We start from the raw sequence: 136,053 nt of genomic DNA on the forward strand, positions 1-136,053 counted from the left end.
GTGTGTGGTAGTAGTTACCTACACTGGTACTTACAGAAACCTGGAGAAGCTCCTAAACTCCTCATATATGAAGCAACAAGCCGTTATACTGGAACTCCATCTAGATTCAGTGGCAGTGGATCTGGCAGTGATTTCACTCTGACCATCAGTGGAGTCCAGACTGAAGATACAGGAGATTATTATTGTCAGAGTGAACACTGTCCTAGTGGTTATGTGTTCACACAGTGATAAAGAGTGGTACAAAAACCTCGGTCAGTCAGACGTCACAGTGATGCACTGATACAGCTGAGAGATACTGCAGCTGCTGATGGAGGATCACAAACAACACAACGTTTTATCAAACCTTTCAGAAAGTTTATTTATTTTGATGTACTAATCATGTAACACAATCTTTATATTATATAAATGTTAGTGGTGCTTGGCACTGCGAAACTTGCCACAACAATGTAATCGAACTGCAGGAAAATCAGTCACTTTAATTGCACTTCCATGCTTCATCACTAGATGGCGTGTCTGTTACATAACTGAGTTCTCTATCTGTCAGTCATTTTGACGTTGTGTCGATGTGATGACACTAGTGTAGTGTTTCTCAACCTTTTTTACTCGATGGCCTCCTCCTTCACCAGATCAATACTGCAGTGCCCCCCTAAGATGCCTAACATTTCCTCTTATACTGAACTTCCACAGCAAAGAGAGAAAAGTGTTTGTATTTAAGCCTTTTTATTAACAAAACATTTGTCAAAATGACCTCTGCTTCCCCGTCGACATACAGCATGAGCGCAAATGCTTAAAGGGGAAACAATAAATCTTCTTATGGTGTCCCAGTAATTGTTCCCGATTAAACCACTGAAAATAGAACATTACATACAAGTTTTGCTGAAATTAACTCAATTATAGAATTGTTTCTTTATTCCTCTATGGCATGGTGTCGCCCTCAGGAAACATAAAAAGTTTTTGGACTTCACAGCGGATCTATATATGACACGTCTGTTCAATGAAATGAGGGGCTGAAGTGGGTGCAGCCTTTTCTCTATATCCACATTTCATGATGGATATATTATCAGGGACCCCCAAGGGTTAAATAAAAACAAACAAAACAAGCCCTATAATTTAATAAAATAACACATATTATGAAGACACTTCATATTTAATGGTATTAGATGATTTGATAGTTGCATAATAGATTACAACTTCAATAAAACATTTGCATTTTGTTTTGTATCTGGAATGGTAAAACATTGTTGACTTATCTGTTTGTCAGATTGTCTGAATTTCTGAGGAACTCTTATAGCACTGCAGGACTAGCCTACAGCAAACACTGAACCAGACTATTAAATGTTGAGCAAGGGATCTCATTGGCTGCAGGATCAGCAGAGACCAATCAGCCTGAGTCATTTGGTATTGATGTGATTGCTTACAGACTGCATGTAAAGGACCGATCGAAGCCTGTGCCATCTTCAGTTTCATGACTGAACTAGATTTCTGACATGACAATTCTTGGAGAGTTTGTCATGATAATGAATATGACAATGTTAATGTGTTTGGTCTGCTGCTGTTGATTATATCTGCTGTAGAGTACAGAACTTTCCACTGCCAAAACACACACAACATGCTGCTGCTGTACGAGCAAACATGAATCACCCCATAGCAGATCTGGACAGGTGGAGCTGGGGGAGGTGGAGGGTTTCTGAAAGTACACTGCACTGCTACAGCAAACAATAGACAAGTGTTTGAATGTTGAGCAGCAAGATCATTGACTACTGATACAGCAGGAATCATTCAGTTGTGTCCTGTAGAGAATGATGTGTAAATGTGTATGTCTGACTCTGTATATTTACTGTTACTGTGCTTTGGCAATGTAAAGCCTTTCTTTTAACCCTGTCAGTCAAACTGTTGGACTCTGAATGTATATCGTCCTGATCTCTCTTCTGTCTTTTGCATTCAGAGGGTGTTTTACATGAGCGGCACATGCTTCACTGCTCTGAATGTGTTTATAGCTCTATGAACTGAACATGACATGATCAAGAGCTCTTCTTCATCAACCAACAAACATGACTAGTTTTAGTTGTGATTTTCATGACATTTTCATATATATTTTCATCACCACATTTTCAGCAGAAGTGAAACTGGTGTGTTCCAGTCCAGATCATGTGACCAATCAAACAGTGAGACTGAAAAGCCCATTTGCATTGTCAGGGTGGAGTGATTGTGATCCTCTCAGAATAGAGCAGCTCTGTCTCCAGAGACCATGTTCAAACCCCAAGAGCTTTATGTGACATTTACATCAAGTTTGTGAAAAGCACCTGCATCTTCATCTGTTAGTTGAATGATGTTGTCAGACACAAAGTGAACTTGTTGAGAAGCTTTATTGAATGTTACAGCAGATTGAAAGATCACACAGTGCTTTGACACGCCAGCTCTCTTTCAGTATTGAGTTGTAAATCACTACAGCTGCAGCACTAGACTCATGTGAATCCTGCCTGACACAGGACACTCAGATACGGCTCATCTTCAGGAGAGAAACATCAGCACTCAGAGCTCTTGTGGAACGAGACCTCATGAGGAGCTCCATCATGTGTTACTCTGCAGACGTACACCTCTCCCTTTTCCCAGCGTGCTTTGCTGAGGGTCAGGACGCTACTGCGGCTGTAGCGGCCGTCCCGCTGGCTCTCTGCGCTGGTCACGACCCCCTCGGTGACCTCTGACCCGTCCAGTGTCCAGCTCACCAGCGCCCCCTGTGGAGAGTAAGAGCTGAGCAGGCAGAGCAGTGCGGCTGAGTCTCCAGAGATCTGCAGAGAAGAGGGCGGCAGCAGAGACACTGAGGGCTTCACTGTGGGACCAGCTGCAGGAGACAAACACAACACATTCACAAACACAAAGAAAACACACTGTTTCACTCACACCATTTCAACAGCAGCAAAAATCATGACAATCTGATCCTTCATGTCATTCAACATCACTAGAGCTCATATAATATACAATATACAAACTACACAATCACTGTATACATTTAAATCAAACCCCAGAAATGAAACTCAATATACTGAGACACTGACTGCTTTAATTCCAGCAGTTTTTGCATCCCAATATAAAGCACATTTTTACTTACTTGAGATTCAACTCAAAATGTAACTCAAGTTCAAAGTCTGACTAAAGCTCAGGCCAAATGATGATTATATCACTGATAAGAACTAGAAAACAATACCATTTGTAAATTGTACTTGAATTATAAAGCACTGAATTATAAGCACAACATGAACAAAAGAGATTCAGTATCATTGACTGAAATACAGAAAGTAGCAACATTTACATTCTGATGTCAGATCTATTTTTTTCGCCATGTATGATATCTACAATAAAAATGAACTACATATGAACATAGAAATAAATAAAGGGAAATTAAACCTGTAATAAACTGATTAAACTCACAGTGAGACTCATCATGGAAATGCATTTAGATTTATTTTAAATGCTGTTCTTCTGAATGAATAAACATGACAATATCATTGTTTTAGATTAAATAATTATAAAACAATATCAGTAACACTTTAATTAAAGCCTTCATACACAATGTATTTTAAAAGTATTTTAATGCATTAATTAATCTTTCTTTTATACATTATAATGTGTGTATGATCTCATGAATAATTATACCGCAATTATAACACATTATAATACTTATCTATTCATTGTTACACAATGCATTAAAACTCATGACAAACAACCATTTTCAGATGTAATAACGAATTTGCAAATATTATATTGCATTTTTGCATTTATAATGCACATTTTAATGCACAATTATTTATGAAAAGATACATATAAGCCATTATAACGTACATTATGAATAGCTTTAAGGCTTCAAGTAAAGTGTTACCACAATATCTAATAATAATCGCCATTAATGTTTTTCTTGTTTCAACTTTAAATCATTTTAACTCTAAATTGTTCTTTATTACACTTTATTGTATGCTGACATAGTTACATTGTACTACTCAAATAAGTACTGAGTAATATTAATTAACTGCATGTACTTACTATAGAGTTACAGTTAGGGTTTGGTTCAGGGTTAGTTACTTGTATTTATGCATAATTTACTGTTATTACTATAATAAGTACATGTAGTAACGTGTAACTTCGTCACCTTAAAATAAAGTGTTACCTTTTTTTCTTAAATAGGAATTAAAAAACAGACTTACCGAGCACCAGTTTAGTTCCTCCACCGAAAGTGCACCACAGTGATACAATCTAATGAAACGGTCGTACAAAAACCTCTATTCCACTCGAGTGAACACAAACTCCAGCAGAGAGAGAGAAACAACACTTCAACACACTGATATTAGAAGAAACTCAGATCTTCTCAACACTCAAACATTCAGTTTGGACAAAATGCTTCTCAAAGGAACAACAATCACTTTTTCACACAAACAAGCATTTATTGATCTCATTTACAACAGACATGATTCATTTTGGCTTTATATCCTATATTTCTCATTCGTTCTCTCGTTGTGTGCTAATATAACACTGTTTAAAGAAACAGATCTGTGACCTTTGACCTCTTTTATCATGGATGATGTTGTGGAGTTTCTCATAATGATCTTCTGTTCTTCATATGAAGCTCAATCATCATGATTCACAGAAAAACCTGCAGCTTCAGACTTCAATCTTCAGTCAAAATCTGTTCAAATATTGAGTTTACTATATTACCTTCTATATTGGAGTGTGTAAAATCATGGCTTCATTGGTCTTTTAAATTCTTCTACCTATACCAGTTTCCTGCATAAACTTCATAAATGCCTCAACAACTTCGCTTTGAGAATTTCCTATATCTAAAATACCTTTTATATCCCATTCCCTCCCTATTTTAATAATACATTCTTTAAATTTTCCTCTCTCTTCCTGAAATTTTCTACATTTTATTAAAACATGTTCTACATTTTCTTCACAATCACATACCTCACATTTATCTGTTTATTTTACTCATAAGAAATAATGTATTATTAATTCTTGTTTGTCCTAACCGTAGTCTTGTGTAGATTATTTCCTCTCTTCTGTTTCTACAACCCCTGGCAAAAATTATGGAATCACCACACTTAGAGGATGTTCACTCAGATTTTTTACTTTATAGCAAATAAACAAATCACAGATATGACACAAAAAAGGTTTTGTTCAATAGCTTAACATTCTGGCTTCAGGAAACATACCTCAAACAAATCCACTTTTGTTACTATTATTAATGGCATGTCTTTTTCCAGAGCAAGTAGAGGGAAAAAGTATGGAATCACTCAATGTTGAGGGAAAAAAATATGGAATCATCTATTTCCATTTTAAACAAATACTGGGACAAGTCTAAAAATGCTAATTAGTCAGCAGTTAAAAGGGAGTGCTTGCACCTTAATGGATTGTTTGACTTGGCTAATTGAAATGAAATATGGCCCCAAGAAGAGAGTTCTCAGGTGAAACAATGGAAAGGATTATAAAACTCCTTCAACAAGGAATTTCAATACTGAGTATGGCCAAAGAAGTTGGTTGCTCCCAGTCAGCTGTGTCTAAAATTTGGTGCAAGTATAAACTAAATGGGAAGGTTATAAAGCAAGACATACGGGCAGACCAAGGAAGACGTCAGAGCGTCAAGATAGAAATCTCAAAGCAATATGCCTTTACAATAGAAAACACACAACAAAACAAAAGAAAAACAGACAGAATCAGGAGCCAATTTTTGGGACAGAACAGTAAAAACCAGCTTGAACTTACATACAGTGGGTACGGAAAGTATTCAGACCCCCTTAAATTTTTCACTCTTTGTTATATTGCAGCCATTTGCTAAAATCATTTAAGTTCATTTTTTTCCTCATTAATGTACACACAGCACCCCATATTGACAGAAAAACACAGAATTGTTGACATTTTTGCAGATTTATTAAAAAAGAAAAACTGAAATATCACATGGTCCTAAGTATTCAGACCCTTTGCTGTGACACTCATATATTTAACTCAGGTGCTGTCCATTTCTTCTGATCATCCTTGAGATGGTTCTACACCTTCATTTGAGTCCAGCTGTGTTTGATTATACTGTTTGGACTTGATTAGGAAAGCCACACACCTGTCTATATAAGACCTTACAGCTCACAGTGCATGTCAGAGCAAATGAGAATCATGAGGTCAAAGGAACTGCCTGAAGAGCTCAGAGACAGAATTGTGGCAAGGCACAGATCTGGCCAAGGTTACAAAAAAATTTCTGCTGCACTTAAGGTTCCTAAGTGCACAGTGGCCTCCATAATCCTTAAATGGAAGACGTTTGGGACGACCGGAACCCTTCCTAGAGCTGGCCGTCCGGCCAAACTGAGCTATCGGGGGAGAAGAGCCTTGGTGAGAGAGGTAAAGAAGAACCCAAAGATCACTGTGGCTGAGCTCCAGAGATGCAGTCGGGAGATGGGAGAAAGTTGTAGAAAGTCAACCATCACTGCAGCCCTCCACCAGTCGGGGCTTTATGGCAGAGTGGCCCGACGGAAGCCTCTCCTCAGTGCAAGACACATGAAAGCCCGCATGGAGGACTCCAAGATGGCGAGAAATAAGATTATCTGGTCTGATGAGACCAAGATAGAACTTTTTGGCCTTAATTCTAAGCGGTATGTGTGGAGAAAACCAGGCACTGCTCATCACCTGTCCAATACAGTCCCAACAGTGAAGCATGGTGGTGGCAGCATCATGCTGTGGGGGTGTTTTTCAGCTGCAGGGACAGGACGACTGGTTGCAATCGAGGGAAAGATAAATGCGGCCAAGTACAGGGATATCCTGGACGAAAACCTTCTCCAGAGTGCTCAGGACCTCAGACTGGGCCGAAGGTTTACCTTCCAACAAGACAATGACCCTAAGCACACAGCTAAAGTAACGAAGGAGTGGCTTCACAACAACTCCGTGACTGTTCTTGAATGGCCCAGCCAGAGCCCTGACTTAAACCCAATTGAGCATCTCTGGAGAGACCTAAAAATGGCTGTCCACCAACGTTTACCATCCAACCTGACAGAACTTGAGAGGATCTGCAAGGAGGAATGGCAGAGGATCCCCAAATTCAGGTGTGAAAAACTTGTTGCATCTTTCCCAAAAAGACTCATGGCTGTATTAGATCAAAAGGGTGCTTCTACTAAATACTGAGCAAAGGGCCTGAATACTTAGGACCATATGATATTTCAGTTTTTCTTTTTTAATAAATCTGCAAAAATGTCAACAATTCTGTGTTTTTCTGTCAATATGAGGTGCTGTGTGTACATTAATGAGGAAAAAAAATGAACTTAAATGATTTTAGCAAATGGCTGCAGTATAACAAAGAGTGAAAAAATTAAGGGGGTCTGAATACTTTCCGTACCCACTGTATAGAGCTTACTGAGCTTACATATAGAAAAGCCAAATGAAAACGAGTACTAACACTTAAACAAAAGAAAACAAGGTTACAGTGGGATAAAGAGAAGCAATCATGGATTCTGGATGATTGGATGAAAGTGTTATTCAGTGAAGAATCGCAAATCTGCATTAGCCAAGGAGATTACGCTGGAACTTTTGTCAGGTGCCGTTCTGATGAAACAGATAAAGATGACTGCTTGAAGAAAACAATCAAATTCCCCAACTCATTTATGATATGGGGGTGCATGTCAGGTAAAGGACCAGGGGAGATGACAATCATTACCTCAACAGTAAATGCACTGGTGTACATTGAAATTGTGGACACTTTTCTCATTCCATCGATAGAAAATAGGTTTGGTGATGATGAAATAATTTTTCAGGATGTTAATGCATCTCGCCACAGAGCAAAGAGTGTTAAAGCTTTTCTTCAGGAAAGGCATATCAACTCAAAGACATGGCCAGCAAACAGTCCAGATCTCAATCCAATTGAAAATTTATGGTGGAAATTATAAACACTGGTCCATGACAAGGCTCCACCCTGCAAAGCTGATCTGTCAAACGCTATTTGAGAAAGTTGAAACCAGCTTGATGGGGAATATTGTTTGTCATTAATGAAGTCCATGCCTCAAAGAATTTAGGCTGTCAAAAGCCAGAGGAGGAGCAACAATTGTTTTTTTGTTGATGATTCCATATTTTTTTCCTCAACATTGAGTGATTCCATACTTTTTTCCTCTACTTGCTCTGGAAAAAGACCTGCCATTAATAAAAAAAAATGTAAGTGGATTTGTTTGAGGTATGTTTCCTGAAGCCATAATGTTAAGCTATTGAACAAAACCTTTTTTGTGTCATATCTGTGATTTGTTTGTTTGCTATAAAGTAAAAAATCTGGGTGAACATCCTCTAAGTGTGGTGATCCCATCATTTTTTCCAGGGGTTGTACTATTAAATGTTCTTACTTTAATTGATTTTTTAATTCTGTAATATTCTCTTCCTTTATTATCTAAATCCCATATTTTTGCCACTGTTTGTCAATATTACTTTTTATTATAGTTTTACCTTCATTTTTTTCCAAGAGGAATCTCAATTTTATCAGTAAGATTTAGTGCTTTTTTCGCTAATTTATCAGCTTCCTCATTACCTAAGATTCCTATATGTGCTGGAATCCAACTAAACTGAACATCTATTCACAATCTTTATAAATTTAACAATGCTGTATATTTTTATGTTTTAGTGCTATAAATACGTCAATATTGTATGTTTTTGTGTGTATGAAAACGTAAGTAAATGTACGTAAAAATACACACGTATTCTCATGAGATCACATTGGAATCTCCACACAAGATCATGAAACGTGAACAAGCTCTAATATGTCTCCATCTTTATCAGCCTGTTTCTTCTCCATTTGATGATTTCAGACACACATGAGGCTTCATGATAGATGGAGTGACACCATGAACTCTGATTAGAGATTCACAATCAGTCCTGATACTTTCTGAACAGACTCATGATTCATGATCTTACTTTAGTGATGGAGGTTCATCTAGTGGAAGTGTAGCAGTGATGATGGTCACATGACTGAATATGGACACAGAGATGGACGTTCATCTGCACATCCTCAGTGTCTCAGTAGTCAAAATGAAAATAAAACTACTGAACTAACTAAAAATAACATTAGTGAGAATGTAAATGATCATAGTGTAACTCTAGTGTATATTAGTTTGTCTGTTGTAAATCCTGCCCACTTCTTTGCATTGTCACACATGCTTCAGTGCTCTGAGAGTGTTTATAGTGCTGTGAGTTTAACACTTCATGACTGAGAGCAGAACAGAACACAATCTTCATCATCACACAAGACAAAAGAACAACAATGAACAAAATCACCTTCTTCATCTGGACTCTCACACTGATCGCTCAAGGTTTGTGTAACGCAGCTCTACAATTATTCTCTTGAAATATTAAATGTTTATAATTTTAAATAATATATATATATATATATATATATTTTTTTTTTTTCTTGTTCTTTCTCTCAGAGTGTAGAGGACAGATCACTGTAACTCAGAGTCCATCAATAACAGCTCAACCAGGACAAGAAGTCAGAATAAACTGTAAAACCAGCAGTGCAGTGTATAATAGTAATTATTTAGCCTGGTACTTACAGAAACCTGGAGAAGCTCCTAAACTCCTCATATATGCAGCAACAAGCCGTTATACTGGAACTCCATCTAGATTCAGTGGCAGTGGATCTGGCAGTGATTTCACTCTGACCATCAGTGGAGTCCAGACTGAAGATACAGGAGATTATTACTGTCAGAGTGCACACAGTGGTGCAGTGTTCACACAGTGATAAAGAGTGGTACAAAAACCTCGGTCAGTCAGACGTCACAGTGATGCACTGATACAGCTGAGAGATACTGCAGCTGCTGATGGAGAATCACAAACAACACAATGGTGTATCAAACCTTTCAAAAACATTACTATTATTATTTATTTATTTTATATTATTATTATTATTTTATTTATTTTTATTTTTTTGATGTACTAAGCATGTAACATAATCTTTATATTATATAAATGTTAGTGGTGCTTGGCCCTCCAAAACTTGCCACTACAATGTAATCTAACTGCAGGAAAGTTTCTCAACCTTTTTTACTCGATGGCCTCCTCCTTCACCAAATCAAAACTGCAGTGCCGATCTAATCCAACAGTGAATTTAGCTGACAAAGTCAATATAGTGGAATAAAAACAACACCTAGTCTCTTTCACTGCAACTTCAAAGGAAGCAGGACAATGTTGTCGAAACTAGCACTGGATACCTGAGGTAATTTTATATTACACTGTTTGCTAGCCTGGTATTAGGATCTCGTTTTTTGACTTCAAACAGTGGTGGCTTTTTCTGGACCTCTGCGATTAAATTCTCCACAAAGTCGTCTGCCATTTTAAATGCGCGAGCCCTTGAATTAGAACGGATTCTGATTGGCTGTCAGTGTTTTATCATTCAATGGCTGGAAAAAAAAATATTTCTGTAAGTGATCTTAATTATATAGTTTCTGTATATCGTTATAGCTGTGGTGTGGACAGTGCTATTCCTTTATATTTAGAACTATTTTTAGAACTTTATCGTTATCTTTATAGTTATCGTTCTTGGTGTGGTCCTGTTCGCCAGCATCGGGGGAATCTTTTTCTTTTTTTTTTCTTTCTGAAGTGGAAGATTCACCTGGGCCTCACCATCAGGGGTGGCTGCATAGACTGAGTCTGACGCTGAGATTTCTGCTGTGTTTGCCCGGGCTGCTGCAAACATTGTGCTCATGTGGACCCTCCACCCTGCACTGAGCGTTCTGCCCAGAGGTGCATGAGGAGCTCAAAGTTGTGGAAGGCATCTTTTACTGCCAGCTCCACCCTCACTACCCTCTGTGTTGGGGCAGTCAGGGAATACTCTGATGTTATCCAGGTCGAGTGATTGCATCTGTGCCAACAGAACGATTGAGACTCCCATCTAAAGCCTGTCAGTTCACGTCGTCCCTGATAACAAGAACTTAATGCTGTTGGACAGGCTGTCTCTGCTGTACATGCCACAGACATGAACGAGGATAGTCCTGACCCAGCACACATGCAGGAACTATGCTCATCAACCGATTTATAAATAATTAGTAATCATCAATAATTAATAATCATAAACTTTGAGGTAAGATTAGTTTACACACATCAGAAGCCCTACTCTCTCATTCCTGCATAGAAAGACACGTGTGCAAATTCAATGGTTAAAAGCAGCACTTTAAAGGAAAATTCACTAATCACACTGATGCACATTATGACAGAAACCCTTAACAATGTTCTAACATCATAAATACAGCGATTATGATATAAAGAGACAGTAAAGCAAATACAGGATAAATGTGCAACAGCAAAATGAGGGGAGTGCGCTGTGATTGGCTGATGGTGGAGCCTGGCGTGTCTGTGACAATACCAAAATCTATTTAAAATACATTTATTTCAAACTAAGTATCCTTCAAATCCGTTAACATATTTATTAACATATCATTTAGAACTTACTGATATAAAATTATAATTAAACTCTATTTGGAGTATTTATTTATTGCACAATGCGCATTTCTTAAAGCAGTGGTTGATTATGATTTGACTTTTTATCTTTAGTTAGTGTGTAATGTTGCTGTTTGAGCATAAACAACATCTGCAAAGTTACGATGCTCAAAGTTCAAAGCAAAGGGAGATATTTTCTTTTAAAGAATTCTGTTTAAGGACTGCAACAAACGGCTGGTAGGGACTACAACGAGCTTCTTCCTGGATTGGTAACATCTCTAACCCTACAATTTACATAAACCCCGCCCTGAGAACACACAACAAAGGGGGAGAGGCCATGTTATTGCAATACAGTACATAACACAAATGAAATAACATGTCATAAAAGCAAGGTGATAACATGACAAGTTATAACCGTAATTAAACTAAACTTTACCTGTTCTGACTTCATGCAGCACACATTCTCTGGCTCTTTAGGATCTTACAAAATTAAGTACACCCCTCACATGTCAGCAACCATTTTAGTATATCTTCTCAAGGGACAATACTATAGAAATGAAACTTGAATATATATTTTAGAGTAGTCAATGTGCTGCTTGTATAGGAGTACAGATTTACTGTCCTCTGAAAATAACTCAACATACAGCCATTATTGTCTAAATAGCTGGCAACAAAAGTGAGTACACCCTAAGTGATAACAGTTGTATGTTGTTTAACCATGCAAAGCCACATGTCCTATTCATCATGTTCATGTTTTTATCTGCTTGACAGGACCATACACATGTGTGTATCTTGTATTAGAGCAGTTAAAAATTGGTGCTTTGAGTACAATTCTCTCATACTGATCACTAGATGTTCAACATGGCACCTCATGGCAAAGAACTCTCTGAGGATTTGAGAATTAGAATTGTTGCTCTCCACAAAGATGGCCTAGGCTATAAGAAGATCGGTAACACCCTGAAACTGAGTTACAGCACAACGGCCAGGGTCATAGAGAGAAGTTTTCCAAGACGGGTTCCACTTGGAACAGGCCACAGAAGTTGAATCAAAGAAGTTGAGACCTTGTGCTGTGCCTCAGGTGCAGAAGCTGGCTTCAAAAAACAGATGCATGAGTGCTGCCAGCATTGCATTAGAGGTTGCAGAAGCGGAAGGTCAGCTTGTCAGTGTTCAGACCATACGCCGCACACTGCAACAAGACGGTTTGCATGGCCGTCGTCCCAGAAGGAAGCCTCTTCTGAAGCTGGCTCACAAGACGGTGTCCAGCATGTGTGGCGACGCCCTGGTGAGGAGTACCAAGAAAACTGTGTCTTGCCTACAGTCAAGCATGGTGATGGTAGCATCATGGTCTGGGGCTGCATGATTGCTGCTGGTACTGGGGAGCTACAGTTCATTGAGGGAAACATGGATCTCAACATGTACTGTGACATTCTGAAGCAGAACATGATGCCCTCCCTTCAGAAACTGGGCTGAACGGCATGATAATGACCCCAAACACACTGCCAAGACGACAACTGCCTTGCTGAGAAAGCTGAAGGTGAAGGTGATGGAGTGGCCAAGTATATCTCCAGAACCCTATTGAGCACCCGTGGGACATCCTCAAGCGGAAGGTGGAGAAGTGCCATGTGTCTAACATCCAGCAGCTCCATAATGTCATTATGGAGGAGTGGAAGAGGATCCCAGCAACAACCTGTGCAGCTCTGGTGAATTCCATGCCCAAGAGGATTAATGCAGTGCTAAATAACAATGATGCTCACACAAAATATTGACACTTTGGACAGAGTTTTGACATGTTCACTTAGAGTGTACTTACTTTTCTTGCCAGTTATTTAGACAATAATGGCTGTATGTTAAGTTATTTTCAGAGGACGGTAAATCTGTACTGCTATACAAGCTGCACATTGTCTACTCACTTGAGAACATATAATAAAATGGTTGCTGAAATGTGAGGGATGTACTCACTTTTGTGAGATACTGTGTATATATATATATATATATATATATATATATATATATATATTTAAAAATGAGTTTTCTAAAAATGTTATCCTGTGTGTACAGGCCAGTTTTTGTTGTACGTGTAGAAGTTTTTCTGCTGTGATTTACGTGCATGGTGTGGATTCATCAAGCCGCGCTGATGGAAAAGAAAGATGGCGAGTCCCCCAGACTGAATTTGGATCTTCAACTTCTTATCTTCTCATCCACTTAGTGGTATCATCACTTTTAAACTCTGATGGATTGAGGTATATTTTTCTGCAGTAATTTGCATACTAATATAATTAATAAAACATTTTATTTCTCTGAATTTTTTTATCTCTGCTTCTTTTTTATCACATATAAAAGTTTTACTAGAAGGGTAAATATGCCAAAAAGATTTTTTTTTTTTTTTCTTTTTTTTTCTATTTTTTTTTTTTTTTTTCTATAGGCTGTCTGGGTTAAATAAATGCACAAAAAAAAAAAAAAAAAAAAAAAAAAGTCATTAAGCTGTCATTTATGTGTATTCACAAAGTCAAAGAACTCAAAAACTTGCGATTGAGATTGGACGCGAGATTTGATCGTATCCACCGCTCACATCCATATTGATAAATACCAGACGTGTTTAGCTGTATACGTAAAAAAATTTGTCTTGTATCAGCGTTTTGTCCAGACGGATCCGGCATCTTGGCACCCTTGTGTTTTTGTGTGAACAGCCAATCCGTATATTTAGTGAAACTATGATGTCATCCCCCCACGTCTCGACCCTAGTCAGACATCGCTACGTCACGTAACAGCAACAACAATAACAATAGCGGATTACATGCTTGTGTTCGTGCTTGATTAAGTTTTAAGCGCAGCTTTGAGTCAAGAATTGTTTTACTCTCAAGTCAATTCTTAGCAGAGTTCTTGTGAGTAATTCTCAGAGGCTTGATAAATACGGCCCTGTTCTGTTTCAGTTAATTCTCTTCCTCTGTGTATTTAAACCCTGAGTTCTCCTCTGTTCTTCATCTTCTACTGAAGTAATGTTTGTTTCATTAAAGGTATCTTCATTGTGCATTCTGCTCTTTTTGGATCGTTTATACATGTGACAATATCCTATATTTCTCATTCATTCGTTTATCATGTGCTGATATAACACTGTTTAAAGAAATATATTGCATGAGTTGTGAAAACTGCTACATTCCTCCAAAGCACAAGAGAACATGATTTAAATAGAGAGAGTCACTTTGCATTGTCACACATGCTTCAGTGCTCTGAGAGTGTTTATAGTGCTGTGAGTTTAACACTTCATGACTGAGAGCAGAACAGAACACAATCTTCATCATCACACAAGACAAAAGAACAACAATGAACACAATCACCTTCTTCATCTGGACTCTCACACTGTTTGCTCAAGGTTTGTAGTAAAATAGTAATAATGATTAATAATTCCTTTAAAATATATTATATATAAATTATTCTCTTGAAATATTAAATGTTTATAATTTTAGATAATATTTTTTTTTACAATTTATAATTGTATTATCATTATTATTTTCTTCTTTGTCTTGTTCTTTCTCTCAGAGTGTAGAGGACAGTACACTGTAACTCAGAGTCCATCAATAACAGCTCAACCAGGACAAGAAGTCAGAATAAACTGTAAAACCAGCAGTGCAGTGCATGGTGGTAATTACTTACACTGGTACTTACAGAAACCTGGAGAAGCTCCTAAATTCCTCATATATTATGCAACAAGCCGTTATACTGGAACTCCATCTAGATTCAGTGGCAGTGGATCTGGCAGTGATTTCACTCTGACCATCAGTGGAGTCCAGACTGAAGATACAGGAGATTATTACTGTCAGAGTTACCACTGTCCTAGTAGCTGTGTGTTCACACAGTGATAAAGAGTGGTACAAAAACCTCGGTCAGTCAGACGTCACAGTGATGCACTGATACAGCTGAGAGATACTGCAGCTGCTGATGGAGGATCACAAACAACACAATGACAATGTTTAGCAAAGTTTCTAGAGACTTTTAAAATTAATATAGTAAATATAAATGTATATGTAGTCATTTATTTTATATGAAATAAGCATTAGTGCTGATATGAATTATGGCAGCACTGGGATGTTTTATTGTTTGTGTTTCAGATCACAGTAAGAGAGCGATGTGGAGTGAAGCAGAAATAGCAGTTGTTTTTAATGTGTTTTCTCTCACTCCAGGATTGAAAGAAGTGGTTTCTTTCACCAGTGGTTGTGGGAAAAATATGCATACTAACTAATCAGATTTAGTCTGAAAGGTAAGTTAGAAATTCTTGCTTATAGAAGTGTTATATAAAAGTAATATGACATTCACAGTCTCTTCGTGTCTATGGTAGAATCAAAGCCGTGCTGATATTCAGTATAACTGCACTCTTGATCATGTGAAACTGTTTAAATGTGGAAGGATGAAAAAACAGCACAACACCTTCAATCTTTTAAACACAACTTCATCAAGGGCGTGTAACACTAATAAAAATATGGCAGTGTCTATTTGTGTCACAGTGCTGTGTTGTTAACACACACGAACACGAAGGGAAACAGACAGTCTTTAATAAATCCACAGGAATATCATCAACCAGAGAACAGCAATCCAACAAAACTGAACCACAGACAAGACCCGACAGCAATGAACAGAAACAAAGGATCTGAAGTACAGCGGGAAACAAGGATAATTAACCCATTTGTGCACAAATTTTTTTCTGAATGGTTTCATGCATATAGTCGTGTTAATAGTGTCCTATGTGAACATGTTCTGCATTTATTTTCCCCAGGTTTTTTTTTTTTTTTTTTTTCTTTTCTTGAAAATCATATTTGAATGTGCGGCAATAGTTGCTGGTGGGCAAATATGTTGTATGCACCCCCTCAATGTAAAATTTAACTAGGAGGAGAACATTTGGCATCTAACTCAAAATAACTGCTTTCAACAGATCAATCTTTATTCATAAACAGATTTATTATGTATGAAAGTCGAAGAACATTCGATGTGAACCCAAAAAAGCTGCATCTAGCTTATAATCTCTAGAATATGAAAAAAACAAACAACAAATCCATTTGTCTTAAAGTGGTTGAACTTAGTTCAGAACAAAGTGCAGCCATTAAGTTTCCCCAGCAGGGCAGTGTGTATCAAAAAGTTAAATGAAAATAAAGAAATAATAAATAAATAGAATGAAGAAAAAAATTAGACGGGACATGGGGGTGGACAGTAGAGCTTTAGAAAGATTGCTCTCTCTATTTAACTCAACAATTGTTTAAAAATGACTGTATTGCTTCCTTAAAATGAACCCAAAGTATGTTGGAAATTAACCTTTATTTAAGGGTTAATAAATGAGCATTTATTAATAAGTTAAATGAATAATAATTAAACAATAGATATTTATTAAATTGCTTATTAATAAATGTTCACCTTGTGATTATTATTGTTGCCTCTAGTAATTATGTCTGATTTTTAATTTCCAACCTATTTTGGGTTCGTTTTAAGTCAACCATATAGTCATTTTTAAAAAAAAAAATAGTTTAAATAAAACTGCCCAGCACGTTGGGCAAACATTTAACCCAACCGCTGGGTTAAAACAACCCAATTGCCGGGTTTGTCCATTTATTTATATATATATTTATATATATATATATATATATATATATATATATATATATATATATATATAATGTCAACAAAAAATATTTATTAGTAACATGAAGATTACATTTCTTTGGAAGGGTTTGCCTTCGCCATTCTTCCTGGAAGTATGGGTAGGAAGTTGACAGCTTCATGTGACAGGAAGGAAGTGAATACTTTTATTTTGTTCTTGAAATCCTTTATTTGGTTGTTTTCTTGCATGTCATTGAGACATAAAACATGGATAACATCTAGAAAAATACTAACAAAAGGAAAATGACAACTATACACTGCAGCAACTATAGTTGCCGGTGGGCTAAAATGGGTTAACGACACACACCTGAACTGAATGATGAATCAAATTAACAACCGGCAACAAACTCAACAGGGGGAAAGTGGAAACTGAAACAAAGTCCAAACTAAGTGAGACTGTGACAGTACGCCCCCTCCTGGACAGGTGAGACCTCACACCAACAGATGGATGGAGGAGGCTTCGGTGGAGGATGGAGATCCGGAGAGGGATGGACAAACAGAAAGTCCAGGGTGGTGCAGGTGGAGGAACTGACCAGGGGATGGTGTTGAACAAGAACAGACAGATGCTGACCCACACCACAGCCAGGACTGTAAGTTTCATCTAAATTTAAATGTTGAATATGACTCCACACATACACCACATATATTGTGATTGCATTCTTTACAAAACTAAAGTTTTTATTTATTTTATTTTATTTATTTTACTTGTCTTTTAATCTAACACACAGTAAGAGGGAGTGATTTGTTTTGAGAGTCAGTTGTTCTTTTTGACACCTGTGTGTTGCTGTAACCTGTTTCATCAAACACTAACTTTCAGTGAAGATTCAAGATGGACTTTTCAGTAAAAACCTCATCATAAGATTCATTTAGTTCAGATTGTTAATCATGTTATGAAAGCAACGACATAACTTTGAGGTTTGTTTTGTTTTGTGTGCAAAAACAAAACAAAAATAACGACTTTATTCAACAATCTCTTCTCTACCCTGTCAGACTCATACACAGTGAACGCAGTGCAGAGCTTCTGTGTCTATGTCCTGTATTTGTTATAAAATGAGACTGATCTACAGTCTTCAGGATAATGATTTAAATAGAGAGAGTCACTTTGCATTGTCACACATGCTTCAGTGCTCTGAGAGTGTTTATAGTGCTGTGAGTTTAACACTTCATGACTGAGAGCAGAACAGAACACAATCTTCATCATCACACAAGACAAAAGAACAACAATGAACAAAATCACCTTCTTCATCTGGACTCTCACACTGTTTGCTCAAGGTTTGTGTAATACAATTTTTACAATGATTATGACTTCTCTTATAATGTGTAATATATCAGTTTTTCTCTGTCTCTCTCTCTCTCTCTCTCTCTCTCTCAGAGTGTAGAGGACAGATCACTGTAACTCAGAGTCCATCAATAACAGCAGTTCAACCAGGACAAGAAGTCAGAATAAACTGTAAAGCCAGCAGTGCAGTGTATAATAATAATTACTTACACTGGTACTTACAGAAACCTGGAGAAGCTCCTAAACTCCTCATATATGAAGCATCAAGCCGTTATACTGGAACTCCATCTAGATTCAGTGGCAGTGGATCTGACAGTGATTTCACTCTGACCATCAGTGGAGTCCAGACTGAAGATACAGGAGATTATTACTGTCAGAGTGTACACTGTTCTGGTAGTGCTGTGTTCACACAGTGATAAAGAGTGGTACAAAAACCTCGGTCAGTCAGACGTCACAGTGATGCACACAAATAAGAAAACCCTTCACCAAATCAGCAAAACATTGTAATTCTCTTGCAAAAGCTAATAAACCTTGCTTAACTCTTCAAACCTTCATAAAAATGGTATTTTCGTATCAAACAGTTAACACAAGCCATCACATTAATAAGCACACAATGCGCCAACTACAAACTGATGGTATGAATAAAAAAACACATCTGGCTTTTGCTTTCTCTGTGCACAAGGTAGGCTATGTCAGTTTGAGGTCATACTTTTGTCATAGTTCTGTAAACATACAGGGATCCAAACTTCAAGTTCTGGTGTTTATTTACACACATCAAAACAAACACAAGTGTTTTTTTCCAAGTCAAAACACAAAATAGTAATTTCACTGAGAAAAGAAAAAAAAAAAAAAAAAAATCAGTCTACATCGTGTCGTCTCTCTGGGTCCGGCCACAAAATTTCATCTACATCACATGCAGTGTCCTCTAGTCCAAGGCACCGGGGAAAATATCTTCTGGAATGCCGTATCCAGGCCTGACATGATGCCTGGTCGATATCCCCACATGCCTCTTCCATTGCCTGTAAAAGGGTTATGCGTTGATGGGGATGACGGTCATAGACCTTCCAGCATCAGGCAGAGAAGAACTCTTCAATTAGATTCAAGAATGGAGAGTATGGGGGGAGGTTGAGTACAGTGAAGAGTGGGTGATCTGTAAACCAGTTGCGGACCAAAGCAGCCCTATGGAAACTAACATTGTCCCATATGATGACGTATCTGGTCTGCTCTGGTCTCTGAACATTAGTGAGCATGTCATGTAAGGTGTCCAGGAATGTAATAATGTGTGCAGTGTTATATTGGCCTAGGGTTGCATGATGGTGAACAAAACCATTTTGACTTATAGCTGCACACATAGTTATGTTACCACCACATTGTCCTGGGACATTGATTATGGCACGGTGTCCAATAATGTTCCTGCCACGTCGTTTTAGTGAGGTTAAAACCTGCCTTCTGCCTCTAGCTCCATCACTCTCTGGACAAGACAAAACAAATGCAGCACAGCAGGCCCGTGCACAGTACTACAGTATGCACTTCCAGATTCAGTACCAATGATACTATAGCTTACCTGCACATAGTCATATCGCAGTTGTTTTACACGTTCACTGTTTCTTTCAAAAGGGACTCTGTAGATTCGTTTCATTCGGATTCTGTTGCGGGCAAGTACACGACATAATACAGAAATGCTCACATTGTGTATGTTTTGGAAGGTGGTGTCATCCTCAATTATGCACTGCTGAATTTCTCGTAGCCTTATGGAATTATTTGCAATCACCATATTGACTATATGGGTGTATCAGTGAACATTCTTCCTCTGCCCCCAGCATCTGGACGTCTAGCAATTCTGTAAAGTAACAATTTCAGTATTTTTACATGTATGGTATTGTTGTGTTTCTCATTAGAGTATGGCAGTGCTACAAAACTTAATGCAAAGTGACTGCACTAACCGATTCTCATTTCAAAATGTCCTTATGATGCTTGCTACAGTGTAGCGGCTCAAGTTAGGCTGAACCCGTTGGCCAGCTTCCCTCAGGGTCACTTCATGGTTGAATACATGGTCCACTATTGTAGCTCTGATGTCATCAGTAATTCTATTTCTTACTCTTCTTACAATTCCTCTTCCCCCTCCTCGTCCTCCTCTTGCTCCTCCTTGTCCTCTTCCTCTAACTTCACCTCCTTGTCCTTGTCGTCCTCTCCCTCTCGCTTCTTCACCTCCGCGTCCTCTTCCTCCTCCTCTTCCTCCTACTTCTTCACCTCCACGTCCTCTTCCTCGGCCTCCTCTAATTCTCACTCTTCCTGCTCCCTCCATTGTACTCCACACAGACAGCTTACCTGTGGCTTATTTATAGTGCTTAGGCTGATTGCAAAGTGCACTAATTATCTAAAACAGATTTCACATGTGACAGTGTGCCAGACAGTTGGCAAAATAGTGTAAATAATAGCCATACATGTGTATAGTTTTGCTAGGAGTGTGTTGATCGTTTGGAAATTGAGTGTAAAGCAGTGAGTTGTGTTTACAGTTCCGCAAAAAGAGTGCTGTGCAGTGGATTGTACCTACAGTTTTGCAAAGTGTGTGTTACAAAATTGCAAACTGAGTGCAAAGCAGTGTTTGTGCTTTTAGTTTTGCAAACTCAGTGAGTGGTTTTGCTATAAGTATTAATAGTTTTAGAAATTGTGCTATAAGAATCACTGTTAGGGTTTAAGCATTCAGAAAAAACTGTAATATACTAAAAATTCTTCTTTAGTACTTCTTGAGATAATCTTAAGATCATCTAAGTGTACTTAACTGTGTTATTTTGAGACACCATGAATATGAACTAAAATGTGCTTTTAACATACTACAGTGGTTCGGGAAAGTTCGGGAACCCCTTGCAGAAGAGAAATCATACAAAATGCATGTTATTTTTTATTTAGTACTGTTCTGAGTAAGATATTTTACATAAAATATATTTACATATAGTCCACAAGACAAAAAAATAGCTGAATTTATTAAAATGGCCCTGTTCAAAAGTTTGGGAACCCTTGATTCTTTATACTGTGTGTGGTTACCTGGATGATCTACGACTGTTTGTTTGTTTTGTGATGGTTGTTCATGAGTCTCTTGTTTGTTCTGAGCAGTTAAACTGAGCTCTGTTCTTCAGAAAAAATCTCCAGGTCCTGCAGATTATTCAGTTTGAGGATTTTTTGCATATTTGAACCCTTTCCAGCAGTGACTGAATGATTTTGAGATCCATCTTTTCACACTGAGGACAACTGAGGGACTCAAACACAACTATTAAAAAAGTTTCAAACATTCACTGATGCTCCAGAAGGAAACATGATGCATTAAGAGTCGGGGGTGAAAACTTTTGAACAGGATGCAGATGTTCAAATTTTTTTTTTTTTTGTTGAAATATCATTTTTTTCATTTAGTACCGCCCTTCGGAAGCAACAGAAAACACTTACATGTTTCCCTGAAGACAAATTAAGTACAATTTACCTTGATCTTCAAATTCAAAAAGTTTTCACCCCCCGGCTCTTAATGCATCGTGTTTCATCCACCAATCTGCCAATTTAGTGAAACGATGATGTCATCCCCCCACGTCTCGACCCTAGTCAGACATCGCTACGTCACGTAACAACAACAACAACAACAATAGCGGACTACATGCTTGTGTTCATGCCGCAGAAGCTACTGAGCCTATTAGCTTTACTAAAAGCTTTACTACAGTTTGTATACAGCGAACAAGGTTTATGTTTATGCTCCAAGTCTTATGATTCCTGAACCACCAGGAATCATTCAGTTGTGTCCTGTAGAGAATGATGTGTAAATGTGTGTGTCTGACTCTGTATATTTACTGTTACTGTGCTTTGGTGATGTAAAGCCTTTCTTTTAACCCTGTCAGTAAAACTATTGGACTCTGAATGTATATCGTCCTGATCTCTCTTCTGTCTTTTGCATTCAGAGGGTGTTTTACATGAGCGGCACATGCTTCACTCCTCTGAATGTGTTTATAGCTCTATGAACTGAACATGACATGATCAAGAGCTCTTCTTCATCAACCAACAAACATGACTTTCAGCTGCAGCTGCTCATACAACACAATCACACACAACACTGATCACAGACAAACACTAATAACACTAGATCATCTAAATCAACATCAATCTTGTGTTTATGAAGAGAATGAGTCAGTGTTTAATATGATCATCATGTTTTAGGTGTAATATATGATCCCTGTCAATCAAACTGAACAGACTGAATTCAGTCACTTCTGCTGTCTGGACGTGATGCTTTCCATTTGAGCCACAGAAACATTTACATTCTTACACAATTACTGTCAGAACAGCAGATTCTTGATTTGTGATCATGTATTTTTAACATGAACAAACCTCATCTCTCCATTAGTCCAACTCTTCTGACTCATTTCAGAGAATAAAGTGTGGACAGTGAAACTCATATTTGATCATCAGGTGATTCTGTTCCTCTCAGAATAGAGCAGCTCCATCAGCAGATGTTCAGCGTCCTCACAGGAGCTTCATGTTACTGGAATCCACTGCTTCTCTTGTTTCTGGAGATACACTGGGAAAGTTCAGATAAGACCTTGTTATTACTAAAAGGAGCAATAAATAAATAAACCCATTTCACATTTTAAAAAGTCTGATGTTGAAGAAACAGTCGTGTCTGACTCAAATAATTACTGGAGATCAGGTTATAAATGTAGATGAAGCAGACGCAGGTTTAGTGTTTGTTAACAGCGGGGTTTGTCGCCCACATTACAGTAAGGATGTGTTTGTTTCTGCTAGATGCAGTTGTTTTTTACTACAATACAGGACAATGAACTGTTTATCTGTTTCATATCCTCTTCTTTCTTTTTCTTCTTTTCTTCCTTTTTCTTCTCTTGTCTTTTTCTTCTCTTCCTTGTAATACACACCAAAGTTTAGGAAAACCTGCATGATCCCAAAGCGACTGTGGAAATTACTGAAGCACATCTGATAAAAACCTGCTGAGATACACATGATCATTCATTCGTTCATTTGTTCATTCATTCATTCATTCAATTTAGTATAATTTTTACTTTACACGTATCAAGGTGAGACTCACCAGTCTCCTCAACACTGAAGACAATCTGAGCACATTCATCGTCAGCTGTGCCGATTATTAATCCGCTTTTCGATTTAAAGGACATTTCACGATCAAGGCCCACACCACATCCATGAATGTTGGAGAATTATTTACTGAAGAAAGTTAGGGATAAATAGGGAGAGGATGAAGGGGAAGGGGATGATAGTCAGGTTGATCTGAATGATTAGGACCCCCGATACAACCTGGAAAGGAAGAGAAGAGGGGATGATAAGGATGGTTGAATGGATAAGAGAGAGGGAGGGGAAGGGAGGGTTCAAGAGAACAAGACAAACAGTACTGTAGGTTTTGAGAAGTCAGGTGATTGGTTGAGGCGCGGCGCCGCTCCCGAACCTCAGCTAACTAGTTAACTCCTTTAAAGTTCATAGATATTTGTAACACAGTTCATTGTTGTGGGAAGAAGGAGGGTGGGAACCGGCAAACGTTCAACATTACTTTAATACAAAATAAATACAAAATGAAAGTAAACGGGTGACTGCCGCCCACACAAACATAATAAAAACATAACATAAAGTCCAGGCCTGGTCCTCTCTCATCCTTCACTGTCGTCGCTCCTCCATGAGAGATACGTGATCGGTGCAGTGCGCAGGTGACGCTCCTTAGCAATCACGCCACCGGCCTGGTGCTGTTCTCTCACGGCTCTCGCCCCGCCCTGCTCGTCACAATATTATTCTGATATAGTAAATAGTATGTATGTAAATTTCACATTATGTAGCAGAGACTTGGTCACATGATTCCTCATAAATTTCTCAGTGCTGATGATAAATAAACCAAACACAGTTGTGTTATTAAAGCCGGAGTCAAACTGTCAGTCAAACTGGTCACATGACTGAATATGGACACAGAGATGGACGTTCATCTGCACATCCTCAGCATTCAGTAACTAATTGTGGAAAGTAATGCATTACATTACTTTTGTGTTACTTTTTCTCACCTGGGCTGGACTTGTTTTTTAAAAAAAAGTTTCATTTCACACCAAAAGTGAAATGAATAAGCCTCAGGCTGAAGGAAATGCAAATTCCCAGCTGTACAGTAGAGGGCGCAGCTCAAACAAACCTTTAGGCTGTGCTGCCATTCTGGATTGCAGAAGAATAGGATACAGGAGAAGAAAGTTCAGCAATAAAATTTAAAAATAAATACATTTCAAGATTGCATTTCACTGTTTTTATTCATTTTGAGGAATACTGACACTTACATTTTGTGTAAGTGAGAAGAGTAAATGCATCTTCACATTTAGACTATACAATAACCATCATTCACACACAACACCTCCGCACTTTATTTCTCTCAACATGAGGACAGGAGAGCTGTCAGTCAATACATGGGAAAACAAGTAACTTGAGTAACTTATTTAAAAAAAAAAAAAAAAAAAAAATGTTGTAAATTTAAAAGTAATGCGTTACTTTACTAGCTACTTGAAAAAAGTAATCTGATTACTAATGTTACCCCCAACACTGATCCTCAGTGTCTCAGTGGTCAGAATAAAAAAAAAAAAAACTACTGAACTAACTAAAACTAACATTAGTGAGAATGTAAATTATCATTCTGTAACTCTGGTGTATATTAGTTTGTCTGTTGTAAATCCTGCCCACTTCTTTGCATTGTCACACATGCTTCAGTGCTCTGAGAGTGTTTATAGTGCTGTGAGTTTAACACTTCATGACTGAGAGCAGAACAGAACACAATCTTCATCATCACACAAGACAAAAGAACAACAATGAACAAAATCACCTTCTTCATCTGGACTCTCACACTGTTTGCTCAAGGTTTGTGTAATACAATTTTTACAATCATTATTAATTGTCTTAAAATGTGTAATATATGTTTTTTTTTTTTTTTTCCTCTCAGAGTGTAGAGGACAGTACACTGTAACACAGACTCCAGCAATACTAACAGCTCAACCAGGACAAGAAGTCAGGATAAACTGTAAAACCAGCAGTGCAGTGTGTGGTAGTAGTTACCTACACTGGTACTTACAGAAACCTGGAGAAGCTCCTAAACTCCTCATATATTATGCAACAAGCCGTTATACTGGAACTCCATCTAGATTCAGTGGCAGTGGATCTGGCAGTGATTTCACTCTGACCATCAGTGGAGTCCAGACTGAAGATACAGGAGATTATTACTGTCAGAGTGTACACTGTCCTAGTGGTTATGTGTTCACACAGTGATAAAGAGTGGTACAAAAACCTCGGTCAGTCAGACGTCACAGTGATGCACTGATACAGCTGAGAGATACTGCAGCTGCTGATGGAGGATCACAAACAATGGTGTATTCAAACTTTCAGAAACTTCATTTATTTATTGTGATGTACTAAGTAAACATGTGACATTTAATCTTATATCCCTTGCTTACTTCCCCAGATGAAAAAAAAAAAAAAAAAAGTACACTTCCATAATGTACTTTTTAGCTCTATTTTCTCACAATAATTTTGTACTTAATATACTAAAAATTCTTCTTTAGTACTTCTTGAAATAATCTTAAGAACATCTAAGTGTACTCAACTTTTATTTTGAGACACCATGAATATGAACTAAAATGTGCTTTTAACATACTATCTCTGTATTCAAAACATGTATTTAGCTACTACTTGTAGTTCACTTGAACCTATTATTATTATTATTATTATTATTATTATTATTATTATTATTATTTATACTGAAAGCTCCACTACCAAGGAAAATTCCTAGTGTGTGCAAGAACAGCTGGTAATAAAGCTGATCCTGACTGTGAACAAACTCTCAGCTAACAGGGTCGAGCAGGTATTACAGTAATCAAGGCGTGATGACAAATAGTTTCACCGTCTTTGACACTGATAAAGGGACGGAGCTGGGAGATGAAAGAATGCTGATTTGGTGATAGAGTTAATAAGAGCCTGAAAGGAGAGAGTGAAGATTACACCTACATTTTACTTGATGGTTTGTTGTCATAAATACATGGTGTAGCATTCCCGGCTGAACAGATGCAATTTACTCTCAGGAACTGATGTTTGTAAAGAATTTAATTTCCAAAAACACCGTGTCACGAATGTGGCTCCCTCGGCCCTTCCTCCGGACCGCCGGAGGGAGCCATCACCGGAATACTGATCAGTTCTCATTCGGACTACGTCTCCCATGGGCCCTCATTCCTGGGACTGATTGCACACACACCTGCACCACATCACACTCACACTATTTAAGACACACTCATACACACACACATCGCGAAGTCTTGATTTGCCTTGGTGATCATTTCTGAGCGTTTTCCCGTGGACTGTTACCTGTTATCGTTTGGACTGTTTATTCTCTGTGACCCTTTGCTGCCTGCCCTGATCTTTGCCTTTTTCTTGGACTGTGATTGTTTGCTGCCTGCCCTGATCCTTGCCTGTACACTGACTCTGTTTGTCTGCCGCCAGCCTCGACCATTGCCTGTCCCAGTTTATGCCTCTGCCTTTGCCCTGTCTGCTCTGTAAGTTCTCTTAATAAACAGCTGCAAATGGATCCACATTCTGTCGACTCATCATTACAGAAGACTTCGCCAAACAGTGATCCAGCAGCCCTCATGCAGATTTCATCTGAATTAACTGCCCAGGCCAACCAGCTAGCGGTGCATCAACATCAACTTAACCGCTTGACTTCCCTTACCGAAGAGCTGGTGAAAACGCTCCAAGGCCTCCGATTCAGCCCTACCGAAGCCGCCACGCCGCCACCCGTTGTTCCCGCCAATCCAGGCTTCGTGGCCTCCCCTGCAGTCAATCCTCGCCTAGCGCTCCCAGAAAAGTTTGATGGCACTCCCGCCAGATGTAAGGGGTTCCTTCTCCAATGCTCCCTGTTCATCAACCAGCAACCGTCTCTGTATCCCACCGAATCCAGTCGGATATCGTTTGTGTGTTCCCTGCTCACTGGCAAAGCACTGGATTGGGCCACCGCGGTGTGGAGAGATGACAGCCCCATGTTCCCCACCTTCCAGGACTTCTTGCGAAGCTTTAAAGAAGTTTTCGAACATCCCGAAGGAGGCAAGAGCGCCGGCGACCAGTTACTGTCTCTCAGCCAAGGTAAACAAACAGCAGCTGAGTATGCGCTGAACTTTCGCACTCTCACCGCTCAAACGAACTGGGTCGAGGACACATTAAAGCTGCTTTTCCGAAGGGGACTATCACTGGAATTACAAGCTGAACTCGCGTGCCGGGATGAGGGAAGCTCGCTCAACGCTTTCATCGAACTGGCCATTCACATTGATAATCTGCTACGCACCCGACGACCCGTTCGGCTATCCGCCTCAGCCGGACCCGCTCTGGAACCCATGCAACTCAGCTACACTCCGCTACTTCCCGAAGAGAGAGAAAGGAGACGACAACTACACCTGTGTCTCTATTGCGGCCAGGCTGGCCATGTCAAGATTAACTGCCCCGTACGACCTCAGTCCTCCAACCCCAAAGCGGTGAGTTCTCCACATCACTCTAACTCCTCCTCCAACTGCTTCAAAATTCCCATTCAGATTATCGTAAATGGCCAACGTCTATCCACTCACGCCCTGCTGGATTCTGGAGCCGGAACATCTCTCTAACAGACTGTAATTCCCTGTTGACAGTGGAGGCGCTAGATGGGAAGCCCATCGGTGGAGGCAAAGTGGTCCATATCACTGACGAGCTCGCCTTGCAAGTAGGGGCCCTTCACCATGAACTCATCCGCTTCTATGTTATCCATTCACCCAATAACCCCGTGATCCTTGGTCTGCCCTGGCTCAGAACCCATAACCCACACGTTTCCTGGAAAGAAGGTCAGATTGTACAATGGGACGTTAACTGCCATGCAAACTGCTTGAAACAAATCACTCCTCTGCCAGTTCAAGCCGCTGCACTCCATGATTCTGACACGGAGAAACTTAACATACCCGAAGAATATTCCGATCTGGCTGTTTCCTTCAGTAAGAACAAGTCCACCGAACTACCTCCTCATCGTCCCGGGGACTGTGCCATCGACCTGTTGCCTGGAACCACACCTCCCAAGGGCAGGATCTTTCCCCTGTCACAACCCGAGTCAGCAGCAATGAAAGCCTACATCGAGGAGGAACTAGCTAAAGGATTTATCCGCCCGTCCACATCACCGGCAGCCTCAGGATTCTTCTTTGTCAAGAAAAAGGACGGCGGATTAAGACCCTGTATCGATTACCGTGGACTAAATGACATCACCATCAAGTTCCGGTATCCCTTGCCTCTAGTTCCTCCAGCCCTCGAACAACTCAGGCAGGCCGCATACTTTACCAAGTTGGACCTTCGCTGTGCGTACAACCTAATCCGCATCCGAGAAGGGGACGAGTGGAAGACAGCCTTTTCCACAACCACTGGTCACTACGAAACCCTCGTCATGCCGTTCGGGCTAGCCAACAGTCCCTCTGTCTTCCAGTCCTTTATCAACGACGTCTTCCGTGACATGCTCAATCGCTGGGTCATAGTCTACATAGATGACATCCTCATCTACTCCAACTCTTTCAAGGAACATGTTCAGCATGTGCGGGCAGTGCTGCAGAGACTCATTCAACATAAACTATATGCAAAAGCTGAGAAATGTGAGTTTCACCAAACCTCCACCTCCTTTCTGGGTTACGTTATCAGCCGTGAGGGCGTGGCCATGGATGACAGTAAGGTGAGGGCGGTACTGGAATGGCCACAACCCCGCACATTGAAGGAATTACAACGCTTCTTGGGGTTCGCCAACTTCTACAGGCGGTTTATCCGGAACTTCAGCGGCGTTGCAGCCCCGTTAACGTCTATGACCAAGCGGCAGTCCTCACGCCTCATCTGGTCCTCCGAGGCAGTACAGGCTTTCCACGAGCTAAAGGAACGCTTCACCACGGCACCCATCCTCCGTCATCCAGATCCCGAACTCCCTTTCATTGTAGAGGTGGACGCCTCCAGCACGGGCATTGGGGCCGTTCTTTCCCAGCGCCAAGGTAACCCAGAGAAAATGTACCCCTGTGCCTTTTATTCAAGAAAAATGTCGGCGGCAGAACGTAATTACGATGTGGGCAATCGGGAATTACTGGCCATGAAGGCAGCTCTGGAGGAGTGGCGGCACTGGCTGGAGGGAGCCAAACATCCGTTCACCACTCTCACTGACCATAAGAACCTGGAATATCTGCGTTCCGCCAAACGTCTAAACCCACGGCAAGCCAGATGGGCACTATTCTTCACACGCTTCCAGTTCTCCGTAACTTACAGACCGGGCTCCAAAAACACCAAGGCGGATGCACTTTCACGACAGCATGAGGAGGTGGAACGGACAGAGAACACAGAGAACATAATCCCCGACACCTTACTGCTCGCTCCGGTTCAATGGGACATTATCACCGAGATCACACACGCCAACGAACAGACCACTCCTCCTCCTACATGCCCACCGGACCGCACTTACGTCCCAGCACAGCTGCGAGACAGACTACTGCATCACGTCCATGACTTCCCAAGCTCAGGTCACCCGGGTGTCACGGCCACCTTCCACCTGCTACAAAACCGGTTCTGGTGGGATTCTATGCTATCCGACACCACCCGCTTCATCACCAACTGTTCACTCTGTCAAACCACCAAAGCATCTCATCAAGCGCCAGCCGGATTATTACAACCGTTACCCATTCCTCAACGTCCCTGGTCTCATATTGCCATTGATTTCGTCACTGATCTCCCAGAATCTCAGGGCCACACCACCATCCTCACAGTCCTCGATCGTTTCTCTAAAGCATGCAGACTTATACCACTGGCCAAGCTACCCACAGCATTCGAGACAGCCGAACTTCTTTGCAATTATGTGTTCCGTTTCTATGGACTACCCGAGGACATTGTGTCAGACAGAGGCCCACAGTTCACATCTCGAGTCTAGTCATCCTTCTTCAAGAACCTCAACATCAACGTCAGCCTCACTTCAGGGTACCATCCAGAATCCAATGGCCAAACAGAGCGCATGAACCAAGAACTAACACGATTTCTACGCACCTACTGCCAACGCAATCAAACTGACTGGAGTCGTTACCTGCTCTGGGCGGAGTACGCCCAAAACTCCCTACAAAAACCTGCCACTGGTGTCATGCCCTTTCAATGCGTCCTGGGCTTCCAACCTCCACTATTTCCTTGGTCTGGGGAACCATCCAACCTACCGTCTGTCACTGAGTGGATGCAACGAAGCGAGGAAACCTGGGATCTAGCTCACCATCACCTACAACGCGCTGTAAGAAGGCAGGAGATGCAGGCCAATCGTCACCGACGCCCCAGTCCCCAGTACGCCGTGGGTCAATGGGTTTGGCTGTCCACTAGAGATCTCCGGCTAAGACTTCCATGCAGAAAACTCAGTCCCAGGTTTGTAGGGCCCTTTCAAATTACCAAACAAATAACCCCAGTATCATTTCGTTTAGATTTGCCTGCTAATTACCGTGTCTCTCCCACTTTTCATGTTTCGCTGTTGAAACCCTCCGGGGGCCCGAGAGGGGAGCCAGAGGGAGCCGAGGTCCGCTCCCCCCCACCCTTGATGATCGAAGGCGAGGAAGCCTATCAAGTACGAGAGCTGCTTGATTCCAGGCGCCGGGGTAGGAGACTACAGTACTTAGTCGACTGGGAGGGGTACGGCCCGGAGGAGCGATCCTGGGTCAATGCGGATGATATCCTGGACCCCTCACTCAGAGAGGAATTTCATCGGATGCATCCGGAGAGACCGGCCCCTCGACCACGTGGTAGACCCCGGCGTCCGCTTCCCCGCGTCTGGAGCCGCTCACAGGGGGGGGGGCTCTGTCACGAATGTGGCTCCCTCGGCCCTTCCTCCGGACCGCCGGAGGGAGCCATCACCGGAATACTGATCAGTTCTCATTCGGACTACGTCTCCCATGGGCCCTCATTCCTGGGACTGATTGCACACACACCTGCACCACATCACACTCACACTATTTAAGACGCACTCATACACACACACATCGCGAAGTCTTGATTTGCCTTGGTGATCATTTCTGAGCGTTTTCCCGTGGACTGTTACCTGTTATCGTTTGGACTGTTTATTCTCTGTGACCCTTTGCTGCCTGCCCTGATCTTTGCCTTTTTCTTGGACTGTGATTGTTTGCTGCCTGCCCTGATCCTTGCCTGTACACTGACTCTGTTTGTCTGCCGCCAGCCTCGACCATTGCCTGTCCCAGTTTATGCCTCTGCCTTTGCCCTGTCTGCTCTGTAAGTTCTCTTAATAAACAGCTGCAAATGGATCCACATTCTGTCGACTCATCATTACACACCGTAAGAGCTGAATAAAAACAAACAAACAAACAAACAATATTAGACATCTGCCTGCTAATTGTATACAAATATCCATAAACCTATAAATGAATACACATTTGCAATTAACTGGCTTACACCATAAATAATGTGACAATAAATCACATTTTAGTATACAGGCTAATGTAATAACCTATATGATTTTATGAATTGTTTTAATTACAACAATCTCCCTTTAGAGTGCGATGTTAACTACGTTATATGAAACACCTGGGTTAACAATGAATTAATTTTGGTAAAACTGATGATCTCAATTTAGAGAGAAAAACATTAATGATGTAAAATTACCAAATAAAGTGCTGATTTACTGTAAACAATCTATTTGGAGTGCAAATCAAGAGAAACACTGACGAGGCAATACTACACTGTGCATAACAACATTAGCAAATAAAAGAGATCAATAAAATAAACACTTCAAAGTCCTTCAAAGTTTACCACACAACATGAAATTAAAACGGTACCTTGTGCCCTTCAGCCAGGAGCTAAGATGTAGAAAGAAACCTTTTTAAACAAACATTTGTACAGTGTGTACCCAAAAGTTCATCCTTTCTCTGGTAACATTAAATCAGAATGATGTTTCACGTAAAAAAAAAGTGTGCCAATGCCAATGTTTTCCAGACTTTTTTTTTTTTTCAGAAAAAAATGTAAACACTCTTGTAAAACAAATAAGAATACAATGTCCACATTAAGTATGCAGCGGGAATTATTAGTCAACCAAAACAAACAAATGTTTTTTTTTTTTTTTTTTTAAGTAACATTTTCAATAATAAAGGCCTTTCTTGTGAAAGCCTTTCTCAGGTATTCTATGGCAACACTGCCCTCTATGGTTGGAGGTAAAGATGATGGCCTACTTCAGAGATTGGGAATTTAATGGTCATTTACACTCCCACCAAATCATGAGTGATTTGTATGACGTTAAGAAATATAAATTACAAATGATTTTCAAATAAAAAATGACCTTTAACTCAGAAACGGACGAAAGGTGTCCATACTATGAAGATTGAACGCTAGAATTTAAGTAATATAATGAAAAGGATACACTTGGTTGCTCTTGGAAGCAGCTAGATGGTCTCTAGCAACAGGATCAGCTTCTGGACTGGGCGTTCAATGACAGACAGCTTGTTGAGACGACGACCATCCTTCTCCAGATTCTGGTCACCAAGGCATACCTTGACTCTTCTCACAAGCCCGTCTTTATCCGTAGTAGTCTCTGTAACTCTGGACAGCCGCCACTCATTTCTTGGCAGACCATCAGCCTTTTCCATGACAATATCTCCTACTTGCAGGTTTCTCTTTGCTCTGTGCCAGCGCTGCCTGGTGGCAATGTTGGAAAGATACTCCCTACGCCAGTGGCTCCAAAACTGCTCTGCGAGGTACTGAACATGGCGCCACCTTTTTCTTGCACAGATGTCTTCTCTGATGAATCTGCCTGGTGGTGGTAACGCTGGAACGGACTTCATAGTAAACAGGTTATTAGGGGTGAGAGGTGCAAGGCTGTTGGGGTCGTTTAGGTTGTCAACTGTTAGTGGTCTACTGTTTACGATCGCCATAGCTTCGTAAAATAATGTCCGCAGGGATGCATCATCCAGTCTGTCAGAAGACAGTGAGAGAGTTGAGCGAAGAACATTTCTCACTGTTCTGATTTGTCTCTCCCATACCCCCCCTGCATGACTTGAATGGGGCGCATTTAGGACAAAGTCGCACTGCTTCTCAGCTAAGAACACTGTCAGACGATCGGCGTCAATCTCAAGAGCATTTTTCAGCTCATTCTTGGCTCCTACAAAGTTGGTGCCTTGGTCACATTTGATTTGGCGCACTGCTCCCCGTAATGCAATGAAACAGCGCAGGCCATTGATGAAGGCATCTGTAGACATGTCATTTAGCATTTCAATATGGATAGCTCTGGAGCTGAAACATGTGAAGAGGAGGCCATACCTTTTATGTTCCTTCCGACCCTGTTTAGTGACAAAGTGACCAAAGCAGTCCATACCACAGTATGTGAAGGGTGGAGATGGATTTGTACGCTCCGAAGATGATCATCTTCTGCCTGAAATACTATGAACAGCAGCTATGCTAATTCTTCTCCTTTTGCTTCCCTGTTTCTACCTCAGATACCTTATACTGTAATCATTATGAGCACAAGTTGTTATTGCTGCTGAATCACGAACACATTCATTTCTCAACTGAGTGTGACATTAACTAACCTCATATATATTATACACTGCCCAGCCAAAAAAAAAGTTGGAATCATTTTCACACATGAATTGGCACTGACCTTAATTTCATTGAAAGTCTTTGGGACTTTACAGAGTGCTGAATGATACAAAAAATGATGCACCTCTTGATGGAAATAAATGTTGTGATGTTATTTCCATCAAGAGGTGCATCAATTTTTGGTCAAGACCTTGTATTGACATGCTAGAAACATAATAATCACTGTAATAATGATCCATCCATAGATTCTCAAGTATTTGTCTATTAAAATGACAGTGACAGTGATTTTATATATATATATATATATATATATATATATATATATATTCATCACTGTCATATGAACATTATTTTGACACACTAATCTCTGACTAAATTGTAATATTGAAACAATAAAGTTGCTTTATATGTGTTGTTAAAAGCACTATAAATAAACTTGAACTGAATGGGATTTTGAAGATTTATTTCTCTTTTCATTTTGTAAACAGACTGACAAAAGACATTTTCAGATAAAAGTCACAAATTCAATAGAAATGCAAATGACCTGCATGTATTTGTGAGATGATGTGTCAAAGCAGAAGTCGTCTCAAGCTGGTTTTGTGATCTTGACAATCAGTTCAATGTTCTTCAGTGGCCTTCAAGATCACAGATCTGAATCCAACAGAAAACCTTTGGTACAATAAGAGATCTGCAGATATTATGGGATTCAATCATGTCAACATGGAGCAGAATCCAGAAACCATCTTGGAAACCTTTTATCGCGCCTTCATCATTAGTTTTTACTGCTTTGCAAATGTGTTTTTATCTTATATCTTAGATTTTTTACACTCTTGTCCCAGACTCAAACGTTCAGTCTAAGCCTGTGAAAATCCATCAAAGATATCCTAATATTACTACATTTTAAATCTATGATGACCTAAATAAACAAAGAGTGAAATAAACTGAAACAAATATTTAAAAATGATGATCATAGTTTCAGCATCATTTCCAACCGTTTAAGAGACAATAGTGTCAGTGGAGATGACTGAGATTAAATATGAGACATGTGATGTATGTGGAAAACAAAGAGAAATAAACATAAATATCAGTTATGATTGCAATATTTGTACTGATTATGATCATGATGAAAAATGAGGCTTATTGCAGAATTAACAGTGATTAACAATAAAACATCTAAACTAAATCTGCAAATGATTCCATTCATTTCCATAATAATATACTGGGCAATGAATAATAATCTTGTTCTTGTACATGCAAATACAATTTAGCAGTAAATGTACACTGTTCTTAAAGAGACATCTTCCCTATGGTGTATAAATACACTGATGACTTTGATGCCATCCCTGATCAGTCTGACAGTTGAACTGAGTTTGTTATGAACTGTAACATGACGACACATTCAGTCAGCTGCAGTATCTCAGTAAAGGCTGTTGAACTGAACTGTTAGACGCTCCATTACTGACACTGCAGTTCCACACAGTAGAAGAGCACAGTGTGTTTTAATGCTGCTGGAGCTCATGGATGTTGTTCAGTACCAGAGAACTGAGAAATCTTCCACCCTGAACACTGATATTGTTTCATTCAGAAACACAGTTAAACCAAAGAGCTGCTGCAGTTTATTACATCAACTAATAATGAGCCCAGAACAGTGTACAATGAATGATAGAAAGTGTTCAGTGACCTTACAAAATATTAATAATGACCAAATCAATAATATACATGATTCTGTCAATAGACTTCAGAAACATGTGTATAATTGTTTGACATGTTTCACAACATGAGGAAGTTGTTGGAAAATGTGTTTGTGACTGATCTACAGTCTTCAGGATAATGATTTAAATAGAGAGAGTCACTTTGCATTGTCACACATGCTTCAGTGCTCTGAGAGTGTTTATAGTGCTGTGAGTTTAACACTTCATGACTGAGAGCAGAACAGAACACAATCTTCATCATCACACAAGACAAAAGATCAACAATGAACAAAATCACCTTCTTCATCTGGACTCTGATCTGTATATCAGGTATACAGTGAAACTCTGACTTGCTTAAAACTAAAAATACTAAAGTTTTATATTTTATGATTATGACATCTATTTCTAATATGACACATTATTTTTCTATTGTCTTGATGTACTTTTAATTTAAATCCTATTCATTTCTCTTCCAGGCTCCAGTGGACAGATCACAGTTACTCAAACTCCTGTAGTTCATACAGTCACACCAGGAGAAACTGTTGTGATGAGATGCAGCGCCAGCACTCCTTTAACAGGCTGTACTCCACCCTGTCTGTCCTGGTACTTACAGAAACCTGGAGAAGCTCCTAAACTCCTCATTTATGAAGCAACAAGCCGTTATACTGGAACTCCATCTAGATTCAGTGGCAGTGGATCTGGCAGTGATTTCACTCTGACCATCAGTGGAGTCCAGACTGAAGATACAGGAGATTATTACTGTCAGAGTGCACACTATATCAACAGTAACTGGGTGTTCACACAGTGATAAAGAGTGGTACAAAAACCTCGGTCAGTCAGACGTCACAGTGATGCACTGATACAGCTGAGAGATACTGCAGCTGCTGATGGAGGATCACAAACAACACAATGGTGTATCAAACCTTTCAGAGACTTTATTTATTATGATGTATTTAGTAAACATGTAACATACAATCTTATATCCCTTATACTAAACTGGACTAAAATCTGGAGAAAATGTGAGTGGTGCTCGTCCCTGCATAACTTTACACTACAATATTATCTGTATTATTTACTGTAGGAAAGTCAATCGCTTTAATTGGACTTCCATACTTCACCACTAGAGGGTCACATGTCTTTAACATAACTGAGATCTACACATCTTTTTCTTCTCTTGTCCCTCGTAATACACACCAAAGTTTAGGAAAACCTGCATGATCCTAAAGCGATTGTGGAAATTACTGAAGCACATCTGATAAAAACCTGCTGAGATACACATGATCATTTATTCGTTCATTCATTCATTCATTAATTCATTCATTCAACTTTTTTTTGTTTGTAATTTTTGGAGTTTGAAAGTGTGACTTTTAATATGGTACTTTGATATTAATTAATTTTGTATAATTTTTTCCTTTAATGTTTCATGAAAAAGAAAACACACATTACCAACATTATTTTTTATAAACAACATTAATTTTTCATTTCTGTGTGAATTATTCTCTGTCAGGGATTCACTGCATGGTCCACATGAAATCCTCTGAATTCTAGAAACAGATGATTTTTCTGTTCATAACGTGGGCAGCAGATGTACTAAAACACGTATCAAGGTGAGACTCACCAGTCTCCTCAACACTGAAGACAATCTGAGCACTTTCATCGTCAGCTGTGCCGATTATTAATCCGCTCGGAGCATTAACAATCACAGACAGATGTCTATCAAGGGCCACACAGTCACCAGCTGGACCTGAACACACACATACTGAGCTGAAACATTCAAACCATTCAAGTTCATACTAATATTTAAATGCAGAACAATGTCTTTCCATGAAGTGTAAGCAGAAGCTCTCACCATAGTGAGCAAAGTGCCAGAAGCACTGGAGATCTCCGGCACACAGCATGATGACAAAGTCATACTGATCCACTGTCCAGAAGAGCTATGATTATTATTATTATTATTATTATTTACAATAAAGCTGCTAATTTACATTTAATAGTGATGTATTGTTTTTTAAACATCCTGTTTTAAACATTGAATTAAAACATGTCAATAAAGATGACCAAAGTTATAATGATTCTCATATTTTACCTTTTCGATTTAAAGGACATTTCACGATCAAGGCCCACACCACATCCATGAATGTTGGAGAATTATTTACTGAAGAAAGTTAGGGATAAATAAGGAGAGGATGAAGGGGAAGGAAAGGGATGATAGTCAGGTTGATCTGAGTGATTAGGACCCCCGATACAACCTGGAAAGGAAGAGAAGAGGGGATGATAAGGATGGTTGAATGGATAAGAGAGAGGGAGGGGAAGGGAGGGTTCAAGAGAACAAGACAAACAGTACTGTAGGATTTGAGAAGTCAGGTGATTGGTTGAGGCGCGGCACCGCTCCCGAACCTCAGCTAACTAGTTAACTCCCTTAAAGTTCATAGATATTTGTAACACAGTTCATTGTTGTGGGAAGAAGGAGGGTGGGAACCGGCAAACGTTCAACATTACTTTCATTTTGTATTTATTTTCTATTAAAGTAAAATGGCGGCAGTCCCTCACGGGCGACTGCCGCCCACACAAACATAAATAAAACATAACATAAAGTCCAGGCCTGGTCCTCTCTCATCCTTCACTGTCGTCGCTCCTCCATGAGTGATACGAGATCGGTGCAGTGCGCAGGTGACGCTCCTTTGCAATCACGCCACCGGCCTGGTGCTGTTCTCTCACGGCTCTCGCCCCGCCCTGCTCGTCACAGTATTATTCTGATATAGGAAATAGTATGTATGTAAATTTCACATTATGTAGCAGAGACCTGGTCACATGATTCCTCATAAATTTCTCAGTGCTGATGATAAATAAACCAATCACAGCTGTGTTAATAAAGCCGGAGTCAAACTGTCAGTCAAACTGGTCACATGACTGAATGTGGACACAGAGATGGACGTTCATCTGCACATCCTCAGCATTGCAATATTGCGTTACTCCCTAAAAAAGTAACTAATTGTGGAAAGTAATGCATTACATTACTTTTGTGTTACTTTTTCTCACCTGGGCTGGGTTTGCTTGTTTTTAATAACAACAAAAAAGTTTCATTTCACACCAAAAGTGAAATTAATAAGCCTCAGACTGAAGGAAATGCAAATTCCCAGCTGTACAGTAGAGGGCGCAGCTCAAACAAACCTTTAGGCTGTGCTGCCATTCTGGATTGCAGAAGAATAGGATGCAGGAGAAGAAAGTTCAACACTCTTACTTCAGCAATAAAACTTAAAAATAAATACATTTCAAGATTGCATTTCACTGTTTTTATTGATTTTGAGGAATACTGACTCTGATTTTGTGTAAGTGAGATGAGTAAATGCATATTCACATTTAGTCTATACAATAACCATCATTCACACACAACACCTCTGCACTTTATTTCTCTCAGCATGAGGACAGGAGAGCTGTCAGTCAATACATGGGAAAACAAGTAACTTGAGTAACTTATTTGAAAAAATAAAATAAATTTTGTTGTAAATTTAAAAGTAATACTTTACTAGCTACTTGAAAAAAGTAATCTGATTACTAATGTTACCCCCAACACTGATCCTCAGTGTCTCAGTGGTCAGAATAAAAAAATAAAAAACTACTAAACTAACTAAAAATAACATTAGTGAGAATGTAAATCATCATTCTGTAACTGTAGTGTATATTAGTTTGTCTGTTGTAAATCCTGCCCACTTCTTTGCATTGTCACACATGCTTCAGTGCTCTGAGAGTGTTTATAGTGCTGTGAGTTTAACACTTCATGACTGAGAGCAGAACAGAACACAATCTTCATCATCACACAAGACAAAAGAACAACAATGAACACAATCACCTTCTTCATCTGGACTCTCACACTGTTTGCTCAAGGTTTGTGAAATACAATTGTTGTTGTTTTTTTATAATGATTTTTAATTCTTTTAAAATCATCATTTTCATTTTTGTTTCTGTTTTGTTTCCGCAGCTCTACAATTATTCTCTTGAAATATTAAATGTTTAAAATTTTAGATAGTTTTTATTTTATTATTTTTCTCTTGTTCTTTCTTTCAGAGTGTAGAGGACAGATCACTGTAACTCAGAGTCCATCAATAACAGCTCAACCAGGACAAGAAGTCAGAATAAACTGTAAAACCAGCAGTGCAGTGTATGGTGGTAGTTACTTACACTGGTACTTACAGAAACCTGGAGAAGCTCCTAAACTCCTCATATATGATGCAACAAGCCGTTATACTGGAACTCCATCTAGATTCAGTGGCAGTGGATCTGGCAGTGATTTCACTCTGACCATCAGTGGAGTCCAGACTGAAGATACAGGAGATTATTACTGTCAGAGTTACCACAGTGGTGGTGTGTTCACACAGTGATAAAGAGTGGTACAAAAACCTCGGTCAGTCAGACGTCACAGTGATGCACTGATACAGCTGAGAGATACTGCAGCTGCTGATGGAGGATCACAAACAACACAATGTTGTATCAAACCTTTCAGAAACATTATTTATTTATTTGGATGTACTAAGCATGTAACACAATCTTTATATTATATATAAATGTTAGTGGTGCTTGGTCCTGCAAAACTTGCCACTACAATATAATCTAACTGCAGGAAAGTCTGTCACTTTAACTGCACTTCCATGCTTCATCACTAGATGGCGTGTCTGTTACATAACTGAGTTCCCTATCTGTCAGTCACTTTGACGTTGTGTCGATGTGATGACACTAGTGTAGTGTTTCTCAACCTTTTTTACTCAATGGCCTCCTCCTTCACCAGATCAATACTGCAGTGCCCCCCTAAGATGCCTGACGTTTCCTCTTATACTGAACTTCCACAGCAAAGAGAGAAAAGTGTTTGTATTCAAGCCTTTTTATTAACATTTGTTTGCATTATTACTCTTCTACTGCATGTTTTGTAATATTCTTTAATATTCTTTTTGAAAACATAATTGTTAAATTACAGCTATGCTTTATAACTTAAAGAAATCCCTCTGCTAAATTATAATACTCTGATGTTATCCAGGTCGAGTGATCTGCATCTGTGCCAACAGAACGATTGAGACTCCCATCTAAAGCCTGTCGGTTCACGTCGTCCCTGATAACAAGAACTTAATGCTGTTGGACAGGCTGTCTCTGCTGTACATGCCACGGACATGAACGAGGATAGTCCTGACCCAGCACACATGCAGGAACTATGCTTGTCTAATGATTTATTAATAATTAATAATCATAAATAATTAATAATCATAAACTATGAGGTAAGATCAGTATACACACATCAGAAGGCCTACTCTCTCATCCCTGCATAGAAAGACACATGTGCAAATGAGATGCTAAAATTCAATGGTTAAAAGCAGCACTTTAAAGGAAAATTCACTAATCACACTGAAGCACATTATGACAGAAACCCTTAACAATGTTCTAACATCATATGATATAAAGATACAGTAAAGCAAATACAAGATAAATGTGAAACAGCAAAACGACCTCTGCTTCCCCGTCGACATACAGCATGAGCACAAATGCTTAAAGGGGAAACAATAAATCTTCCTATGGTGTCCCAGTAATTGTTCCCGATTAAACCACTGAAAATAGTACATCACATACAAGTTTTGCTGAAATTAACTCAATTATAGAATTGTTTCTTTATTTCTCTATGGCATGGTGTCGCCCTCAGGCAACATAAAAAGTTTTTGGACTTCACAGCGGATCTATATACGACACGTCTGTTCAATGAAATAAGGGGCAGAAGTGGGTGCAGCCTTTTCTGTTTATCCACATTTCATGATGGATATATTATCAGGGACCCCCAAGGGTTAAATAAAAACAAACAAAACAAGCCCTATAATTTAATAAAACAACACATATTATGAAGACACTTCATATTTAGTGAAGTTATTAAATGTAATTTCGGGAGGAGTACACCCATCTAATCTTCCAGTTAATACCAAGGTATAAACCAGCATCTTAGCTCTTCCTGTTGTTAGTTCTTTCGGCATCCCTCCTCCTCTCCTTCTCCTCCTTTTGTACAATTTTGCCTGTTATAGGGGGGCAATCGGAGCTCGAGTAGAATATCCTCTATAGCAGAGAGCAAGCCAAATCTGTTTACCACTTACTCTAAGATTATATGGGCACACAAACTCGTGAAATGGTGTTAGATGACTTGATAGTTGCATTTAATAGATTACAACTTCAATTAAAGCTGCAAGCAGCGATGAAAGGGCCCTCGCACCCGGGCTCACCGCCACCCACTGGCATCAGGAAAACAGTGAACAGTGGGCGACATGCATGTAAGAGAGTGATGTAAGACTTGATTTTCCTGCTAAGACAAAAACTGAGATCAAGCACCCTGCAATAAAGCAATAAAGCTTATCTAGAGAGAAGATCTCAAAGAAAGAGCATAGGACAACGCCTTGCCCTCACACATCTACAGGAGGCAATAGCCCTCCCCCCAAAACACACACACACCCTCCTTCCTTTCCCCCTGACTCAAGTCACTGAAAGTTCTCCAAGAAGTATAATGTATCTGGTGTATCTATTGTTTATTCCTTTCATGTTTGGTATCATTTTAAATGTCTTGGTACGATTGGTAAAATGGTCTCAATTTCACAGCAGTCACTGGTATTATGAAGAAGATTGAAAACTAAGGAGAATTCTGTCCTCCTTTTGGGTGGTGTCACTTCTGAAAACCCACTCCTCTCCCCCCAAAACAGGTGTTGGTGTAATAAATATTTACAACTCTTTTGTTCTGGTCTGTATATAAGGTAAAGTGCAAAGCAGTCAGGGGGGATCATCTGTAGCCAGAAGCCCCCGTGCAGAGATGGGCGAATGTCTGAAGACATTCACACATCACTGTATGTATATGCATTTCTTTGAGTAATTGATGTTATGCATTTATTATTTCTGAATTGGTTTCTAATTGTCTAACTGTAATGTAATTGGCATGATACATTTTTACTTGACAAATAAAATGTTATATTTGATTTACTCTGGATTCTTCTGAAATCATTATGACCAGTAGATTATGGAGTCCGTCATTTCCGTAAATCTGTGTCAGGACAGGTCAAGCCAGAGAGCCCCATGAAAGGAGCATATTGGCACATCATGGGACTTTTTGAGTTTGTCTGTTATTGAATTAGCAAGTTGCAGTATCGTGACTAAGAAAACTGTATTTTTGTATGAACAAGCATGTGGCGGTTCGACTTAAATGCACTAGTAAAACTCTGCACCCTCTGACTAGATCATAAACTGGCGAATTTATGTCCGTGAGAACGCAGCCGGCCGATGTGAAATTCTCTAAGCGATGATGAGACCGTAATGAACGAATAATTGAAATTATGAGATACCCAGAATAATCAAAAATCAAAATTAATACATAACAAATGATTAATTTCCAATTGGGAACAAAACCTAAGAGTAATAATCATTTAAAATTGGAGTCAGATTAAACGAGTGAAATTAAGTGAACTTCACAGATGCGCTGAAAAGGCATACACGCGTTAACCTTCGCCCGGGCCGTCGGATTCCATTTTTGGGCCGATGCGGGGTTCCTTACAGTGAATACAGGAGAATTATGGCCAAGTCATTTCAAAGTGCCACGCTTCCTGCTGCCAACAGGTGGCGCTTTGACCGTAACTGAATATTGCCATGTAGATGTCTTCAGGCCAGGACTATCATCAAACATGTGAAGTTTGGAGCAGATTGGACATTGTATGCCTGAGTTACAACAACTTCCTGTTTCGTGGCGTCAATCGCATACATTAGCACTTAGCCAAGTGTTTCATGATTTAACATGTTTCTGGTATGTTTGGTACTTCGTGGCATATCGAAATGTGTTTCTGGGAGTGAATTACAGTGTAAAGCATATCATTTCCTGTTGCCAGCAGGTGGCGCTATCACTAACTAAATATTGGCATATAGATGTCTTTAGGCCAGGACTTTTATCACACATGTGAAGTTTGGGGCAGATCAGACATTGTATGCCTGAGTTACAACAGCTTCCTGTTTCATGGCGAACCATCAGACTTTGTCAGGCCGCCACAGAGACGCCCTTCAGCGAAAACTCAAGAGCTGCACAATTTAACATCTCAAAGGCCTTTAGATTCGACTGACCAAATATGATGTTGATCTGATTAAAGCTCTAGTTCTTTAAAGTACAATGTGTGGAAATGGAATTCATTTCAGAGAATAAAAATAATTGGCTGAGCAATTACGATAGGGTCCTCACACGGCCCCAATTGGCCAATTTGCTTGTAAAAATAAATAAATAAATCAGAATCTAAACTGGCCATGAAAAAAATACTAAATACAATCTGGGCTGTCTTTTTCTATCAAGTGAGACATATCCAGCTGCAGACCCCCAGCACCAGCAGTTTCAGAACCGCAGCCACAGAACGGAAGTGAGGGGCGGGGCTTAACAGTCATACATGTCATTTTCTTTTGTTAAATATAAGTTGTTTTTACATGGATTTTGATCGGATCGATGTCTACAATATTTAACAATACTTTTAAATAAAGTCACTTTTCTGTTCATATATGTGTAAGATATCATGATGTATAATGAGGATTTTTAATTACCATGTTAATGGATAATACAATATATGTTTTGTTAGTCCATAAGGCATGAACTAATTTGTATAAACTGTGAACAAATACTTTTAAATACTTTTTTTTTTTTTTGCATTTGTCAAAGATATTTATCGTGTTAATATTAAATAAATATTAATTAATAAAACTTATTCATTTCGTTTTCAGGGATGAAAAGACAGGTTATTCTGCAGAAATGCCATGAAATGGGCTTATCATTTTTAAGTGTTTTAAGATGATTATTTGTTGTTTGCTTGTTTTTATTTTATTATGAGCAGTTTAAATATGTTTTAAACCTATTATTTTAGAAATGTTTTTTTTTTTTTTTTTTAATATCCTATTTGTTTTCACACAGAGAAACACACGTTTCACTTGTTCAAGGCTTTTTTTTTAAATAGTTTTATTTATTTGACATTAAACAGCCTATGTTACATTAAGTATTATTTGTAACAATTTGAACATGAAGGAAATAATACGATCAAATATACAGTCAAATGGGAAACACTTTACATGTTACACATTTATTAATATACGTTTGAATTAATACAAAAAAAAAAAAAAACATGTATAGTTGTAGTATGGTTGAAGTAAAGAATTAACTAAAGTGTTTGTATCCATTAACATTAAATCTTCTCAAACTCTGTGTCGTTAGTATTATTTGGAACATGGAGGAGATAATACTATCACATATAGTCAAACGGGAAACACTTTACAACACACATTAATTAATATTTTTTTTAAATAAAAATGATGTATAGTTGTATATCCTCAAAGTATAAACTACTGTGTTTGTATCCATTCATTGACATTAAGCATGACCAATAGGCTGTTTTAAAATTTTGCTCTTTGTACATCATGATATCTTACACATATAAGAACAGAAAAGTGACTTTATTTAAAAGTATTGTTAAATATTGTAGACATCGATCCGATCAAAATCCATGTAAAAACAACTTATATTTAACAAAAGAAAATGACATGTATGACTGTTAAGCCCCGCCCCTCACTTCCGTTCTGTGGCTGCGGTTCTGAAACTGCTGGTGCTGCGGGTCTGCAGCTGGATACTATTGTATCAAGTAGATCTTGTCTTTCATAAAGGTCGAGGTCAGGGATCTTGGGCTTAAAAAGGTTGGTGACCACTGCCATAACAGATCTGGACAGGTGGAGCTGGGGGAGGTGGAGGGTTTCTGAAAGTACACTGCACTGCTACAGCAAACAATAGACAAGTGTTTGAATGTTGAGCAGCAAGATCATTGACTACTGATACAGCAGGAATCATTCAGTTGTGTCCTGTAGAGAATGATGTGTAAATGTGTATGTCTGACTCTGTATATTTACTGTTACTGTGCTTTGGTGATGTAAAGCCTTTCTTTTAACCCTGTCAGTAAAACTATTGGACTCTGAATGTATGTCGTCCTGATCTCTCTTCTGTCTTTTGCATTCAGAGGGTGTTTTACATGAGCGGCACATGCTTCACTGCTCTGAATGTGTTTATAGCTCTATGAACTGAACATGACATGATCAAGAGCTCTTCTTCATCAACCAGCAAACATGACTTTCAGCTGCAGCTGCTCATAAACACAATCACACACAACACTGATCACAGACAAACACTAATAACACTAGATCATCTAAATCAACATCAATCTTGTGTTTATGAAGAGAATGAGTCAGTGTTTAATATGATCATCATGTTTTAGGTGTAATATATGATCCCTGTCAATCAAACTGAACAGACTGAATTCAGTCACTTCTGCTGTCTGGACGTGATGCTTTCCATTTGATTTTCATGACATTTTCATATATATTTTCATCACCACATTTTCAGCAGAAGTGAAACTGGTGTGTTCCAGTCCAGATCATGTGACCAATCAAACAGTGAGACTGAAAAGCCCATTTGCATTGTCAGGGTGGAGTGATTCTGATCCTCTCAGAATAGAGCAGCTCTGTCACCAGAGACCATGTTCAAACCCCAAGAGCTTTATTTGACATTTACATCAAGCTTGTGAAAAGCACCTGCATCTTCATCTGTTAGTTGAATGATGTTGTCAGACACAAAGTGAACTTGTTGAGAAGCTTTATTGAATGTTACAGCAGATTGAAAGATCACACAGTGCTTTGACACGCCAGCTCTCTTTCAGTATTGAGTTGTAAATCACTACAGCTGCAGCACTAGACTCATGTGAATCCTGCCTGACACAGGACACTCAGATACGGCTCATCTTCAGGAGAGAAACATCAGCACTCAGAGCTCTTGTGGAACGAGACCTCATGAGGAGCTCCATCATGTGTTACTCTGCAGACGTACACCTCTCCCTTTTCCCAGCGTGCTTTGCTGAGGGTCAGGACGCTACTGCGGCTGTAGCGGCCGTCCCGCTGGCTCTCTGCGCTGGTCACGACCCCCTCGGTGACCTCTGACCCGTCCAGTGTCCAGCTCACCAGCGCCCCCTGTGGAGAGTAAGAGCTGAGCAGGCAGAGCAGTGCGGCTGAGTCTCCAGAGATCTGCAGAGAAGAGGGCGGCAGCAGAGACACTGAGGGCTTCACTGTGGGACCAGCTGCAGGAGACAAACACAACACATTCACAAACACAAAGAAAACACACTGTTTCACTCACAGCATTTCAACAGCAGCAAAAATCATGACAATCTGATCCTTCATGTCATTCAACATCACTAGAGCTCATATAATATACAATATACAAACTACACAATCACTATATACATTTAAATTAAACCTCAGAAAATAAACTCAATATACTGAGACACTGACTGCTTTAATTCCAGCAGTTTTTCTATCTAAACATAAAGTACTTAAATTTTACTTAAGTGAGATATTCAATATAAAATGTAACTCAATTTCAAAGTGTGACTAAAGCTCAGACAAAATGAAAATTTTAATCACTGATAAGAACTAGAAAACAATCAAATCAACATTATTAAACATACATATATTTTGTATAAGCTGTACTTGCATTAAAAACATTAAATTACAAGCACAACACGAGCAAAAGAGATTCAGTATCATTGACTGAAATACAGAAAGATGAACTACATATGAACACAGTATAGAAATAAATGAAGGTAAATCAAACCTGTTAAAAAGTGATTAAACTCATAGTGAGAAATATTATGGAAATATGTTTATATTGTTTTGTATTTGTTTTTTGAAAGGAATAATGCTGTTCTTCTGAATGAATAAACATGACATTATCATTGTTTTAGATTGAATAACTATAAAACAATATCAGTAACACTTTACTTAAAGCCTTCATACACAGTACATTATAAAAGTATTTTAATGCATTAATTAAGGATTGTTATACACATTATAATGTATGTATGATCTCATGAATAATTATAACCAACATTATAACACATTAAAATACTTCTCCATTCATTGTTACACCTTTGGAAAGTATAATATATTAAAACACATGAGAAACAACCAATTTCAGATGTAGCAAGGAATTTGCAAATATACTGCATTTTACCTTCGGTTACAATAATTTATAAAAAGATAAAAGGCATTAAAATCTATATTATGAATACCTTTATAACGCATTATACATAAAGACTTAAAGTTTCACCACAATATTTAATAATCATTATTGTTAATAAATGTTGTTCTTGTTTCAACACTTTCTGAAATCTAAATTGTATTTTTTTTTTTTTAAATATGTAATTAAAAGGACTTACCGAGCACCAGTTTAGTTCCTCCACCGAATGTGTACCACAGTGATACAATCTAATGAAACGGTCGTACAAAAACCTCTATTCCACTCGAGTGAACACAAACTCCAGCAGAGAGAGAGAAACAACACTTCAACACACTGATATTAGAAGAAACTCAGATCTTCTCAACACTCAAACTTTCAGTTTGGACAAAATGCTTTTCAAAAAAGAACAACAAACACACTTTCACTCAAAATGTTTGTTATTACTGGAAAAACAGTCATAATCAGTTGAAGATTTTATTGATCTCGTTTACAATAGACATGATTCAGTTTGACTTCATATCCTATATTTCTCATTCACTCTCTGGTCGTGTGCTGATATAACAGTAGGTGCGTTTACATGGAGCATTGTAATCGGTTTAAAAGTCCAATCCAAATGAAAATGCTCCATATAAACACCTCAATCGGAATAAAAATGCCCAAACCGAATGAAATTGTAATCGGTTTGAGAGGGGTGGGATAAACCTTTCTATAAACCGAACAAAATAAAAACCGATTACTTTGCCTCTATGTCATCACGTCAAGAGGTCGGGGGTCGTCAGAATGCAAAATGGTGGCGGCAAAATCAAACTGAAACAACACATTTATTAAATATACTGAAGGAACTCAGTGTATCATTACTACAGACCTTCATCCACACGCTGCTTTTCTTCAGAGGAGGGCCACCAAAAAGGTCAGCTTCCTGCGCCCGTCTTTTCCTCATACCTTCCTGCAGTAATATATGCTACAAATCCACACTGTTGCTCGATTAAGAGCAACACTTTACATAAAAAAAAGCGCACATAAGAAATTATGGAGCTCCATGTTGACAGGAATACAAGGCGGCAAACAGGACAAAAGCTAATGTGCGCATGACACAAAATCATTCCGATTGAAAGCGCCGGCACCATATCTGATTAGATAACGTCTCGTGTAAACAGTCCACCAAATCTTTCAATCGGAATGACAAAAAAGTGTATATGTACATGTAAACGTGGCTACTGTTTATAGAAATATATTTGATGATCTGTGACCTCTGAGGTGACCTTTGACCTCTTTTATCATGGATGATGTTGTGGAGTTTCTCATAATGATCTTCTGTTCTTCATATGAAGCTCAATCATCATGATTCACAGAAAAACCTACAGCTTCAAATAAATTAATCAATAATTCTGAACATTTCATAAGCACATTGTTTAATCTAGTGTCACATGACCTGATTATGAGTCCTGATGAACTTGATGTGGAAAATGTGGGAAAAACAGGCAACATGATAATATTTCCTAGATAGCAAAATGTCAACATTGATCAAAAGACCATAATGGACTTTTTTTCTGGTTCACTCTAAATACAGTAAAATTGATTTATTTAGTACTTGATTTCTCATTGTTAACATGTTTTTTTAAAGGTGTAGTACATAACTGTACCCATAAAGAAATAATTGTTGTGTTTGACAAATATGTTTAAAATGATCTGCACTCATGATTCTCCAGTCACTTCAGTGGCCAAGAAAAATCTTCTTTTGTCCCTCCTTATGGTGGCCACCATGTTGAGATCACATGACCAGATGAATGCTGCTCACTTTATCTTGATCACATATTATCAGAAACATTCACCTTATATAAATGAATCATGCATGAGAGTGAATAGATTATTTCTACAGCGGCACTGAAAGCTGAAAATGCTTCATCCACACTGATAAATGTTACAGTGGGTACGGAAAGTATTCAGACCCCCTTAAATTTTTCACTCTTTGTTATATTGCAGCCATTTGCTAAAATCATTTAAGTTCATTTTTTTCCCTCATTAATGTACACACAGCACCCCATATTGACAGAAAAACACAGAATTTTTGACATTTTTGCAGATTTATTAAAAAAGAAAAACTGAAATATCACATGGTCCTAAGTATTCAGACCCTTTGCTCAGGATTTAGTAGAAGCGCCCTTTTGATCTAATACAGCCATGAGTCTTTTTGGGAAAGATGCAACAAGTTTTTCACACCTGGATTTGGGGATCCTCTGCCATTCCTCCTTGCAGATCCTCTCCAGTTCTGTCAGGTTGGATGGTAAACGTTGGTGGACAGCCATTTTTAGGTCTCTCCAGAGATGCTCAATTGGGTTTAAGTCAGGGCTCTGGCTGGGCCATTCAAGAACAGTCACGGAGTTGTTGTGAAGCCACTCCTCCTTATTTTAGCTGTGTGCTTAGGGTCATTGTCTTGTTGGAAGGTAAACCTTCGGCCCAGTCTGAGGTCCTGAGCACTCTGGAGAAGGTTTTCGTCCAGGATATCCCTGTACTTGGCCGCATTCATCTTTCCCTCGATTGCAACCAGTCATTCTGTCCCTGCAGCTGAAAAACACCCCCACAGCATGATGCTGCCACCACCATGCTTCACTGTTGGGACTGTATTGGACAGGTGATGAGCAGTGCCTGTTTTCTCCACACATACCGCTTAGAATTAAGGCCAAAAAGTTCTATCTTGGTCTCATCAGACCAGAGAATCTTATTTCTCTCCATCTTGGAGTCCTCCATGCGGGCTTTCGTGTGTCTTGCACTGAGGAGAGGCTTCTGTCGGGCCACTCTGCTATAAAGCCCCGACTGGTGGAGGGCTGCAGTGATGGTTGACTTTCTACAACTTTCTCCCATCTCCCGACTGCATCTCTGGAGCTCAGCCACAGTGATCTTTGGGTTCTTCTTTACCTCTCTCACCAAGGCTCTTCTCCCCCTTTAGCTCAGTTTGGCCGGATGGCCAGCTCTAGGAAGGGTTCTGGTCGTCCCAAACGTCTTCCATTTAAGGATTATGGAGGCCACTGTGCTCTTAGGAACCTTAAGTGCATCAGAAATTTTTTTGTAACCTTGGCCAGATCTGTGTCTTGCCACAATTCTGTCTCTGAGCTCTTCAGGCAGTTCCTTTGACCTCATGATTCTCATTTGCTCTGACATGCACTGTGAGCTGTAAGGTCTTATATAGACAGGTGTGTGGCTTTCCTAATCAAGTCCAATCAGTATAATCAAACACAGCTGGACTCAAATGAAGGTGTAGAACCATCTCAAGGATGATCAAGAAATGGACAGCACCTGAGTTAAATATATGAGTGTCACAGCAAAGGGTCTGAATACTTAGGACCATGTGATATTTCAGTTTTTCTTTTTTAATAAATCTGCAAAAATGTCAACAATTCTGTGTTTTTCTGTCAATATGGGGTGCTGTGTGTACATTAATGAGGAAAAAAAATGAATTTAAATGATTTTAGCAAATGGCTGCAATATAACAAAGAGTGAAAAATGTAAGGGGGTCTGAATACTTTCCGTACCCACTGTAATATAAAGTCAAACAGTGTCGTATCAGTCTTCCAAATATAAAAATATTTCACAATTAATCAATATGAACAATTAATCGCTAAATGGTTCAACAACGTTCTGAAATAGCAAATCTTATATGTAGAGAGTTTATTAGTTTGTTATCAGCACACTCTGTTGTAAATCCTGCCCACTTCTTTGCATTGTCACACATGCTTCAGTGCTCTGAGAGTGTTTATAGTGCTGTGAGTTTAACACTTCATGACTGAGAGCAGAACAGAACACAATCTTCATCATCACACAAGACAAAAGAACAACAATGAACACAATCACCTTCTTCATCTGGACTCTGACTCTCTGCATTCAGGGTAAATATCTTCTATAAATATTGAAAAATAATCTTATGTACAGTCCAATAACCATTAATGACTAAAATATGTTAATTTCAGAGAGCTGGGGACAAGTGACAGTGACTCAGAATCCAACAATAAAATCCATCAAACAAGGAGAAACTGTTACAATCAGCTGTAAAACCAGTCAGCTGATTTCTGGCTGTAAAGACTGTGTGTCTTGGTATCAGCAGAAACCTGGAGAAGCTCCTAAACTCCTCATTTATGACATAAGAAGCCTTCAGTCAGGAACTCCATCTAGATTCAGTGGCAGTGGATCTGACTATGGCAGTGATTTTACTCTGACCATCAGTGGAGTCCAGACTGAAGATACAGGAGATTATTACTGTCAGAGTGCACACTATATCAACAGTCAATATGTGTTCACACAGTGATAAAGAGTGGTACAAAAACCTCAGTCAGTCAGACGTCACAGTGATGCACTGATACAGCTGAGAGATACTGCAGCTGCTGATGGAGGATCACAAACAACACAATGGAAATGTTTCAAATGCACTCTTGATCATGTAATATTTCTTAAAGAGGCCATATAATGCTCTTTAACATGTTCCTTTAGTGTATCTGTAGGGATCATCCATAAGCCCAACAACAGAATCCAAATGTGTGGGTGAAGGTATAATGCATGAAGATCTCTTACTTGAGCTTCTGTAAAGTTCACTTTATTTAGTCTGACTCCAGTTTCGAAAGATTATTACATTTAGACTGTGTTTCTAATTAAGAGCTAACCACATATATATACAAAAAGTCCCCGTGAACCGGAAGCTGCAGCGGACTTTTATTTCAGTGTCCGCTCTGAAATGTTGTTTTGTCTCCAATGACGTCACTTTGATGGCTTGGGTAGAATATTTCCTTAACCAATCCCCTCTAACCGTCAGTCTGCTATGAGTGACAGATGGAGAGGTGCAGTAGATCCTTTTCTTATTTAGTTTTAATAGCGAAAATCTCTTTAACCTGGCATACATATAACACATTATCAGTTAACAAATATTAAATCAGTAGGAACTGGGAACACTTCCCATAACACCCGATATACTTGGTACACCATAAGATGAATGGCATCTACACTAATATTAGTCTCTCTGTTTATTCTGAGGTTACCGTAGTCAGCCAGATCCGATCATGTCATCTAGACAATTTCTGGAGAAGGCCTCGCCGACATGACAGCCAGAGGCACAGATCCTCACAAAGACCACAAGAACCAGACAAGTCCTCCACACAGACCTCTATGGCCAGCTTTGTCTCCATACTGGCGTGATGATGAATCTGATCCAAAAGAACTGGATGAAATATTTTGAATGCTTCCGATCCGTAATCCAATTACTGGCTTGTAATGAAGCCTGAATCATAATCACGCTGCGTTCTTTGGAAATGTCAAGCTCACTGTATTGCATTCACTTATCCTGAACCTAACAGAAGTGCATTTGTCCATTGCACAGGTGATTATGATGGACTCCTGCTTGGAGACAGGGGCTATATGGAGACAGGCAGCATTTTATGACAACACGTTCTCACTCCCAACTCATCATATATGGACGCTTGGTCAGGACCCCTTGGCGTCACATTTTAACGCACTGGGTACCCCCTTGGTGTCGTTTTTCAACAAGCAGGGCAGTCCAATAGACTTCTAAGGAACCCTGAACAGGAGCCTGCGGCGTTGAAATGTGACGTCTTGGGTAAGCACACCGCAGCCGTGGATGGGTTGAGACTACAATAAATAAGAATAGATAGGAATAGGCTACAATAAATGATCTATGCCGAGGCTGGTCAAATGGCGGCCCCCATATCATCTTTATCTGGCCAACCAACCGGTTTTTAATGTTAAGAAATCCCTCGCAGTCTGATATCAAAAGTGCCCTGTTACGTTCTTTCAGATGTTTTTCTATTCGTTTGGTTAGGGGAAGTTAAAGAAGTAACATTTGAAAGTGTGTGTATGCATATACAGAAGTGGTAGGAAGGCCGAGAGACAAGAAAACTCTGTGTAAGGTGTTTTATTGCTCAATGGTGCACAGTGATTAAGTGAAAGGGTGTAATCAATATTTACAATATTTACAGTATTTACAAAGTACAAAAAACAAATAACAACAAAACAGAGGTGGGAAGGGGAGCTCGAGAGGTGCCAAATCAAAGAAATAAATAAAACAAAACACAGCTAGCTATTTTAACAAACTAAGCTGACTACCAAAAAGAAAATGTGGAAAGAAAAAGGTCTTCGGCGTAGAAACGCCCTAACTAACCTATTCTAGTCTAACCCAAAAAGACAAAAAAACATACAGAGGGTGGCACTCTCTCCTAACCTAGTGTGTCTAATACAAAAATGTCCTACGTGTGCACAATGTATGTCGTGCGAATTACTTACCTGCCTGCACCTTCCCAGCCTCACACACAACGTGACGACTGAAAAGACTGACAGCAAAATGCAACTGTACACTGTACAAACAAAATCAACAAAGGACTCTTCAAACAGGTAATAAACACACACACACACAATATACAATGAACAATATCGGGACAAAAGAAAAAAAAAACAGCGCAATAAACCACAAGCAAACAACCAAATAGAAAATACGAATTGAGCCAAACAGCTGGAAAAGCGGAGGAGATACAGGGTTTTAACCGGGGCGTTGAAAGATGATTGGCAGCGTGAACCGGGGACGTCATCAGAGTGACAGGCTGATGGACCAATGGGATCTGGAACACACAAGACAAGACTACCACACATACATAACATGACGCACACACAGTGTGTGTAACAGCCCTCTGAGAAAAAGGGGGAGCGTTCACAGACAACAGCATCCAGCGTTGAGTTAAACAACGCTCAACTGCAGGTTAAACAGCATTCAGAGGTGAGTTAAACAACGCTCCACGGTGGGTGCAAGTAAGCGGTTTAAGCGTTTTCTGGTAATGGGGTAAGTGACTAATTAGAGGTGATGCATGCTGGATAATGTATTTTTATAGGAGGCTGGTATTGATAAATAAATATGTATATATGCTACGGTCAGGAACTCCATCTAGATTCAGTGGCAGTGGATCTGACTATGGCAGTGATTTCACTCTGACCATCAGTGGAGTCCAGACTGAAGATACAGGAGATTATTACTGTCAGAGTTTACATGAAATCAACAGTCAATATGTGTTCACACAGTGATAAAGAGTGGTACAAAAACCTCGGTCAGTCAGACGTCACAGTGATGCACTGATACAGCTGAGAGATACTGCAGCTGCTGATGGAGGATCACAAACAACACAATGACAATGTTTAGCAAAGTTTCTAAAGACTTAAAAGGTAAATGTAATATATAAGATTTAAATACATTCTCTTAACCGGGCGCGCCATTGACACGGGGGACAGGGGGGTCAGGACCCCGCACTTTTGAAAAGACAGAAATCGACCCCCGCACTTCTGATAAGGGCTGCTTCAATCAGTCACACTATATCATCTTTTAGCTTAGGATATGTTCTTTCAAATGAGACCATTTTCACGTTTCTGTGAGCTTTCGTTCATAAATAATCAACTGTTTTGTCGTGGATGTGAACAGGAAATGCGCTCTCGATCGGAGAAACACGCGATCTCCAAACAATCGATCAAAGCGTGCTAACGTTTTAGGACAGGTCGATGATATGTAAATCATGCCCGAATGTTAGCGTTTGTCAATCAAGCCAAACCATCCATTCAGAAACCGAGAAATTTGACACTTTAAGGTAAGGAGGCTGATCTCTCAGGTTGACGCGCGAGCTGGCTTGACTGAAGTTTCCGTGAGGATTTATAGTTTATGGACTGTTTTGATTTCAGTAATTACATCTAGAAAGGTAAAAGCATTGATGGCATCTATAAAAGAGATATCTAAAAGCGAAACGAAAGTGATTATTGCCTCGACCAGCGACGCAGTGGGGAGGACGCACGAGAGGAGACCTGCGCGTTTAATATGTATATATATATACTGTAATATTGCATTTACAATGCTTATCAGTGGCGTGCACTTTGATCGCGAAAGTGAAAGTGCCCTTTGCGGTCGCATCGGGGTGCCCCCGCGTTCAGCTTCAGTTACAGAGTGAAGGCCAAACTTCACTGCATTTAGACCCACAAAGATTAATCAGGTCTTGAACGTGTCAAGGCGAACAGGGCATTGGATCCTCCTACAGCGCTGGCCCTCCAATTCTAAAGGGGGAATTAAACACAAAGTAAAACACAAACAAACACACACTTTACACAAAAAAGAAAACTAATTTACAAATCAATTAAATCACAATACAGTTAGAACAAGCAAAAACAAATCAATCCCAAAAGAATGAAAGAAAAAAAAAAACACTCCCTCAAGGCTTTGATTTGAATCGATACATACGACAGTTCAAAATTAGGAGTAAAGCACCAGGCAGTAGGCCAGACTAATGACCCGGCTGATCTCACAAGTGTCGCATGCTGGAAGAAATCGGTTAGGATTAACGAGTAAACACAGTGCGATATCACATGAACAACTAATAGTGCTGCTCTGATGGTCCGGTCCAGCAGCTCAATCACACAGGCTGATCTCACACAGCTCCAAAGATTGATCCCAGAAACAATATAACGGCCACGAGAACAAAGTTCGATGTCCAAGCAGTCATATATGGCGAAGTAAATGAGAGAAGAGTAAATATGACCTTACCTCTTCAATCTGAAAGAGTGCAGTCCTCAAAAAACTGGACTGTTCTGTACCACATTTCTCCTTGTGTAGGCGAGCCTTTTGGACAACTTTTCTTTTACTACTGATCCGAAATCAATCAGTAGCTCACATCATTTTTCAAGGCTTTCATCTGTTTCTCCAGTTGGATTAGCAGGGCAAAAGTTAACCTCTGCTCTCTTCAGTTTCTTCACATTTTTGGCTAGAAAGCATTTATCCCTGGTCTTGTTCTTCAATGAATTAAGAGCAACTTCTAAAGTGTTACCCTTGTCATGTTATCACCTTGCTTTTATGACATGCTATTTCATTTGTGTTATGTACTGTATTGCAATAACATGGCCTCGCCCCCTTTGTTGTGTGTTCTCAGGGGCGGGGTTTATGTAAATTGTAGGGTTAGTGATGTCACCAATCCAGGAAGAAGCTCGTTGTAGTCCCTACCAGCCGTTTGTTGTAGTCCTTAAACAGAATTCTTTAAAAGAAAATATCTCCCTTTGCTTTGAACTTTGAGCATCGTAACTTTGCAGATGTTGTTTATGCTCAAACAGCAACATTACACACTAACTAAAGTTAAAAAAGTCAAATCATAATCAACCAGCCCTTTAAGAAATGTGCATTGTGCAATAAATAAATACTCCAAATAAAGTTTAATTATAAATTTATATCAGTAAGTTCTAAATGATATGTCAATAAATATGTTAATGGATTTGAAGGATACTTAGTTTGAAATAAATGTATTTTAAATAGATTTTGGTATCCACCTTATTCCTACGCCCATGAAGCTTTGTGCGAACTATGGGTGTAACTTCCGTTAAGCTGTAAACAGTCAGTGAAAGACTCGCTCTATGAAAGAAATAATACGTTTTTTTTTATTTAGTTTTTTTTAACTGGGTACAATGAGATGACATTTTTCTACTCACCCTTCAACCAACGAACATTAAAAGGACATTTAAAAGTGTAAAAGCATCAACAAGGTACTTTCAACAGGCCATGAAAAAGCAAGATTCTTTCCACAGAAATAACGGACTGGTTAAATATAACTATAGTGATATATATCTGTATTGAGTAATATACGTTGCCTTAATAAAAATGTCCATGAACTTCAGCATTGCGTGATACTATTTCAAAGTGATTTCCATCATTTTTACAGATAATAAATTGTATTTAAATGTGAAAACAAACCTGGAAAGAGACGTGAGGCTTTGAGGAGAAAAACGAGAGATTCTTCGTTCATTCCAGTGAATTATTAATGGGATATATCGTACATTATATCGGGAGAACAGACCACAAATGTGCAGTATATGTTGTCCTTTTTCATACTATTACAGCGGCATGCAAAGGGACAAAAGAAAATAATCACGAGGATAGAAAGCAGCGACTGAAAAGAGCTCTTGCCATAGATATTCGTTTTAACATGTTACGTTAAAATACCAAGCGTTGCGTTATTCTCATGATGTCTGAATATAAAACATGAAAGAAAAATTGACAGCTCATTCAGTCAAACTGACAGATAAGCTTTATTTGTAGGGCAACCTTAATTTCAGTCTTTTTAAACGGAAGTTCCCCAAACCAGAAGTGCAACCCATAATTTGAAACGCAGTAGGCTAGTCAGGAATAAGGTGGATAGGGCCAGCATGGGAAGTGGGAGTGCTGTGGACCAGCTACACCAGCACAGTTTTTCTTGACCAGTTAGACCAGCACTAAACCAGTCTGGACCAACATGGCATTCATGCTGGTTTATGCTGGATTTTTCAGCAGGGTGAGTTGACATTATCGTCCCACTCTCTTATCTGTCACCTTCCTCCAGTGCATTAAGTATTGAGGTAATATTAATATACTTCCCTCATAATTCAGGAATGGGTGAATTGTCAGAGCAGAAACTGGACTTTGTCACCATTAGAGTCCCACTTTCTTATCTGTCACCCCTCCAGCACAAGTCAGTGATAGTGTAGACGTGGAGCTGAACTCTACAGGCCCTTCAGGAGCAGGTTTGGACACTAAACCAATGAGACAAACATTATAGTCTTTATCCACCTTGTTTTTAACATAAGAGCAGCTCGGCCATTTGTAAATTGAATGTGTCTGGCTTCAGGTGTCATTCACTTCTGAAGACTTTGGGAAGAGAAGATACAATATGCTTATTCTTTGTCATTTATTTATGAGTGTTTCATCAACTTTGGGCACCTAATATCTGTTATATTTTATTAAAATATAACAGATATAACTTTTGTCTTTTTGTTATAATCCTTTATACAGACTATCAATGAGAAACAAGAAGTTAAATCAGACTTTATAGACATTGTATTTCAAGCTTGTCAATTCTTTGGAGCCCCTAAAGGGACGTGATGAAGGGAAAAAATATGATGCGAGGAAAAAATAAAAATAAGTCAATGCTTTTGCATTCGCCTGCAAACAGTTTAGAAGGTTTTGTGAGCGAATGCAAAATTCATCGGGGTAACGCAAAAGCATTGTTATTCCTTCCATCTCATATTTGTTTGTCCCATGTTCCCTTTAGGGGGTCCATAGACTTCACATTGAGTGAAAACACAATGACACTGAATTTCAAACCTGCTTCTCCTTGGAATACCATGCAATGAAATGTTTATTTTGGGAATTGTCTTTGAAATGTCATTGAGAGTGAGCTGCAGTCTTCAGGATAATGATTTAAATAGAGAGAGTCACTTTGCATTGTCACACATGCTTCAGTGCTCTGAGAGTGTTTATAGTGCTGTGAGTTTAACACTTCATGACTGAGAGCAGAACAGAACACAATCTTCATCATCACACAAGACAAAAGAACAACAATGAACACAATCACCTTCTTCATCTGGACTCTGATCTGTATATCAGGTATACAGTGAAACTCTGACTTGCTTATAACTAAAAATACTAAAGTTTTATATTTTATGAATATGACATCTATTTCTAATATGACACATGTTTTTTCTATTGTCTTGATGTACTTTTAATTTGAATATATTCATTTCTCTCCAGGCTCCAGTGGACAGATCACAGTTACTCAAACTCCTGTAGTTCATACAGTCACACCAGGAGAAACTGTTGTGATGAGATGCTCCGCCAGCACTCCTTTAACAGGCTGTAGCACACCCCGTCTGTCCTGGTACTTACAGAAACCTGGAGAAACTCCTAAACTCCTGATTTATGGCATAAACAGCCTCCAGTCAGGAACTCCATCTAGATTCAGTGGCAGTGGATCTGGCAGTGATTTCACTCTGACCATCAGTGGAGTCCAGACTGAAGATACAGGAGATTATTACTGTCAGAGTTACCACTATCCAGTACAGAGTAAAGCTGTGTTCACACAGTGATAAAGAGTGGTACAAAAACCTCGGTCAGTCAGACGTCACAGTGATGCACTGATACAGCTGAGAGATACTGCAGCTGCTGATGGAGGATCACAAACAACAAAATCACAATGTTTAGCAAAGTTTCTAAAGACTTTTAAAATTAATATAGTAAATATAAATGTATATGTAGTCGTTTATTTTATATGAAATATCCGTTAGTGCTGATATGAATTATGGCAGCACTGGGATGTTTTATTGTTTGTGTTTCAGATCACAGTAAGAGAGCGATGTGGAGTGAAGCAGAAATAGCAGTTGTTTTTAATGTGTTTTCTCTCACTCCAGGATTGAAAGAAGCGGTTTCTTTCACCAGTGGTTGTGGGAAAAATATGCATACTAACTGATCAGATTTAGTCTGAAAGGTAAGTTAGAAGTTCTTGCTTATAGAAGTGTTATATAAAAGTAATATGACATTACAGTCGTGCTGCTCTTCATGTCTATGGTAGAATCACAGCTGTGCTGATATTCAGTATAACTGCATTCTTGATCATGTGAAACTGATTAAATGTGACAGGATGAAAAAACAGCACAACACCTTCAATATTTTAAACACAACTTCAGCAAGGGCGTGAGACTGTGACAGATTCATACTCACAACAAATTCATACTCACAAAACAAAATGGCATCCACCTTCCTACAAACATCCCACATAAATATAACAGGTTTCAGGTCAAATAACACTCAAAGTAAAGCCACTAAACTCACTTTCACTGTACAATTCAACAAACAACTAGAGTGTCAAACAATTCTTTGGGCTCCGGACGCAGGAGAGATCTGTGTGGAGGAACTATCCTCAGTCTCTCTCCAAGTGAAGCTACTGTGGGTCTCTTTACTCCAGGAGTCTGTTCCAGAAAACAAGGTTAACTTACCGTCACATAAACCCTGAACTCTCAGTTGATTAACCCAAACCATGTTTACTCGAGGTATGCTGGTTCCAAACCCGCAGTCTGGAGTAAGTTCAGTAAAGCCAGAGAAACTGACCAAACAACATTCTCAACCGAGCGCCGAATCCAGGAGTCAAGGAATGGAGAACACAAGGAATAAAGTAAACAGCAAGAGACCCCCCGGCTCTTAATCGTGTTTCCTGGAGGATTTTTCCTAAGAACAGAGCTCAGTTTAACTGTTCAGGACAAACAAGGGACTCATGAACAACCATCACAAAACAAACAAACAAACAGTCGTGGATCATCCTGAGGGGTATTGCACAAAAGCAAGATAAGGGATTAAGCTGGGATTTTCCAGTTATCCTGGCTGAATTTAGCCCTGACTCAGTTGCATGAAAGCAGGCTAAATTAAGCTATATTAAGTTACTATGGAGATTTATTCTTTGCTCCAGATCAGGCTAACAACCAGGCTAAGATTAATCCTAGTGATTTATCTGTTAGTTCTGCTGTCAATCCTACTAGAAATTAAGGATAAAGGATAATGTATGTCACTCTTTCATGTGTACATATATTTTATTTGGCATTGGTAGCACACACTGTGTGTTTATCTTCACAAATTCTAGTTCCACTTCACTGGATCAATAACTATGTAGTGTACTGGACATTCATGAGAAAGGTGGGAGACCACAATGTGTTTGGAGCTTTGGAGAGAACAAATAATGATGATTAATACATTGTGTTACAGGTTCAGTGTGAATTTGAGCCTTTTTTAAATGCTAAAATCAGTACAGACTATAAAATATGTCAGCAGACACTATTCACCTAATTTGTACATTTTTTTTTTTTTTTTTTTTTTTTTTTTTCACCAATCAAGTCACTTACCAGCCTGAAACATGTTCTTGTAGTTAATCTTGACTTGCTGCCAGGTCCTTTTTTTTTTTTTTTGGCCAGACATGTTTGTTCTTTAAGAAGGACAGATAGATAAGAGAGATAAAATCAATTAGATAGAAAAGAACCTAAATAAAAATAGATAGGAGTAGATAGATGAGATAGATTAAATAGACAGATAATAAACTACATAGATAAAATAGATGCACATAGTGGATAAGTGTTTGCAATTAATCTTCATGATAAATTTCCTGAGTAACATGCATGTCCACTGCTCACATTTAAGGCAAAGTGTTAATGTGTGGAAAGGACAAGTAACTCGTTGAATTGTAGTTATGAAAGTTTCAGTGGAGCACTGGTTATTTGGAGCGTGTTATTATCTTATAACTATAATTGTTGTCTTATTTATTTATTTATTTATTTTTTAGAAAAACAGAAAAGGTACTGGCAATTTTCTGCCAGGACATTGCCTGTTAAATTATAACCCTGTGTAACCTTAAAACACAACATGCAATGCGTAATTTAAACAGGTAAAAAAAAAAAAAAATAAAATAATAATTAAAATACATAAAATGTAATTATTCAAAAATGTGTAATTGTTCAATAATTCAATGTGGAATTTAAAAATACAAATATCTGATCATAAAGGTGTTGTTTAAATTACTTATAAAATATATTTATTTTTTTTATGAACAAATCTAAATGAACATATTACAAAATCATATTTTTTATGTGTATACTACGCAGAAACGCAATGACATCATAACGTCATTTAGCAACTTTTAGCAACAAATCGACCCGCCTTTAGCAACTTCCTCTGAAAATGAGTTGGCAACACTGATTATATGTTTCACCTCTTCATATGTGTCATGATCACCGTCAGTTCCTGTCAGTTCTGCCTGTCCCTTGCTGTTGCTGGACTTTATTGGACTGGCGCGTTTAACATGTTTTGATGAGGTATGTCTCATGATCTTTTTCCGAGGAGGACTGTCTGATCCGCTCAGTTCCGTCATGCCGTTGCATGATCCCAGTTGGACGTTGGAACAATATATAGAGCTGGCTTTGCAACTGAGCGGATCTCCCTTTACTGTGGGTGTCGTGGAGGAATGCGACACCTCGCCGAATCACGTAATGGCTGCCGCTAAACAGAACACTCACAAGATGGCGGCTACCACAACAACAACACGTCATGCTGATCTTCTAGAGCAACGTCACCTGACCTGCTGTGGCTATACAAACCACCTGACCTGCCGTGGTTGCCCAAGCCACCTGACCCGCCGTGGCTGCCCAAGCCACCTGACCTGCCGTGGCTGCCCAAGTCACCTGATCTACCGTGGCTGCCTAAGCCACCTGACCTGGTTACCGTTACCCACCGTGGCTTCCCGACACTCCTGACCTGCCGTGGCCTCCCGAGCCATCTGACCCGCCATGGCTGCCAGACACTCCTGACCTGCCATGGCTGCCCATGGCACCTGACCCACCGTGGCTGCCCGAGTTCCTGGAACCTGCACTGGAGACCCCGTTCCTGTCTGCCTACAGGTCTCCAGTGCACCCACCCCCCCTCCCTAGCTATACCATCTACGTCGCGAGGACGCGCCTTCCGGAAGGGGGGCGTTATGTCATGATCACCGTCAGTTCTTGTCAGTTCCCGGACTACAGTTCCCATAATCCTCACTGCCAGTCACATGCACACTCCACACCAATCACCTGTTGCCACATACACCTGTAGCCTATTATCTGGACTATTTAAGACTCACTCACACACCACCTCATTGCGAAGTCTTGATTCACCCTGTGTTCAACTCTGAGCGGTTTCCTGTGTTTATTGTCTGCCTGTTATCGATCCTGTCTGGTTACCTGTTTATGATTCCCTGCTGCCTGCCTTTGGACTGTTTATTGTTATCTGGACTGTGAACGTTTTCTGCCTGCCCTGATCTACTGCCTGTATCCTGACCACGATTCTGCCTGTCCCTTGCTGTTCCTATTTGCTCCTGTCTGACCCTGCCTGTACGACCACGCTCTTATTTAATAAAGCTTGCAAATGGATCTCTGCCTGAGTCCAGCTTCGTTACAATATGTTTCCATTAGAAGCTGTTGCTCACGGGTTTTATCCATTTTTGCATCATTGATTCTGTGATCGATCCTGTGGTCTGTTTAAGAATGCCGTGAACGCGCACGTATCCCGACTATCTAAACCTGGCTTGACATAGCTGCACTAAGCCAGGATTTACTGATTAAACTAGGTCAAGCTGCGCTTTTTCTGTTATCCTGGCTTTCTTAATTCTACTTTTGTACAATACCCCTCTTGTAACCACACACAGTATTAAGAATCAAGGGTATGCAAACTTTTGAACGGGGTCATTTTTATAAATTCAGCTATTTTTTTTTCTTGTGGAGTTTATGTAAACATCTGTTATGTGAAATAGTTTATTCGGGACAGTACTAAATAAAAAATAACATGCAATTTTCATGATCCTTATTTTGTTAAAATGATTGACATTTTTTGCAGATTCTGCAGGGGGTATGTAAACTTTTGAGCTCAACTGAACAACATTATAAAACTGAAAAGAGTCTCAAGATAAATGCTTCAGATAAATAAAGTTTTGAGCTGCAAATGATTTCTTCAAATTCATTTGAAATTGTCCTGTACCATTTTCAGCAAACGGTTGTAATAAAGGCGAGGGACGGATCTATTCGCAGCGGTGTATATTTATTTAACAGAGCTCAATATACTCAGATCACTAGAAACAGAACAACCGCCGTATATTGCAATCATTATGAGCACCAGTTGTAATTGCTGCCGAATCATGAACACATTTGTTTCTCCTCAACTGAGTATGAGACATTAAAGGATTAGTTCACCCAAAAATTAAAATAATGTCATTAATTATTCACCCTCATGTTAAGATATTAAGATATTTTTGATGAAATTCGAGAGGTTTTTTTATCCCATAGAAAGCAACGTAATTTCCATCATTCAAGGTCCAGAAAATTATTAAAGACACCGTTAAAATAGTCAATGTGACTACAGTGGTGCAACCTTAATGAAAGCAACAACATAACATTAAGGTTTGTTTTGTTTTGTTGGCAAAAACAAAACAAAAATAACCACTTTATTCAACAATCTCTTCTCGACCCTGTCAGACTCATACACAGTGAACGCAGTGCAGAGCTTCCGTGTCTATGTCCGAACGCCGGCTCAGTATTGGGCAGCATGACGCATGCCTGTGATGCTGACGCAGGAGCCGGCCAATACTGAATCAGCGTTCTGACGTAGAACCTGGAAGAGCTGCAATGTAAATAGTGTAGCAGAATGACAGGGAGAGATAAGTTTGTTGAATAAAATCATTATTTTTGTTTTGTTTTTGAACACAAAAAGTATTCTCGTCGCTTCATAATATTAAGGTTGAACCACTGCAGTCACATCGACTGTTTCAACAATGTCTTTAGTATCTTTCTGGACCATGAATGACGGAAATTTTCGTTGCTTTCAATGGAGGATAAAAAAACCTCTTGGATTTCATTAATTTGTGATCCGAAGATGAACGAAGGTCTTACGGATGTGGAACGATATGACGGTGAGTAATTAATGACAGAAATTTCATTTTTAGGTGAACGAACCCTTTAATAAATAGAGCTGATGACTTTGATGCCATCACTGATCAGTCTGACAGTTGAACTGAGTTTGTTATGAACTGTAACATGACGACACATTCAGTCAGCTGCAGAATCTCAGTAAAGGCTGTTGAACTGAACTGTTAGACGCTCCATTACTGACACTGCAGTTCCACACAGTAGAAGAGCACAGTGTGTTTTAATGCTGCTGGAGCTCATGGATGTTGTTCAGTACCAGAGAACTGAGAAATCTTCCACCCTGAACACTGATATTGTGTCATTCAGAAACACAATTAAACCAAAGAGCTGCTGCAGTTTATTACATCAACTAATAATGAGCCCAGAACAGTGTAGAATGAATGATAGAAAGTGTTCAGTGACCTTACAAAATATTAATAATGACCAAATCAATAATATACAGGATTCTGTCAATAGACTTCAGAAATGTGTGTATAATTGTTTGACATGTTTCACAACACGAGGAAGTTGTTGGAAAATGTGTTTGTGACTGATCTACAGTCTTCAGGATAATGATTTAAATAGAGAGAGTCAATTTGCATTGTCACACATGCTTCAGTGCTCTGAGAGTGTTTATAGTGCTGTGAGTTTAACACTTCATGACTGAGAGCAGAACAGAACACAATCTTCATCATCACACAAGACAAAAGATCAACAATGAACACAATCACCTTCTTCATCTGGACTCTCTCTGTGTGTATTCAAGGTAAATGTTTTAATAAAATTTCATGCTAAAATATAATAATATAATCAACAGTGAATCTTATACAAATATTCTGCTTTTTCTAACAGGTTTCAGTGGACAGGTGACTGTGACTCAGACTCCTTCTGTAAAAACGGTTCAGATTGGTGAATCAGTCACTATAAACTGCAAAACAAACACAGCAGTGATAGATTCCTGTCCAGGTTCATATACTTGTATGGCCTGGTACCAGCAGAAACCTGGAGAAGCTCCTAAACTCCTCATATATGCAGCAACAAGCCGTTATACTGGAACTCCATCTAGATTCAGTGGCAGTGGATCCAGAACTGATTTCACGCTGACCATCAGTGGAGTCCAGACTGAAGATACAGGAGATTATTACTGTCAGAGTTACCACAGTGGTCCAGTGTTCACACAGTGATAAAGAGTGGTACAAAAACCTCAGTCAGTCAGACGTCACAGTGATGCACTGATACAGCTGAGAGATACTGCAGCTGCTCATAAACACAATCACACACAACACTGATCACAGACACACACTAATAACACTAGATCATCTAAATCAACATAAATCTTGTGTTTATGAAGAGAATGAGTCAGTGTTTAATATGATCATCATATTTTAGGTGTAATATATGATCCCTGTCAATCAAACTGAACAGACTGAATTCAGTCACTTCTGCTGTCTGGACGTGATGCTTTCCATTTGATTTTCATGACATTTTCATATATATTTTCATCACCACATTTTCAGCAGAAGTGAAACTGGTGTGTTCCAGTCCAGATCATGTGACCAATCAAACAGTGAGACTGAAAAGCCCATTTGCATTGTCAGGGTGGAGTGATTCTGATCCTCTCAGAATAGAGCAGCTCTGTCTCCAGAGACCATGTTCAAACCCCAAGAGCTTTATTTGACATTTACATCAAGCTTGTGAAAAGCACCTGCATCTTCATCTGTTAGTTGAATGATGTTGTCAGACACAAAGTGAACTTGTTGAGAAGCTTTATTGAATGTTACAGCAGATTGAAAGATCACACAGTGCTTTGACACGCCAGCTCTCTTTCAGTATTGAGTTGTAAATCACTACAGCTGCAGCACTAGACTCATGTGAATCCTGCCTGACACAGGACACTCAGATACGGCTCATCTTCAGGAGAGAAACATCAGCACTCAGAGCTCTTGTGGAACGAGACCTCATGAGGAGCTCCATCATGTGTTACTCTGCAGACGTACACCTCTCCCTGTTCCCAGCGTGCTTTGCTGAGGGTCAGGACGCTACTGCGGCTGTAGCGGCCGTCCCGCTGGCTCTCTGCGCTGGTCACTACCCCCTCGGTGACCTCTGACCCATCCAGTGTCCAGCTCACCAGCGCCCCCTGTGGAGAGTAAGAGCTGAGCAGGCAGAGCAGTGCGGCTGAGTCTCCAGAGATCTGCAGAGAAGAGGGCGGCAGCAGAGACACTGAGGGCTTCACTGTGGGACCAGCTGCAGGAGACAAACACAACACATTCACAAACACAAAGAAAACACACTGTTTCACTCACAGCATTTCAACAGCAGCAAAAATCACGACAATCTGATCCTTCATGTCATTCAACATCACTAGAGCTGATATAATATACAATATACAAACTATACAATCACTATATACATTTAAATCAAACCTCAGAAATGAAACTCAATATACTGAGACACTGACTGCTTTAATTCCAGCAGTTTTAAACTCTGAACATTAAGTTCTTAAATTTTACTTGAGATATTCAGCTAAAAATGTAACTCAATTTCAAACAGAATTAAAACAACTGAATCATACATATATTTTGTTTGTATTAAAAACACTGAATTATAAGTACAACATGTGAAAAGAGATTCAGTATCATTGACTGAAATACAGAAAGTAACATTTACATTCTGATGTCAGATTTATTTTTCCCCTATGATATCTACAATAAAAGATGAACTATCTATGAACCCAGTATAGAAATAAATGAAGGAAAATTAAACTTGTAATAAACTGAATAAACTCAACGTGAGACTCATTATGGAAATATGTTTAGAATTTTTGAAAGGAATAATGTCGTTATTCTGAATGTATAAACATGAAAATATAATTGCTTTAGATTAAATAATTATGAAACTATATCAGTATACTTTACTTAAAGCCTTCATACACAATCAATTAAAAATGCATTTTTAATGCATTAATTAAGCATCATTATACACATTATACTGCATGTATGATCTCATGAATAATTCATTAAGCATTAAGTTATAACACATTATAATATCATCTATTCACTGTTACACCTTTAGAAAGTATAATGGGGTAAAACAAATTGCAAACAACCAATTTCAGATGTAACATTGAATTTGTCAATATAATGGCTTTTAATTTTGGTTACAATTATTTATGAAAAGGCACATAAGGCATTATTTATAACACATTATACATAAATGCTTCAAGTAAAGTTTCAGCACAATATTATTATTAAAAAAAAATGTTTTTGTTTCAGCTGTAAAACACTTTCTGAAATCTAAATTGTATTGTTTTTTTAAAAATTGTTAATTAAAAGGACTTACCGAGCACCAGTTTAGTTCCTCCACCGAATGTGTACCACAGTGATACAATCTAATGAAACGGTCGTACAAAAACCTCTATTCCACTCGAGTGAACACAAACTCCAGCAGAGAGAGAGAAACAACACTTCAACACACTGATATTAGAAGAAACTCAGATCTTCTCAACACTCAAACATTCAGTTTGGACAAAATGTTTCTGATATAACACTGTTTATGGGAATATATTTGATGATTTTGACCTCTGAGGTGACCTTTGACCTCTTTTATCATGGATGATGATATTATCATATTCACATATTATCAGAAACATTCACCTTATATAAATGAATCATGCATGAGAGTGAATAGATTATTTCTACAGCGGCACTGAAAGCTGAAAATGCTTCATCCAATATCTGACAGATGTTCACATAAAGTCAAAGACTAGTGTCTTATCAGTCTGTCAAACATAAACAAAAAACATTTTATAATTAAAAATTAAAATTAAAAATATTTTACAATTAATCAATATGTACAATTATTACAAAATGATTCAACATCAATCTGAATGTAAAATCTTAGGTTGCACTTTATTTCGATGGTCCACTTTAGATATTCAAGCACATTAATAGAGAGGCGAAGGGAAGGAAAAGATGTGGTAGAAAAAAGTGTACAAGCAATAGGGATAACCGCACCCTGGAGAGGATTGTGAAACAAAACCCATTCAAAAATGTGGGGGAGATTCACAAAGAGTGGACTGCAGCTGGAGTCAGTGCTTCAAGAACCACTACGCACAGACGTATGCAAGACATGGGTTTCAGCTGTCACATTCCTTGTGTCAAGCCACTCTTGAACAACAGACAGCGTCAGAAGCGTCTCACCTGGGCTAAAGACAAAAAGGACTGGACTGCTGCTGAGTGGTCCAAAGTTATGTTCTCTGATGGAAGTAAATTTTGCATTTCCTTTGGAAATCAGGGTCCCAGAGTCTGGAGGAAGAGAGGAGAGGCACACAATCCACGTTGCTTGAGGTCCAGTGTAAAGTTTCCACAGTCAGTGATGGTTTGGGATGCCATGTCATCTGCTGGTGTTGGTCCGCTGTGTTTTCTGAGGTCCAAGGTCAACGCAGCCGTATACCAGGAAGTTTTAGAGCACTTCATGCTTCCTGCTGCTGACCAACTTTATGGAGATGCAGATTCCATTTTCCAACAGGACTTGGCACCTGCACACAGTGCTAAAGCTACCAGTACCTGGTTTAAGGACCATGGTATCCCTGTTCTTAATTGGCCAGCAAACTCGCCTGACCTTAACCCCATAGAAAATCTATGGGGTATTGCGAAGAGGAAGATGCGATATGCCAGACCCAACAATGCAGAAGAGCTGAAGGCCACTATCAGAGCAACCTGGGCTCTTATAACACCTGAGCAGTGCCACAGACTGATCGACTCCATGCCATGCCGCATTGCTGCAGTAATTCAGGCAAAAGGAGCCCCAACTAAGTACTGAGTGCTGTACATGCTCATACTTTTCATGTTCATACTTTTCAGTTGGCTAAGATTTCTAAAAATCCTTTCTTTGTATTGGTCTTAAGTGATATTCTAATTTTCTGAAATACTGAATTTGGGATTTTCCTCAGTTGTCAGTTATAATCATCAAAAAAAAAATTAAAAGAAATAAACATTTAAAATATATCAGTCTGTGTGTAATGAATGAATATAATATACAAGTTTCACTTTTTGAATGGAATTAGTGAAATAAATCAACTTTTTGATGATATTCTAATTATATGACCAGCACCTGTGTGTGTATATATATATTTATTATTTAAACATAAATATTAAATAGGCTACGTTTTCTTTAACCCTGTTCAACGATCGCGCCGGCGTGTCATGATGGATTTTTTCTTAATGACAGCGGAAGCAACTCGGTCATTTTTGCCCATACAGATTAGTGTAAGACAACTATTTTGCACATCAAGTTCGTACAGGGCCTCGCACCCCCCTTGCGACGGGCCTGGTTATAGTCTTACTAGTGTGCAGGTGGGGGTGGGGGTGTCTATTTTGCTCTCTTGACATTTTAGAGCGTCACCCCTTCATTGCTGTGCACTTTTTTTTCTGCACAGTGGTTGATTTGTAGTTTGTAACACCAAAAGATGCCTTGAGTTTTTGTATTTTTTCATATTTTACATTAATTTCCTATGGCTGTCATTTTTAACCATGAAGGAACCAAGTGTGACTTTTTTCCTGACCCTTTAACATATCCGATTCACGTCCAAGATTTTTGTGTTTACATAGCTAATGCAACTAAAGTCACCAAGTGTCATCCCACATTAACACGTTAATCAAATTAATTAGTTTTGTAATTAAAATGTTTATTTTGTAATTAGTATATGTGCTTGTGTGTGTAGTTTATATGCGTTTCATCTAAGATTGAAAGTCTGTTTACATTATATTACTCTGATTGATTGGCGTAGGGCTCCACTTAGGACAAGATAAGAGCGCATAAGTGAAGTACAGCCTGATGCACTGATGCACTGTTTTATACACATCTTAAGAGATATGGTGGACATTCATAGGCTTATTAAATTTGCATTATTTTCCTATGTTTTGTACATCATGAAAATCTATAAGGCTTTAGTTGTATGTGGGATATATATGACATATAGGATTGAAAATCCATAAATATTATACAATTTGTATATGCAGTTTTTGCAGCATATATGTCTTTTATAATATTCTATTGGAACATATTGTCAGGGACACAGACAGAGGTAGACAGGTAAGTGCAAAACAGGTGTTTATTTAAACAGAGGCATGGACACTGGCAAACAGTGAATGCAGGTGAGTCAATGAACAAGCACTTTGGAACAGTCACTTAGCTGGTGGATTAATAAAAGAATGTCTCTGTAGGTGAAGGATCAACGGGGAACAGAGAGCAAAAGACGGATGGAAGACGATACGGGAATCTCAGGTGAGTAACAGGTAAGGAGTCCATTGACGAGACCAGGAGTGAACATGGGGCTTATGTAGTGGTGTGCTGATGAGTGTTAACAATGGTGATAGCTTGCAGGTGCAGGTGATCGGTGAGTGAGTGCAGGTGAGGAACCAGAGGGATGCTGGGAAATGGAGTCCAGGGAAGGTGAGACAGACGGTGACTGTGACAGTACTCCCCCCTCCCGGTAGGCATGTCCTCGCGCCGTAGATGGAACAACCAGGGAGAGTGAGAGAGAGAGAGAGAACACAGTCCACTTCAACACAAGACATGTCCCCAGGCCCACTGAGCCACTGAGCCAGAAACTGCTCTCCATTTGCCCCCGAAACAAATAAATAAATAAAATAATTTGTTATTATTTACCAGTCAGTGGACGAGCGTACAGGACAAGATTACAAAAAGAAATGAACAAGTGTCCATGGCCACCTTGTTATTGTTCTCGTAAGGACAGTGAGGATCATCATAAACTTTATCCCGTCGTTGAGCTGAAGGAATGGAGACGGAAGCCATTGCCTTCCCGCTGCAGAGTATATCTTCTCTGAAGGAACTGACAAAATCTTCCGCCTTTTGAGGAGAGTCGAACATCATCTGCTCACCTTTGTGCTGTAGTTTAATTGCCGCCGGATAGATGAGGAAGGCCTGGAGACGAGTGCTTTCATCTTCAAGACTGGATTAAAGCTCTTTCTCTTGGTAGTTGTGGCTCTCCAGGTTTCTGTAAGGCTAAACGATCACCATCATACACTCCACTGCTGGTTTTACAGTTTATTCTGACTTCTTGTCCTGGTTGAACTGCTGTTATTGATGGACTCTGAGTTACAGTGATCTGTCCTCTACATTCTGAAAGAAAGGAAAAAGAAAAGAAAGTTAAATATATTTCACATTTTAAAAGAAATTATGAATCATTATGAATATTTTACCACAAACCTTGAGCAAACAGTGTGAGAGTCCAGATGAAGAAGGTGATTTTGTTCATTGTTGTTCTTTTGTCTTGTGTGATGATGAAGATTGTGTTCTGTTCTGCTCTCAGTCATGAAGTGTTAAACTCACAGCACTATAAACACTCTCAGAGCACTGAAGCATGTGTGACAATGCAAAGTGACTCTCTCTATTTAAATCATTATCCTGAAGACTGCAGCTCACTCTCAAAAGACATTTCAAAGACAATTCCCAAAAAAAACATTTCGTTGCATGGTATTCCAAGGAGAAGCAGGTTTGAAATTCATTGTCAATGTTTTTTTCTCTCACCCAGCATTCATATGTGGAGTCAATGGACCCCCTAAAGGGAACATGGGACAAACAAATATGAGATGGAAGGAATAACAATACTTTTGCGTTACCCCGAGAAATTTTGCGTTCGCTCACAAAACCTTCTGAGCTGTTTGCAGGCGAATGCAAAAGCATTGACTTATTTTTATTTTTTTCTCCCATCATATTTTTTTCCTTCACCATGTCCCTTTAGGGGCTCCAAAGAATTGACAAGCTTGAAATACATTGTTTATAAAGTCTGATTTAACTTCTTGTTTCTCATTGATAGTCTGCATAAAGGATTATAACAAAAAGACAAAAGTTGTATCTGTTATATTTTAATAAAATTCAACACCTGGGATATTAGGTGCCCAAAGTTGATGAAACACTCATAAATAAATGACAAAGAATAAGCATATTGTATCTTCTCTTCCCAAAGTCTTCAGAAGTGAATGACACCTGAAGCCAGACACATTCAATTTACAAATGGCCGAGCTGCTCTTATGTTAAAAACAAGGTGGATAAAGACTATAATGTTTGTCTCATTGGTTTAGTGTCCAAACCTGCTCCTGAAGGGCCTGTAGAGTTCAGCTCCACGTCTACACTATCACAGACTTGTGCTGGAGGGGCGACAGATAAGAAAGTGGGACTCTAATGGCGACAAAGTCCACTTTCTGCTCTGACAATTCACCCATTCCTGAATTATGAGGGAAGTATATTAATATCACCTCCATACTTAATGCACTGGAGGAAGGTGACAGATAAGAGAGTGGGACGATAATGTCAACTCACCCTGCTGAAAAATCCAGCATAAATCAGCATGAATGCCATGTTGGTCCAGACTGGTTTAGTGCTGGTCTAACTGGTCAAGAAAAACTGTGCTGGTGTAGCTGGTCCACAGCACTCCTACTTCCCATGCTGGCCCTATCCACCTTATTCCTGACTAGCCTACTGCGTTTCAAATTATGGGTTGCACTTCCGGTTTGGGGAACTTCTGTTTAAAAAGACTGAAACGAATCATTTCAAATCATAAGGTTGCCCTACAAATAAAGCTTATCTGTCACTTTGACTGAATGAGCTGTCAATTTTTCTTTCATGTTTTATATTCAGACATCATGAGAATTACATAACGCTTGGTATTTTAACGTAACATGTTATAACGAATATCTATGGCAAGAGCTCTTTTCAGTCGCTGCTTTCTATCCTCGTGATTATTTTCTTTTGTCCCTTTGCATGCCGCTGTAATAGTATGAAAAAGGACAACATATACTGCACATTTGTGGTCTGTTCTCCCGATATAATGTACGATATATCCCTTTAATAATTCACTGGAATGAACGAAGAATCTCTCGTTTTTCTCCTCAAAGCCTCACGTCTCTTTCCAGGTTTGTTTTCACATTTAAATACAATTTATTATCTGTAAAAATGATGGAAATCACTTTGAAATAGTATCATGCAATGCTGAAGTTCATGGACATTTTTTATTAAGGCAACGTATATTACTCAATACAGATATATATCACTATAGTTATATTTAACCCGTCCGTTATTTCTGTGGAAAGAATCTTGCTTTTTCATGGCCTGTTGAAAGTACCTTTTTGATGCTTTTACACTTTTAAATGTCCTTTTAATGTTCGTTGGTTGAAGGGTGAGTAGAAAAATGTCATCTCATTGTACCCAGTTTAAAAAAAATAAAAAATAAAAAAAAAAGTATTATTGCTTTCATAGAGCGAGCCTTTCACTGACTGTTTACAGCTTAACGGAAGTTACACCCATAGTTCGCACAAAGCTTCATGGGGTGTAAGAATAAGGTGGATACCAAAATCTATTTAAAATACATTTATTTCAAACTAAGTATCCTTCAAATCCGTCAACATATTTATTGACATATCATTTAGAACTTACTGATATAAAATTATAATTAAACTTTTTTTGTAGTATTTATTTATTGCACAATGCACATTTCTTAAAGGGGTGGTTGATTATGATTTGACTTTTTTAACTTTAGTTAGTGTGTAATGTTGCTGTTTGAGCATAAACAACATCTGCAAAGTTACGATGCTCAAAGTTCAAAGCAAAGGGAGATATTTTCTTTTAAAGAATTCTGTTTAAGGACTACAACAAACGGCTGGTAGGGACTACAACGAGCTTCTTCCTGGATTGGTGACTAACCCTACAATTTACGTAAACCCCGCCCCTGAGAACACACAACAAAGGGGGAGAGGCCATGTTATTGCAATACAGTACATAACACAAATGAAATAGCATGTGATAAAAGCAAGGTGATAACATGACAAGGGTAACACTTTAGAAGTTGCTCTTAATTCATTGAAGAACAAGACCAGGGATAAATGCTTTCTAGCCAAAAATCTGAAGAAACCGAAGAGAGCAGAGGTTAACTTTTGCCCTGCTAATCCAACTGGAGAAACAGATGAAAGCCTTGAAAAATGATGTGAGCTACTGACTGATTTCGGATCAGTAGTAAAAGAAAAGTTGTCCAAAAGGCTCGCCTACACAAGGAGAAATGTGGTACAGAACAGTCCAGTTTTTTGAGGACTGCACTTTTTCAGATTGAAGAGGTAAGGTCATATTTACTCTTCTCTCATTTACTCTTCATTTGTGCTACAGTTGATGCTCTCCTCATCATGTGTTATAGGGATACTCCACACAAAAAGGAAAATTCTTGCATTTACTCACTCATGTCATCCCATATGTAAATGTCTTTCTTTCTTCAGAGGAACACAAACATTTTTAAAGAAATAATTCCTCTCTGTGAGTCCATATAATGCAAGTGGATGGGACCTCTAGAGTTGATAAAGGTCATTTCTGTTGAAAAGGTAGAAACTACTGCTACAACCACACAAAACCAACACAATGGTAATTCCCAGTTAATGAATCAATGTCTTTTGAAGCTAAATCAACTGCGGATCTATAGATTTCCATCATGATTTTGTGTGGTTGTAGAAGTGTTTCTACCTTTTCAGATAGATGTGGAGGGGGCGGGTTTTAATTGTGCTCTTGTTTGGTGGAATATAAAAGCGTCAGTATTGACATTATGCAGAAGTGCGTCTGCCTAGCGTCAGTGACGGAGTTACAGGATTTCCGTGTGAATGTCCGAGAGGTAGGAGTATTCAGCCATGATGTGGGCTGTTTGTTTGTGCCATGCAGGGTTACATTATTTCATTGTAGTGTGGATTGAGGAGCATTTGTGGGATGCTTTTAGTGATGGCTGTTTCCATGGAAATGCATTCTATCTACCATGGAGTTCCCTGTGTTATGGGAGTCGCCATTTGACAGACATTTCTACTATGGGTTTGGTTGCTTATTAGTGACCTAGCTAGTGATCCTTACTCTTGGAGTGTGTTGTATTTACACAGTTAATGTCTGAGCCAATGCAAGAGATGTTGCAGCGGTCTTTGGTTTCCCTTTAAACTGCTGCTTGGATGTCTGCCGTTCATGTTTGCTTCACCATAGATGACTGCTTGGACATCGAACTGTGTTCTCGTGGCCGTTATATTGTTTCTGGGACCAATCTTTGGAGCTGTGTGAGATACACCTGGTGCTTTACTCCTAATTTTGAACGTTCGTATGTATCAACTCAAATCAAAGTCTTGAGGGGGTGTACAGCGGGCAGTTATCCACCAGTGAGTTTTTTGTTTTTTTTGTTTTTCTCAGTCTTTTGGGATTGATTTGTTTTTTCTTGTTCTAACTGTATTGTGATCGATTTGTTAATTTGTGTTCTTTTTTGTATTTAGTTATTTTGAATTTTCTTGTGGTTCATTTAGTTTGTAAACCAGGTTGCTCCTGCTGTCGGACGCAGCGCCCCATTGACTGCATAGAACAGGTTCGGTTGTTGTTGTGTTTTTGTTTGTTTTTTGGAGGCACATGTCGAGCTGATTAAAGTATTTTACAGATATATGTACAAATATTGTGTAAAGTGTGTGTTTGTTTGTGTTTTACTTTGTGTTTAATTTCCCCTTCGGAATTGGATGGCCAGCGCTGTAGGAGGATCCAATGCCCTGTTCGCCTTGACACGTTCAAGACCTGATTGATCTTTGTGGGTCTAAATGCAGTGAATTTTGGCCTTCACTCTGTAACTGAAGGTATTTTCACATGTAACGTGTCAGTCATGGTCTCGGCTGGAAAGAGATTGACGGATCTGAACGGACACAATCAATGTCTTGATGGTGCCTGGGAGTTTCAATGTTTACACATTTAGGGGAAATAAACCTATGAATGGCATACTAAGAGTAGTCAATGAACAATAAACTGGGTTAAGAGAATGTATTTAAATCTTATATATTACATTTACCTTTAAAGTGTTTAGAAACTTTGTTAAACATTGTCATTGTGTTGTTTGTGATCCTCCATCAGCAGCTGCAGTATCTCTCAGCTGTATCAGTGCATCACTGTGACGTCTGACTGAGCGAGGTTTTTGTACCACTCTTTATCACTGTGTGAACACCCAGTTACTGTTGATGCTGTGTTCACTCAGACAGTAATAATCTCCTGTATCTTCAGTCTGGACTCCACTGATGGTCAGAGTGAAATCACTGCCATAGTTAGATCCACTGCCACTGAATCTAGATGGAGTTCCTGACTGAAGGCTTCTTATGTAATAAATGAGGAGTTTAGGAGCTTCTCCAGGTTTCTGCTGATACCAGGACACACAGTCATTACAGCCAGAAATCGGCTGACTGGTTTTACAGCTGATTGTAACAGTTTCTCCTTGTTTGATGGATTTTATTGTTGGATTCTGAGTCACTGTCACTTGTCCCCAGCTCTCTGAAATTAACATATTTTAGTCATTAATGGTTATTGGACTGTAAATGTGTCACATCCATGCCTTCCCGGACTCCGTTTCCCAGTATCCTCCTTGTTCCACTCCTGTTTTCACTTCCCTCATCAGCCTTCCCGCCATTTCCCTGGATTCCCTGCACCTGTTGTCTTTGTCAGCACTCCCTTTAAGTTGGACTCACTCCCTGCACTCCTTTGTCAGTTCTAACGTTATCCTAAATGTGTATGGTTGTGTTTCTTGCTCCTTCGTTGATTAAATACCCTTATTATTGTGGATTTCCGTATTCGCCTCGTCTCTACTACACCAACACGTAACAGAAGAACTGACCAAACCGCTGGAAATCTACATTTCAAGATGGGCTTATTCTTCATCTCCGAGATCCCTGTGTCTCCCGTGCCTCCAAAGCCAGCTACAGCGTCGGATCGGTGTGGGTGCAGGCAGGGTGGTCGCTCGCTGGAGAGGTATGTGGAGGAGTTTGTCGAGCTTGCTTATTTGGCGAATTGGCCAGATGCCTGTTTGAACGCCTGTTTTCTGGCGGGGCTGGACGAGGACACGATCCGTTTTAAAGAACCTGCCTGCTATTTTTCCCTAGTTGAAGCAATTAATCTGATTTTGTTCCTAAATTGTTCTCAATGACAAAATCAGGAGGTTCTTGATAAGTCGTGTGATCCTCGTCCAGTTTCCTCAGAAACACCGGCGGCCTGGCCAGCTCGCCAATCGCCGCTTCCCTCCGCCTGCCCCTCCAGTGAGCATTCCCCTGGTGTCCTGCCGGACCCAAAACCCCAGAAGGCCGAAGAAAGATCCTCTGCTGGGCCTAAACAGCCCCAATCTCCTGAGTTTTCTAACGCCAAGCAGCCCAAAACACCAATAATTGTGGAAGAAGAATGGTTGATAGACTTTTGGACTGAAATTACTCCAAGTCCCCTCTTCCACGCTCCATACTTCCACGAGCTCGATCCATGTTCCCATGAGCCCTCTCCCGCTGCCAACGAGCCCGCTCCAGCAGCCCCAGGGCCCGCTCCAGCAGCCCCAGGGCCCGCTCCAGCAGCCCCAGGGCCCGCTCCAGCAGCCCCAGGGCCCGCTCCAGCAGCCCCAGGGCCCGCTCCAGCAGGCTGTACCCCTGAGCATGTGTATGGTTGTGTTTCTTGCTCCTTCGTTGATTAAATACCCTTATTATTGTGGATTTCCGTATTCGCCTCGTCTCTACTACACCAACACGTAACAAAATGAGATGTGGTTGTTTATTTTGCAAGATATTTATACAAGATATTTACCCTGAATGCAGAGAGTCAGAGTCCAGATGAAGAAGGTGATTGTGTTCATTGTTGTTCTTTTGTCTTGTGTGACGATGAAGATTGTGTTCTGTTCTGCTCTCAGTCATGAAGTGTTAAACTCACAGCACTATAAACACTCTCAGAGCACTGAAGCATGTGTGACAATGCAAAGAAGTGGGCAGGATTTACAACAGCGTGTGCTGCTAACAAACTAATAAACTCTCTACATATAAGATTTGGTATTTCAGTGGTCTACTTTAGACATTCTACTGACTGTAACTTTACAACTACATGTCAACTTATTCTACTTACCCGAATCCAAACCTAACAGTCTACTAATACAGGTGCTGGTCATATAATTAGAATATCATCAAAAAGTTGATTTATTTCACTAATTCCATTCAAAAAGTGAAACTTGTATATTATATTCATTCATTACACACAGACTGATATATTTCAAATGTTTATTTCTTTTAATTTTGATGATTATAACTGACAACTAAGGAAAATCCCAAATTCAGTGTCTCAGAAAATTAGAATATTATTTAACCCTCTACCGCGTGGTGTTGCCATATGGCAACATACTCTTTGCGTTCATTTCCTTGCCACTGTTTCTTGAAGAGAACATTCTCGTTTTTTTTTTGTTGGTAAGAGAAGACCTTAGTTTAGCCAATGATGTGCTTTGGTTAAGTCACATGACATGCAATTTTTTTCTGTGGCGTGATTTCTGTCAGACTGCCGTCTCTTGTCGGTAGTTGCTGAAAGCAAACTAAAACGTCAGTAACAAACAAGGACCCGCCCATGTCACATTCACAAAAAAATTGGTAACATCATCTCAGGTAAGTTATGATGACATATTCACCACTCAAAAAAGTTTTTATGAAAATGTTTTTTGGTAAATCGATAAAATGTCTGTGTTGCCATATGGCAACACTGTGCAATAATGGAATGACATTATTGTAATAGGTTAGCTAGCTAGCAAAGGTCAGCTGCAGTCTGTTAAGTTGTAACAATAACAATATTAATGCTAGTGATATAATGTTGATTAGTTGTATGTTAAGGACTGCCATGGCATTTGTATTATGGATTAAATCAACATCGGAGACCTGCCTGCTCACCACCACAGCCAGTACTACTGGCCCAGACCTACCACTGGTCTACCATGGTGTCTCAAAAAGGCAGGTGCAAGTGGCTGTAAGTGTATTGTTAGGGTGAAGTGCACCAAATGTGATGTGTACCTGTGCCTCACCTCTTAAAAAAATGCTTTTTGAAGTTTTGTACAGAAAAAAAGGTGAGGTTTCAAGGATTATGGGGGGTTCATGTTCATAATCTTCCTCTCATAAGATTGCATAATGTTGAATTTTCATGAACTGCAATGTTTTTGGTGTTATGTCAATGTTTTATGATACATGATGAACAGTATTATATTTATTTTTAACTGTCTAAATTTGCAATTTAAGTAATATTCATGAAAAACGTAATGAAATTCAAAGAATATAAAGCATTATCCAGCAAAAGAGAATGGAATAAATAAAAGCACAAGATGTTGAAAAATATGTATAAGGTGTTGTTTATAATTACTGCTAAAGCTTATAACAGCACCAGTTGATTCAATACAAACAACATTTCTGAGGAAAAATATTAACTATATACACTTACACTTATTCTAAGTTATTTCCAATATTGTACATTGTTGCCATATGGCAACATATAATAACGTACCTTAAAATAATATTTTTTTTCCAAAATTTTTTTTTACAGCACTTCAAGTTAAGCCATTATAAGAAAAGAAAAAGAGTCAAATATTTTTCTTCTATAGATTTATCATAATGCGTGTGGTAGAGGGTTAATACTTAGTTGGGGCTCCTTTTGCCTGAATTACTGCAGCAATGCGGCGTGGCATGGAGTCAATCAGTCTGTGGCACTGCTCAGGTGTTATAAGAGCCCAGGTTGCTCTGATAGTGGCCTTCAGCTCTTCTGCATTGTTGGGTCTGGCATATCGCATCTTCCTCTTCACAATACCCCATAGATTTTCTATGGGGTTAAGATCAGGCAAGTTTGCTGGCCAATTAAGAACAGGGATACCATGGTCCTTAAACCAGGTACTGGTAGCTTTGGCACTGTGTGCAGGTGCCAAGTCCTGTTGGAAAATGAAATCTGCATCTCCATAAAGTTGGTCAGCAGCAGGAAGCATGAAGTGCTCTAAAACTTCCTGGTATACGGCTGCGTTGACCTTGGACCTCAGAAAACACAGTGGACCAACACCAGCAGATGACATGGCACCCCAAACCATCACTGACTGTGGAAACTTTACACTGGACCTCAAGCAACATGGATTGTGTGCCTCTCCTCTCTTCCTCCAGACTCTGGGACCCTGATTTCCAAAGGAAATGCAAAATTTACTTTCATCAGAGAACATAACTTTGGACCACTCAGCAGCAGTCCAGTCCTTTTTGTCTTTAGCCCAGGCGAGACACTTCTGACGCTGTCTGTTGTTCAAGAGTGGCTTGACACAAGGAATGCGACAGCTGAAACCCATGTCTTGCATACGTCTGTGCGTAGTGGTTCTTGAAGCACTGACTCCAGCTGCAGTCCACTCTTTGTGAATCTCCCCCACATTTTTGAATGGGTTTTGTTTCACAATCCTCTCCAGGGTGCGGTTATCCCTATTGCTTGTACACTTTTTTCTACCACATCTTTTCCTTCCCTTCGCCTCTCTATTAATGTGCTTGGACACAGAGCTCTGTGAACAGCCAGCCTCTTTTGCAATGACCTTTTGTGTCTTGCCCTCCTTGTGCAAGGTGTCAATGGTCGTCTTTTGGACAACTGTCAAGTCAGCAGTCTTCCCCATGATTGTGTAGCCTACAGAACTAGACTGAGAGATCATTTAAAGGCCTTTGCAGGTGTTTTGAGTTAATTAGCTGATTAGAGTGTGGCACCAGGTGTCTTCAATTATGAACCTTTTCACAATATTCTAATTTTCTGAGATGCTGAATTTGGGATTTTCCTTAGTTGTCAGTTATAATCATCAAAATTAAAAGAAATAAACATTTGAAATATATCAGTCTGTGTGTAATGAATGAATATAACATACAAGTTTCGCTTTTTGAATGGAATGAAATAAATCAACTTTTGGATGATATTCTAATTATATGACCAGCACCTATGTATGTGTGTATATATATATATATATATATATATATATATATATATATATAAAAAATATTATTTTTTAATTTCATCTATGTTGATTATGAAAAGTGAAGAGCATGAGCTGTTATGGCCTTGTTGATCCGGAGCGTTGAGCTGAAGTTAGTGGAGTCATCGATGTAGTTTGTGGTGTAATCTGAAGAAAAGATTAACAAAACTGTTAATTCAGAGGAATCGGTGAGTTGTGGATTTATTTTCATATATGTGATGAATTATAACAGTGTGTCGTATTCCTATGTGTGTTAAAATGAAGTGATATGTTCATTGTAGGTGAAGTATGGCATACGTTGTAAATGAACGTTAAATGTTGGTGTGAAGAGTGAATACTGTTGAAACAGAGTTAAAAATGAGTTTTCTAAAAATGTTATCCTGTGTGTACAGGCCAGTTTTTGTTGTATGTGTCGAAGTTTTTCTGCTGTGATTTACATGCATGGTGTGGATTCATCAAGCCACGCTGATGTCAGATGCATTGTAGTGTCCCTGAGGAAAAAATCAATTCATTCACTGCTTTAGGAGAGGAAGAATTGTCTAAACTTGTTAAATCATCAAAATCAACAACATGTATGTTAGACCCTATACCGACTAAGCTATTGAAAGAAATGCTTCCAGAGGTCATAGATCCTCTTCTTAATATCGTCAATTCATCTTTATCACTAGGATACGTACCAAAAACTTTTAAGCTGGCTATTATTAAACCTCTTATTAAAAAAACACAACTTGATCCTAGAGAATTAGTCAATTATAGGCCGATCTCAAATCTCACTTTTCTGTCAAAAATACTAGAAAAGGCAGTATCATCACAATTATGTTCCTTTTAGAAAGAAATGGTATCTGTGAGGATTTCCAGTCAGGATTTAGACCGTACCATAGTACTGAGACTGCTCTCATTAGAGTTACTAATGATTTGCTCTTATCATCAGATTGTGGTTGTATCTCTCTATTAGTGTTACTGGATCTTAGTGCTGCATTTGACACTATTGATCACAATATTCTTTTAAATAGACTCGAAAATTATGTTGGCATTAGTGGAATTGCATTGTCATGGTTCAAATCATACTTATCTGACCGTTATCAGTTTGTAGTAGTAAACGAAGACATGTCATATCGATCACAAGTTCAATATGGAGTACCACAAGGCTCAGTACTAGGACCGTTGCTGTTCACTCTGTACATGCTACCCTTGGGAGATATCATTAGGAAGCATGTCATTAGTTTTCACTGTTACGCTGATGATACTCAGCTCTATATTTCTTCGCACCCTGACGAAACTTACCAATTCACAAAATTAACGGAATGCATAGCTGATATAAAAAATTGGATGACCAGTAATTTCCTACTACTAAATTCAGAAAAAACAGAGATTCTAATTTTAGGACCAAAAACTTCTTCACGTAATAACCTAGAATACTGTCTAACACTTGATGGCTGCTCTGTTAAGTCTTTGTTGTCAGTTAGGAACCTGGGTGTGCTCTTTGATACCAATCTTTCATTTGAAGGCCATGTTACTAGCATCTGTAAAACCGCATTCTTCCATCTTAAAAATATATCTAAACTACGACATATGCTCTCAATGACAAATGCAGAACAGTTAGTTCATGCGTTCATGACCTCAAGGCTAGATTACTGTAACGCTCTACTGGGTGGTTGTTCTGCTCGCCTGATAAATAAACTACAGCTCGTACAAAATGCAGCAGCTAGAGTTCTTACTAGAACCAGGAAGTATGACCATATTAGCCCAGTTCTGTCAACACTGCATTGGCTTCCTGTTAAACATCGTATAGATTTTAAAATCTTGCTAATTACTTACAAAGCACTAAATGGTTTAGCTCCCCAGTACCTGAGCGAGCTCCTGATTCATTATAGTCCTTCACGTCTATTGCGATCTCAGAATTCAGGCCAGCTGATAATACCTAGAATATCAAAATCAACTGCAGGCGGTAGATCCTTCTCCTATTTGGCACCTAAACTCTGGAACAATCTTCCTAGCATTGTTCGGGAAGCAGACACACTATGTCAGTTTAAATCTAGACTAAAAACGCATCTCTTTAACCTGGCATACACATAACACATTACCAATTTATATTTTCAAATCTGTTAAAGGATTATTAGGCTGCATAAATTAGGTCAGCTGGAGCCGGGAAAAATTCCTATAACATAACTTCCTATAACTCATTACATCAGAAGAAGAATGGCATCTACGCTAATATTAGTCTTTCTGTTTATCCCGAGGTTCACCGTAGTCAACCGGATCCGGGCCGTATCCAGGTGAGACCAAGGACCTGCACCTTGACACGACCACAACGCAGCCCTGACGTATCAGCAGAGATTGAGTCAACTAGATCATCCACTGTGAGGGCCTCATCGACACGACAGCCACGACACAGTTCCTCAACAACCGTCCATACCGGCGTGATCCTCAATACGATCCTCAATTGGATGGAACTGGAATAAATACTTTTAATGTTGCGATCCTATTGGACTTATGATAGCAACCTGAATTGTAACAAAGCACTGTTGGCCAGAGGAGAACTGGCCCCCCGACTAAGCCTGGTTTCTCCCAAGGTTTTTTTCTCCATTTTAACACCAATTTGCCACTCGTCTGCCACCTGATGTCACCTGATGGAGTTTGGGTTCCTTGCCGCTGTCGCCTCTGGCTTGCTTAGTTGGGGACACTTGACATTTGACTTGACATTTGATATTCAACAGTGCTTTGATCTGCCTGCATTGACACTATTCTTTAAGAGCTGCTGTGCAGCCAAATAATGTACCAGTTATCAATGTAAAGCTGCTTTGACACAATCTACATTGTAAAAAGCGCTATATAAATAAAGGTGACTTGACTTGACTTGACTTGATGGAAAAGAAAGGTGGCGAGTCCCCCAGACTGAATTTGAATCTTCTTATCTTCTTATCCACTTAGTGGTATCATCACTTTTCTCCTTTTAAACTCTGATGGATCGCTGTCTCTTTTTTTCACATATAAAAGTTTTACTAGAAGGGTAAATATGCCAAAAAGATTTTTTTCTATGGACTGTCTGGGTTACATTATTTTTTTGCATTATCATTATTTTTCTGTAACTCTGACTGCATGTGCTGAAAAAAAATTGAGAAATAATATTTTATAAAAACCTTTAAAATTGCCAGAGCAGTAAGATAACACCAGTGACAAAAACATGGCGGTCTTTAAATAAATGTACAAAAAAAAAAAATCATTAAGCTGTCATTTATGTGTATTCATAAAGTCAAAGGGTAATCTAATAATGTGGTCTAAGTTTAAATGTTAGAAAAAAAATACATTTTAAGACATCTTGCCATACCAAAAGTGGACGGTTCTGTAGAATGACCCTACAACTGGGTGATCACAGAATGAGTAGCAGTAGTAGTGTTCTGTCACACACAGACAGCCCAATCAATTCATCATAGAACAAAATTACCATCCAATCACAATTTGTTATCAGAGCCCATCCACTCGGAGACACGTTTAGTTGTATACTGTAAACCGCTATTTTTTTTTTTAGAGTGGATAAATCTGAAAAAGACACCCTTGTGTTTTTGTGTGTACAGCCAATCCGTATATTTAGTGAAACGATGGTGTCATCACCCCACATCTCAACCCTAGTCAGACATCGCTACGTCACGTAACAACAGCAACAACAATAACAATAGCGGATTACATGCTTGTGTTCGTGCTTGATAACTAAGTTTTAAGCGCAGCTTTGAATCAAGAATCTGTGTATTTAAACCCTGAGTTCTCCTCTGTTCCTGGTCTTCTATTGAAGTAATGTTTGTTTCATTAAAGGTATCTTCATTGTGCATTCTGCTCTTTTTGGATCGTTTATACATGCTAACTGTGACAATATCCTATATTTCTCATTCATTCTTTTATCATGTGCTGATATAACACTGTTTAAAGAAATATATTTCATGAGTTGTGAAAACTGCTACATTCCTCCAAAGCACAAAAGTACATGATTTAAATAGAGAGAGTCACTTTGCATTGTCACACATGCTTCAGTGCTCTGAGAGTGTTTATAGTGCTGTGAGTTTAACACTTCATGACTGAGAGCAGAACAGAACACAATCTTCATCATCACACAAGACAAAAGAACAACAATGAACAAAATCACCTTCTTCATTTGGACTCTCACATTGTTTGCTCAAGGTTTGTGTAATGCAGCTCCACAATTATTCTCTTGAAATATTAAATGTTTATAATTTTAGATATTTTTTTTTAGAATTTATAATCGTATTATTATTATTATTATTATTTTCTTCTTCTTGTTGTTCTTTCTTTCAGAGTGTAGAGGACAGTACACTGTAACTCAGAGTCCATCAATAACAGCAGCTCAACCAGGACAAGAAGTCAGAATAAACTGTAAAACCAGCAGTGCAGTGTATGGTGGTAATCATTTAGCCTGGTACTTACAGAAACCTGGAGAAGCTCCTAAACTCCTCATATATGCAGCATCAAGCCGTTATACTGGAACTCCATCTAGATTCAGTGGCAGTGGATCTGACAGTGATTTCACTCTGACCATCAGTGGAGTCCAGACTGAAGATACAGGAGATTATTACTGTCAGAGTTGGCACTATCCAAACAGTGAATATGTGTTCACACAGTGATAAAGAGTGGTACAAAAACCTCGGTCAGTCAGACGTCACAGTGATGCACTGATACAGCTGAGGGATACTGCAGCTGCTGATAGAGGATCTCAAACAACACAATGGTGTATCAAACCTTTCAGAAACATTATTTATTTATTTTGATGTACTAAGCATGTAACATAATCTTTATATTATATAAATGTTAGTTGTGCTTGGACCTCCAAAACTTGCCACTACAATGTAATCTAACTGCAGGAAAGTCAGTCACATTAATTGCACTTCCATGCTTCATCACTAGATGGCGTGTCTGTTACATAACTGAGTTCCCTATCTGTCGGTCACTTTGACGTTGTGTCGACGTGATGACACTAGTGTAGTGTTTCTCAACCTTTTTTACTAGATGGCCTCCTTCTCCAAATCAATAATGCAGTGCCCCCCTAAGATGCCTGACATTTCCTCTTATACTGTACTTCCACAGCAAAGAGAGAAAAGTGTTTGTATTTAAGCCTTTTTATTAACAAAACATTTGTTTGCTTTCTTATTCTTGTACTGCATGTTTTGTAATATTCTTTAATATTCTTTTTGGAAACATAATTGGTAAATTAAAGCTATGCTTTATAACTTAAAAGAAATTCCTCTGCTAAATTATAATACTCTGATGTTACCCAGGTCGAGTGATTGTTGGACTAAGATTAGTATACACAGATTAGTATACGCCTTGTTTGTATATCCATCGTGATGGACAAAACAAGCCGTATAATTTAATAAAATAACACATATTATAAAGAAACTTCATTCATTTAATGGTATTAGATGATTTGATATTGAACAACTTCAATAAAACATTTGCATTTTGCCCCCTGGCGTCGACATCCGAGGCAGAAGGTACCCCTTTTATGTCGCTTTTCAACGTAGATGGCTGTCCGATACACTTCAATATAAATCCCTTATCTTTGGTTCCCTTTTGATACTTCACTCATACTGCGTATGGGGAAAAGTCTCCTTTTCCTTGATGCTGAATCCTTTTTCAATAGCGCAGTGTAACTGCACGGCTATTGGTTCAACCTGGAAAACTTTTTGAACCAATGACGGCACGGCGTAGCTGCGCAAGCCTATGGTGATGCAGCGCGCAAAAGTCCGCCAAAATGGGCGGGGCGACTGGCTATATAAGCAAGAATTTCACCATAGGATTTCAGATCTCTTTCTCTTTCAGCGACGACGACGCTTCTCTTCGCTGGAACGCCTTCGCCTGCTGGAACGAGCTCTCCCGCCATTGAAGAGGCACCACAGCGGACCAGCTGAGATTGCCAAACGCCTGCTCCTTCTACCTCCCAGGCAGCGCCCCCTAAGGAGCAGCGCCAGCAAGCCCGTCCCGCCAAGCGCTCTACCTTCCTGGCCAAGGATTGTGCTGGACCCAACGCCTCCGAAGTCTTCCTGATCACACAGGAAAGAAGAGGAAGGGGCAAAGTCCCACCGCGGCTGGACCACCCTGAAAGCTCACATGTTTAGTTCCTCTGCCACCCCCTTCAGTTCCGGGTGTTGGGGACAAAGTTTTTGTTCTGCGACCTGGGTCCACTGCTGTTGCGCCCACGCAAAACGCCGTTGTTATGGCGAACACTATAAAAAATTTATACTTTCAAAAAAAGAGCAAACTTCCTCTTACACACTTATCAGTGCACAGGCCCCTACACAGCGGTCTGTCATCCGACGTCATTCAACCCCTTGTAACGTGGGCCGAGGCCTGGCAGGCCATCCCTGGGGTGTCAAAGTGTCAAAGGGTGTTGGGGATAATAAATCAAGGCTACTCACTGCAGTTCGCCCGAAGACCCCCGCGCTTCAGCGGGGTGCTTCCCACTTTGGTAAATCCGGACAACGCTCATGTCCTCTGCACCGAAGTGGTGACTCTGTTAGGGAAGGGAGCCATATAAATAGTTCCCCCCTCAGAGAGCAAATCGGGGTTCTACAGCCGTTATTTCCTTGTCCCCAAGAAAGATGGTGGTCTCAGACCCATCTTAGATCTCAGACTCCTGAACCTCTCCCTCATGAGACGGAAGTTCAAGATGTTAATGTTGAAACAGATCCTCACGCAGATTTGCCCTCGAGGACTGGTTCTTCTCGCTGGATCTGAAAGATGCTTACTTTCACATCCAGATAGCCCCCCATCACAGATGATTCTTGAGGTTTGCATTCGAGGGCGTGGCTTACCAGTATACAGTCCTTCCCTTCGGGCTGTCTCTAGCTCCTCGCACTTTTACGAAGTGCATGAATGCGGCGCTTTCCCCTCTGAGACAGATGGGAATCCGGGTTCTGAATTACCTCGACGACTGGCTCATTTTGGCCCAGTCACGAACCGAGCTAGACCATCACAGATCCGTGCTCCTCAGCCACTTTGAGTGCCTAGGACTCAGGGTCAACTTTGCCAAGAGCTCACTGCTCCCCAACCAACGTATTACGTTCCTGGGTGCAGTTTTCGACTCAGTCCGAATGACGGCTGTAGTCTCACCAGAGCGCGCCCTGGCAATTCAGCAGCTTCCGTCAGGAACAAAGCCTGTTTCCCTCTGAAGTTTTTCCAGAGGATGCTAGGGCTGATGGCTTCAGCCTCCCAAGTTTTGCAGCTCGGCCTTCTGCGGATGTGGCCTCTGCAATACTGGCTGAAGCTCCGGGTCCCACCTCATGCTTGGCGGCATGGCCGCCTTCACGTCAAGGTCAGTCGAGCCTGTGTAGCAGCCCTGAAAGCTTGGACGAACCCTGTTTGGTTCAGTCGTGGAGTACCCCTAGAGGCGGTTTCCAGAAGGACGGTGCTCTCGACAGATGCGTCCAAATGGGGTTGGGGCGCTCTGTGCGAGGGCAGACCAGCCTTCGGCTCGTTGTCTCACGAGGAGAGCCATCTCCACATCAACTGCCTCGAGATGCTGGCAGTGAGTCAAGCCCTTCACTCCTTCCAGGCGATCCTGAAGGGGTGCCACGTCTTAGTCCAATTGGACAGCATGACAGTGGTGTCCTACATAAATCACCAGGGCGGCCTTTCGTCCAGCCGCCTCTGCGCACTGGCAAAGCGCCTCTTGGAATGGGCATTACCCAGGCTGCGGTTGCTCAAAGCGACGCACATACCGGGCAGAACGAATCTGGGAGCAGATATGCTATCTCGGAGCAATGTCCCCTCGGACGAGTGGATGCTCCACCCCCAGATGGTTCTCAGAATCTGGGAGATCTTCGGGAAGGCAGAGGTCGACCTCTTCGCCTCAGAAGACAACTCTCATTGCCCAACCTATTTTTCGAAGGACACAGATGCGCTGGCCCACAACTGGCCTAGCCTCCTTCTTTACGCTTTTCCCCCGATCACTCTGATCCCCCAGGTCCTGGTGGCCCCACTCTGGAGGAGCCAAGTTTGGTCCTCGGAGCTATTCAGGCTTTCCACGAAAGCCCCATGGCTGATCCCCCTGAGACGGGACCTCCTCTCTCAGGCAAACAGGACAATCTGGCATCCAAAGCCAGAACTCTGGGCTCTGCACCTATGGTCCCTCGATGGGAGCCTTTAAACCTCCCCGGGGACATGCTAAATACCGAGAGCCCCGTCTACGAGACGCCTCTATGCCCAGAAGTGGTCAGGCTTCGTTGACTGGTGCTCGGCACAAAACGAAGACTCTGTTGAGTGTGACGTATCTCCGATACTGTCATTCCTCCAGGAGTGTCTGGACAAGGGCCTCACCCCTTCCACGCTCAAGGTGTACGTAGCAGCCATTGCAGCATTCCACGCTCCTATCGCTGGCCAATCAGTGGGTCGAAACAGCCTCATCGCGCGTTTCCTGAGAGGTTCTAGGCGGTTGAACCCCCCACGTCCTCTTACTGTTCCCACTTGGGACCTTTCTACGGTCCTCAGAGCACTCAAAGGGCCCCCCTTTGAGTCGCTGCAGTCAGCTGACCTTCGGCCCTTTACGCTCAAAACCGCTCTGTTACTTGCACTAGCATTAGTCAAGCATGTTGGTGACCTGCAGGTCCTCTCCGTGAGCCCTGCATGCCTTGAGTTTGGGCCCAACGACTCGAAGGTCATTTTAAAGCCCAGGCATGGCTACGTCCCTAAAGTGCTCTCGATCCCGTTCAGAGCACAGGTCATCTCCCTCTCAGCGCTGCCTCCCTCGTCGGACGAGCGAGAGTTGGAATTACTCTGCCCAGTAAGGGCATTGAGGACCTACATTGAGCGGTTTCTGTAATCTGACCAGCTTTTTGGATAGTTGGATAGTCGACGCTAGTCGATCGAGTACAATTCTGACGCAGGGGGGTCAACCAACGAGAGATATGGGTGCGCTGGAAAGTTTCGGGTTTCATGGTCATAATGACAAATAACTTGGCTAGATGTAAGCATTATCTTGCGATAAAAAAATACAACAGGTTTTAGGCTACAGAGGATAGACTTTTTTTAATGGATCAGACCCTCAACGTCGGATTTTGACGCATGCAGGGGGTCAAAATTGATTTGCGTTCTTTAAAAAAAAAGCAATTTGCCCAGTATATTTGTTAATGTATATTTGTGTGTATAAATAGTTCGACCGGACATAACTGTTGTATAAAATGATGATAATAATAATAATAATAATTGTTCTTGCATCTGTACCCTACGTCACGTTGGCCAATCAACTACTTCAGCAGTAAAACATCATTGCAATTCGACGATCCCAAGCACCATTGCGTTTTTTGATTTCCAATTTTCCATACATAAGTACTGCACTCAATCTAGAATTAGACCTATTAGATATTTGCTTATCAGAAACAATCAGCTCATGCCATAAAGTTGTTGCCAGTTGTTGTGTTTGGTAATATTTAAGCACACTGTTAGCGATGTCATGGTATTGAGATGGGCATTATAGTGTTCTCCATACATTAACTAGACTGTGGCGGCCCGCCACATTCTAATTTGTCCCACCACAGTCTCAAAGTAGGCCTGTCGCGATATTTAAATGATAATTGGGCTCTTTTATATGGCAAAATGGGAGTCATAGAGCAAAAGAAATAGACTAGCACCAATTAAGTTTTCGTGTACTATATTCAAAGTCATCTGAAGCCATTCCATAGCTTCATAGCTTCTGAATTGTATAGTCACCTAGATTATTTATTTATTTATTTATTTTTGGGTCAGCTTATGATTATATATTTTTATTCATTTCTTATTTGTCTCTATAATGAAGTGTTTAGTGTTTAGTGCATTCTGGATTGTGTTTAACAAATCAAAGAGTGACCATTAGTTCCACAAATACAGAGGTACAGATACAGGCCCCCACTAATTATTCTAGAAATAAATTAATTCAACAAAGGTAACCTCTTTTGCTACATATTTTTAATGGTTTAAATGTATACTCTACATGTTTGACCACTTAAGATCTATCATTTAGCCTACTATATGTTGTGTATGTGACTAATGTGCCCTACCATCACCAATAAATAAATTACTATTAGAGCACAAAATTGTTTACAAGAGAACAAATTTCTTCATTGATCTAATCACTTACATTTTGCTCTCAGAATGCACCAGATTTATGCATTTAAATTTAAAATGTACAAAATTTCCTACGGGGGGGGGCATGCCCCCCGACCCCCCTAGAGGGACCGATGTCCACCCACCACAGTCTCACAAAATCCTGTGGGAAACACTGATTTGCACCAAACGAAATGTGCGCATGGTGCTACACATTAGATAAAAGTTAGGCACTATTGGTGACAAAATTAAAATAGGTATGATAGGCATATCCGATTTCAAATATGATATTCTTTGTTGCAACTAAGTAGCCTAGTTGCTAACGAGTTGTGCCACAGTCTACTGCCATATTCATAATCATAATTTGGATAAAAGTGTCTGCAAAGAACCTATAGACATAAACATGTAAACATAATCCATACTCTTTCTTCAGATGTAATGAGTGTGTGTGTGTGTGTGTGTGTGTGTTAGTATATTGTAATGTGTAGTTTAGTTATCAATTCTATACTGATTTATTTTTCTCTTTATTAACAGGTTCTCAAATACAATTTATCTACTAATAATTAGCAGCTGACTACAAAAGGCACTTTTAAGAGCTACGTTTGTATTGTCATTCTCCCTGTTCTCGTCTTTCTCTCTCTCTCTCTCTCTCTCTCGGTGCATGCTGGGAGTGTTTGGCTGTTTGTGAGAGTGTTCACGTGGAGAGGGTGAATGAATGTCTTTTTCTATTGTTACTATTTTTTCTTTCTTCTAACTTTTGGGGATTACTAAGTGATAATCTAGGAAGTATAGTGTGGTAATTGATTGTTTGGAGCGTCGTCGGGAAGGAGTGTTGATGGCGTTGAGATGGCGTCTCAGCCAGAGGGTGGAAAGGCACCAGCGCCACTATCACTCCGTCACGGAGTTAGGTGTGAGGTTGAATCAAGTGTGGCGGTGGAGGAAGTTTTATTGTCAATTGGAGAACAAGTTGGATATGAGAACATCTCTTCAGCATCAAGGATGAACAAAGCTGTGGTGGTTTTCTTAAAGGAGGAGAATTTGGTTAACAGTCTAGTAAGCAGCGGGATTTCGGTAAGTGGACTTTTTGCTATTTCGCCACTAGTTAATCCAATCCAAAAGGTGATAATTTCAAACGTGCCCCCGTTCATCCCTGATGATGAAATTGAGCGTGCACTTTTATGGAATGGAAAGTTTGCTAGTCCGCTAAAAACTATTCCGCTCGGATGCAAAAATACGTCCTTAAAACACGTAATGTCATTTAGGAGACAGGTGGCAATGTTTTTGAAACAAACTGAATTGGACGTGTCTTTCAGAGTGCGGTATGAAGGGAAGACTTATATGATCTATGCTAGCACAGGCAGTCTAAAGTGCTTTGAATGTGGAAATGTTGGACATAAAAGGTCGACATGTCCACATAAGGCTGGCAGTAGCGCTAATAGTGCACCGAATCCTACCGCTAATTCGGAGGCCAATGAGTCTAATGGAGAGCAAACGACTCCTAATGTGAATCTTATTGTTGATTCAGAAGCTAGAGACGACTCTAATGGAGAACAAATGGCTCCCAATGTGAATTTTACTGTTGATTCAGAGGCCAGAAACGAATCTAATGGAGAGCAAACAACTCTAAATTAAATAAAAGAAAGTGGGGGAATTGATAGCGCATCATGTGGTAGTGTAGGACAGGAAAAAAAGATTTTTGAAAAAACTGTAGAAACGGAGGAAAGTCTTGGATCAAAAACATGTAAGGATAGTGAGGTTCAGATGAATGAAGTGCTCAGTGTGGAGGTGAATAAGGTGTCGAGTTGTCCTGTGATGGTTAGAGAAGAAGAAATAAGGGATGATGATATGCTCTCAGATATTTCTGAGATCGGGTCTCAAAATATGGAGGATATGTATTCTTTGGATGAGATTAATGATTTCTTGGACACAACTTTTTGTAAAGTGGTTGAGGTGAAAGATTTTTTTCCAGATGTGGAAAAGCTTGTTATTTCAGTGAAAGTACTACAGCGCACAGTGAGTTATGATGCATTGAGCAAACGGAAGAGGTTTAGATTGAAGAAACTTGTTACGAAGCTGAGGAAAAATAAAGGGCCGTCTATTTTAAAAAAGTAATGGTTAAAATACACTGGGTGACTCTTATAACATGTTATCTTTTTTTTCCTTCTGTCTCTGTCCACTTTATATTTTAACCTCTTTATGGAGAGCTTAAAAGTGGGTTCTTTAAATATAAATGGAGGAAGAGATAGGGGTAAATTGGCAGTAGTATCTGAGTTTTTAAATATAAATCGGGTTAATGTTTCTTTACAAGAGACTCACAGCAATGATGAAAATGAAATTGAGTGGAATCGATGGTGGGAAGGAAATTTGGTATTAGGTCATGGGACAAATAATAGTGCAGGAGTAGCCATATTATTTAAAAAAGGCTTGAATGTTAAGATTTTATATACTGAAGAGATTGAAAAAGGAAGGGTACTATTAATAAAAATACAGTATGGGGAACATGTTTTTGTTCTAGTGAATGTGTATGCTCCAAATAATGGGTTGGAAAGAGTAAGAGTTTTTGGTAAATTACATAAAGCGCTTCAAAAAGTTGATGATAATACTTGGTTAGTGTTAGGAGGGGATTGGAACTGTACAATTCATTTTTTAATTGATCGGAATGGTGAAGAGCCACATGGTCACTCTGGTGAATCTCTGTCCAATATAATGGGAAAATATGATTTAATAGATGTGTGGAGAAGGAGGAATATAGGAATAAGACGATATACATGGATTAAAGTAGCAGAAAATATGGTTAGTGGGGCTAGACTGGATAGATTTTATTTAAGTAAGATGGTGGAAAATAGAGTAATGAATGCATCAATATTGCCAAATGGTTTTTGTGATCATCATCTGATCACTTTTGATTTTAATATAAAGCAAACTTCAAGACCTAAGTATTATTGGCATTTTAATGAAAAATTGCTAAAAGAAGTGGTTTATTGTGATAGTTTTAAGCTGTTTTGGGAAAAATGGAAAGAAAGAAAAGGTGATTTTGAAAACCTTAGTCAATGGTGGGATGTGGGTAAGGTACAAATTAAAGAGTTTTGTCAAAATGTTTCTGCTTATACTTTTACGAATGTGAAAAAAACTATACAAAGTTTGCAAAATGAAATTGGGTGTTTGGAAGAGGACTTGATAAATAACAGAGGAGTACAGAACAATGGGACAATTTTAAACAAGAAAAGAAAAGAACTTGGAACTTTGTTACAAGAACAAGTGAAAGGGGCACTGGTAAGATCAAGAATTTGTTCCATTAAGGACATGGATGCCCCAACTTCATATTTCTTTAACCTGGAAAAAAAGACTGTTCAGTATAAACAGATGCATCATCTTTGCTGTCCAAATGGAAATATAACAACAAATCCGGGTGAAATGAGGAAGTTGGCAGTGGATTTTTTTTTTTCTATGTTGTATAGTGCTGACAAATGTGATCCTGATAGTGCAAATGACTTACTTAAAGATCTACCACAGTTGGAGCAAGGGAAAAGAAAAGCTTTGGACAATGTAATTACATATGGAGAATTAACAGAAGCAGTACAGCAGTTGTCTATGGGTCGTTCTCCAGGTATAGATGGATTAACAGCTGAGTTTTATAAACATTTCTGGGAAATATTAGGGGAAGATTTTTATGAAGTTGTACTTGAATGTTTTAAAAATAAAGTACTTCCTGCTAGTTGTAGAAGGGCTGTAATTTCGCTGTTTAGGATTTGTAAAAAATTGGAGGCCAGTGTCTTTATTATGTTTGGATTACAAAATATTATCAAAATCTATAGCAAATAGGCTCAAAAATTGTTTAAATATGTTGATTCATAAAGATCAAACATATTGTATACCAAAGCGATCAATAATGGACAATTGTTTTTTTTTTTTTTTTTTTAAGAGATGTGATTGATTATGGTTGTATAAATGATTCTAATTTGGGTGTCTTGTCAATAGATCAAGAAAAAGCATTCGATAGGGTGGACCATGACTATCTTTTTAAGGTTTTAAAGAGTTTTGGAATCAGTGATCAATTTATTTCATATGTAAAATTGTTATATTCTGATGTATCAGTGTTGATTAAGGTTGGTGGAGGAATAAGTGCCCCAGTAACAGTCACAAGAGGTATTAGACAGGGTTGTCCTCTCTCTGGACAACTATATAGCCTTGTAATTGAACATTTGTTGTGTAAGTTAAGGAGAAGTTTGAGTGGTTTTTCAGTTGCAGGTGTAAAGGAAACTTTTAAAGTGTATATGTCTGCTTATGCTGACGATATAACCGTTTGTATTTCAGGACAAAATGATGTAACTGCTTTGGAAACAAGCATTAGGCAATATGAGATAGCTTCCTCATCTAAAGTTAACTGGGAGAAAAGTGAGGGGTTTATCATTGGCCAGTGGAGAGACAACGGACCTCCGAAACTTCCAGGAGGATTGATTTGGGGGAGGGAGGGTATAAAAGTGTTAGGTGTTTTTTTTTTAGGTAAGGAAAGTTTTTTAAAAAGAAGAATTGGGAGGGAGTACTGGAGAAGGTGGTAGCTCGATTGTCTAAGTGGAAATGGCTATTACCACAATTATCCTATAGAGGGAGAGTTTTAGTGGCAAATAATCTGGCAGCCTCCACGTTGTGGCATAAAGTTATTGTTCTGGAACCACCAAATGAACTGATCTGTAATATACAGTGGAAAATTGTAGACCCTTTCTGGAGTGGTGAATACTGGACTCGGACTGCTGCACTTTACTTACCAGTTCACGAAGGAGGTCAAGGTCTGGTGGATGTAAAGAGTCGAGTTGTTGCTTTCAGACTGCAAGCAGTACAGAAATTGCTCTATCAAGAAGATTTAGCATGGACACAGACTGCATGTGTATTCCTGCAGAAGATTGAAGGTCTTGGACTAGATAAACACTTGTATTTTATTGAAAATGGATGAGTTAAGGCTGGACAATCTCGCTTTCTTTTACAAGTCAATGTTACAAGCTTGGAGTAAAGTCTTGAAAGTGGAGAGAAATTTGAATGAACTTGGAGACTGGGTTAATGAGGAACCTTTGTTTCATAATCCATTGATTCAGACCAGATTTGTGTCATCAGTAAACATTCGGAGAACTCTCGTAAAGAATGGAGTCACTAAATTGGGACATTTACTGGATAATGGTGGATGGAGTTCAGTGGATACTTTTAAAGAACTGTCTGGTTTGTGCTCATCAAGAATTTCTTCGAAACAGAGATGAGATATTTGCTGTTTTGCCAATCAGTTACAGAAATCTTGTTGCTGGAGGAAATGCACAACAGCTGAAAGGAGTTTTTCCAAAGTTAAAAATAATTCCTGCTGTCAGTGGAGAACAAGAAGAACATGATGGATCTATATTGTTTTTCAAGACTCCACAGCTGGAAGAGCTGGACATTGCGTTGAAAAAAAGCATTGTACTATATTACAGTGAAAGTTATTCACATGAACTCACTCAGCACGCAGAGTTTTTCAAAGTGGACAGAGACAATGGAGCCAGACTTCCTAGTGAGGGATAGGTGGAGAGCCCTGTATAAACCTCCCATTGAGAAGCGGACAGCTGATCTGCAGTGGAGGGTTATTCACAGGGCGATAGCTACAAACAGACATGTAGCACACCTGAATCCAGCAGTTGGGGGGGGGAGTGTAGGTTTTGTAGTAATGAAGAAACTGTAGAACATTTGTTCTTAAGATGTTTGAGACTAGGAGGTCTTTTTAGGTTGCTTGATGCTTGGTTTCAGGGTTTTGGTGAGATTTTTTCCCACAAAGTTTTTATTGGGGGACTTAAATACAAAGTGGTAGATAGAGGGAAAAGTGTGTTTATGAAATTATTTGATTGGTACAGCAAAGCTTGCAGTGTGGAAAACAAGGAAAAATAAGCAGTTGGAACTTGGTTCAATAGATGCAGAAATAATGTTGAAATGTATGGTAAAATGGAGGATAAAAATTGAATTTTCATATTATAATTTGATTAATGATGTTGAGAGTTTTTTAGGAATTTGGGGTATTAATGAGGTTTTATGTGTTATTGATGATGGGTTGTTATTTTTTACTTTTTAATTGTTTATGAGGTAAAATGAAACTGGTAACAATGTTGTTGTAAATATTGGGTTTAAAGGAATAATAAAGATCTGTTCAACCCCTCTCTCTTTCTCTCTCTCTCTCTCTCTCTCTCAAGATTCAAGATTCAAATAGCTTTATTGGCATGGTAAAAGAAATCTTTACATTGCCAAAGCATTAATAACACTGTACAATAAAAATAAATAAATATATGTAATTATGATGAAGAAAAGAAAATAAGAGAAAAAAAAAAGAAAAAAAAATCTAGCAATAAAATAGAAATAAAAAAAAAATGCAATAAAAATGTTCAGTCTTATAATATTTATAGAAGTGTCTCTAGGCATATAGTGAGTGTGTTGGTAGTTCTGTCCCGCTGGAGGCTCTTTCATCGTGACAGGACCTCACATACCTGGCGGCCAGGTTTGAGCTTGCTGGACTTTCTCCTAGCAGGTATGGGAGTTTGTCCATATTTGGTTTCTGTTGGAAGTCTTTGTGGTGAGTTGTGAAATGGGGATAGAAAGTGTCCCTAATTTGTGCATATTTAGGGCAGGATGTCAGAAAGTGTGGTTCTGTTTCCACTTCATTCTCTGTGCAGTGGGGACACAGCCGGTCTTCCTTTGGTAGCCAGGTCTGTCTGTGTCTGCCTGTCTCTATGGTGAGATTGTGTTCACTGAGTCTGTACATGCTCAGGACTTTTCTCAGTTTAGGGTCGCTCACTGTACTCAGGTATCCTGCCAATTCATATTCTCTATTTAGGGCCAAATAGCATTCCAATTTACTTTGTAGGGCTGTTGCGTCTGTCCAATGTTTTAGGTATTTTTCTTTTTGTGTTTTGATTATTTGGTTTGGTCTGGCTAAGTTTTTATTTTCAGTCAGACATGTTTTGGTTTGTGTAGTCAGCTCTAAGACCAATTGGCCGAGGGCATTTCTTTCTGGTGTCAGCTCTTGGTAGTTCAGGGCTTTGTGATGGAGGGTCTGTTTATCACTATTTTTTAGGTGGGTATGGAATTTAATGGCCCTTTTTTGAATTGTGATTATAAGTGGGTAAAATCCTAATTCTGCTCTGCAGGCGTTATTTGGGGTTTTGCGCTGTACTCCTAGCAAAACTTTGCATAGCTCGGTCTGCAGAGTCTCTATTGGGTGTTTGTCCCATTTAGTGAACTCTTGGTTTGTGAGTGGGCCCCAGACTTCACACCCGTAGAGCGCGATGGATTCTATTACTGATTTGATTATTTTTATCCAGATTCTGACTGGGATGTCAATTTTGATATTTCTCTTAATAGCGTAAAAAGCTCTCCGTGCATTCTCTTTCAGGTCGTTCACAGCTTTGTTAAAATTCCCTGTGTTGCTAATATTTATGCCAAGGTAAGTGTAGTTCTGCGTGTGCTCAAGGAGCATGTTGTCTAATTTAAAACTATGATGTTGGTCTTGTTGGCTGGGTCTTTTTCGGAAAATCATTATTTTTGTCTTTTTGGGGTTAACTGACAGGGCCCATGACTGACAGAAGCTGTGCAGGAGGTCTAGATGCTGCTGTAGACCCTCTTTAGTGGGAGACAGCAGCACCAGATCATCAGCAAACAGGAGGAATTTGACTTCAGTGTCTAGTAGAGTAAGACCAGGTGCTGCAGACCGATCCAGAGCCCTCGCTAACTCGTTTATGTATATATTGAACAGTGCAGGACTTAAGCTACAGCCCTGTCTCACTCCACGACACTGAGGGAGAAATTCTGTGTGTTTGTTACCAATTTTATCAGCAAATTTGTTGTTTGTGTACATTGATTTGATGATGTATGTATTTCCTCTGATGCCACACTGGATTAATTGAAGAAAAAGACCTTCATGCCAAATGGAGTCGAAAGCTTTTTTGAAGTCAACAAAGCATGAGAAAATTTTGTTTTTGTTTTGGTTGATTTGCTTATCGATTAAGGTATGGAGAGTGTATATATGGTCTGATGTGCAATATTTTGGTTGGAAGCCAATTTGACACTTGCTCAGGACATTTCTGTCTCTGAGAAAATGGGTTAGTCTGCTGTTTAGGATGTTGCAGAAAAGTTTACCTAGGTTGCTGTTTACACATATGCCACGGTAGTTATTAGGGTCAAATCTGTCTCCGTTTTTATGGACTGGGGTAATTAGGCTTTTGTTCCAAATGTTGGGGAAAATACCTGAACTAAGGATGATATTGAAGAGCTTGAGGATGGCTAATTTGAATTTGTGGTCTGTATATTTTATCATTTCATTTAGGATGCCATCAACACCACAGGCTTTTTGGGTTTTCAGGGTTTGTATTTTGTCTAATAGTTCAGCTAGTGTACATGGAGAGTCTAAGGGGTTTTGGTAGTCTTTGATGGTTGACTCTAAAACCCTTAGTTTTTCGTACATTGCATTTTGTTCCTGATTGTTGACCTATATTACTAAAAAGGTTGGAGAAGTGGTTTATCCAAACATCTCCATTCTGGATGGCTAATTCTTGATGGTAAGATTTGTTTAGTGTGTTCCAGTGTTTCCAAAAGTGGTTGGATTCTAAGGATTCTTCAATTTCTCTGAGTTGACATTTTGTGTTTTGTTCTTTTTTCTTTCTTAAAGTATTCCTATATTGTTTAAGTTTTTCATGATAGAGATGATGGATGTTCTCATTGTCAGCATCTCTATGTTTCTGGTTTGATAGGATTCTCACTTCTTTCCTAAGTATTTTGCAGTCATTGTCAAACCATTTCTCAGTGGCATGTGGTCTTTTTGCTTTTCTTTTTGTGGTTTTTAAGTTTGATAATGTTGCTGAGACCTCAAATATTCTGTTCAACTTGTCTACTGCTAGGTTTGTACCTTCACTGTTATGCAGGAAAGGAGTGGCAAGGAATTGATCTAATAGGACTTGAATTTTTTGGTTGACTAATTGTACTTGGATACGTATCATTTACTGTTTTGTTTCCATTTATACGTGTTTCTAAGTGAGTGGAGCTGGGTTTGTTTAGATGCTTCTTGGTTGGGCATTGCTCTGGTTAAGTAGAGGGTTATTTTACTGTGGTCTGATAGTGGGTTTAGTCGGCTGACTGTGAATGCTCTGAGGGAGTTTGGGTTAAGGTCTGTAAGAAAATAGTCGACTGTACTGCTACCAAATGGTGAGCTGTAGGTGTATCTGCCGTAGGAATCTCCTCTTAGTCTGCCATTGACTATGTACATACCTAGTGTGCGACACAGATGAAGATGTGTTCCGCTTTTGTTTGTTGTTTCATCATAGTTGTGTCTTCGTGTGTGTATAGGTGGGGGAGGACGTCACCTCCAGGCAGGTGTTTGTCCCCCTGAGAGTTAAGTGTGTCCAGTTCTTCACCTGTTCTGGCATTTAGGTCTCCACAGACCAGTACGCTTCCCTGTGACTGGTAGTAATTAATGTCTACTTCAAGAATGGAGAAACTATCTTCATTAAAATATGGAGACTCTGATGGAGGGATATAAGTGGCACATAGGAAGATGTTTTTCTCTGTTGCGGTGACTGTCCTATTAATTTCTAACCATGTATAGAATTGTCCTGTTTTAGCTACTTTGATGGCATGGGCAAGATTTGATCTGTACCAAATAAGCATGCCTCCTGAGTCTCTTCCTTGTGTCACTCCAGGCAGTTTAATGGATGGGATGATGAATTCTCTGTAGTCTTTGGGGCAGCCGGTGGGTCCATCTCTGCTCCATGTCTCCTGCAGGATGATGATGTCTGAATTTTTTATTTCTGAGTTGAAATCTGTGTTCCTGCTTTTGAGGCCAAAGGTAGATGATCTCAGGCCTTGAATATTCCAACATGATATTATAAATGCGTTGCTGTCCATAGGGTCTTAGTTTTGTTGATAAGTTTTGACCTATGACAGTAGGTGTGAGCAGATGAGGTTGAGCATCTGACGGATGTCTCTTAGCTCTGTTGTTGTGGCTTGCACTGGTCCTGTTATTGGTTTTCTGCTCACTATCTGAGCATAGCTGTGGCTGCCAGGGGCCTGCTGTGTATGAAGGGGGTAGGTAGGAGAGGCTTTGGTCTGGTCTGATTCACTGAATGTGAGGATGTGAGGGCTGGGAGAAGATGCTCAGGTGTTGGCTGGGATTGTCTTAGCATGTGAGAGTGCTGTTGTCGTGACGGAAGTCTTCTGGATGTTCTCTCTGGGGGTACACTGTGCTTTCTTACAGGTCTGGGCGGAGGTTGTTGGACTCTGTTGCTCCTGGGGGTGCTGTTGCGGTTCCGATTCAGGGCCACATCTTTTAGGGTCTTGGCGAAGACAGGAACAGCTGTTTTGTACAGATGGACATGGTCTTAGAGGCATGTGAAGTCCAGGGTGGGGTGGTGTGCCAGGTGCACATTGGGTTTAAGTGCACAGGCACTGGAGAGGTTGGCGTTCACCCGCTGGATAGTGTCAGGGTGGAAGTCTTTTCGGGGCAGCAGTGTGGAGATGGTAATTTTAGCATGTGGGAAGGTGGTTGAGGCCTTTTCAATCACTGTTTGTAGTGATGTAGCCACCCTCTCCTGTTGGGCTCTCAGGTCGTTTGTGCCGGTGTGGATTATTATATGGTTTGGGGATCCCAGTTTGTCCACACTTAGCGATTTGAGTGCACTCTGAGTGTTCGGACACCAGAGTTTGGCCACTCTGTGTTTGGGAAAGAGCTTCTTTTCATCAATAAATTTCCCATTTGAATCAATTAAACGAGCGACCTCTGGTTTTAGCGTTACTTCTGTTGGTGTGGAGAGGTCGTCTGAGTGTGATGTGAGGAAAGTGTCTGATGGAAGAGGAGGATTCTGGCTGTGCTGAATCTCTGTTGTTTGGGAGCTGTGATCAGGGTGAGGGGTGTCCTGCTCCACCGGTTCCTCTGATGAGCTGAACTTGCTGTGCTGTGCTCCTCTGTCCTGCTTCAGTTCTCTTATTTCCATCTTCATTGCTGTTAGTTGTGCCCTGTGTATCTCAGTCTGTTGTAAGAACAGTGTTTCCAGTGTCTCCAGCTGGGCCCTTAGCCCCTCTCTCTCCTGCTGGAGTTCCTTCACTTCAGTCTGCAGTGTAGACAGCTCTCTCCTGAGGCTGTCCTTTTCTCTGTGCTTGGCTGTGGGTTTGTTGCTGGTCTGGTCTGTTGTCTGAACTTTTTGCAAGGAAAAGATCATCTCCTTGAGCTGTACCATTTCTCCCTCTAGCTCTGTGAACCTCTCCCTCATGTCAGTGCAATAGCAGTGTGAATGGGGGTCTTTGGTCTGGTTTATGCTCGAAGGGTCTCTCTGTTCTGTCTGATCCTCATCTGTGTGGATGGTGTGGGAGACTGACTCCTCAGGAGTGATTAGTTGGTCACTGGTAATGGTCTCTTTCTGTGCTCTGTCTTTGATGCAGAGGAAGTCTTGTTCGAAGAGCCCATTTGTAGTGATGGGTCAACAGCGTGTGGATCCATAAGCAGCTTTATTACAAACAGCAGCAGTACAGAAAAGGGCAGAGCAATACCGTAGTCAGGGACAGGCAGGGGTCGAGGCAGGCAGCGAGAATCAGAGACGGGTCACAGGCAGAGATCAAGACAGGCAGCAAACAATCACAGTCCAAGGTACAGGCAGAGTTCAAGGCAGGCGGCAGAGGTTCACAGATAACAAACGGTCCGGGTAATAACAAGAGATCAGTCCACAGAAATAACGCTCAGAAATGACTACCATAGCAAATCAAGACTTCGCAAAGATGTGTTGTGCGTGTGAGGCTTAAATAGTGTGTGTGTGATGTGGTGCAGGTGAAAGTGCAATCAGTCCCAGGAATGAGGGCCTATGGGAAATGGAGTCCGAATGGCAAAGAGTCAATATTCCGGAGATGGCTCCCTCCGGCGGTCCGGAGGATGAGCCGTGGGAGCCATATTCACGACACCATTGATGCTCTTTACCACCACTATACCCGTTGTTTTGTAGATATTAACGGTGGTATTAGTTGTGTCTTCCTCGTTTCTTATTTTTAGCTGGAAACCCCCACAGATGCATTTTCTTTCAGCAGAGGGGTAATGTGTAATGATGGCCTTGTGCCATGCATAGGGCTTGTTGGTGTAGAATATCAGGTTACTCATGCTGCCATCTTTATGTAGGTCTGCAAAAAGTGTTTCTGGGTTGTCAGTCAGTCTTTTGTTTTTGTAGACTTTACGTGCTGTTTCATTTGTGACATCTTTGGGATAGTGCAGTGCGATGACCTCCACATATGGGTGTTGTTTAGGCCTAACGCTCTGGTTGGAGGCTTCAGAACTCTTCTGAGGGCAGAAGGGGCGGGGCCAAGATGATGTACTGGCCATAGTTGATTTAGAATGTAAACAGAATCAACTGAAATAACTGCCAGTTTTTTTTGTTTATTTTCTCTCAGTGAAGATAATAATAATAAAAAATAATAATAAATAAGCCAAAATATGACTTTTCACTGATTTTGTGAAGATGGAGAGAAAAAAAAAAAAAAGAAATTCCTTTCTCCAAAATTCCTGTTGTGTCCAAAATGTTTTTCTGTGCTGTTCTTTCAAGCAAATATCCAATGAGAGATAAATAGCACTGTCTTTTTCAAATGTCTTTACCTCTCTTTTCCTGTAAGTTTTCTTCTTAGTTGTTGTTGTTTATGTTGCTTGATGTTATTCTTTCAAACATGAATATACTCTTCTGCAGAGGGTTGTCCTGTGATTATCTCCTCTTGAATTTTCCTCAGATTCAGGTGACAGTGTTAAAAAAAAAAAACAAAAAAAACTGTCCTAATTCAACAAAAGCTTTGTCTAGATGTTGTCTAGATGATGTTTTATGTTGAATCTTCTATTTTCTCTAGGTTATTAGCAAAATTTTCTATTTTTTCTCACAATTTATCTGGAGCTCAACTCAAGTGTGACCATCTCTCATGGAACTCTCTCTCTCTCTCTCTCTCTCTCTCTGAAAACAGCGCCGGCGCGACCAGTGGGCGGGACTTATGAATGCGCCGCTACTATTGGCTCTTAGGGGTGTCTCTCACTGCAGCACGATCAGTGATTGGATGAATCTCTTTTTCTTCTAGATTTTTTTTCCTTTTCTTAACTTTTTTTCTCTTTACTAGTAGCCTGGGTTACCCGGGTTACATCAATCAATCTGGGTCAGAATCAGATCTGATTTCAACCTCTTATTTGAGTCTTTTGGCTCAGTGTTACCATAATTGTTACAACCACACCAGTTCATTTTTGTGTGTGTGTGTGTGTGTGTGTGAACTTCTTACTTGCTGTGTTTTTCTTCCTGCATAGTGGCTGAATTCTTGATTATTTCACATTTGCAAAAACTTGCAGTTTTACATCCACCCCACTAGTGTGACTATATCTGTTTTGCACATTTTAGAGTGTCACCCCTTCATTGCTGTGCACTTTTTTTCTGCACAGTGGTTGATTTGTAGTTTGTACCACCAAAAGATTCTCAGAGTTTTCGTATTTTTTTCATATGTCCCATTAATTTCCTATGGCGGTCATTTTTAACCGTGAAGGAGCAAAGTGTGACTTTTTTTCCTGACCCTTTAACACATCTGAATCATGTCCAGGATTTTTGTGTTCACATAGCTAATGCGACTAAAGTCACCAAGTGTCATCCCACGTTAAAACGTTAATCAAATTAATTATTTTTACCAAAATTTTCATATGGGAGAAAAACACACGGATTGTGTGTGTCACTGAGTGTCAAACACCTGGGACACGGGTGGACACACATTCTGAAACGTTTGTTAGGCATAATAAAACATTCTTACCGGATTTGAAGTAATCGAGATCAGACAAAACAGTCCTGAAAGACGAAAAGATACTGACTGCTGCTCCTTTATACTTCCGGGCCGCGTCTTGATGACGTCATAGGCTGTCGCCGGCCAATAGGATTGGCGGGATTTGATACATTGCTTTAAGACACCGGTTCACGAGTGATGTTCCCCATATGCGGTAAAACGCAGTGTTGAGTTCCCTTTCGAAAGGGAAATGCATTGTGCAATAAAGAAATGCTCCAAATAAAGTTTAATTATAATTTTATATCATTAAGTTATCAATAAGTGATGTGTCAATAAATATGTTAACGGATCTGAAGGATACTTAGTTTGAAATAAATGTATTTTAAATAGATTTTGGTATAGGGGCAGCATGGGAAGTGGGAGTGCTGTGGACCAGCTACACCAGCACAGTTTTTCTTGACCAGTTAGACCAGCACTAAACCAGTCTGGACCAACATGGCATTCATGCTGGTTTATGCTGGATTTTTCAGCAGAGTGAGTTGACATTATCGTCCCACTCTCTTATCTGTCACCTTCCTCCAATGCATTAAGTATGGAGGTGATATTAATATACTTCCCTCATAATTCAGGAATGGGTGAATTGTCAGAGCAGAAAGTGGACTTTGTCTCCATTAGAGTCTCACTTTCTTATCTGTCGCCCCTCCAGCACAAGTCAGTGATAGTGTAGACGTGGAGCTGAACTCTACAGGCCCTTCAGGAGCAGGTTTGGACACTAAACCAATGAGACAAACATTATAGTCTTTATCCACCTTGTTTTTAACATAAGAGCAGCTCGGCCATTTGTAAATTGAATGTGTCTGGCTTCAGGTGTCATTCACTTCTGAAGACTTTGGGAAGAGAAGATACAATATGCTTATTCTTTGTCATTTATTTATGAGTGTTTCATCAACTTTGGGCACCTAATATCCCAGGGGTTGAATTTTATTAAAATATAACAGATACAACTTTTGTATTTTTGTTATAATCCTTTAAACAGACTATCAATGAGAAACAAGAAGTTAAATCAGACTTTATAAACATTGTATTTCAAGCTTGTCAATTCTTTGGAGCCCCTAAAGGGACATGGTGAAGGAAAAAAATATGATGGGAGGAAAAAATAAAAATAAGTCAATGCTTTTGCATTCGCCTGCAAACAGCTCAGAAGGTTTTGTGAGAGAATGCAAAATTTCTCGGGGTAACGCAAAAGTATTGTTATTCCTTCCATCTCATATTTGTTTGTCCCGTGTTCCTTTAGGGGGTCCATAGACTTCACATATGAATGCTGGGTGAGAGAAAACACATTGACAATGAATTTCAAACCTGCTTCTCCTTGGAATACCATGCAATGAAATGTTTATTTTGGGAATTGTCTTTGAAATGTCTTTGAGAGTGAACTGCAGTCTTCAGGATAATGATTTAAATAGAGAGAGTCACTTTGCATTGTCACACATGCTTCAGTGCTCTGAGAGTGTTTATAGTGCTGTGAGTTTAACACTTCATGACTGAGAGCAGAACAGAACACAATCTTCATCATCACACAAGACAAAAGAACAACAATGAACAAAATCACCTTCTTCATCTGGACTCTGATCTGTATATCAGGTATACAGTGAAACTCTGACTTGCTTAAAACTAAAAATACTAAAGTTTTATATTTTATGAATATGACATCTATTTCTAATATGACACATGATTTTTCTATTGTCTTGATGTACTTTTAATTTAAATCCTATTCATTTCTCTTCAGGCTCCAGTGGACAGATCACAGTTACTCAAACTCCTGTAGTTCATACAGTCACACCAGGAGAAACTGTTGTGATGAGATGCAGCGCCAGCACTCCTTTAACAGGCTGTAACCCACCCTGTCTGTCCTGGTACTTACAGAAACCTGGAGAAGCTCCTAAACTCCTGATTTATCGGATCAACAGACTGCAGTCAGGAACTCCATCTAGATTCAGTGGCAGTGGATCTGGCAGTGATTTCACTCTGACCATCAGTGGAGTCCAGACTGAAGATACAGGAGATTATTACTGTCAGAGTTTACACTATCCAAACAGTGTATGGGTGTTCACACAGTGATAAAGAGTGGTACAAAAACCTCGGTCAGTCAGACGTCACAGTGATGCACTGATACAGCTGAGAGATACTGCAGCTGCTGATGGAGGATCACAAACAACACAATGGTGTAAAGAAGAACTGCAGTATTCAAGTACCAGAGACTTTATTTATTATGATGTATTAACCTCTTAACCCGCACCGGCCCGTGGGCGGGCCGCAGTGTGACGTCATAACATTTGCACTTAATTTTTTAACACTTTTGGCCTCAATATGGTACCATTTGAAAGCTTAGATTCTCAGCTTTACATAGAATATAATGACTTTTGTGTTTATGTTACTGCAGCTGCTGATGACAACACAATGGTGTATCACACCTTTATTTTAGACTTTATTTATTATGATTTATTAAGTAAACATGTAACATACAATCTTATATCCCTTATACTAAACTGGACTAAAATCTGGAGAAAATGTGAGTGGTGCTCGTCCCTGCAAAACTTTACACTACAATATTATCTGTATTATTTACTGTAGGAAAGTCAATCCCTTTAATTGCTCTTCCATACTTCACCACTAGAGGGTCATGACTTTAACATAACTGAGATCTACACACCTTTCCTTTAAGACCGTGACTGCATCCAAAATCACATTCTTCACATTCTCTATATAGTAGGTCAAAAACAGTATGTGACAGAAGTATGTCTGAATTCACAGTCTGAATGTTTCTATGATAAAGTCTGTATGGTGTCCTGGTGGCCTGTAAACAGTAGCCATCACAAATGTCAAACAGGATCGTACGCTAGACAACATTACATAAAGCACCATCACTTCGAATTAATTATATTTGAAAGACTTCTGAGTAATACTGAAGATAATGACAACATGGCAGATGTAGTACGTCCAGATTACATTCATACACACTCATACTATACAGAACATACTTTTTTAGCGATCGTGAAGTAATTACTTGATCAAAATAAGTGCCTACTGAAGAGAGTATGTGATTTCAGATTAAGATTACTTTGTCACACTACATGATATTTGTGGAAGTGTCAGTGAATTTCACATGATGGTTGATTTTTTTATTATTCATTTATGTTTATGATGATAAATGTTTAATATCTGTAACAGTTTAACAGAAAGATTGTTCATATTTATGTCAAATTTGCATAATTTGTCATTGTTTCAGACCACACTCACCCTCATTCATTCATACAAACACAACTGCTCACAGACGTGACCTGTTTTCTGAATCCAGCGTATCATTAATAGTTTTGTGGATTGAACTCTTGGAGCTCTTACTCTCTAACCGAGTCAAGGACGATCTCAGCAGTCCAGAGGCTTCAGACACTGACAGTGTTTCATTATAAACTGATGAACATGAACAAACCTCATCTCTCCATTAGTCCAACTCTTCTGACTCATTTCAGAGAATAAAGTGTGGACAGTGAAACTCATATTTGATCATCAGGTGATTCTGTTCCTCTCAGAATAGAGCAGCTCCATCAGCAGATGTTCAGCGTCCTCACAGGAGCTTCATGTTACTGGAATCCACTGCTTCTCTTGTTTCTGGAGATACACTGGGAAAGTTCAATAAGACCTTGTTATTACTAAAAGGAACAATAAATAAATAAACCCATTTCACATTTTAAAAAGTCTGATGTTGAAGAAACAGCTGTTTATGACTCAAATAATTACTGGAGATCAGGTTATAAATGGAGATGAAACAGTCGCAGGTTTAGTGTTTGTTAACAGCGGGGTTTGTCGCCCACATTACAGTAAGGATGTGTTTGTTTCTGCTAGATGCAGTTGTGTTTTACCACAATAAAGGACAATGAACTGTTTATCTGTTTCATATCCTCTTCTTCCTTTTTCTTCTCTTGTCCCTCGTAATACACACCAAAGTTTAGGAAAACCTGCATGATCCCAAAGCGATTGTGGAAATTACTGAAGCACATCTGATAAAAACCTGCTGAGATACACATGATCATTCATTCGTTCATTCATTCATTAATTAATTCATTCATTCAACTTTTTTTTGTTTGTAATTTTTGGAGTTTGAAAGTGTGACTTTTAATATGGTACTTTGATATTAATTAATTTTGTATAATTTTTTCCTTTAATGTTTCATAAAAAAGAAAACACACATTACCAACATTATTTTTTATAAACAACATTAATTTTTCATTTCTGTGTGAATTATTCTCTGTCTGGGATTCACTGCATGGTCCACATGAAATCCTCTGAATTCTAGAAACAGATGATTTTTCTGTTCATAACGTGGGCAGCAGATGTACTAAAACACGTATCAAGGTGAGACTCACCAGTCTCCTCAACACTGAAGACAATCTGAGCACTTTCATCGTCAGCTGTGCCGATTATTAATCCGCTCGGAGCATTAACAATCACAGACAGATGTCTATCAAGGGCCACACAGTCACCAGCTGGACCTGAACACACACATACTGAGCTGAAACATTCAAACCATTCAAGTTCATACTAATATTTAAAAGCAGAACAATGTCTTTCCATGAAGTGTAAGCAGAAGCTCTCACCATAGTGAGCAAAGTGCCAGAAGCACTGGAGATCTCCGGCACACAGCATGATGACAAAGTCATACTGATCCACTGCCCAGAAGAGCTATTATTATTATTATTATTATTATTATTATTATTTACAATAAAGCTGCTAATTTACATTTAATAGTGATGTATTGTTTTTTAAACATCCTGTTTTAAACATTGAATTAAAACATGTCAGTAAAGATGACCAAAGTTATAATGATTCTCATATTTTACCTTTTCGATTTAAAGGACATTTCACGATCAAGGACCACACCACATCCATGAATGTTGGAGAATTGTTTACTGAAGAAAGTTAGGGATAAATAGGGAGAGGATGAAGGGGAAGGGGATGATAGTCAGGTTGATCTGAGTGATTAGGACCCCCGATACAACCTGGAAAGGAAGAGAAGAGGGGATGATACGGATGGTTGAATGGATAAGAGAGAGGGAGGGGAAGGGAGGGTTCAAGAGAACAAGACAAACAGTACTGTAGGATTTGAGAAGTCAGGTGATTGGTTGAGGCGCGGCACCGCTCCCAAACCTCAGCTAACTAGTTAACTCCCTTAAAGTTCATAGATATTTGTAACACAGTTCATTGTTGTGGGAAGAAGGAGGGTGGGAACCGGCAAACGTTCAACATTACTTAAATACAAAATAAATACAAAATGAAAGTAAAATGGCGGCAGTCCCTCACGGGCGACTGCCGCCCACACAAACATAATAAAAACATAACATAAAGTCCAGGCCTGGTCCTCTCTCATCCTTCACTGTCGTCGCTCCTCCATCGGTGCAGTGCGCAGGTGACGCTCCTTTGCAATCACGCCACCGGCCTGGTGCTGTTCTCTCACGGCTCTCGCCCCGCCCTGCTCGTCACAATATTATTCTGATATAGTAAATAGTATGTATGTAAATTTCACATTATGTAGCAGAGACCTGGTCACATCATTCCTCATAAATTTCTCAGTGCTGATGATAAATAAACCAATCACAGCTGTGTTATTAAAGCCGGAGTCAAACTGTCAGTCAAACCGGTCACATGACTGAATGTGGACACAGAGATGGACGTTCATCTGCACATCCTCAGCATTACAATATTGCGTTACTAAAAAAGTGACTAATTGTGGAAAGTAATGCATTACATTACTTTTGTGTTACTTTTTCTCACCTGGGCTGGGTTTGCTTGTTTTTAATAACAACAAAAAAGTTTCATTTCACACCAAAAGTGAAATGAATAAGCCTCAGGCTGAAGGAAATGCAAATTCCCAGCTGTACAGTAGAGGGCGCAGGTCAAACAAACCTTTAGGCTGTGCTGCCATTCTGGATTGCAGAAGAATAGGATGCAGGAGAAGAAAGTTCAACACTCTTACTTCAGCAATAAAACTTAAAAATAAATACATTTCAAGATTGCATTTTACTGTTTTTATTCATTTTGAGGAATACTGACTCTGATTTTGTGTAAGTGAGATGAGTAAATGCATATTCACATTTAGTCTATACAATAACCATCATTCACACACAACACCTCTGCACTTTATTTCTCTCAACATGAGGACAGGAGAGCTGTCAGTCAATACATGGGAAAACAAGTAACTTGAGTAACTTATTTGAAAAAAATAAAATCAATTTTGTTGTAAATTTAAAAGTAATGCGTTACTTTACTAGCTACTTGAAAAAAGTAATCTGATTACTAATGTTACCCCCAACACTGATCCTCAGTGTCTCAGTGGTCAGAATAAAAAAAATAAAAGCACTTTCATAACCAAAAGAGGATTTTCCGTAAAGGTTCAGGATTTTTGTCACTTTTAGAGAACTTTTAGAGAACTTTTAGAGAACGGTGCGCAAGGTCACGAGAACGTCCCCTCCTATGTGAGATGGACGTTTATATGCACATCATCAGTGTCTCAGTAGTCAGAGTAAAAATAAAACAACTGAACTAACTAAAAATAACATTAGTCAGAGTGTAAATCATCATTCTGTAACTGTAGTGTATATTAGTTTGTCTGTTGCAAATCCTGCCCACTTCTTTGCATTGTCACACATGCTTCAGTGCTCTGAGAGTGTTTATAGTGCTGTGAGTTTAACACTTCATGACTGAGAGCAGAACAGAACACAATCTTCATCATCACACAAGACAAAAGATCAACAATGAACACAATCACCTTCTTCATCTGGACTCTCACACTGTTTATTCAAGGTTTGTGTAATACAGTTTCTTCTTCTTTTTAACATTGATTTTTAATTCTTTTAAAATGTCAAATATCATTTTCATTTTTGTTTGTGTTTTCTCTCAGAGTGTAGAGGACAGTACACTGTAACTCAGAGTCCATCAATAACAGCTCAACCAGGACAAGAAGTCAGAATAAACTGTAAAACCAGCAGTAGAGTGAGTGGTGGTAGTTACTTACACTGGTACTTACAGAAACCTGGAGAAGCTCCTAAACTCCTGATATATGCAGCAACAAACCGTTATACAGGAACTCCATCTAGATTCAGTGGCAGTGGATCTGACAGTGATTTCACTCTGACCATCAGTGGAGTCCAGACTGAAGATACAGGAGATTATTACTGTCAGAGTAGACACAGTGGTCCAGTGTTCACACAGTGATAAAGAGTGGTACAAAAACCTCGGTCAGTCAGACGTCACAGTGATGCACTGATACAGCTGAGAGATACTGCAGCTGCTAATGGAGGATCACAAACAACACAATGGTGTATTAAACATTTCAGAAACATACATTTATTTAAGTAAACATGTGACATGTAATCTTATATCCCTTGCTTGTTCTCCCAGGTGAAAAAAAAACTACTTTCATAATGTACTTAAAGTGCTCTATTTTTGCGCACCGATTTTTGTACTTAATATACTAAAAATTCTTCTGTAGTACTTCTTAAGATAATCTTAAGAACATCTAAGTGTACTCAACTGTTATTTTGAGACACCATGTATATGAACTAAAATGTGCTTTTAACATACTATCTCTGTATAAAAAAAAAAAAATGTATTTAGTTACCGCTTACACTTGAACCCATAAGTGTACTACAAGTGGTAACTAAATATATATGTATGTGTGTGTATATATATATATATATATATATACTGAAAGCTCCACTACCAAGGAACATTCATAGTGTGAGTAAGAACAGTTGGCACTAAAGCTCTTTCTGATTGACTGTGAACGAACTCCCAGCAAACAGGGAACATTTTTAACAAACGTTCTTCCAGTAACGCTAATAGAACATTTTGTTTTAAGTTATCTGGTCTTTAATAATGTTATTTATATATTCATTCATATATATATACTGTGACGACTCAGGTTGATTGGGATCCATAAGCGGTTTATTGGTAACAGCAAGCTCACAGTACAGGCAGGCGGGGGTCTTATCAGCAGTGTGAACAACAGTGTCAGAGGCACAATAATCGTAGTCATAACCGGGCAAAGGATCGGGACAGGCAGCAAACAATCAGAGTAACAGTCCAGACAAACGACAGGGTAACAGGCAACAAACAATCAAAGGTCAGTAATCCAGACAAGGTCGATTCACGGGTAGACAGTAACAGGAATCAAACGCTCAGAATTTTAGCAGGGCAAACAATACTTCACAAGGAGTGTGTGTGTGTGTGTGTGTGTGTGTGTGTGTGTGTGTGTGTGTGTGTGTGTGAAACAGGTGTACAGTAATCAGGCCAGGTATGTGGGTGCTGGGATTTGTAGTCCAGTTAATACTCGGGAGAGTGAGACCTCCGGTGGCCGATCGAGGGATCTTCGCTGGCATTTGTAACATATACATTCACATAACCACATTTTTAAAACATTTTAAAAACTGGACATTTTTAACGTTCAGAGAACATTCAGAAATAACTTAATGGGAACATTAGCAAAACATTCTTTTTAACATATTTTAACAAAACATTTTCTTGAACAAATTTTTGTTGCTGTGCTGAGAGACGAGACACAAGAGCTTTTATATTAAGAATAATATCAAAATTGACATAAAAATCAGAATGTTTCTGACTAGAACAAACACTTCAGATATAGAAAGACGGTTCGCTCATATTACTGTGAATGGAGAGGTGCAGGTGTGACGTCAGAACCTGGAAGTCTAATTCACCACTGGTTCCTGCGGGATTTTCCTGTGGGATTTTATAAATGGGGTTTTTCAATTTATATAACTTGACGATACTTTGACGTTTTGTTCTTCAACATAAACTGCACACTTTCACACCCCAAACGTTCATATCTAGTTACTTATTAAAAACATATGTTTTAAATAAAATAAACATAACTGCTGCAAAATTTGCATTTTCAGTATGGGTGTGTGCAGTGGTGTAAGTTTGCTTTAAAAAAAAAAAAAACAGGTAAGAAAGGGGTGTGTGTGTGTGTGTGTGTGTGTGGTATTAATACAATAATTCATGTTCAAGTTCAATTGTACATTGACTTTAATTTATCAACAAATCCTGTTTAACGTGATAGTTTCATCCTTAAAATCTACTATAATACACTATATTGTTAGTCCCGAGATTCTTCACATCAGTGAATAAATACATAAATCTGCTGTAACTGTTTGTGTGCCCTCATGGTCTGTGCTTGAACTTTTGTTAAGCGTGTCAGAGGTTCTGGGTTGTAATCCGCCCTCGTATGGTTTTTTTAGAGTCTCCACAACGGCGTTAATCATCAGATTGAAGCGCTCGTCTGTGTGAAGACTGAACCCGAGCCTGATAACAGTGACAACAAACACTCAGCATGATTTCAAAAACAGCACATTCCAGAGCCAGATCGCCTCTTATTTAACAAACGAATGAAATTAATATTCTGCTAGTCAACTGGAGATGTTTCATTAGTATTATGTACATCCGCGGCGTGAGATGTTTAGAAAAGTGGTGGGGACAACATGTTCTACCTGTCCCACACAAATGACACCTATGGGTGTGTAATTTACTTTGTAGAACAAAACGTCAAAGTATAGTCAAGTTATGTTTACCACAGACCTTATTTTACTCATAATTTTGAAAAAAAAAAAAAATTATATATATATATATATATATATATATATATTTTTTTTTTTTTTTTTTTTTTTTTTGTAAAATCTTAGTCTTCTGGGTTCTGATGTCATACCTGCACCACTCTATGAGAGAAATATGGTGGAATAAGTCCCGCCTTCTAAATAAAAGAGCCAATCACTGATTGATAAAGTCATTACAATTCTGTCTCTGAGCTCTTCAGGCAGTTCCTTTGACCTCATGATTCTCATTTGCTCTGACATGCACTGTGAGCTGTAAGGTCTTATATAGACAGGTGTGTGGCTTTCCTAATCAAGTCCAATCAGTATAATCAAATGATTTTAGCAAATGGCTGCAATATAACAAAGAGTGAAAAATTTAAGGGGGTCTGAATACTTTCCGTACCCACTGTAATATAAAGTCAAACACTGTCGTATCAGTCTTCTAAATATAAAAAATATTTCACAATTAATCAATATGAACAATTAATCGCTAAATGGTTCATCAACGTTCTGAAATACCAAATCTTATATGTAGAGAGTTTATTAGTTTGTTATCAGCACACACTGTTGTAAATCCTGCCCACTTCTTTGCATTGTCACACATGCTTCAGTGCTCTGAGAGTGTTTATAGTGCTGTGAGTTTAACACTTCATGACTGAGAGCAGAACAGAACACAATCTTCATCATCACACAAGACAAAAGAACAACAATGAACACAATCACCTTCTTCATCTGGACTCTGACTCTGTTTATTCAAGGTAAGACTGATAAAAACTGACTCTGGTTTTGGTGTTCTTGCAAAAGTATATGATGGTAGTAGTTTTAAACAATAATTGTTTTTCTTTTCTCTTCTTCAGAATCCAGAGGAGTGACTCTGACTCAACCTGAAGTTAAAACTGTCCAACAGGGTCAAACAGCTACAATAGAGTGTAGTTTGGATGTTGCACTAACTGATAATGACTTAGCCTGGTATCAGCAGAAACCTGGAGAAGCTCCTAAACTCCTGATTTATGCCATAAACAGCCGCTATACTGGAACTCCATCTAGATTCAGTGGCAGTGGATCTAGATATGGCAGTGATTTCACTCTGACCATCAGTGGAGTCCAGACTGAAGATACAGGAGATTATTACTGTCAGAGTTACCACAGTGGTCCAGTGTTCACACAGTGATAAAGAGTGGTACAAAAACCTCGGTCAGTCAGACGTCACAGTGATGCACTGATACAGCTGAGAGATACTGCAGCTGCTGATGGAGGATCACAAACAACACAATGGTGTATCAAACTTTTCAGAGACTTTTATTTATTTATTATGATTTATTAAGTAAACATTTAACATACAATCTTATATCCCTTATACTAAACTGGACTAAAATGTGGACAAAATGTGAGCGGTGCTCGTCCCTGTAAAACTTTACACTACAATATCATCTGTATTATTTATTGGGAAAGTCAATCCCTTTAATTGCACTTCCATACTTCACCACTAGAGGGTCACATGTCTTTTACATAACTGAGTTTTACACACCTTTCCTTTAAGACTGTGGCTGCATCCAAAATCACATTCTTCCCTACTATATAGTAGGTGAAAAACAGTATGTGACAAAAAAAAGTATGTCTGAATTCACAGTATTTATAAAAGAACAGGCAAAAAGTACCGGATGATCTGCTACTTCCGGTGAGATTCTGAAGTGTGCATCTGATGGACACTTTACTATCCCATGAGGCCACAGGAGAGGATTTGTGAATGATACTGAAGCGACACAACTGACGCTGGTAGGTCACATGATAATGACATCATGGCAGATGTAGTACGTCCAGATTACATTCATACACACTCATACTATACAGAACATACTTTTTTAGCGATCGTGAAGTAATTACTTGATCAAAATAAGTGCTACTGAAGAGAGTATGTGATTTCAGACGCAGCCCATGTGTTTGATACTCCATACACTATATTGATATATTCATGTCTAACTGTTTCCAGATTACAGTTTTTGTTTTGTTTTTTCAACTGCTTACACACAAAATCCTTACTTGTCACACAATTTCTGAAAGCTGACACTCAAACAGCAGAACCACACACCAAATCTGCAAAACCATGCACTAATTCTCGGCCTTCGACTCAGTTTTCAATTTCATAAAACACTTTTTGCAAAACACAACACACAATTCTCTATGTAACACACAAATCTAACAGGATTTCCTTTTTCAAACACAACCATTGTTTCTGTCCAACTACACATGGTTGATGTATTTCTTTTCTTTCGTACTGTATAATACTGTATTCACAACCACAAATGCTTCTCGCTTTCGTGTTCACCGTGAATTTTTCAACATCTCTCTGTCAATTACTTTAATCTTAAAGCTCATGAAAGAAGAGCTTTAGGTTTTGAATAACTGTGTGTATATGATATTTCCAAAAATAGAATATTATGGCAAAGATGTTTGCAACGTAAGACAAATGTTTGATTTTGAGAAGTGTTTGTGATATTTTGAACACAGTGCTTCATTTTGGTAAAATGAAAATGAGGCAAAGTTTTGAAAATGTGTGTAAACAGTAAAAAAAAAAAAAAAAAAAAAAAATAAAATCTGTAAGATTATTTTGTCACACTGCATGATATTTGTGGAAGTGCCAGAAAATTTCACATGATGGCTGATTGTTTATTATTCATTTATGTTGATGATGATACATGTTTAGGTGGCCTTAACTACTACTTACATCAAAAAATAAGTACAATGTACTTAATGTGTTCATACTGTATTGCAAAACACTTTTGCTGCTACTGAGATGGGATATGGGTAAGATTAGGGACAGGTTTGGTGTTCACACATACTGAGCTGAAACATTCAAACCATTCAAGTTCAAACTAATATTTAAATGCAGAACAATCTCTTACCATGAAGTGTAAGTAGAAGCTCTCACCATAGTGAGCAAAGTGCCAGAAGCACTGGAGATCTCCGGCACACAGCATGATGACAAAAAAATACTGATCCACTGCCCAGAAGAGCTCCTGATCCGATAGTTCTGGATGAGGGTCTTTCAACGCTCCACTGTTGCTCAACCCAAATATTTACAGAAGCCAAACAAGATAAATGTCATTCTGTAACATTTCAGATTTGAAATATGACTGGAAATAAGTTAAATGAGACCAGAGACCTATTGAGTTTCTGATGATGATTAACTTTGAGTTTTATTCAAGAGACTGCTTTTATGTTTGTAACCTCTGAGACCCTTGAACTGCCACTGGATTCAACAATAGTTACTAAAAATAACATTAGTCAGAATGTAAATGATCATAGTGTATTGTAGTTTGTCTGTTGTAAATCCTGCCCACTTCTTTGCATTGTCACACATGCTTCAGTGGTCTGAGAGTGTTTATAGTGCTGTGAGTTTAACACTTCATGACTGAGAGCAGAACAGAACACAATCTTCATCATCACACAAGACAAAAGAACAACAATGAACACAATCACCTTCTTCATCTGGACGCTCACTCTGTTTGCTCAAGGTTTGTGAAATACAGTTGTTGTTGTTTTTTTTGTTTTGTTTTTTAATTCTATTGAAATATTTTCATTTTTGTTTCTGTTTTCTCTCAGAGTGTAGAGGACAGTACACTGTAACTCAGAGTCCATCAATAACAGCAGTTCAACCAGGACAAGAAGTCAGAATAAACTGTAAAACCAGCAGTGCAGTGCATAGTAATGTTTATTTAGCCTGGTACTTACAGAAACCTGGAGAAGCTCCTAAACTTCTGATATATGCAGCAACAAGCCGTTATACTGGAACTCCATCTAGATTCAGTGGCAGTGGATCTGACAGTGATTTCACTCTGACCATCAGTGGAGTCCAGACTGAAGATACAGGAGATTATTACTGTCAGAGTTTACACTATCCAAACAGTAACTGGGTGTTCACACAGTGATAAAGAGTGGTACAAAAACCTCGGTCAGTCAGACGTCACAGTGGTGCACTGATACAGCTGAGAGATACTGCAGCTGCTCATTCAACACAATCACACACAACACTGATCACAGACAAACACTAATAACACTAGATCATCTAAATGAACATAAATTTGCTTAAAGCTCATCAGTATTTTTGTATATAACATGAATATTTTGTTGATGTGATCATGGCTTTTATTCCAGTAAGGACTGTTATTGTTTTATTAGTGTTTCATAGTAAGGACTGATTGCCAAAACCAGTTTAATGATATGATTGTCATAATTTAATTACATTTTTATATTTTTTTTATAGAATGATTGTAGTGATGTTTTCATTTGTTGTATGTAGAGATTGTGGATCTCTTCTGTTGTGTTTGTCTCTTCTCCATCTTCACTCTCAGTGTTTTTCATCATCTCTCTGTTCCACATGATGTTCACTTGAGTTTCTCTGTAAATTATATTCAATGATCTGAATTCAATCCAAACATGTTCTCAAGCTCAACTCTTCAACAGTGAATGTAAGCCACATCTTCAAATCTCACACCACTGAATGATTTACTGTCAGAGACTGGGTTGCTCTCCTCAAATATGATTCAAGATTCAAGATTCAAAATAGCTTTATTGGCATGGTGAAAGAAATCTTTACATTGCAAAAGCATTAATAAACCTGTACAATAAAAATAAATAAATATAATAATGATAAAAAGAAAAAAATCTAGCAATAAAATAGAAATAAATAGTTTTTCCATATTTGGTTTCTGTTGGAAGTCTTTGTGGTGAGTTGTGAAATGGGGATAGAAAGTGTCCCTAATTTGTGCAGGTATTTTTCTTTTTGTGTTTTGATTATTTGGTTTGGTCTGGCTAAGTTTTTATTTTCAGTCAGACATGTTTTGGTTTGTGTAGTCAGCTCTAAGACCAATTGGCCGAGGGCATTTCTTTCTGGTGTCAGCTCTTGGTAGTTCAGGGCTTTGTGATGGAGGGTCTGTTTATCACTATTTTTTAGGTGGGTATGGAATTTAATGGCCCTTTTTTGAATTGTGATTATAAGTGGGTAAAATCCTAATTCTGCTCTGCAGGCGTTATTTGGGGTTTTGCGCTGTACTCCTAGCAAAACTTTGCATAGTTCGGTCTGCAGAGTCTCTATTGGGTGTTTGTCCCATTTAGTGAACTCTTGGTTTGTGAGTGGGCCCCAGACTTCACACCCGTAGAGCACGATGGATTCTAGTGCTGATTTGATTATTTTTATCCAGATTCTGATTGGGATGTCAATTTTGATATTTCTCTTAATAGCGTAAAAAGCTCTCCGTGCATTCTCTCTCAGGTCGTTCACAGCTTTGTTAAAATTCCCTGTGTTGCTAATATTTATGCCAAGGTAAGTGTTTTTCTGCGTGTGCTCAAGGAGCATGTTGTCTAATTTAAAACTATGGTGTTGGTCTTGTCGGCTGTGTCTTTTAAATCATTATTTTGGTCTTTTTGGGGTTAACTGACAGGGCCCATGACTGACAGAAGCTGTGCAGGAGGTCTAGATGCTGCTGTAGACCCTCTTTAGTGGGAGACAGCAGCACCAGATCATCAGCAAACAGGAGGAATTTGACTTCAGTGTCTAGTAGAGTAAGACCAGGTGCTGCAGACCGATCCAGAGCCCTCGCTTACTCGTTTATGTATATATTGAACAGTGCAGGACTTAAGCTACAGCCCTGTCTCACTCCACGACACTGAGGGAGAAATTCTGTGTGTTTGTTACCAATTTTAACAGCAAATTTGTTGTTTGTGTACATTGATTTGATGATGTATGTATTTCCTCTGATGCCACACTGGATTAATTGAAGAAAAAATATGTCTCAACATCGTCTCAAACTTTTCTCAGATTTGCCAAATTCTGAAAAGTCCATTTAAATTCATACAAGTCCAAATGATCTGAGCTCAAGTTAACTTTATTGTTCATTCTGTTTGTCACGGAGCAGAAATTTGTCTTTGACACTGGTGTCATACATATACATAAATACATCCACAGAAGTGCTTAACAACACGACACACACTGACACACAAACACAGAAATAAACAGAATTACACTATCCACATCATTCCTAACATATTTCCAAACATCCCACAACAATAAAAATTCATCTAAACAATCAATTAAAAAGCGCTATAATGCCAACCGTTCTCTTGCATTATTTCAGAAAATAGTGTGATTTATAATAATCACTGCCATTGGGACAAATAATGTTTTATACGCATTACTTCTGGCCAAAGGAATTTTGAGTGAAGGGGGCGAGTACGGTCTTTAAAATTGACTTTTTATGAAAAAAAAAAAAAAAAAAAAAAAAAAAAAAAACGATCAAACAAGTCCTAGAGTGAGTGTTTATGTCCAGTGATCTTATTTGCCTGATTGGAAACACTTTAGAAAACTGATCCTTCATTAATGAATAACTACACAGGAACAAATGAGTAATGCATTATTAACACTCTAGTAACTACTATTAACTAAGAAGAAACTCTGATTAATGAATTAGTAAGTAACAGTGCTCAGTTGAAGGTGGTAGTTCACTATTAGCTAATCAGTAACTACTGTTTTTTCATTCCTCCCAGAGAACTACTAAGAACTACTATATACAGGTTCATAATTAACATGAATGATGCATAATGTATAATTAATTCTAAAGTGAAGGTCATGGTATCCCACTAGTAATGACTGAAGTATTACCAAATCCTTCAGAAGGAATTACTAATTATTTGGATCAGTATTCTGAAGTGAGAAACATGATAACTCTCTAGTAACTACTGGAGTCATTGTAAACTTTTGAGGTTTTTGTAAAGTATTGGATAGTAATAACTCAAGAGTTACTACATCCTTCTAAAGGAACTACTACTTATCTGGATCAGTATTGTAAAGTGAAGATCATGGAAACCCACTAGTTATTACTTAAGTTATACCAAATACATCAGAAGGAATTACTGTACAAAAATGTACAAAAACCTCAAAAGTTTACAATGACTCCAGTAGTTACTAGAGAGTTATCATGTTTCTCACTTCAGAATACTGATCCAAATAATTAGTAATTCCTTCTAAAGGATTTGGTAATACTTCAGTCATTACTAGTGGGTTACCCTGACCTTCACTTTAGAATTAATTATACATTATGCATCATTCATGTTAATTATGAACCTATATAGTAGTACTTCTCTGGGAGGTTTGAAAAAACAGTTTCTGATTAGCTAATAGTGAACTACCACCTTCAACTGAGCACTGTTACTTACTAATTCATTAATCAGAGTTTCTTGTTAGTTACTAGAGTGTAAATAATGCATTACTCATTTGTTCCTGTGTAGTTATTCATTAATGAAGGATCAGTATTCTAGTATTTCTAGCAGTACAGGTATTCTACAAACACTCTATACAAGTATTAAATAAAGTAAACATATTAAAAAGTTGTTTGTTCAAGGCAATATCAGCAATAGTTCTGGTGTCGGAGAAGCTCTTCAGGTGGTCACGAAGCAGCATCTGCTGTAATCTTCACATTTCAGCCTTTTCTAGACAATCTGACCTCTTGAGGTCATCTTCTTTGGATTTCCCCTCATAACTTAAGTCTTGAGGTGTCATGAGCTCCAGGAATGTTTTCAGGACTCGTCTATATAAAGCCTTTTGCCTCCTTTGTTCTCAGACGTCTCCCATGTCTCGTCTTGCAAGACATCATCTAACGGTAATTACCTGCTTTTCTACTTTATTTAGCAAAGCTCTTAATAAAACATGTTTTTTTGTTTTCTCTATTCTACCAGCATGATCTTAATAAATGCTTAAAACAACAGACTTGTATGATGCTGATCATCAACTTTCTCTGTCAACTCAGGCTTTGATCCTGAGTTTGTGGAGCGCGTGCACATGAATGTGTGACATCAGTGGTGAACAGCCAATCACATGCCTTGCAACAGAGAGAAACTGATTCCCTTTTGCTGAAGTTTAAGAGATTGAAGAAAATGAAGAATTTAAATGCATTTACACTTAAGAAAATACGTGTCCACAAAAGAGGACAAATAAAAGAAATAATCTTGCTCAGTGCAAGTAAAACTTGTGAAGTTAGTTTATATATCTTTAAATATTTGTTTTTACAATATATTGTGACCTTTAATTTGGAGGAAGAGAAACTGGGGGAGGGACTTTATTGCGTTGGATGTGTCAGTGTCACTTTGCTCACATCTGATTGGTCCCATTTCCTGTTATTCTCTACTGTCCTGTCCAAAGTAAGGGGGGAAAATGCACATGGGCCTAGGCATGTTTGTCTTGTCTTTTATTCAAGGTCAATAATTAAAATGGTGTTGCACAGTTCTGTCCTGTGCAGCTCTGTCACTAGGTTGGTCCAAGAGCGCTGGCTGGAGCTCATCATCAGGCTGCACCTCCACCACAGTGTCCTCTCTTTTCTGATGCTGGCAGTGTTGAGGACTATGGCACATGCAACAGTAACATCACACACCCTGTCAGGTGCAACCCTCAGACTTTTCAGACACTGAAATCTTCCCTTCAGTTCACAAAGGTCATTTCAGTGTGTGCCTTTGCCTTGTCTGAATCTGCATTGTAACGGATTTGTGGTCGTGACATTGTCATAAAATGCTGCCTGTCTCCATATAGCCCCTGTCTCCAAGCAGGAGCCCATCATAATCACCTGTGCAATGGACAAATGCACTTCTGTTAGGCTCAGGATAAGTGAATGCAATACAGTGAGCTTGACATTTCCAAAGAACGCAGCGTGATTATGATTCAGGCTTCATTACAAGCCAGTAATTGGATTACGGATCGGAAGCATTCAAAATATTTCATCCAGTTCTTTTGGATCAGATTCATCATCACGCCAGTATGGAGACAAAGCTGGCCATAGAGGTCTGTGTGGAGGACTTGTCTGGTTCTTGTGGTCTTTGTGAGGATCTGTGCCTCTGGCTGTCGTGTCGGCGAGGCCTTCTCCAGAAGTTGTCTAGATGACACGATCGGATCTGGCTGACTACGGTAACATCAGAATAAACAGAGAGACTAATATTAGCATTGATGCCATTCATCTTATGGTGTACCAAGTATATTGGGTGTTGTGGGAAGTGTTCCCAGTTCCTACTGATTTAATATTTGCAAACTGATAATGTGTTATGTGTATGCCAGGTTAAAGAGATTTTGTGTTTTTAGTCTAGATTTAGTGTGAATGGCTGTGAGTGTGGGATTGGTTAAGGAAATATTCTACCCAAGCCATCAAAGTACCCTATGAACGAATAACTGAAAGTATGGGATACCCAGTAAATCAAATATCTAAATTAATACATAACTAATATATATATATATATATATATATATATATATATATATATGTGTGGTTAGCTCTTAATTAGAAACACAGTTTAAATGTAATATTCTTTCGAAACTGGAGTCAGACTAAATAAAGTGAACTTTACAGAAGCTCAAGTAAGAGATCTTCATGCATTATACCTTCACCCACACATTTGGATTCTGTTGTTGGGCTTATGGATGATCCCTACAGATACACTAAAGGAACATGTTAAAGAGCATTTTGTGGCCTCTTTAAGAAATATCACTGTGACGAGCAGGGCGGGCGAGAGCCGTGAGGGAACGGCGCGAGGCCGGTGACGCGAGGGTTAACGAGCTCCACCTGTGAGGCGCACCGGCCTTGAGTCTCTCACGGAGGAGCTCCGGAAGCATAAAAGGAGGAGCGACGACAGTGAAGGACGAGAGAGGACCAGGCCTGGACTTTATTTTGTTTTATTATGTTTGTGTGGCCGGCAGACGTCCGCGAGGGTCTGCCGGCATTACTTTCGTTTTGTTCTTTGTTTATTTTATTAAAGTTTATTGTTTGAATGTTCGCCGGTTCCCGCCTCCTTCTTCCCCCATCATACGAACTGTGTTACAATCACATGATCAAGAGTGCATTTGAAACATTTCCATTGTGTTTGTGATCCTCCATCAGCAGCTGCAGTATCTCTCAGCTGTATCAGTGCATCACTGTGACGTCTGACTGACCGAGGTTTTTGTACCACTCTTTATCACTGTGTGAACACATATTGACTGTTGATCCAGTGTTCACTCTGACAGTAATAATCTCCTGTATCTTCAGTCTGGTTATTTTGAGACACCATGTATATGAACTAAAATGTGCTTTTAACATACTATCTCTGTATAAAAAAAAAAATGTACTGAAAGCCCCACTACCAAGGAACATTCCTAGTGTGAGTAAGAACAGTTGGCACTAAAGCTCTTTCTGATTGACTGTGAACGAACTCCCAGCAAACAGGGAACATTTTTATGAACAAACGTTCTTCCAGTAACGCTAATAGAACATTTGTTTAAAGTTATCTGGTCTCTAATAATATTATTTATATATTCATTCATAAATATACTGTGACGACTCAGGTTGTTTGGGATCCATAAGCGGTTTATTGGTAACAGCAAGCTCACAGTACAGGCAGGCGGGGGTCTTATCAGCAGTGTGAACAACAGTGTCAGAGGCACAATAATCGTAGTCATAACCGGGCAAAGGATCGGGACAGGCAGCAAACAATCAGAGTAACAGTCCAGACAAACGACAGGATAACAGGCAACAAACAATCAAAGGTCAGTAATCCAGACAAGGTCGATTCACGGGTAGACAGTAACAGGAATCAAACGCTCAGAATTGTAGCAGGGCAACTTCTTACTTGCTGTTTTTTTTCCTGCATAGTGGCTGAATTCTTGATTATTTCACATTTGCAAAAACTTGCTCTGTTTTATAGTCACACTAGTGGGGTGGATGTATCTGTTTTGCACATTTTAGAGCGTCACCCCTTCATTGCTGTGCACTTTTTTTCTGCACAGTGGTTGATTTGTAGTTTGTACCACCAAAAGATTCTCAGAGTTTTTGTATTTTTTTCAAATTTCCCATTAATTTCCTATGGCGGTCATTTTTAACCGTGAAGGAGCAAATTGTGACTTTTTTTCCTGACCCTTTAACACATCTGATTCATGTCCATGATTTTTGTGTTCACATAGCTAATGCGACTAAAGTCACCAAGTGTCATCCCACGTTAAAACGTTAATCAAATTAATTAGTTTTGTAATTAAAATGTTAATTTTGTAATTAAAATATGTGCTTGCGTGTAGTTTATATGTGTTTAATATAAGATTGAAAGTCTATGATTATACATTATATGACTGTGATTGACAGGTGTAGGACTCCACTTAGGACAAGATAAGATCAAGAGCATGAGTGAACTTATCTTAAGAGATATGGTGGACATTCATAGGCCTATTAAATTTGCATTATTTTCCTGTTTTTACATCATGAAAATCTATAAGACTTTAGTTAAATGTGTGGGACATATATGACATATAGGATTGAAAATACAACAAATATTTTTTGCCGCATATATGTCCCTTATAATATTCTGTAGTAACATAAAAGAATCACAGATATTTTTACCAACACTTTTTCATATGGGAGAAAAACACACGGATTGTGTGTGTCACTGAGTGTCAAACACCTGGGACACGGGTGGACACACATTCTGAAACGTTTGTTAGGCATAATAAAACATTCTTACCGGATTTGAAGTAATCGAGATCAGACAAAACAGTCCTGAAAGACGAAAAGATACTGACTGCTGCTCCTTTATACTTTATACTGGCGGCTCCTTTATACTTCCGGGCCGCGTCTTGATGACGTCATCGGCTGTCGCCGGCCAATAGGATTGGCGGGATTTGATACATTGCTTTAAGACACCGGTTCACGAGTGATGTTCCCCATATGCGGTAAAACGCAGTGTTGAGTTCCCTTTCGAAAGGGAAATGCATTGTGCAATAAAGAAATGCTCCAAATAAAGTTTAATTATAATTTTATATCATTAAGTTATCAATAAGTGATGTGTCAATAAATATGTTAACGGATCTGAAGGATACTTAGTTTGAAATAAATGTATTTTAAATAGATTTTGGTATAGGGCCAGCATGGGAAGTGGGAGTGCTGTGGACCAGCTACACCAGCACAGTTTTTCTTGACCAGTTAGACCAGCACTAAACCAGTCTGGACCAACATGGCATTCATGCTGGTTTATGCTGGATTTTTCAGCAGGGTGAGTTGACATTATCGTCCCACTCTCTTATCTGTCACCTTCCTCCAATGCATTAAGTATGGAGGTGATATTAATATACTTCCCTCATAATTCAGGAATGGGTGAACTGTCAGAGCAGAAAGTGGACTTTGTCACCATTAGAGTCCCACTTTCTTATCTGTCGCCCCTCCAGCACAAGTCAGTGATAGTGTAGACGTGGAGCTGAACTCTACAGGCCCTTCAGGAGCAGGTTTGGACACTAAACCAATGAGACAAACATTATAGTCTTTATCCACCTTGTTTTTAAAATAAGAGCAGCTCGGCCATTTGTAAATTGAATGTGTCTGGCTTCAGGTGTCATTCGCTTCTGAAGACTTTGGGAAGAGAAGATACAATATGCTTATTCTTTGTCATTTATTTATGAGTGTTTCATCAACTTTGGGCACCTAATATCCCAAGGGTTGAATTTTATTAAAATATAACAGATATAACTTTTGTCTTTTTGTTATAATCCTTTAAACAGACTATCAATGAGAAACAAGAAGTTAAATCAGACTTTATAAACATTGTATTTCAAGCTTGTCAATTCTTTGGATATGTTTATTTTGGGAATTGTCTTTGAAATGTCTTTGAGACATGAGCTGCAGTCTTCAGGATAATGATTTAAATAGAGAGAGTCACTTTGCATTGTCACACATGCTTCAGTGCTCTGAGAGTGTTTATAGTGCTGTGAGTTTAACACTTCATGACTGAGAGCAGAACAGAACACAATCTTCATCATCACACAAGACAAAAGAACAACAATGAACAAAATCACCTTCTTCATCTGGACTCTCACACTGTTTATTCAAGGTAAATGTTTAAATAACATTTAATGCTAAAATATAATAATATCATTAACAGTGAATCTTATACAAATATTCTGCTTTTTCTAACAGGTTTCAGTGGACAGGTGACTGTGACTCAAACCCCTTCTGTAAAAACGGTTCAGATTGGTGAATCAGTCACTATAAACTGCAAAACAAATACAGTAGTGAGCAATGCCTGTGTAGGTTCATATACTTGTATGGCCTGGTACCAGCAGAAACCTGGAGAAGCTCCTAAACTCATGATTCATTCTGCAAACCAAAGAGTTTCAAACACTCCATCTAGATTCAGTGGCAGTGGATCCAGAACTGATTTCACTCTGACCATCAGTGGAGTCCAGACTGAAGATACAGGAGATTATTACTGTCAGAGTGAACACTATATCAACAGTAAATATGTGTTCACACAGTGATAAAGAGTGGTACAAAAACCTCGGTCAGTCAGACGTCACAGTGATGCACTGATACAGCCAAGAGATACTGCAGCTGCTCATAAACACAATCACACACAACACTGATCACAGACAAACACTAATAACACTAGATCATCTAAATCAACATAAATCTTGTGTTTATGAAGAGAATGAGTCAGTGTTTAATATGATCATCATGTTTTAGGTGTAATATATGATCCCTGTCAATCAAACTGAACAGACTGAATTCAGTCACTTCTGCTGTCTGGACGTGATGCTTTCCATTTGATTTTCATGACATTTCTGAATGTTTAGATCATATAATCATAAAACACTTTGTAACACTTTACTTAAACCCCTTATATATAATGCATTTTTTTTGTTTTTTTAATGCACCTTATAATGAACTGTTCGATCTCATGAATAATTGTAACCATATTTATAATACATTATAATACTTATCTATTCATTGAACACACCTTTAGAAAGTATAATGTCTTAGAAAAAAAAAAAAAAAACATTTCAGAATCTGCAAATATGACACTGTATTTAAATTTTGGTTATAATTATTTATGAAAATATATAATGCATTATAATGTACATTACGAATATGTTTATATATGCTTTATACATCAGCACTTTAAATTAATGTTACTAAGTATTTTTGATGAATTATGTATTTTAATACACATCATAATGCATGTCTGATACTGTGAATAATGTAACCACGTTATACCGCATAATAATATAATCTATTCATTGTTACAACTTTAGAAAGTATAATGCATTAAAAAACGACAAACAGTTTCAGATCTAACAAGGAATCTAGAAATATTATAATGCATTTTATCTTTCAATACTTTATGACAAGATATCAGGCATTATAACATGCATCCAAGTAAAGCATTACCACAATATCTAATACTAATTATAATTAATAAATGTTGTTCTTTTTTAAAAAAAATCTAAATTATATTTGTTTAAAAGGAATTATATAGACAGACTTACCGAGCACCAGTTTAGTTCCTCCACCGAAAGTGTACCACAGTGATACAATCTAATGAAATCGAATTCATTCTCTTGTCGTGTGTTGATATACTGTAACACTGTGTAAAGAAATATATCTGATGATCTGTGACCTCTGAGGTGACCTTTGACCTCTTTTATCATGGATGATGTTGTGGAGTTTCTCATAATGATCTTCTGTTGTTCATATGAAGCTCAATCATCATGATTCACAAAAAAACCTGCAGCTTCAAATTAATAAATCAATAATTCTGAACATTTCATATGCATTGTTTAATCTAGTGTCACATGACCTGATTATGAGTCCTGATGAACATGTCAACCTCCATCAAAACACCATTATGTATCTTTTTTGTTGTTGTTGTTTACTCTAAATACAGTAAAACTTTTTCTCATTGTTAACATGGTATGCAATATCATATCAATGAGGAAAAAATTATTTGTGTTGTTTTTCCTGCTTAAAATTGGACACTTTAACAAAATCAATAAACATTTTCATAAATTTTTAATTCATTTATTTTATTATTTTTATAAGTTTGTTGCCTCGAGGCAACATTGTACCACAATGGAAAAATTGAAACATTTGGCATTTTCATGTAGAAAAAAAGAAATATATTTATTGAAAACATCAATTTCTTTAACTAGACACTTGAACAAACAAATTTATCCAGATTTTAATGTATTAAAAGTTTCATATTTAATAAAAAGTAACATTTTATATCCAGCTGTTGCCCTCAGGCAACATTGTACCATAGTGGAGCACAAGTATTACCAAACCATCATATTATTATGTTATTATATCAAGTTATCATATCATCTTCATCCTCATCTCCATCTTCTCTCTCACCCTCACTCTCTCCCTGACGGATTGTCACTATGATTTCATCTTCCTCATCACAGCATGACTCCTCATCATCACCCTCATCAACTGCCAGTGCTACCTGTGTTTTATAGCTTCTTGAAGTGATATAGAAAATGTGCAGGTCATAATATATGCAGATATAGTATGTGAATTACTATTCTTATAAGTGCATTACAAAATCATGTGAAAATGCAAATATATTTAGATAATTCTCACTCTTTTCCTTACAAATATAATACAGTTGTATTCACACCTATTATGCCTGTATGGCCTCATGTGATTCCATTATGGTACAATGTTGCCTTGAGGCAACACACAGTTTTTTGTTATTTTCTCGAAAACATTTGATGATATATAATGTAAAGTTCTTGAAAATACTTCTTTACTTGCCAGTGAAGGTGACTCGTATTTTTTGTGGGTGATTAAATGGATACAAACAAGTGAAAAAAGCACTTTTCATTGGAGAAAATATTCTGGTTTTGGTGTTCTTGTAAAAGTATATGATGGTAGTAGTTTTAAACACTAATTGTTCTTCTTTTCTCTTCTTCAGAATCCAGAGGAGTGACTCTGACTCAACCTGAAGTTAAAACTGTCCAACAGGGTCAAACAGCTACAATAGAGTGTCATTGTCACAGACACGCCAGGCTCCAATATCCACCAATCACAGCGCACACCTTCCCTGGAGTACTGATCACCGCCACCTGCACCTCATCAGCTCACTCATCACCAGCACTACTTAAGACACTCACACACACAGTCACATTGTCCGTCTCGTTCACATCTAAGGACTTACCTGTATGCTTACCTCAAGGACTCTCCTCGCTACTTACCTGTTTCCTTGTCTCCGAGTTCCCTCCATCGTCTCCAAGTCTGTGTGTGAAGTGTTGTCTGCAGTCATCGTCTCTAGTCAGCAAGTATCATTCTCCATCGGCACTCTGCAACCACAAAGGATAGTATCATTCTCTATACTATTCATCAGTCACAAACTTTGCATCTGCATACTCACCTGTTGTCACCATCTACTCTGCTTATGTTCAATAAACAACCTGTTAACCTATCTCCTGTCTCCTGGCTGGTCCTACTGTAACAGTCATATAGATGTAGGAATATACAGCAACTACTTAGCCTGGTATCAGCAGAAACCTGGAGAAGCTCCTAAACTCCTGATTTATTATATAAACATCCTCCAGTCAGGAACTCCATCTAGATTCAGTGGCAGTGGAACAGCAAATACTGGACGAGATTTCACTCTGACCATCAGTGGAGTCCAGACTGAAGATACAGGAGATTATTACTGTCAGAGTTACCACAGCATCAACAGTAAAGCTGTGTTCACACAGTGATAAAGAGTGGTACAAAAACCTCGGTCAGTCAGACGTCACAGTGATGCACTGATACAGCTGAGAGATACTGCAGCTGCTGATGGAGGATCACAAACAACACAATGACAATGTTTAGCAAAGTTTCGAAAGACTTTAATTAATTAATAGAGTAAATATATGTGGCAGGAGGGGTGATTTTCTTACGTCATGGTGCTGTTTTAGCCTATTGGCAGCGTCCCTGGGCTATAAAAACAGAATACATCACTTGGTGAACTGCTGCGTCGTTAACACATTTCCTGGAACTGGATGCGAGTACTCAAGACGGTATCAAAGAGTATAGAAGCCAAGAGGCAAAACTCTGATGCTTTTTGGGTAACAGCCATGAGGAGGCGCATCGGTAGCGCGGCAGCCATTTTGGGGTGAAAATGCCAACTGGACAATAGAATCCATCACATCTTACACATACAAAATCGGTGAATCTCACAGCCAAATCAGAAACGCAATAGAAAATTTCTCAAATTCAGTAAATTTTATGACACCTACAGTAAATGTTGTATTGTCTTAACCTATATATGTTTTATGTGATCAGTTGTGGAATCGAACCATTACACTTCTGAGGTAACTTAGTTAGCCTACTTTTTTACTAAGTCTGAAATACATTTTAATCCCCTGGATCACGCTGTAAACATAATGATCTTACAGAACATGGTGCATTGCTGTGTCTGTTATCCCATAATTGCCACTTTTGGACACAGTTGCTGTGTTTTTTTTGTTTACGTAGTCTTGCTTTAACAGACATTAATATAAGACAACACTGCAAAAACAGTTTACTGTCAAGCTGTTATACTGTAACATTCCCAATTTTTTCTGATGCATGTCCTTAATTTAATTTCATATGTTGGTATTAATTCAGTGTTTATAATGCTAATACTTGAACTTCAAAGAATTTTAACCCAAACTGACTGGGTTTCTAGAGAGCAAAGGTTTTGTGAAAAAAGTGGAAGACTTTGGAACACAAAGTCTGTAAAATAAACTGTTAAAAGTATTTGATGATCACTAGCGATAGTATTTTATTCTGTGTTGTCATCATTCAGGTTGGATTTTAGCTTTAATGTACTTGGTGTTGCAATGGAACGTTCTAATGAGTTTCGCTTCTTGTCATATTCTTTGACGGTAAGGAGAACGCGGTGCTAGTTATTTTGTTGGCTCTATGGCATGTGTTTGGTTACGAGAGGTGCACTCTCTGTCTAACGTATGTTTTAGAGACGCCGACTTGTTTGGAGAGTGCTTCTGTCTTGACTCTATGAGTTTTGCTGCCATGTCGTTTATTACTGTTTACACAAACCGGGTATAGACATTGGAGAAGGTAGGGCGAATGCTCTGTTAATTTCTCATTAACTGTGTTTAGTTATGTGATGTACGCATTCTGGAAGCGCTGGTCAAATTGAGTACGTTGCTAACTCGATCCCTTTTTCAGCTGTGAGAACCTGACGCAGTTGCAGGATCGCTGTTTTCTGCACTGGCCTTTGCTGGAAAAGCTACTGTTTTGTTGGCTCTTCATAAAACAATAATCCCCTCGACGATCGGTAAGTATTTATGCATGCATACATTAGGATGGGAGAGAACGTACTCGGTTACTAACGTAACCTCGGTTCCCTTAGATACGGAACAAGTACTGCGTTGTTCGTCTTATTAATTATTATTAATTATTAACAAGACAAGACGCATATGGGGAAAACTCCTTTTTCTCAGATTCTGAAGCCTTTATACAATCACGCAGTGTTAACTGCACGGCCATTGGTTCGTGAAGTTAAAGTCAACGAACCAATGGTGAGCGAGCCTGCTCGAGCCCGCCAAAAGGGGCAGGGTATCGGGCTATATAAGCGGCCGTCTCACCATGGCAAATCGATTATATTCGACTGAAGCGACGGCATGAGGCGTCTCGCGCATAGCGCGGCAAAGTACGCAGTACTCGTTCCGTATCTAAGGGAACCGAGGTTACGTTAGTAATCGAGTACGTTCCCTTGCGATACTACACCAGTACTGCATCGTTCGTCTTATTAATTATTATTAATTATTAATAAGACAAGACGCATATGAGGACAGTACAATCACGGTGTGCAATGCAGTGGGACGACCGAGCATCGGGGAAGAGCACTTGAAAAAGGGCTCGCGACAGATACTCATAAGACAGGACGGCCCAGACAACAGGGACTGAAACACTGTAGTCATCCTCCCAAGCCCATAAACTAGGGCACCAGTGTGGCCTAGGGTGCATATAGAGGGCACAGAACATAGTTACACGCGGACGTGGTCGGGGTCGTAATGGAAAACCATAAGCTGGACACAGCAGGGAGGCTCATGCAGAAAGGACCTGCGTCTGAAGCGCAGGGACATCTAGATTATAAAACCTGACAAATGTAGACGGTGAGGCCCAGCCGGCCACCACACAGATGTCAGCAATGGAAACTCCACAAGACCACGCCCACGAGGAGGCCATACCGCTCGTGGAATGCGCTCTTACCCCAAGAGCGCATCCCCCAAGGGGCATTGAAGGCCTAAGGAGAAGTAAGCGAGTGCTATAGCGTCGACTATCCATTTGGAAAGCCTGGGCTTCGTGACCGGAAGACCTTTAGTGCTGCCACCGAAGCAAACAAAAGCTGTTCTGCCTGACGAAAAGAGGCAGAATGGTCAATGTAAGTCCTCAGGGCCCTGACAGGACAGAGTAGGTTCAACTCCTGATCATCCCGAGAAGGAGGAAGAGCGGAGAGAATGACCATCTGCGCCCTAAAGGGGGTAGATAAGACTTTCGGGACATATCCATGTCTTAGTTTCAGGACGACTTTGGAGTCGTTAGGCCCGAATTCAAGACACGAGGGGCTCACAGAGAGCCCCTGTAAATCTCCCACACACTTAACCGATGCTAAAGCTAGCGGTAGGGCAGTTTTCAGAGACAGGGGCCTTAAGTCAGCAGTCTGGATTGGTTCAAAGTGAGGACCTTTAAGGCCTCTAAGAACCACAGAAAGGTCCCAGGTACACTCTAAAAAATGCTGGGTTAAAAACAACCCAATTTTGGGTTATTTTGGCAACCCAGCACTGGGTCAAAAAGGGACGAACCCAGCGCTGAGTTGTTTTTTGTAACCTAAATTTTGGTGTAAAATGACTACATTGCAGTATTTAAATTAACCCAAATGGGTTTTTAATTAAACCCAGAAATCTTAGACATTATAAAAATCACTTGTACACACAGAATGACTAACAAAAGGTAAAAATTCATTAAAAACAAGAACAAGGGCAAACGTGGTCAAAAGTAACAACATGCATGTGAGATGAAAATCAGAAAAGAATTGCAAATCAACAGCCACACAGTTATACAGATAAATTAAATTGTTTTTCACATTTCAGTGAACAGTGATGAATATAAATGACCAAATAAGACTGCAAAAAAAAAAAAAATATTATCCACCGCCAACGAAAACACTACACTATAAAATTATTCACTGGTTTCAACTTTAAGTAATTGTATTAAATATTGCAATAATTTATTCAAGCAAACAAAGGTAACAAGTTAACTTCCAAAGTTCACTCAATTTCAAACTTATAACTATAAATCCATAACCTTAAGTTGTTTACAAAACTACTTGGTAATAATTATCTAAAATCTCTATTGTTGCCTAAAATATGGAGCTATATTATAAGAGTTTTACTAACACAAGTTAACATGACTAAAGTTTTTTTTTTTTTTTTTTTACAAACATGACTGAACACAAATGTACCACAACATTAACACTGACATTATAACATTTGTTAGTTATAGAGTTCTCTGAGGCAAGTATACATGTGAAAGAATGTGAGTTTGAATGAGTGTGTGAATTCCTCCACTAAACAACAATGAACAAGCATTGAACATTTGTCAGATTATATGCTAAAAGTTCATTGAGTCCATGAATACATACAGAACATGCATCACTGCCAATTTTCATGACCTCCTTAGTATAACTGATGTCCAGTCATGAAGAAGCTCCATCAGCTCAGCAAAGGCACACAACATCCCTTAAATAGTCCAGAACAATCTTCTCCTTTAAAAGCACGGTCACATCAGTGATCTTCATTGGGGAAGGTCATTCTCCTTTTTGACCAGTAT

The 136,053-nt window shown here is 39.1% G+C and overlaps 3 long non-coding RNA genes and 1 gene segment (V, D, J or C); 2 read left to right on the plus strand and 2 right to left on the minus strand.

Moving 5' to 3' along the window:
• Positions 1–2,347: 2,347 nt before the first annotated feature.
• LOC127506555 (Ig kappa chain V-III region MOPC 63-like) lies at positions 2,348–78,737 on the minus strand. The segment is given in 4 exon segments: positions 2,348–2,842; positions 68,390–68,422; positions 77,063–77,386; positions 78,674–78,737. Coding segments are annotated over 4 exon segments (723 nt in total).
• On the plus strand, positions 14,381–15,924 carry LOC127506591 (uncharacterized). Its single transcript, XR_007928061.1, has 2 exons — positions 14,381–14,809; positions 14,977–15,924. It is a non-coding gene; the product is annotated as an uncharacterized LOC127506591 (long non-coding RNA).
• On the minus strand, positions 71,145–72,466 carry LOC127506577 (uncharacterized). Its single transcript, XR_007928040.1, has 2 exons — positions 72,281–72,466; positions 71,145–72,193 (listed from the first exon to the last, which is right to left on the minus strand). It is a non-coding gene; the product is annotated as an uncharacterized LOC127506577 (long non-coding RNA).
• Positions 78,738–118,634: 39,897 nt separating the features above from the next.
• LOC127506571 (uncharacterized) lies at positions 118,635–120,055 on the plus strand. Its single transcript, XR_007928032.1, has 2 exons — positions 118,635–118,905; positions 118,994–120,055. It is a non-coding gene; the product is annotated as an uncharacterized LOC127506571 (long non-coding RNA).
• The last annotated feature ends 15,998 nt before the right edge of the window (positions 120,056–136,053 follow it).

This window comes from Ctenopharyngodon idella, chromosome 24 (assembly GCF_019924925.1).
Source record: "Ctenopharyngodon idella isolate HZGC_01 chromosome 24, HZGC01, whole genome shotgun sequence".
Classification (NCBI taxonomy): domain Eukaryota; kingdom Metazoa; phylum Chordata; class Actinopteri; order Cypriniformes; family Xenocyprididae; genus Ctenopharyngodon; species Ctenopharyngodon idella.